The 140,248-nt window shown below is 59.6% G+C and overlaps 2 protein-coding genes across 3 annotated transcripts; one reads left to right on the top strand and one right to left on the bottom strand.

Annotated features, from left to right (window-relative positions):
- Window positions 1–19,256: 19,256 nt before the first annotated feature.
- On the top strand, window positions 19,257–81,406 carry NECTIN1 (nectin cell adhesion molecule 1). Its single transcript, XM_070426241.1, has 6 exons — window positions 19,257–20,099; window positions 68,474–68,824; window positions 69,307–69,609; window positions 69,981–70,098; window positions 71,855–72,006; window positions 77,857–81,406. Exons 1-6 carry the CDS (start codon window positions 20,021–20,023, stop codon window positions 78,402–78,404), a joined length of 1,551 nt encoding a protein of 516 aa, XP_070282342.1. The 5' UTR covers window positions 19,257–20,020; the 3' UTR covers window positions 78,405–81,406.
- A 2,022-nt stretch (window positions 81,407–83,428) lies between these two features.
- On the bottom strand, window positions 83,429–95,781 carry LOC139018338 (uncharacterized). 2 transcript variants are annotated; one of them, XR_011472909.1, is made up of 3 exons: window positions 95,601–95,781; window positions 85,347–85,466; window positions 83,429–84,088 (listed from the first exon to the last, which is right to left on the bottom strand). XR_011472909.1 is itself a non-coding variant. In XM_070426972.1 (2 exons), the coding sequence occupies exon 1, from the start codon at window positions 86,599–86,601 to the stop codon at window positions 85,837–85,839; it is 765 nt and encodes a 254-aa protein (XP_070283073.1). In that variant the 5' UTR covers window positions 86,602–87,421; the 3' UTR covers window positions 83,429–84,088; window positions 85,347–85,836. The 2 variants fall into 2 exon arrangements, 1 of the variants encoding a protein (XP_070283073.1); XM_070426972.1 differs by lacking the exon at window positions 95,601–95,781 and having other exon boundaries at window positions 85,347–87,421.
- Between the last annotated feature and the right edge of the window lie 44,467 nt (window positions 95,782–140,248).

The raw sequence follows: 140,248 nt of genomic DNA, 5'->3' as shown, positions 1-140,248 counted from the left end.
TAATAAAAAGACAAAAAGGGTAATTAACCGTACCTCTGCTACACTTCCCATTGGCTAATTAGGGCGATATGCAAATTAACTGCCAACAAAGATGGCGGTTAATTTGCATACGTAGGCACAATGATGGGAGGCGAAAGGAGAAGGACGGAAGAACAGTGATCGGAAACCCAGGCCGCGGGCAAGAGCCGCAGGGGTGCCGCCTGGCCTGTGTCCTGTGGTCGCCATGGCAATCGGAGGGAGAGAGAGCCGGGGTGCAGGCCAGGCGGCACCCTGGTACCCCAGCACCTGACATGCAAAGGTCAGGGATGAAATGACTTTCCCAACCACATCTGCAAATATCTGGGGAAGGCATCACTGAAGAGTTCACAACAACTCTCTTACTTGGCCAGGAAGAAAACAGTTGGCAACAGAAACAATCCCTGACATCAAAGTTAAGGTCCCTCTGGGTTAAAAAGAATATTTCCCACGTAAAGGAGGGAGCAGGCAAAAATAATAGGTTCTCATGACTTCCACTGAAGTTTGAGCATGTGACAGAGTCAAAACGAATATACAAACTAAAACAGACAGTGGGCATTCAAATGACCCGAATCAACTGTCACTGTTTGTCCCAATAGCAGCAATGCTTATGTGATAATATAGTTTAACAAACACACAAAACAAGTCACATGATAAGATAGGTTCGGCTTCTACAGTAAATTGAATATGTTCTTTAAAAATTATCATGTCCTCCCCTCTGACTATAATTCTTAATTTTCCAATCAGAAAATTACCCCAGGTGATCCAGTAACATGTAGAACTCCAGTAACCTAACATATTTAAAAAAACAAACATCCCAACCATTTTTAAAATATTTAAATTGATATTTTAGGGTTAAAATTATAGAAGATATTTAGATCCAAATATATTTTCTGAATAGAAAATATTTCAATTTTTGATTTTAAAAAAATAAACATAAAAAATATATAAGTGACACATTTTCCCAAGGAACTCTGAATTATACCTTTCCCTCTAACTTTCTTCAAATTAAGAGAATCTATGGCGTTCCCTATACTGCACAAGTTTTAATGAAAGAAAATAAGACTTTCTAAGATCATCAAATACATGTTTTCTTATTTACAAACATATATACTCTTCTCTCTCTCTCTCTCTCTCTCTCTCTCTCTAAAATATATTCTTACTGATTCAGAGAGGAAGGGAGAGGGAGAGAGATAGAAACATCAATGATGAGAGAGAATCATTGATCGGCTGCCTCCTACACGCCCCACACTGGGATGGAGCCCACAAACCGGGCATGTGGCCTGACCTGGAATCAAACTGTGACTTCCTGGTTCATAGGTCAATGCTAAACCACCTAGTCACACCGGCCGGGCTCAATTCTTATTTATAAATTCATTCCAAGGACATATACAGCTTGAAAAGCTTTGGAAGTAGTTTCAAAAAACTAGCTTTGAAATAACAAGAAAACAGTTATAGAAGAAAGTTTAAATTAAAAGAAAAATATTGTTTTAATTTATTCAAGAGTGGGAACATCTCCATGAAAATGTGTACCTTGACTGTGGATGGCTGGGTGGCCTTATCACACCTTAGGAATTCAAATGCTTTTTACAATGACAAGAAAGAGAGTTTCATCTCATTTCTCTCCCAGGGTAGATGTCTGTCAGCAGAAGATGGACATCAATAAAAGGAGGGGCTTGTACAATCAATCCAGAAAGTCAGCAATCTATGAATAATCCAGAACCGAGTATTTATCTCCTCTGCCACACACCCTCCCTCCCAGCCAGTGAGCAAGATAATTACTCTCAAGTCAAGCTAAGTGCCCCCCAGTCGCAGTGGCCAATGCTGACATACAAATAATTCTCACTCTGGCATAAAAGTGACAACTGTCTTGGAAGAAAAGCAGATACTGTAAATTTCTCAAAGTCTTCCTGAGACATTTTTTAAAGTAATTTTTACTTCTTTAAAAAATGCATACATGGCAAACCATCTGTAATAAAAGGCCCATTCTATGAAAATTTACCTGGTTCTACTCATATCTGCAATCATAACCATATTTACAGACAAATATATCTATACTAATAAAGGAGTAATATGCTAATTAGACTGGGAGACCTTCCAGGAGACCTTCCAGATGTTCTTCTGGACAAAGCCATGGTGGCGGGGCCGAGGTAGAGGCGGTTAGAGACCAAGAGGGGGAGGGCAGTTGTGGGTGATCAGGGCCATTGGGGGTAAGCAGATCAGCAGGGGGGCCAGTTGGGGGCAAGCAGGCCATCATTGGGGGGTCCATTGGAGGTAATCAGGACAGCGGGGGGGGCAGATTGGAGTGAGCAGGCCAGCAGGGGGGCCAGTTGGGGATGAGCAGGCCAGTGGGGAGGGAAGGTAGGGGTGAGCAGGCCAGCAGGGGGGGCAGTTTGGGGTGATCAGGCTGGTGGGGGGGGCATTTTGGGGCAAAGCAAGGCCGGCAGCGGGGGGGGGGGGGGGCAGTTGGGGGCAAGCAGGCAGGCAGGTGAGTGGTTAGGAGCCAGCAGTTCAGAATTGCAAGAGGGATGTCTGACTGCTGGTTTAGGCCCGATCCCTGTAAACTGGCAGTAGGACATCCTTTGAGGGGTCCCAAATTGGAGAGGGTGCAGGCCAGGCTGAGGAACACACCCTCCTCCGTGCATGAATTTCGTGCACCGGGCCACTAGTATATAATAAAAGCCTAATATGCTAAGTGTCCAGTCGACCAGTTGGCCATTCAAACCAATCAAAGCATAATATGCTAATGATATGCTAAGGTCACTCAACCATTCTCTATGAGAACAACTCTCTATGACATGCATTCTCTATGACAGATGCTTTGACTGGTAGGTTAGCTTGCTGCTGGGATCCACCAATCAGGACTGAGTGAGACAGGCCAGACATGCCCTGGAGCCCTCTCGCGGTCCCTCCCTGGCTGGCCAACCCCCCCGCGTCCCTCCCTGGCCCTGATCATGCACCAGTGGGGAAGCAAAGACCTGAAAGTCACTCACTATGCTGGTGGCAGAGCCACGGGCAGCGCCCTGGTGCCCTGACTCCCAGCCTGCGTGCACTCCCTGCTCTCTCTGCCCGAGCCTCATTCTCGAGAGCACATGGCAAAGGCAGGGCAGCAAGAGGGCTCCTGAGAGCAGCACCCAGGGGAGTCCTGTGCACAGATTAGAAGGGACAGCCTCGACCCAGCTCTGCCCAGACATAAAATTGAACATAAAACTCTGAACCAGGAAACAGCCCAAGTGCCCATGAGCAGATGAGTGGATTAAAAGACTGTGGTACCTTTACACCATGGAATACTGCGTGGCAATAAAAAAGACAGAACGCTTACCCCTTGCAACAGCATGGAGGGGGCTGGAAGTATCATGCTAAGTGAAATGAGCCAATCAGAGAAAGACAAATCCCACATGATCTCACTCAGAGTGCAATCTAGTAAATCACAGAAACTAATGATCAAAAATAGACCAGAGCCATAGACTCATGAAGAGACTGTTGAACCTCAGAGGGAAGGCAGGGGAGGGTGGGAAGAGATTAACCAATGACCTGTGTGCATAGATGATCGCCCATGGGACACAGACAATGGGCTGGGGAAGGCCTGGGGGGCGGGGATGGGAGCGGCTGAAGAGGCTAATGGGGGAAAAGGAGGACCTGTGTAATACTTTCACAGATTTTTTTTTAAAATCTCTATATATAAAAGCCTAAGCGACTGGCCGACCGTTCGATTGTGTGACCAGTAGCTATGATGCACATTGACCACCAGGGGGCAGATGCTCAACACAGGAGCTGCCGAGCTGTGGTGACTTGGCAGCTGTGGTTCTTGGGTGACGGAGAGGAGGGAGCCTGATTCGGGGTGCGTCACCAGAGAACCGCCCTCTTGCAATCCAGGACCCCTCAGGGGATGTCGGAGAGCTGGTTTCTGCCCCATCCCTGCAGGCCAGGCCGAGGGACCCCCCCACCAGTGCACGAATCCATGCACCAGGCCTCTAGTAAAAAATAAAACTCTGAAGCATGTGCCGTGACCCCTTGGCTGTCATGGAGCAGAAAGACGGATCCATTTATTCCCCATCTGCCCACCAGCACAGCCGCACACCTGGCTAGGCCTGGACACTCCCAGGGTTCCTTGCTTCAGACCCCTGAACGCACATGTCCTCAGAAGATGACTTTTACCTCAGACAAAGGTGAGGCCGTGGTGATGGGGTAGGAGGGGTGAGGGGCAGGGAAGAGAGAGCAGAGGGCAGTCCTGGTCTCCTCAATTTCTGTTCCCAGTTGCCAGTCACACTGCTGAGCCCTGCTTCCCAGGACTGGTGAACACACACGCGCGCGTGCACACACACACACACACACACACGCACAGGCACATCATGCACACTCACTCTTGGGTGGCGCCTGGATACAATGAGGGGAGTCTGGGCTTGGCCAGTCTGGGCGGTGAAGTTTCAGGAAAGTTCCTCAACTTGTTTGTGCTCAGTCTCCTCGGTACAGCAAACGACTTCATGCAGTTGTATGAAGGTCATGGGAGTGAACGTAGCAGGTGCTCAGTAAACATTGGCTGCAACTATTTTGGGTGCTGTTTCCTGACACCTTGTCCTGCCTGTTTTCCTGCAGGACTGGGGGCACCGTAGGCCGAGCATGTCAAACTCGTGGCCCACAGTCTTTTATGGCCAGCCAATATAACGGTATGTAGGAAACGTTTTAATAAAAATTTTGTAACTTAATTTTTACAATATCCTGTTATACATTGGCTAATGACCGATGACTATAATCGTGCTGCATCCATTTCCCTTACAGCCTTAGGCGCAGGCGCACCATTTCTCTCCACTAACACTAGCGGCGAATATTTTAGCAGCTGATGGCCACTTGTTTGGTATGCGCAACAGGAAATATTTCGCTTCGGAGAACAAGAAAAATAGGTTTATTTGTGTTACGCTTATTAATTTGTGTGGTTATTCAGTGTCTGGTAAGTTAATGTTCAAGAAAAAATATTAATTGTTATTAAAATGTTCCTTTATTTTATGTTAATGACTCATTTATTTCAGCCCTTTGTGTTCAGCATGTCTCTCCCAAAATAAACCTACGTTTCTATGAAAATCGAAGCTTTTGTTTGTTTGCGGCCACACACACTTACACCTTGTTTATTGGGCCCGTGTCAGCCTCTGAGTCTGACATGCTTGCGCTGGGCTTCCAGCACCGCGTGCAGCTCTCATTCCCACGGTCAGAGCCGAGATGATTAGCCGGAGCAGGAGGGAGCAAGCAGCACCCAGGGGAGCATTTGGCGTGAATGGGGCCGATGCGGGGGCTGGGGGTCTCTCCCAAAGTCCCTTCCGCCCCCGAGACTGTGGATCGTGGGTGAGCCCACATCTCCCGCACCCACGCGGGCCCGGCTTTGCCCACCAGTGGAGATACACATACAAGGGCACACCCTCAACACTGGCCTTGGGGGTCAGTGTTGGAACCAGGCGAGCCAGCAGCCCCACTCAGCCCCTCCCAGCCCCGGCCGCCCCTGTGTACACAGGGCATCCAGGTGGCAGGCACCAGGCCGGCTTCCAAGTCACGTGTCCCTCCCACTCCCAGTCGTCTTTCCCGGGCACCAACTGGCAGCCCCACGGTTATCGCAGCCCAGCCCAGAGACGGCCAGGCAGGGCCTGACTGGGCGGGTCCTGTGGGTTCTGCCGCTGCTGCAGGTGACTGATAGGGAGCCGGCAGCCTGGCAGCCTGGCCTGTAAGGGTCGGTGCCCCGAACGTGGGTGCTATGAGGCAAGGACTCCCTGTCAGACGTGACGAGGCAGGACTCTGTAGGAGGCTCAGAAGCACCAGCTCCTGCCACAGGTGAAGGTCACGCCAGCCCCACCTCTCGTTGTGGGATAGGGAGAGGGACTCAGGAAGGCCTGCTGCCCAAACTCCTGCTCCTGCCCCCCCCACACCCCCCGCCCCCCGCCCCCCCCCCCCCCCAAACACACACAGCCCCCTGGGTGCACCCTCCCACTCGAGGACCTGGCGCTGAGCCAGACCCGGTCCCTCCTGCCGCCCCCCAGGAAGCCTCCCTGGGCAGCAGTTCCTCCTTCCTGACAACCCTGGCTTCGCCTGGGGTTCAAAGGGCCCCTTGCCGGCCCGTGTGGCTCCGTCGTCGACCTATGGACCAGGAGGTCATGGTTCAATTCCCGGTCAGGGCACAGGCCCAAGTGTGGGCTGGTCCCCAGTGTGGGGCGTGCAGGAGGCAGCCGATCGATGCTTCTCTCTCATCATGGATGGTTTCTCTGGAACCAAGAAGCATATATATTTTTTAAGGACCCATATGCCACCAGCATCTTTGCTGGGCGAGGAGACCGCTCAGCAGGGGGCAGGGGAGGGGTGAGGTGGGCAGCCCAGGATGCACCATCTGAGGCGGGGGTGGGGAGACAGGCAGGCTCCCGGAGGCAGAGCTCTCCTGGGACCAGCACCCTCCCGCCCTGGGGCCTGGTCCGTGCCCGGCTCCTACGTGCCCCAGTGCTGGGTGGTGTAGCAGGGAGGGTGTGTGTGTGTCCACATGTCCCTCTACCTGTCCCACCACAACCTGCTGCTCTTCCAAACCCATGGCCTCTTTGCAGCTGAGAAGGGAGGGGAAGGCAGCAAGTGTGGGGGGAGGGGGGAGGCCACCCTGTGGGTGCCTGTTGCCCTTGGACCCAGGGCTCCCCAGAACCCAGGGCAGGATGAGCTGCCTGGAGCAGGAGTGAGGGCCTGGCACAGTGCGGGGTGAGAGGGGTGGGGAGAAGGGGGGCTGGTCTCCACACTTTAGACGGAGAGGCCTGGCTGACAGGCAGCGGCTGGAGCCTTTCCCACTTAGTGAAGTGGGGCAGCTCCTGGCCATCTCCCGTGGGGACAGGGGCCTGGCCCTACCCCACCCGCTAGGTGGAGCTGAGCAGCCTGCCCCTCCCACAGAGGGAGCCCCAGCAGCACCGAGTCCCCTAAGGCCCCCTGGAGGTGGGCTAGGGGAGGAGATGGGAGCAGCACCCCTCCTTCACATAGTCACATCTGTCCGTCTGTCTGTCTGTCCCTCCGTTAATCTCCCAGGCCGCAGCACTCAGCCACGGGTCCTTTGCTCTCTGAGGGTCTAACTGCCCTCCTGACCTCAGGAAGCACCCACTTGGAGCCAAGAGCCACTGGGAGGAAGCGTTCATCCAAGGCGACCCATGCGAAGGCCAGGGAGGGTGCAGCCGGGCTCTGGGCGGGGAACAGTGCGATTACGACATTGCAGACCTCAGAGCGGATTGCCTTGACCTTCTGCTCGGGACAATCCGATGGGGGAGAGTCACCCTTCACTCCGCACAGGCCCTGGGCGGGCCGCCTTCACCGAGACCGGGTGACACAGCCGTGCCCTGGGAGAAGCACATGGCGGTAACCACACAGATGATCCCCGAGGCCTCACGGTGCAGCCGAGGGGGATAGGGGAGGGCGTGCACTCTCACTCACCTGCCCAGGCCCAGCCAGGGTGGGAAATGAGATGTTTCCATTATGAAGAACAAGTCGGCCCACTCCCTCTTGGTCCTAAGTCGACCTAAGAAACTGCTGCTCAGACCCAAAGCACAACCGAGGCGGGATGGCTTCCCCTCCAGGTGAAAGGGGGAGGGGCCAGCATTCCCGGGCCAGGCCCAGTCGTCTCCACTTTACAGAAGAGGAGGCTGAGGCTCAGGCCCAGGTGCCAGCCCTGAGTCCACACTGCAGGTCTCTCTGCTGTCATACACTGGGGCCATGTCCTCATGTCCTGCTGGGGCCAGAGCAGGGGCCACCGGGGAAGAGACAGGCAGAGAGAGCCACGGGCGGCAGGCTAAGGCCGGGAGCGGGGTTCTCGGCAGCACCCCCTCCCGCACCGCCAGCCCTGTCTCAGCAGCTCCCCACCCAGCATGGAACTTAGCATTCTGCTGTTGCCACTGGGCTCAGCTCCCAATGTTTATCAACACGCGCCTAATGCGATCAGCCCTGGAAACACACACCAGGTGACGGATGCTGACAAAAGTGTCAGATGGATGTCTCCTCCCTCCCTCCGCAGCCAGGGCAGCACAACCAGGAGGCGCCTCTCGCCACACCACCCTCCTGCCCCGCCACTGGGCGGGGAGGCCCACCCAACAGCTGGGGCAGTGGGCCTGGCCTCCGTGGGTGGGGCAGGCCAGGTGGGGGACCGGCAGCCTGTCCCCCGATCCTGCCCTGCCAGATCAGGGACAGGGTGCTGATGGGTCCTGCAGGCTCAGCACTGAGCAAAGGAGGGGGCTTCACTGGGGGGCGGGAGGGAGGCGCTTCCCTTGTCCCTTCTCCCCTTCTCTTACCACCCAACCTTAGGGCCAGCCGGACAGGGGGGAGAGAGTGCAGGAGTGGGGAGAGCCCTCCAGGCTCCCCCGGGTCAGCGGTGGCCCGGCAATCCTGAAGGAAACCAGACTGGCGTGTCCCTCCCTTCATCTGATGGGAGCTGTGAGTGAGACGACCGGGTTTCTAGTGGTGGCAGCCTCCCTCTACCAGCCTCTAATTCCCGCTCCTCGGCGTAGGTGGGCTCTGGGAAATGTTTCGACCAGGAGTCCAGGATCCGGTAGCAGCCGTCCCGGTTCCGCTCCCGTCGTGAGGCCTGGAGGCCTCGCAGGCAGGGGCCTCGGGGCTCGGGGACATTCACGTGACAGCCGGGCCTGGGTCCCAGGCGCCTCCCGACGGCATGGTCAGCCTCTGGATTCCGCTTCTTCGATGTCGCCTGCCCCACCCACCGCCTCCCTGGGCACCCTGAGGAACAGTCCACGTTAGGCCTGAAAGCCCTTTGGACACGTGAAGCCATCGCTCAGCGGGGTCGATGCCGTTCTCACTCCCGCCGGGACGGTGGTAGGTGCGCTGCGGCGTCCGCTCGTCTGTGGGTAGCGGGCTGGGTGCGTGCAGCCTGCGCCCACCTGCTCGAGGATGGCGGGCTTGCACTTGCATTCACACCGGCTTCAAAGGAGCATGTGGGGCAAGGGTGGGCTGTGGGCACACGGGCACGCACATGAGCACTTCAATAAAGTGCCAGGTTAAACCATAACAATGCAATACGTGTACGTGCCAAGCATTGTTAACCACCTGACATGCCCTACAACACCAGTCAGAAAGGATATAAGCACCCGTGTTCATAGCAGCACAACGGACAATAGCTGAGATCTGGAAGTAGCCCAAGTGCCCATCAGTAGACGAGTGGATACAAAAGCTGTGGTAGCCCTAGCTGGTGTTGCTCAGTGGATAGAGCGTCGGCCTGCAGACTGAAGGTCCCGGGTTCGATTCTAGTCAAGGGCACATACCCGGGTTGTGGGCTCCATCCCCAGTGTGGGGCATGCAGGAGGCAGCCGATCAATGATTCTCTCTCATCATTGATGTTTCTGTCTCCCTCTCCCTCTCCCTTCCTCTCTGAAATCAATAAAAACATATTTTTTTAAAAAAGAAAATAGAACTATTCAAAAAAAAGCTGTGGTACATTTACACCATGGAATTCTATGCAGCAGTAAAAGAGAAGGATCTCTTACCTTTGAGACAGCATGGAGGGGCCTGGAGAGTGTCATGCTGAGTGACATAAGCCAGTCAGCGAAAGACAAGTGTCACGTTGTCTCACTTACTTGTGGCACCGAATGAACAAAATGAACTGACCAACAAAGTAAGACCGGAAGCAGGGAGGCATGGAGCAGACGGACATGCCTCGATGGGGGTGGGGGGCGAGAAGAGATAAACCCGAGAACTGCTATACAGTGCTTACATGCACAGCCCATGGACCCGGGCAATGGGGTGGTGAAGACCTGGGGGTGGGTAGGGGCTGGGAGAGGTGTGGGGGAAGGGGGAGAAAATGGGAGATATCCGTAACACTATCAACAATTAAAAATATATTTTAAAAAATAAACACTTAATACAGGGTGTGGGCCGGTGTGGGGTGCAGGCAGCTGTGTGAGGCCGCACACAGAGCGTGTGCGGGGGGATGTGACCGGCGTGGCCCACTCACCGTGTGCTGGCAGCAGGGGACTCCTGCACTCGCCTGCGTGTCAGTGACAGTGTGGACATACATGTCATGAGTCTGTGTGCACGCATGCATGTGTGTGCACGCATGTGCAGATAGATGCACCGCTCCTCCCTGCACCTGAGCCGATGGGTGTCACTATTCATTGTTTATCAGCTGCCTGGATGCCCTGTGTTTACGGCCAGGCAGCTATCAACCCACACAGCGGCAGGCGTGGGGGGTGTCACTCTGCCAGTCAGCAGAGCCCTGCCAGGGTCAGGCACACCAGGCTTGGAGCCACAAGAGTGCCAGCAGACGGGCCTGGCTCGGGGGCCCGGGAGCGGGACAGACAGAGCCGGCACCTGTAGGTGCAGAGGCCTGGCCCAGGCACCCGTCGGAGCACAGTGGGGTTGGGTGCAGAACACCCGGCTCCTCGCCGCCCGCAGGATGAAGTCCACACAACCCGGCGCACACCTCCCCCACTCCTTGTGCCCCACCAGCCAGACTGAACTACTCTTAGTCGTTTTCTTTTTAATATATTTTTACTGATTTCAGAGAGGAAGGGAGAGGGAGAGAGAGAAACATCAATGATGAGAGAGAATCATCGGTCAGCTGCCTCCTGCACGCCCCCCACTGGGGATGGAGTCCATAACCCAGGCCTGTGCCCTGACCGGGAATCGAACCCTGACCTCCTGGTTCAGAGGTCGATGCTCACCCCTGAGCCACGCCGGCAGCTGAACTACTCTTAGTGTTTGATACCCCAGCCCTGGCCCGACTTGCTGCTCTCCCTCTGCCTGGTCTCCACAGGCCATCCCTGCCCAGCCAGCCTCATCCCTGGGGCTCAGCTCACCCTGCAAGGATGCGTCCCTGACCCTTCCTGACCTCCTGGATTAGAAAGGTCCCCACAAGAAGTTCCCATGGCACTGATCCAGAGACGGAGAGGCATTGATTGGACTGTCGGGCCTTGGAGGGAAGGTAGGGGAGGGTGGGGGTAAGGGGGAAAGACCAACCAAAGGACTTACATGCAAGCATATAGGCCTAACCAATGGACACGGACAACGGGGGGATGAGGGCATGAGCGGGGGACGGGGTGTAGGGGGTAATGTGGGTATAAGGACACATATGTAATAGCTTAATCAATAAAAAAATATATTTAAAAAAAATTAAAAAAAAAAAGAAGTTCCCATGGCACCCAGTTTTCCCTATCACCCCACTTCCCGAGGACCTGTCCTTTGCTGTTGGATTCTGGCCCCAGGAAGGAGGGGGCGTGTCTCAGTAGTTCACGGCGTGGTTCCAGCACCTGGTGTGGTATCTGGCCAAATGCCCACTGACTGAATTCCTGTGGGAAGCCGTGGTGTGAGAGGTGTTCAGCTCTCCCTGTGTGAGCCCCGCGTGTTGGGGGCCAGGCCCATGGCCTCTCAGGCCTCCCCCTGCTGCCTCTCCTCCGTCCCACCCACCGTCATACTCATCCCAACAGGGGGAAGATGGCAGAGGCCCCGGGAGTCACAACACCATTTTACCAGTGAGGAACCGGAGGCCGAGAGGCTCACGGCTCGCTGACAGTGAGACCAGCCGGTCTGGCCTGCCCAGAGCTTTTCCGTTTCAGCACCGAGAGTCCCTTGTCCTGGGAAGCCCCTTGGTCCCAGGAAGACCGGGCCGCTGGCCACCTTCTCGCCCCAAGTAGTCACGGCAGATCCAGGACACATGCCTGGACACGTGCCTTCTGCTCAACTTCCTCCTGAGGTTCCTCAAATCCAGTGGCCGCCTGGGCACTGCCTCCCGGTGGACGTGCCTCCAGGCACCCACCCTCCCCCGCAGCAGAGGTCACTCGGAGGCTTGTTTCTGCAGGACAAGCACTTCATTTTTTTATTTTTTAATGTGTTTTTATTGATTTCAGAGAGGGAGAGAGAGAAACATCCATGATGAGAGAGAATCACTGACCGGCTGCCTCCTGCACGCCCCACACTGGGGATCGAACCCGCAACCCGGGCATGAGCCCTGACCAGGAATCGAACCACAGCCTTCTGGTTCCTAAGTCGACACTCAACCACTGAGCCACGCGGCCGGGCCAGGACAAGCACTTTACAGAATATAGAAAAGCTAAGCCGGTTTTATAGCAACTTCATAATGACATTAAAGTAAAGGTTAAAGTCAGAACCCTGTACCCACACGTTGTTTCCATCTCTCCACGGCCTCACTTTACAGGCGAGTCCGTTGGCAGAGTGCCGTGCAGTGGAAACATCACGCCTGCCTTCTCTCCACTCACACTGTAGAAATCTGTCCCGACGCCCCCACCCTGCCTCCCGCATCACGGCCCTGCACCAGCCTGGGCACCGGAGTCCTTCCGGGGCTGCTCCCCGACGGGCGCCCACCTCAGCGGACCGCCAGCTCAGGCCCCGCAGGGCTCCGTGGCCGCTCGCAGCCTGGCCTGTGCGCGGGCGGCTTGCAGGGCAGAGGGACAGCTTTCCTCAGACCCTGAGAGACCTGGGCCCAGAGAAGCCGATGAAGACCCACAGGCCGAGACAGGGCTGCTCCGCGTGGGCCGGCTGACCCAGGAGCTCTGCGCCTGTACAAACCCCATCTCTCAGCTTCCCTGAGGCTCAGAGCTAGTCGGGTTCTTCTAGAAGGTCGTCCGCCCGTCTTACTCTGCCCACCCGCCTCCTGGATCGAGGCCCGGAAGGAAGAGCGTGTGGGGAGGTGGCACGTCTTCCCTGCTGCCTCCTCTCCGCAGGGCCCTGCCCACCCTGCCCACCTCCGGGCCGCGTCCTGGTCCTCACGGAGAACGACCCTCCTCGAAGGACCTGCGTTTCCAGGATGGCCACCGAGGCAGGATGCCGCCAGCCATGCCCAGGGTCCCTTAGGGTCTGGGATGTGGTGGGTCACAGGAAGGGATGGAAGCTTCTAGCCGAGGCGGGACTTTACCTTCCGGGTCCTTCTTCCTGGGAGTTGGGTGGCTCAAGGGGGAAGGGGGCCTTTCTTTCTTTTTTGTCGATCCTCACCCGCGGATAAGTTTCCATTGATTCTTAGGGAGAGTGGCAGAGAGAGGGAAAGGCAGAGAGAAACACCGGTGTGAGAGAAACACACCGACTGGTGGCCTCCTGCATGAGCCCCAACCAGGGCCCGGGCCAGGGAGGAGCCTGCAACCCAGGTACGTGCCCTTGACCGGAACCGAACCCAGGACCCTTCGGTCCAGAGGCCGATGCTCTATCCACTGGGCCACACTGGCTAGGGTGAAGGGGGCCTCTCTATCCCTGTTCAGAGTTCCAGCTCCCAGAGTCCCGGAGATCCTGGGGCGGCTCGGTCCATGGGGAGGGACTGGCTGCCATCAGCCATCTGTTCCACGCTGACGTGGGGACCACTGGGCCTGGGGGCAGCTGCATCCCCCAGAGCAGTGGCAGCCGTGGCGACCGGCAGGCTCTGCCGTGACCTCGGTAAGAATAACAATTAGATGTCACTGAGCACTGTGGGTGCAGGGCAGCCTCATAATCACCACGGCTACAAGTGATGCAGGCAGTCCTTAGGGGCGGGGCTCCTGGCTGCCCAGGAGCCCTGCCGGGGGGAGGGGCGCCCACGCCAGTGGGTCCTCTCTGGGGCTGGCTAGGGCTCTGGCTCTCATTCCTCCATGAATCCCTCCTCCTCCTCTCCTCTCTCCCTGCCCTCAGCTTCAACTGGCCCCAGATTGGGGACCCAGAAGTGGGGGACCCCATGCATCATGTTCAAGTTTATCTTCTAGCAACCGATTTCAGGGGTTTGGGGCATCTTGGGGGCTTCTTCATAGGGTTCCCCCTATCAGAGTGATGAATGACACGAGGGGCCGAGGCATGGTCAGGGGAAGTCATCGCTGTGTGGACTGCGGGCCTTCCCAGGCCCGGCTGCCCCTCCCCGGCAGAGCCCTCGGGCACCGAGGGGCTCCAGGGCAGTTCCCAGGGCCGCAGCTTCCTCAGGGCGGAGCCGGGCTGGCCACTGCCTGGCCACGGGCAAGAGAGAAGATGCAGCCAAGTGCCAGCCCTTGGTTTATGTTTGTTTATTTATTTATTTTTAAAATCTCTGCTGTTGCAAGTGTCCCCTTTCCCCCATTGACCCCTCCCCCGCCCCTGCCACAGGCCCTCACCACCCACTGTCTGTGACCATGGGTCATGCATATGTGCATACAAGGTCCTTGGTTGATCACCTCCCACCCACCCACCCTCCCCCGCCTTCCCTCCGAGATTCCGCCCTCTGTTCCCTGCTTCCATGTCTCTGGATCCACTCCGTCCATCAGTTTATTTTGTTACTTAGATTCCACATGTGAGTGAGATCATGTGACACTTGTCTTTCTCTGACTGACTTATTTCACTCAGCATAACACTCTCCAGACCCCTCCATGCTCTCTCAAAGGGTAAGAGATCCTTCTTTTTTACTGCTGCATAGTATTCCATGGGAAAAATGTACCCCAGCGTTTTATCCACTCGTCTGCTGATGAGCCAGGGCCTGTCCTGTGAATGGGTGTCCTTTCTGCGGTCACCTGGTCTCAGAGCCAGGTGGGAATGTGCGTTCCCTGGCCGACCCTCCTGCCCCAGCAAGAATCCCATCGACGGGGCCCCTGGTAAGTGGGCCCGGCCTCCGAATGACAAGGGACAGGAAGTGCTCCCCAGATACTCTTCCCTGGAATAAATCAAAATCGACTTCCCCACCCCATGTGCCCACGAATCCTGGTTCTTCTCTGTGGAGCACACAGACCACACTGTTCCTTCTCCCTGCGGGTCTGGAAGACGGCTAGCGCGTCTCCCCCACCACCCTCGGCTTTCCCTGTCTGAGAGCCGAAGCCGCCATCTATGCTGTCTCTGCAGGCAGCCTCCATTCTCCTGCCCTGCAGCGACCTTATCACTGACTCCCCTGCCTTCTGCCCCACGCCTCCATCTTCACCGCACTTTCCGCCTTCCCTCCGGGCTCAGAGAAGGGTGAGTCCTCTACCTTTCCAGGCCGACCCTCCTCCCCCCTCGCTCCCCACCCCAGCCTCCTCCGGGCTGTCCCTGCAGCACACGCTTTCACTTCTTACCCTGTCTCTCCAGTCTTCTGTCTACCCCTCGCCATCTGCTTACGAGAGACTCACCAACTTTCATTTCCCAGCGAAAGAGAGAACAAGCCCCTTGGTGTGTGTCACGCTAACCGTCTCCGAGCTTCTGTTCCATTTTGCTCATCTGCCCGCCACCAGGCGCCTCAGCAGTGCGGGCGCCGGCTGCCTCTGCTCCCGCATCCCACTTGCTCCTGGCACTTGGTCTGGGTTCTGCCCTGCTCCGCGCCCAACACCGCTCTCTCCAAGGTCACGAGTGTTCCTGTCACTGTTTCCAAAGACCCACTCGATCCCCACCTGCTTTCTGCAGCGTCAGGCCCTGTGGGCAGCTTCCTCCTCCATTCGATTCCTCCTCCCTGGACTTGCAGGACATCTCTCCTCCTCTTCCTCCTCCTACCGCCAGTCCTCACCTGCCCATCCCTGCTCCACTACCGCCAGGTTCATCCGAAAGCGCAGCCCAACTGCTCCCAGTGAGTGCAGTCCTTTCCGCAGAATTCTCTCCCAGGTCTCCCTCGTTCCAATCTGACCCACCCTCAGGGCTCCCGCCAATGTCACCTGGTCCACAAGCCTTCCCTGATCTCCTGCGGAGGCTGGCGGCTGTGGCTGTCTTTGGCAATGGCCTTCCATCCTATGATAATCTGGTTATTTGTGGGGGGTCTTGGCTGTAGCTCACTCTTGTTCCCTCAGCACCTCGCTAGTAGGTGCCCAACAGACCTCTAATTACTCTCTGAGTAAACCCACCACACACACACAGACACACACACTCACACACACTCACATTCACACATGCACACACATACACACACAGACACTCACATGCACACGCACACATACACACACGCAGACACATACACACACACAAACACACTCACACATACACATATATACACACACACACACACATACACACTCACGCATACACACATACACATTCACACATATACACACATACACACTCACACACATACACGCATCCACACAAACATACACACATGCATACACACATACACACTCACACACATACACGCATCCACACATGCATACACACATGCATACACACATACACACTCACACATACACACATACACATTCACACATACACACTCACACACATACACGCATCCACACATACATACACACATACATACACAGTTACACACATACACTCACATACACACTCACCTACACACATATACACATACACCCGCATACACACGCATACACACACATACACACACATACACACACACTCTCACTCACACACACACACACACACCCCTGGCCCCTATGCTGGTGCTTTGCATGTTTTAGGGGCTTGTTTTTAAAGATGACGTGTGGGTGACCATGCTGTCTCGTGTACTTGCCTTCATCTCTTCTCGCCACCCCACCCGGCAGCCATGCATTGCAATGCCCACACACCCCCGCTCTGGACACCCATTTAAGAGCAGAAGATCACAGAAGCCTCACCAACAGGGAGAGAGGTGAGAACATGAGCAGGAAGTGAACAGACATGCGTGCATCTGGACGTGCCCTCACACCCATCCATTCACTCCTACAACACGCCAGGCAGAGTCCGAGACCACAGCAACGAACACAACGCAGCTCTGGCCTGTGGAGTCCATGGAGAGAGCCACGGGGAGGTGCCAGCTGCCAGGCTGGGCACAGATCCTCACTAGGCATTGCCCAGGGTAACCCTCCCAGTGGCTGCCTGGTACTCATGGCTCTGCAGGCCTCTCCTCTGCCCAAGTCAGGCTCAGGGTGCAGCCAACCACGTGGGGCCTCGCTCAGGCCTCAACCATTTGCTGGCCTTTGCACCTCCTACATGCTGACCAAGCTGCCGTCAATCCAGCCCCGTAGTGCCTCCCTGCAGGGCATGCCCGTCTGATGGGTGACTGACTCAGCCCTGTGGAGACCCCCACCTCCCTGCGGATCTAGGCATGTTTTCTGAGACCCAGCAATGCTGTGCCCGTCTCTAAGCACACACACCACTGTGTGCCTTTCCCCGCCCCCAGGGCATTGAGTGCCTTTAGGACAAGGGCATGTCTCTGCATGTGCAAGCCTGGCAAGTGCTTGCTAACAAGAATGTAGGGTCGCATTGGATACAGGTAATGGAGGTGCTCAAGTGCCAAGCTAAACGGCTCTAGCCAGCCCAGCCAGCGTGGCTCAGGTGTTGAGCATGGACCTATGAACCAGGAAGTCACGGTTCGATTCCTGGTCAGGGCACATGCCCGAGTTGTGGGCTCGATCCCCAGTGTGGGGCATGTAGAAGGCAGCTGATCCATGATTCTCTCTCATCATTGATGTTTTTCTCTCTCTCTCTCTCTCCCTTCCTCTCTGAAATCAATCCTATCTAATAAAGAGGGAATATGCTAATTGACCCTCACGCTGTCGCAAAGATGGCAGTGCCCACAGCCAATAAGGAGGGAATATGATAATTGACTGCCCCACCCTCAAAGATGGCGGCGCCTACAGCCACAAGATGGCGAAGCCTAGTCCCTTCAGTCCCCCAGCCGCACAGGGCCAGCCCAAGGCGCAGGAAAAACCTCGGATGGCAGCTGCCCAGGTGCCCAGGGCCACCCGAGGCTCAGGTAACCAGGGTCGACTGAGGCTTGCGCTGCCGGCAGTGGCAGCAGCAGAGGTGTGATGGGGCGTTGCCTTCCCCTGATCACGGGGTCGCCTCCTGCCTCTGAGGGCTCCCAGACTGTGAGAGGGTGCAGGCCGGGCTGAGGGATCCCCTCCAGTGCATGAATTTTCATATACCGGGCCTCTAGTAAAAATATATTTAAACTAGAGGCCTGGTGCACAAAATTCGTGCGGGGGGGGGGGGGGTTCCCTCAGCCCAACCTGCACCCTCTCCAATACAGGACCCTTCAGGGGATGTCCAACTGCCAGTCAGGGATCGGGTCTAAACTGGCAGTTGGACATCACCCTCACAATCCGGGACTGCTGGCTCCTAACCGCTTATCTGCCTGCCAGCCTGATGCCCCTAACTGCTCCCCTGCCAGCCTGATCACCCCTAACCGTCTCTGCCTGCCGACCTGATCACCCCAACTGCCTCTGTCTGCCAGCCTGATTGCTCCCTAACTGCTCTCCCCTGCTGGCCTGATTGGCCCCTAACTGCTCCCCCCTACCAGCCTGACCTCCCCTAACCGCCTCTGCCTCAGCCCCTGCCACCGTGGCTTTGTCCGGAAGATGTCCAGTCTAATTAGCATATTACCCTTTTATTAGTATAGATGGTTTCAGACTGAACTCCAGACACTCCAGGCCAGGTCTGAGGGGGCAGGACAGCAGCACCCTCCTGCCCACCTCCTGCGCTGTCTCCTTCGGAAGATGAGAATGTACATGTATGAGGCACAGCCACTTCCCTGGCTCCTGCCCATGGCAAAGGCAGCAATGGACAAAGGGCACATCCTCTGGCCCAGCGTCCGGGAAAACTAGACTCCTCTTCCCGGGAACCCTGTCTGTGTGTCTGTCTCCTGCTGGAAGAGAGAATGGGAGGTCCAGAGAGAAGGAGGGTAGGCTTGGGGCTGGGGGCCTTGGCAGGAAGCCCACCCCACCCGGATGTGGTGAGCGAGGCAGGAGGGTCTGCCCCGACACTGGCGGGATGTGTGCCCGAAAAGCTCACAACGACGGTGCCTGCAGAGGGAACAGAGCTGCACGCAACGCTCTATCTGGGGAGTGAGGGCTCGGTTTTCAGAAAAAGAACCCCTGAAGGGAGCGGGGATTGGAAAAGACCAGAAACCTCCGTGGCCCCATCTCACCCGCTACTGCCCCCTCTCCCCGCCCCCCCCCCCCCCCCCCACTTTCCCTCAGCTCCCAGCAGGTCCCGCCAGGCGGCCTCTCCATTGGGCGTCAGGGCAGTGCCAGGGCTCTGGCCCTGGGTTCCAGTCCCAAAGAGCCGCCACGCTCTGCCCTGTGCCCTGGGCAAGTCGCCTTACCCTTCGGGGCCGTTGTCTCCCCAGCTGTAAAGCGGGGCCAGGCTTGGGCCGGGCCTGGGGGAGCCCGTTCCGCCGGGACTGGAATAGACCCAGTTTTCCGCGGCCGCCACCCCGCACCGCCCCGGCTAACCCCACCCCGCGGCACAGCGCTTCCCCGACGCCAGCCGCCAGGGGTCACTGCCCGCCTTTCCCGCGGCTGAGCCGGGCCCCCGCCCTCTCCCGGGCTGCAGGCGGCGGAAGGGGCATCTCCGGAGCCAGTGGGCCCGAGCGGGACCCCGGCCCCCGCTGGGATCCGCCTCTGCCCGCAGCCGGAAGGTGGGAGCAGCGGCGCGGAGGCCGGCGCGGCGCCGGGAGGGTTAACGCTAACCCCTCCCCCCTGACATCACGGCCGAGCGGGGAGAGGCCGGCGCCGGCGAGGAAAGAAAGAGCGAGAGGAGGCGCGCGGCTCCCTCGGCGCCCGGGCAGCGCCACATTGTGCGGATCGCGGCCGGCGGAGCGCGCACCTGGCTGGCTGTCGGCGCGCAGATCGCCCCCCCCCACCCCCCCGAGCCGCCCGGGCATCCGGCCGCCTCGCCGCGCGCCCACCGCCTGGGCCTGAGCCCCCGCACGCCCACCGCCGCCTGGGCCCACGCCCCACCACCACAGGCCCTAAGGACGCCGGCCCTGGACGCCTGCACGCTGGAGCCGAGCGGGAGGGCGTGAGCGCGCCGGGCCCGGAACCCGGGCAGCGGAGCAGCAGGGCAGCCGCGCCGTGCCGCGCCGGGGGTGGGTCCCTTCTCCTGAGCTCAGCGTGGAGGGAGAGGGCGGGACCGGCGCGGGGCGGAGAGCGAGGAGAGGGGCATGACTGGTGCTATTGGCGGCGGGCATCTGCCGAGCCTCTGAGCTGCCGGCGGCCGAGGCCTGGATTGCGCCGCGCCGAGCGCTCCCCGCGCGCCCGCCCCCGGCCACCGCCGCGGCGGACCTGGATCCTCGGAGCGCGCCGGCTGGCCCTGATCGCCTTCGTCTTCCGGCCGGTTTCTGGGGCGAGGAGCGCTCTCCTCGCCGGACCTCCGGGCCCCGATGGCTCCGCGAGGGCTTTCGGACGAGGCTGGACGCTGGTGGGGACTCGCTCTCGGCTTGGCCGCCTTCTTCCTCCCAGGTGAGCGCTGCCTTTTTATTATTAATTTTTCCCCATTCAATGCCTGGATGGCGGGTGCGTCTGGGTTGTAGGGAGTGAAAGGAACCAGGAAAGTTGGGTCAGGGTTTAGGGACGGGGAGGGCAGAGGGGGCGCGGCGGGGTGGACGGGGAGGCCGGGCAGCCTGTCCCGCAGGGCGCTGGTGGGATGCAAATGTGTGCAGCTAGAGAGCGCTCAGTCCGCCCAGTTTTCCACAAAAATAATATGTAATCGCGTCCTATTTATTAATACCCGGCTCTCAGCTGGGGAGGCCGTTTGGAAACACTGCTTGTTACATAAATGCAAAATAGCCGCCGTAATCGCCTCTCCGCATGGAGACCCAGCCCCGCGGAGGAGGCGTCCGTCTGTCTGTCCCCCCGCTGGTGGGCCGCAAGCTGGGGGGCGACAGGGGGCTCCCTCTCTTTGTCGGGCTCCTTTGCCTGGCTGTGCCGGTCACTCCGGCGCCTCCCGCACCGCGTCGCGCCACGGCGAGCGCGTGGAGCCGCGACTGCGGCACCGACACCGGCCCCCACCTGCGGCCCCTCTCCCGGCCACGGCGGGGCTGCGCTTCCCCTCCAGGTTCCGCTCCCAGTTTGGGGGGCTCTCCCGGGGGGGGCGCCTCGGCTTCGTGCCGGCCAGGTGGCCGCGTGACCCACTTTCCCAGGGGTGCCCTTCCTCGAAGTGCGGGCGGGCGGGCGGCCGACGAGTTCACCGGAAGCTCGCCCGGGGTGGCCGGCGGCGCCCCGCCGACGGGGAGGACGGGGGCGGAGGCCGGGACTCGCCTGGGCGCTCAGTGCCGGGAATGGACTGGAAAATGCGTTTAGGAGGCTAATCCCACCGAGTCCGCGCGCCTGGATTTAACCCTTCGCGTCCCTGGGGAAGCCGCGCGCCTCCCGGGGTGGCTGGGACTCCCGCGCCGGGGGGTGGGGGTTCCTCGGGAGGAACCCGGAGACCCCCCGCTGTGGCTGGATGGGCGTTGGGGGCAGGGGGCGGGTTTGGCCGGGGCACGTGGCCGTGGCCTTAGGCTGGCAGAATGAGGGTCGGAGTAGCGATCAGCTCCCCGGGGGGAGAATTGAGATCGCGGGCGCCGCTGGCCGCCACCGAGGCGAGATTCCCGAGGGGCAGGTGGTTTCCGGGGCCCAGCCTGGCCGCCGACCTCGGGCCTGGGGTACCCTCCGGGAAGGCAGGAACCCGCGCCTTTCCTGTCTGTGCCTCGTCCGCCGCCTGCTCCCTGCCCGAGCCTCACAACCTCGGGGAGTGGCCAGTGGCACCTAAAGCGCTTTGTGGAGGCCGGTGCCCCACTCCTGGGCCTGTGGGTGCTCCCTGCTAGATGGGGGAGGGGAGATTCCTGGACGTATAGGTAGGTGTTTCTGCCCATTCAGGGGCTTGATGGAGCCCCCATCTCCCCCCTCCCTTGGAGGGAATGAGGGTCTTTTCTCATACTGAGCCTCCTTGGGGAGCAGCCAGGAAATTCCCCGACCCTGGGAACCCTTCCCCCCATATCGCCCACCCGAGCCCAGCCAGAGGAGACCCCTGGGGCGCCAGTGGGTCTGGCACACTAGGGGTACCCTAACCTTGGGTCCCCTAAGGGGAGGGGGAACCAGGCACCCCCTGCTCCCCTCCTGTGGTTATGTCTTCCCCCAGACTTGGGGTGCCTAGTGAGTAATTCCTGCTTTGGGGGCTTGGAGGCCTGCCCTGCTGCTACACCCAACTCAGGAAGGAGGAGCAGAGAGGGGACAGTGTCACGGGTTCGAGCATGGACACCCCCACACACACCAAAAATCCAGATGGAGGGGTGGGATACAGAGAAGGAACCGGGGCCAGAAGAGCGCTTACTGAGCTCACGGGCTCCGGGCCTGGTTGTCATTGTATGGCTATGAAGTGCCTGGGCTCAGCCTCTCCTCACCCGTGCCTGGGCCCTGGCCCCTGGGAAGGGGTGTGGATGTGCAGGGCCCTCCTGACACTTGGACTGAGGCCCGCAGGTCCAGACCTTGCCCCCTCTGCCCACTCCACCACGCCCAGCCCTTCCTGACTGCCTGCTGCTGCTTCTCTCAGGGACTCAGCAGCCCAGCCCGGGTCTTTTCTGGGGTCTCCTGAGCCTGGAGGGGTGAGGAGAGGAGCCTCCCAGGGGGAGGGGCTCAGGGTGCGGCGGGTGGAGGGCTGGCCCCTGACTTCAAAACATCCCCGGTCTGGCCACTGGAGTGTCAACACAGAAGGACATTTCCAACGGCCCGACTTTGCCGGGTGGGGGTGGAGTCCCACCGGCTGAGGACAGTCTCCCTACAGGAGAGCCAGCGGGCTCCACCCAAGAGGGACCCGAGAGGCTGGAGGAGGCAGAGAACCCGCCTTAGGAGCAGGTGCAGCGTTGGTGTCCCACCTGTACCACACCCTCCCTAATTGGCTTCCCCAAACCTTTTGTCTGGAAGGAAAACACTGCCAGGTGTCATGCATACCCTCAGAAGGCCTTCTGGCCACAGCCTGCCCCTTCTCCGAAGCTGGGCAGAGCTCACTGTCCTGGGGGCTCCTTTGAAACGTGGGGTGTCAGGGTGTTGGCTCACTTTCCTCTCCCCATTTTTCAGAGCTGCACGCGGTCACTATCTGACCCCGGTGTGTGCCAGCAGGCTGGTCCCACAGCCAGCACCCTGTGTGATGGCCAAGGCAGGGGGCCCGGCTGGTCCCACAGCCAGCACCCTGTGTGATGGCCAAGTCAGGGGGCCCGGCTGGTCCCACAGGCCAGCACCCTGTGTGATGGCCAAGGCAGGGGGCCTGGCTGGTCCCACAGCCAGCACCCTGTGTGATGGCCAAGGCAGGGGGCTGGGCCGGGGGCCGAGGGTGAACCCCAGCTGCTGTGTCTGTGATACTGCCATTGCTTATCAGCTGACTAATGTTCATTGTTCATCACAAACAAAAAACACCCAAGGGAGGTGTGAATGTCCCTTCGATTTTTCCTGAGCGTGACTTTCCTGGTTAGTCTGGTAAATTGAACATCTCCTCCCTGGGAGAGGGGCATCTGTAGGTTTACCTGCTCTGATATTTTTTTAACTTGGATGTTAGTGTGTACCAGGCTAGAATGCATGGTAGCCACCTGCGGGGTGTAGTTGTAATGTTTCCATACGGTCTCACCACCAGTGTAGAGTGGGCAGAGTGTAGGCTTTGTATACTTGTGTACTCTGTATATCTTGTATACTTGTGTACTCTGTATATCTTGTATACTTGTGTACACTGTATATCTTGTATACTTGTATACTCTGTATATCTTGTATACTTGTATACTCTGTATATCTTGTATACTTATGTACACTGTATATCTTGTATACTTGTGTACTCTGTATATCTTGTATACTTGTGTACTCTGTATATTTTGTATACTTGTATACTTTGTATACTTGTGTTGGTTATCCACATTCCCTGCGTGGCCGTGGGGCCTGGGACAGGAGGTGTATGCGCTACTGTCTGTGGGTCGCCATGCGACTAGGGTCACACGTCAAGTATATATCCTCATAGAACAGGTTGCCTCTCTTCCCACCGAGGGTTCGGTGAGTGACTCTGAGCCTCAGTGGTGATGTCTGTGTTTGCGTCGGGGTCAGCGAGGGTGACCCTGGGAGGAGAGAGGGATGTGCCTGAGCAGCTCCTTCCCCCGACGGGCTGCCAGGTCCTGAAGGGGCAAGAGGCCTGGACAGGCTTCCTTCCTGTGCTCTGCCCTTGGCTGTGACAGGGCCTGCATCCCCGCGGGAGGTGCTTCCCTGGGAAGGCTGTCTTCTCTCCTCAGCCTCTGAAGACTGACTCACTGGGCTGGCTCGCCCGGCTCTCGGACCCGCGTGGTGGGGAGGGGCCTCAGAGACAGGTTTTCAGCTACTAACTTAGCGCCTTTGCTTCCTGCACGGATATTGGGGAGAGGCGTCCTCGGAGGGGAAAGGTGGCGCACACTGGGCGTCTGAGAAGGGGGGTGCATGTAGGCGTTGGTGCCCCCTGACCAGCCCTGCAGACCGTCAGTGTGTCCAGCACGTGCCTGAGGCAGCAGACGGTGGCGGCCCCTGTGGGAAAGGGACGTGGGAGGAGGGCTGTCCTGGAGCCCAGCGCCCTGTCTGAAGTTCAGCTGCAACTGTTTCCCGTCATGGTGCCCACCCTCTCCCGAGACCAGGCTGCAGGGCAGCAGCAGATGTGCTGGTGGGGGCAGGAGGTAATGTGAGAGCTGAGCAGGGATCATCTTGCAGGGAAATGCCCTGAGCTGAAGAGAGCACCCGGGCCCAGTAACTCTGTCAGCTCGGGATACTGTTGTGCTGTTTGGAGTTGGGAGATGGCAAAAGGGGAGAAATGGGAGAAAACACGTCTTACCCAACATCAAACCCTGAGCCATTCCACAAGGAAGCAGGAACTCAGTGCGACAGGGAGACCCGAGAGACTTCCCGACAGCACAGCAGGCAGGAGGCTCTCCAGGGAAACGGGTACTCCCACGGTTTATCCTGGAGCAGGGGTGGGAGCAGTGGGTATGTATTCTCAGGGGCTTGCGGCGTCTGTGTCCTCCATAGCCATCCAGGGCAGAGCAGCAGTGGCCCGAGGCCCTCGTCCAAAGGGAGCCGCAAGTAGCTCTGTTCCCCTCCCTGCGATCTGGAGATTCCCCCATGTGGCTGCCTGGCACCGTGAGACAGCAAAGGGGGCCCGGCGCACTGGATTTGAATCCCAGCTCTGCCAATTGCTAGCTGAGTGGACTTGGTTAAGTCACTTTGTAGACCTCAGTATTCCCATCTGTAAAATGGGTTTCCGTTAATGCCGATTTCAAAAGAGGCCTGTGGAGACTAGAACAACAGTAATGTATGAAACGTGCGTAGCACAGCACCAGGCATGCGATGAGTGTAGTGAGAGTGGTGGCTGCTCCTGTTCCCGCCTTTCCTCTGAGTGTCCCGATCCCCTCTGCTGCGGGCAGTTGGGCAGTGCCAACTCTGCACGACCTGGAGAAAGAGCAACTCGCTGCCTCCCACTGCCAACTCCCTTCCCTCTCTCCAACCAGGAGCTGCTTTGAGCAGTGAGCCCCAGCCCCCTGCCCCACCTGGAGTTATGGTAGAGCTGCAGCCAGGTGGCTGGTACTGCATGGGCATTGGGTGCTGTGCAGCCTTTGTTCTGTACCCCCAAAGGCTCTCAGCACCCACCTCTCCCAGGCTGCGGCCTGCTGGGCACCGCTGACCATCTGGAGTGCTCGCCGTGGCAGCAGCCGGGGCTGGCAGGGGGGCCTGGGACCAGCCCCTGCCTCCCCTCAAAGGTCCCCATTTTGGGGAAGGGCGGGCCACAGGACCCCTCTCCAGCTGGTGCCATCTCATTCAGTGAGAAGGTGCAGCCAGGAGGTAAGGCTCCTCCCGGGCACCCCTCTCGCTGAGAAGGCCTCTCTGTGCCTGTGGCAGATGGACGCTTTCGCCATAACAAACCTTCCGTGCGTTCACCTCCCGTTTCAGCCGAGCCCCTGGGTGGCCCTGAGCGAGAGGCATTAGTCGTTCTCCCATTTCCCGGGGGAGGAAGGTGAGGCCGCGGCAGTCATTTGCTATCGTCTCACACCGTGCGGTGCGGTCCAGATCCTGCAGCCGAGGGAACGGGAGGGCTGAGTGGACAGACACCTCTGAGGAGGCGGGCCCTGCGGGGTGCAGCGTGCTCAGTGACATGCCACTTGCTCCGCCAGCCACCCCCCCCCCCAACACACACACACACACACACACACACACACACACGCCGGAGCATGGCAGCTCCTGGGGGAACAAGGGGTCAGTTGAGGACATGGTTGGGGGGGACCCAGCCAGAGTGACTGTGGGGCCCACATCCCAGGCTCGCAGAATACAAGCCGTCCAACGACAGAGGGGGGGCCAAGGGGAGGGTGTCCCCCGGGATCCAGCCTGAGACAAAGACAGGGCCCCTGAAGTGTGGGCACAGAGTCCAGGGCATGGCACGCCCAGGCCAGGTGTGGGCCTGGTACTGGGCAGAGACCAGTAGAACAGTGCTCAGAAAGCACGGATGTGGGGGGGCGCGCGGGGAGGAGGGGAGAGGAGAAAGATGTGGCAGGTGGAGTCAGCGCCCTCTCCTGCCCGCCCCCATCCATTCTATGCAGACCCCAGTTTTATTCCCAGTTTATGAGGAGTCTCATTACCGAGCCACAGACCATAAAAGCTGCCCTGCCACTCGGCCCGGCTCTCATTAGAGGACGTTAGTTCCGCTGGCTGGTGGCTGGTGGCTCCGCTGGGACGCAGCTGCAGGCACAGCCGGGCGGCAGAGCAGGCTAGTGGCCACGGGCACAAGAGTGTCCCGTTGGGAGTGTGATCGATGGACTTAAATGGAGTCCCGCCCCCTCCTCGCTCCTGGAATTGGAGCTTCCAGACCTAGAAGCCCGGGCTCCTCTGTCCACTCGGAGCCTCAGTTCTGCTCCTGCCTGAGGCGACCAGGACACGCTCTGCAGGCCCGGTCCTGGGAGTCTGCCTTCTCTGGAAGGAGCCAGCCCAGAAGCTCGGAGGAGAGTCCTGGGTGTGGGAGCCAGCACCCCGCCCACGCCCGCCGGCCTGGAGGCCCTGGGGCAGCCCTAACGGAGAGGCGGAACCTGCCAGCCTCGCCGTGGCCTCCATCTTGGCCTCTTTCTGTGCAGAAGCGGGTAGGGACCTGGGACCTCCCGGGGCAGCGTCTTCCCTCCCCCATAGATGCGGTCTCACCAGCTGGGAGCCTTGGCAGGGCCTCCTGGTCCCACGCCCTCCCCAGGCATAGAGACGCCCACATCACTGTGAGGGACCTCGGGTTCCAGCTCAGGGTTCCTCCTACCAAAGGCAAAACTGTTCTTCTCAGTGGGTCCTACACCTCCTCCCGCCTGCGTCCTCCCCGCCCCACTTTAGCTGTCTTCCCCTGCGATCCCACATGCCTGCTGGCCACCAGAACACCACCCGGCTCACAGGTGTCGCCATGAGAAAGTGAGGCAAGAGCCCTGGCCAGTATGGCTCGGTGGATAGAGCGTCGGCCCACGGACCAAAGGGTCCCAGGTTCAATTCTGGTCAAGGGCATGTACCTCGGTTGCAGGCTCCTCCTGGCCCAGACGCCAGGTCAGGATGAGACGGGAGGCAACCAATTGATGTGTCTCTCACTCGGTCTCTCCCTTCCTTCTGCTCTCCCTAGAAATCAATAGAAAAATATCCTCGGGTGAGGAATGACCAGAAAAAAGTGAGGCAAGAGCATAGCACCGCTGGCCCTCTGAGGCCTTGTCTCCAGAGGAGCGTGAGCGCCGTCTCCAATGACTGGCTCATGGTGCGCCGGGCGACTTGGTCTGTCCCTGAGGTCACACCGCCCAGCCCCCAGCTTGGCGCCAAGGGAGTCAGCAGAGACGGGAGCGCCAATCTGCAGCCCCGAGGCTGGCCCTGCCCAGGAGAGGGGGGCCAGGGGCCTGTACTGGCCCCCCGCGAGGCCGTGGTCTGGAGAGGAGCCCATGTGGGCTGGCGAGGCTGCCTTCAGGAACCCCATTCTCTGACCAGCACCCTCCCTCACTCCTCGGGCCTGTGGGCAGCTGCTGTGAGCGGCCAGGACAAAGGAGGTCGACAAGGGGCCTCCGAACCCAGCCTGGCTGCCCCGTGAGGCTCCCGCTGCGGGAGTGGGGGGTGCTGGCAGCAGCGGCCGGGCTCACTGCTCCGACCCCTGGCTCTCGGGCCGCTCTGCCCACACTGCTGCTGGGGTGCACTCACCTCTCCTGCCTTCGCCGCCATGGCCAGGCCCACGGGCCAGCCCTGCGCCCCTGCTCCCGCCTCAGCGCCTGTGCACACACGCCTCCCCGCAGCACCCCGCCCCCCTGCTTCTCACATCTAGGTACTGAGGTCAAAGCCGCCCGCCCGCCCGCCCGCCCGCCCGCCCGGTGTGAAGCCCTGTGAACGGCTGGGGATGAGCCTCTCCTCCCAGAGCCACAGCACCAGGGCCAGTAGTTCTGCGGCTGGCGGCAGAGTTCGCTGGGCCTGGGCTGACTTCCCCATGAGGCGGCTCCCGACAGGGCCGTGTCCTCAGGCCCGACGAGGGTCGGCCTGTCCTGGGCTGGGAGTGCGTGCTAGGTGGCTGCGTGGTTGCTTGTTTGGACAGTTGGTGATTATAATAAGAGCAAACTTATCCGCGTGGCTCAGTGGCTGAGCATCAACCTAGGGAACAGGAAGTCACGGTTGTCAGGGCATGTGCCGGGGTTGCAGGCTCGATCCCCAGTGAGGAGCTTGCTAGAGGCAGCCAATCAATGATTCTCTCTCATCATCAATGTTTCTCTCTCTCTCTCTCTCCCTCTCCCTTCCTCTCTGAAGTCAATAAAAAATACTTTATTTTTTAAAGAATAGAAAACTTTTATCAAGAGTTCTTGGTCACTCAACAACTTTTTTCATTTCCCTAACCACTCCCATGGAAAGTACTCCTGTGCTCCCCCTTTTTGCAATGGAAAAGCCAGGGAACCCCAACTCTCTCCCCGCAGAGGGTAGGCTAACGCGCCGGGTCAGTGTGGAGCCAGGAGACCCTGGGCTACGCTGCCCCTCTCCCGCGTGGGTGGGCGGTGGGCGGACAGCTCCCTAAGCCTGAAGCACACCAGACCTTGCCTCCAGGAGGCTGCCCGCTGTGTAGCCGCCCCATGTAGCCCCTTATCTCTGACCCGCCTGCCCCTCTGACGCTGCAGACAGCCTGTGCAGCCCGGGCCTGGGGAGCTGTCTGCTGCTCATCAGTCTCAGCGCTCATTCCTGTGGCTGCGATGCCTCCCAAGCACTGAAAGCGCGTCCTCCGCCACTGGCTCGCCCTTCCAGGGCCCTGTGCCTGGGAGCATTGCTGTGGCTGTGCTGGAGGAAAGTGTCCTGATATTATCACTTTCGCCCCCCCCCCCCCCAGCCTTCGGGCATCACTGGTCCTCCCACCTCTGCGCGGGGAGACTGGGGGGGAGGGCTGTAAATAGCCTGTCTGGCCCCAGCAGGCGTTCCAGCTGTCCCAGACCCCAGAGGGGCACACGGCAGCCACGTGCACTGTGCCAGGCTATCCTAAGCTTGGAAGGTTTCGGTCTCTCCTGTCCTCACCCCAATCCCAAACGACAGCAAGGAGGAGTCCTCGCTGGGGATGGGGCAGGGACAGGACTCGGCGTTCGCCTGTGCCACTGCTTTGGTCTTAGAAGGAAAGGACCGGAGCTGCCTCTGCCCAGGTGGGTTCCGGCCAGGGGGCTGGGCCGGGCGGCACCGCACACAGCTGAGCCCAGGACCTGTCCCAGGAGCAGAACGATCAAAGCCCGCGCCGTGTCATGGCCGAGCACAAGCGTGGACTTGGAGGGCCCTGCAGGTCACCCTGTGGGCTCAGGCCTCACCAGCTCCAGCTTCATTAGGAGGGAAGCTCGGGGCACACAGTCATCTGATATGTTTGGAAGCGGAGAGGCGTTCCTCCCGGATTAGCCACGCTCCATCCGCCGGAGTCTCAGTGCAGCGCAGCCAGGGCGCTCCTGGGATGGAGTGTCCCCGCCCCTGAGCTGCGTGGAAGGAGGGCGCACGGCCCACCCGAACCCCCTAAACCTAAGGACCGCCTTGGTGTCACAGAGGGGCCACTTTGCCCAGAGCTTCGGGGGGAGGGGCGCTGGAGTGGGGTCACTTCCACACCCTCGCTCTGCCTGGCCTCCTCTGAGGGTTTGAGTCGATGGGGAGGCTGCTGCCGCATTTCTGGTTAAACATTGGGGCGGAGGCAGGGAGGCTTCTCCCCGCGCCAGGCGGCCCTGATGGTGGTGATTGCCTCTCCCCCCACCCCCTGTGCTGATCTCTTTGGCCTGTATTGCTGCATCTCTCAGAATGATGGATGGCCCCGCCCCCTCCGCCGCTAGCCTGCTACCAAGCCACCTTCCCAGACATAGGCCTGTGTTTATGACACCCAGAGAGTGACAGTATCCTGGGCCTAGCCCACATTGATGGATGGGGTCCTGCTCCCCAGGCCCTGCCAGGCTCTGCCCCTCCCACCCTTGTCACCTCCCAAGACTCAGATAATGGCCTGGGGCTGGGGCGGGGGGGGGGGGGGGGGTCAGTGCTGCAGGCGGTGGTGAGGGAGTAGGGCAGGCACCTACCTCTCAGTGCTGCTTTGGGGGAAGCTGGGAGGTCTGTGCCCCCTTCCCACCAGGGAGCTGGGGCAGGGAGACAGTGCCGTGGGGCGGGGGGCAGCTTCCCCGGAGGCCAGCCCCCCTCCCTCTCTCCCCTCAGCACTTCATTTCTCACCCGGTGTGCAGCATGTGCGGTCAGGATCATCGGTGTTGGCGCGTTTCTTACCGTGTTTGTATGTGCTTTGTGTGAGCGAGGTTTATGGTTTATGTGTGTGCGCGTGAGGGCTGTGCTGTGCGTGCACGGGGCCACGGGCGAGGCAGGGATTGAAAGCGATGCTGCCTGAGGCAGCGGCACGGCCGGCGGGCAGCAGTGAGAGGACGGAGGTCAGTGCTGGGCAATCGTTCAGTCTGTAAGACCACAGACAACTGGTGTGACTTTCCCCCAGAAAATGGACTGCACGTGCCGTGGTCTCCGCCTTTTATTATTAACACGCGCCTGTGTGTGTCCGTGTCTTATCGCTGCTAAAGGTGAATGCCTCCGCTGTAAACTGGGGATGCGATCACTGGAGGCTTCAAAGAAGGGGATTGGGCCGCTGATGGCCCGGCGCCTGTGTGAGCCGGTCTGCACACCGCTGGCTCCGCTGGGCCTGAGCCGGGCCTGCGGCTGGAGAGGAGCTGGTTCCCTGGGGCTGCGGGCAGTTCCTGACCCGGCCCCCTCGGCGGGCTCCTGGGACATCTCCAGGGGGTCAGCTCAGGAAGGTCCATCGGGGCTCAGCCCACGGAGAACACCCAGTGCCCAGAGGGTCACCTGGGAAGTGCTGGTGGTCCCCTGGAGCCTCCCGGGCTCCCCTGTAAAGGGAGTGGCAGCAAGGAAGCCCAGGCCCAGGATGGCGGCCGCCCTACGTGCCTGGTGCCCGCCCCTGTGGGAAGCCCCTGGCGTGGGAGGAGCTTTCCCTCCTGGCCTGGCACTGAGGGGTGCCCCAGCCCTCGGGCCTCACCCACAGCAGGCCACACCTGAGGGTGCCACCTCTCGGTGCCCAGAGGGCAGAGGCCTGGCTGGGAGGTGGAGTGGGGGGGCCTCGGCCGGAGAGCGCCTCCCTGCCCAGAGGGGAAGGTGAGTCAGAATCCTGGGGTCTCAAAATCGGCAGGGGGGTCAAAGCATGTGACACCCACTCACTTCTTAAACCCGCCCCCACTCCCTCCTGGTGGCTTGGCCATCCAGCCTCTGCTCCGTTCCCCCCGGTGAGGGAGGACTCGCCACCCCATGGGAGCCGTCCAGTCTGACTGCCCCCATTGAAGTCTGCGCCCCTGAAGCTGCAGCCCAGCGCCCTTGTCCATGCCCTTGGACTTGTGTGAGCACAGCGGTTCACACAGGACGGCCTTCCGTCGTTCGGAGATGGCCCCTGGCTCCCAGGGGCTCCCTCCCATTAGCTCCTTCAACCAAGTCTGGCGCTGGCCCATCTCAGGGCTCCCTTCAGAAGCAGATTTAGATCCCGCCTCAGCGGGGCTGCTGCAGCCTGGGCTGCCCAGGACTCCCCACCCCCAACAGCGCCCAAGGGTCCAGGAGCAGAGCAGGCGCTGCCTCCCACGTTCCCACCTCCATCTTCCCCTCCCAACCCTGCTGTGCTTTGGATTAACAGCAAATTGCAGTGAAAGATCCATTTACGTCCAGTGGGAATGAGGATTAAGCTGGTGTGGGGAAGGAGGGGCCTGAGGGAGGGAGCACATTGAAAAGATTCAGGCCCGGCCGCATGGCCCAGTGGTTGAGCGTCAACCTATGAACCAGGTCACAGTTCGACTCCCGGTCAGGGCACAGGCCCGGGTTGTGGGCTCCATCCCCCGTGTGGGACCTGCAGGAGGCAGCTGATCTATGATTCTCTCTCATCATTGATGTTTCTCTCTCTCCCCCTCCCTTCCTCTCTGAAATCAATAAAAATATTTTTAAAAAGAGAGAGATTCAGGGTCCAGGGCAGACAGGGGGCAGTGGTGTGGGGCCTGGAACGGGGTTCCTGGAAGCCCTGCGCAGCCCCGAGATTCTCTAGGCTGGCTGTGCCCCCGCGAGGACAGTGGGGGCCAGCCGGGTGGGTGTGGGCCCCTGGTGGGAGGTCCTATGTGGGTGACCTGGCAGCCTTTCGTTGCCCCTCGGTGCTTCGAGACATGCGGTGGCTGTGGCACGTCCCAGCACCGGGCGAGGGAGCCCAGCACCGGGCGAGGGAGCCCAGGCACTGCTGTCTGATGCTGGTGGGGCCCGAGCCCGCCCCGAGGCTCGCATCGCTGCCCTGGCACTGGTCACTCCCTCCCGGGCAGACCCCGCGACTGCTTTGCATCTTTCGTGAGCTGTGCTAAGCCAGGGGTAAAGGAGCCGTCCCCGGGAGAGGCTGGACTTCTTTGATCCTAAAAGTAACCCAGAAGTCTCCTTCCTGAACCCCAAAGAGGAGATTACTCAGGATCTGCGCCCCCATGTGCCCTCACCTGCTCAGCTCCAGCCCCAAAGCCCAGGAGGCGTGGCTTGGAGCCCCTTCTCCAATGCCCAAGCTTGTTGCTCCTTACCCCCTTCCCTGGCAGGGAACTGGGGGCGGGGGGGGGGGGGGGGCAGCAGGGTGGCACACATCCATGCTTCCTCCAGGTACCCCACCTCCACTTGCCAAACCCTGAGGCTGAGCAGGGAGAGATGGGAGCTGGGGGAGGTCCCTCAGGCCGAACAATCCCTGTCACCCCAGGCTCCTGACACTGAGGCCAAGGGCTGGGAGTGCTGGGAGTGCTGGGAGTCGGGGTTGATATTTCAGAAAAGGGGAGGGGAGGGGAGGGGAGGAGAGAGGGAACGGATGGCACTGGAGATGAAGAGCAAGGCCAGGCGGGATCGTCTGCAGGAGGCAGCGGGCCTGGGAGATGGGGGTGAGGGGTCCAGAGGTGCTTGGATTCCAGTGATGAAAGATGAAGCCAGGAATTAGGCACTCAAGTCCAAGGGTCTAGCTGGTTAATAATTAGTATCTGGTTAATCAATCATTGGTGTTTTCCCCTCAATTTTTTCTCTCCCACCCTGGAGATGCTTCTAGGCTCTTCCCCAGCCTCTGATAAGGAGGCCCCTTCCTCCCCTGCCCTGGGCCCCCTCCCCCTCCACCTGGTTTCTGGCCTCCAGAGCCAGCCTGGGTTTAATCTCCGAGAGAGTAGAGACCTGCTCTCACTGGCCCGCCACAGGCTCTTTGGGGCCCCTAGATACTTCCTGCTGGGAGGGCAGCCCCAGGACCACCCCGAGGGAGCCTCTGGCTTCTCCCCTTGGCAGTGCCAACAGGCCACTAACTCACTGCCTGGCCAGACGGGCCTGGGTAATTCCTTCCTGACCCTTCAGCTGAGGTCAGGCAGGCAACAGATGGTCTTTGAGCTGGTGGGGGCGGGGGAGGGGTGGGCACCTGAAGACCAGGTAACTCCTTGCATCAAAGCAGAATTGGAGCCGGCTGGTATGGCTCAGTGGTTGACCATTGACCTATGAACCAGGAGGTCACGGTTCAATTCCCAGTCAGGGCACGTGCCTGGGTTGCTGGCTTGACCCCAGTGTGGGGCCTGCAGGAGGCAGCCGATCCATGTTTCTCTTTCATCATGGATGTTTCTCTCTCTCCCTCTCCCTCCCTCTCTGAAATAATAATAAAAACAAACCCTTTTTAAAGCAGAATTGGAGGTTTAGGGTGAGGAGGAGAGAGGCCAGGTGTCCTGAGGGCCGCCCTTTGGGTCATGTGTCACCAGCGGAGCTTGTCCGGGTCTCGCGCCTCCTCGGGTCCCTAGTGCAGCCCCATCCCCATGGCTGTGGTTCTTTCTGGAGCCGTTTTTTGTCAGGTCCAGGCGGGGGGTGGGGCAGAGAAAGGGCAAAAGGAAAAGGAGGCTGGAGTGAGGGAGGGCACCGGGACCCACTCCTGCCTCCCAATCCTCTGCACGAGGAGCTGGGGCTGAGCCCCCCTCAAACCGGGGTCCCCTGTCCCCTGGGGAGGCCCAGGGTGGGAGGGAGACACTGCCCTCCCCAGGGGAGTGACCTTGACACAGACCTGGGAGCTGAGTGGGAGCGGCTGGCGTGGCAGCCCGAGGGCGGGCGGATGTGGGCACACGTGGGAGGAGGCTGGCATCTCCCGGTGGCCCGTGTGGCCACGGAGGGACCGGGAGGGCTGTGGGAGGATTGGGGACTTAAGGGAACAGCCCCCCAATCTGTTCTGTCCAATCCCAGCCAGACCTGCACCCAAGGCCAGCTTCTCTCCCGCCCGCTGGGTACGGCCACCTTGTGCCCAGTGTGCCACCCAGCGCGCCTCGTCCTTTTCCCTGGTGGGCGCTTCCCTCGGTGCTCGGAGCCCGGTGCTGCCGTCCCGGGGGCTGCACGCCTCCTCCTTTTCCCTTGTGTCTGACTTGTTATCAGTTGTTTTTTTTTTAAATATATTTTTATTGACTTCAGAGAGGGAGGGAGAGAGAGAGAAGCATCAATGGTGAGAGAGAATCACTGATCGGCTGCCTCCTGCACGCCCCCCACTGGGGGTCAAGCCCACAACCCAGGCCTGTGGCCTGGCGGGAGACCACCCCTGCGGGCTGTTAGCAGTTTTTACTGGACCCTCCCCAGTCCCACCGCCACCCACTCTGCGGCGTCTGGAGCCCCTCCCTCCTGTGTGGCCTGCGCGTGGCCCTGCACACCCAACCCCGGAGCAAGTGCAGCAGCCGTGCCCCTGCTCCAGTCCCGCTCGCTCAAGTGCAGACCCAGAATCTAGGCCAGGGTGTCTCACCACCAGCCAGACTGTGCCATCTGGGCGGGTCATTCTCTGCGGGTGGGCTGACCTGGGCATTGGAGGAAGTTAGTGGCATGTGTGGCCAATAGCATCCTTTCCCCTCCCCCACTGGGCGCCACTAAAAATCGTCTTTATGAGCGTTGGCCTGCGGACCAAAGGGTGCCGGGTTCGATTCCAGTCAAGGGCACATACCTCGGTTGCAGGCTCCTCCCAGGCCTGGGCCCTGGCCGGGGCGCGTGCAGGAAGCAACCAATAGGTGTGTCTCTCTCACATTGATGTTTCTCTCTATCTTTTTCTCTCTCTTCCACTCTCCCTAAAAATCAGTGGAAAAATATCCTCAGGTGAGAATCAAAAAGAAAATTGTTTTTATGCATGGCTGAGTGTCGGGGAGGGGGGCAGCATAACCCCACTTGGGAACCACTAGACCCTATGCTGTCACTGTGCCCAGACCCTATTTTTCCAAAAATACCTCCCACAACTTGACTTGGCCACATTAGGTTCCAGCCAGAGTTAGCTGTTCCCATCTCCTCCATGCCGGCCCTGGGCCTGGCTCCTGCCGGCTGAGCCCAGACCCCAGCACACCCGCCTGTGAATACCTAGTTCCTACGTAGCTCCCTCCCCCAAGGCCCCCGTGTCTCCTGGGACTATGCTGTCTGGTACTTTCTCCCCTCCCTTCACCCTTTGAAAGAGGGGACTCAACCTCAAAATGTCTGCAGGCTCTCGCTCGGTGCTGTACACAGTAGGTGCTCCATAAGTGCACAGTAGACGGTGGGAGCTGGCCGGCTTCCCCTCCTCAGCCCCAGTAAGTTCTGAGGTTCCCTTTGCACACCTGTGTTCTTGGCACTTGGTTTAACCCCTGGAGCCAAGATGGGAAAACATCTGCTGACGCCTCCTTCCCAACACCTCCCAGTGCTGTTTGCAGCAAACAGAAGCCTCTTTTCCCACTGAGTCGGCAGTTACCGTGCACCCCCTGCGCCCCGAGCCTCTGGGGCCAGGACGCTGTGGCCGCAGGAGATGCTGTGCGTGGGTGTGTGGCTTTTTACTTTTAATATATTTTTATTGATCTCAGAGAGGAAGAGAGAGGGAAAGAGGGCTAGAAACACCAATGATGAGAATCATTGATCAGCTGCCTCCTGCACGCCCCCTACTGGGGATCGACCCCACAACCCAGGCATGTCCCTGATCAGGAATCGAACCATGACCTCCTGGTTCATAGGTCGACGCCCGACCACTGAGCCACGCCGGCCAGCGGATGTGTGGCTTTGCAGGCAGGGGTCTTCGGTGACATTCCTATGTGTGGGTGTCTGTGTTGGATCAGGAATGAAGCTGTTTCCACCAGCTGCTCTGCACCCCACGCCCCCCTGGCTGAGACCGGGCTGGTCCCTCCTCCACACCTTCCTGCCAGGCCCGCGCTCTCCCCGTCCCTGTGCTTGGCGGGCCTGCTTTGCTACCTGGCAAATGTCTGCTCAGCCTTCAAGGCCCTTCCTTGTCTCTCTCATCTTTCCCCCAAATTCACCATTTCCTCCAGCACTGTCTCTAATGAGTGACTTTAGTGAACCCTCTGCGCAGGCTCCCATGTGTTTCTGTGCATGTAAACACGCACATACTTCTACATACAGTGCTGTGTGCCACGTGTGCATGGATGTGCACGCATGCATGCAGGTGTCTGTTCCCGTGTTTCTGCAGATCTTTCCGTGGGCCCCCAATGCTGCCCTTTCTCGGTGGCCCCAACCTCCAGCCCGTGCCTGCACCGGTGAGAACTGAAGAGGTGGCGGTCGGGTGACGGGTGGTAACTAACCCCCCACACACAGCTGAGACTCCTGCCCTCCCAGGATCTCCTCTGGCCAAGCCCTGGTCTGCGGGGAGTGACCGGAGGCCTCCTGTGCCCTGCGCCCTCGGTGGGCTGGGTGGGTGGGGGTGCTGGTGGGCAGTCCTCTGTGGCCTGGTCACATCACACTCCCTTCCGATCCATCTCTGCCCTGATTAATTGGAATTTGGCTAGTGGAGACCATCTGTTCTCTTCCAGCCTGTTTCCATGACAACCAAGTGGCTTGAGACTGAGGTTTGTGGTGAGCAAATTGGCCTGGGGGATGCTGGGAAAAATCAGCCAAGTCCCTCCCTCAAACTGCTCTGTCTGCCTCCCCTTCTCCTCTCTGCCCTGCCCCTCCTGCTAAGCCAGGGAGTCCGGGGTCCCTCTGTCCCACCCCTCCCAGCCCTGCTCTCTCCCAGGCTCCTCGGGCTTCCCACACACGATTCCTCCCCCTCCATTCATAGCTCTTACCACCTCGCAGACCGGGGTGCGAGCCCTGCCCTCTGCCCGCACCCACGGCTGGAGGGAACCCGGGACATGCAAGCCTGTGGTTTGTGCCTAGACTTTTTAAAAAATATATTTTTATTGATTCCAGAGAGGAAGGGAGAGGAAGAGAGAGATAGAAACATCAATGATGAGAGACAATCATGGATCAGCTGCCTCCTACACGCCCCACACTGAGGATTGAGCCCGCAACCCGGGCATGTGCCCTTGACCAGAATCGAACCTGGGACCCTTCATTCCGCAGGCCATGCTCTAGCCCAGGGGTGGGCAAACTTTTTGACTCGAGGGCCACAATGGGTTTAAACTGGACCGGAGGGCCGGAACAAAAACATGGATGGAGTGTTTGTGTGAACTAATATAAATTCAAAGTAAACATCATTACATAAAAGGGTACAGTCTTTTTTTTTTTAGTTTTATTCATTTCAAACGGGCCGGATCCAGCCCGCGGGCCGTAGTTTGCCCACGGCTGCTCTAGCCGCTGAGCCACACCGGCTAAGGCTGTGCCTAGACTTTTGAGCTCAGCCACCCGCCTCCCAACCACATCCTCACCGCATCCCGCAGCTCAGAACCTCCTTCGCAGGGAGCTCTCTCGCTCACACCACTTTACAGATGTCAGAAATTTTAACCCACTGTGATGGCCGATGCATTGTCCCTCCCCAGCCTGTGCGCAGGGACCCCGTCCCCACAGCCGTGCAGGTGACAGGCTTGGAGCGTGGGGTCCCCTGCTCCTCCCCTGGGCCTGAGTGCTCCCTCACAGCCCCACACGAGGCACTTCGGTGGCCACTGGCACGAGAGATGGGGCGATCCCGGGCCCCCACTTTGGCACGCTCCCTCGGAAAGGCCTGGACGCGGGTGTGAACGGCTGTTTCTCCCATTTCCAGGCAGCTCTCTCTGTGGAGCTAATCCGCCCTCATTTCCCGTCCGTGGCAAGGCCTCTTCTGTGGCTGCTGCGAGTCTTTAAACCCCCGGGGTCTCACTCTGTCTCGGGCACAATGTGCCACCACAGCCCTTACCCACGGGGCGGAGGGAGCTGCCCTGCGGGAGCCCAGGGTCTGCGTCCATCCCAGGCGGGGCAGCCTCGGACCTCAGTGGTCATTGCTCAGAGCAGCCCTGCTGAGCAGGGGACCGTGTGGGGAGTGCTTGCTTCCATGGGGGCGTTCGGCCCCCCCCGTCAGCCCTACTTCATGTGCCTCTTTTTTTCTCTATTGAGACACAATTCACATAACAGTCACCCTTTGAAAGTGTATGGTCAGCCCTGGCCGGTGTTGCTCAGTGGATAGAGCATCGGCCCACGACTGAAGGGTCCCGGGTTCCATTCCGGTCAAGGGCACATACCTTGGTGGTAGGCTCTATCCCCAGCAGGAGGCAACCAATTGATGTGTCTCTCTCACATTGATGTTTCTTTCTCTCTCTCTCTCTCTCTCTCTCCCTCCCCACCCCCCTCCCTCCCACTCTCTCTAAAAATCAATGGAAAAATATCCTCGGGTGAAGATTAACAACAACAAATAAAAATAAAATCATACAGTGTACAGGGAGTGGGTGTTAGTGTGTCCACAGGCCGTGCAGCCACACCACTTCCTAACACGGCACTTCATCGCCCAGAGGAAACCGGTGCCTGTGTGCCGCCACTCCCCATGTCTTTCTCCCCCAGCCCGGTGGCCAGGCATCTGCCCGTGTCTGGGCCTGTCAGGCATTTCACATCCGTGCACTCAGCCTCCTGGGCTCTGTGGCGGGCCTCTCCCCGAGCATCCCGGTTCCTCTCGCCAGATCTTGGTCCTCGGAAAGGCCAGCGGCTTCTGGCCCCCATGGGGGAGGTGCCGCCCCGACACAGCCCTCCGCAGGCTGTGCCGCCTCCAGGCCCTCTCCCTCTGCACCAGGTCGCCAAGGCGTAGTCCCATCCGTGCTTTTTAAAAACACTCCAGGAGGTCAGGGTTCGAGTCCCGGTCGAGGGTACAAGTTGCGGCTCCATCCCCAGTGTAGGGCGTGCAGGAGACAGTCGATCCATGATTGTCTCTCATCATTGGTGTTTCTATCTCTCTCTCCCTCTCCCTTCCTCTCTGAAATCAATTTAAAAAACTATACAAAATTTTATTTAAAAAGTAAAAGTGAAAATACTCTTCCTTCTCCCGGCTCCCTCTTCTCCCTCAGGGACGCCGCTCGCTCTGAGGACCCGGCCACCCCTCTCCGGAACTCCTGTCGCTTTGGGCTCAGACTTTAAGAAACAACCAAACCCAGCACTGACCACTCAGCAGTGACATGTTTCACAGCTGGGCCCCCGCCAGGCGGGGTTTCTAGAGAAAAAGGAAGCCGTACGTTTTCTGTTCCTCTGCCTCCTGCCCTCTCGTCACCTCCCACACGCAATGAGCAGCGTCGGGCACGGGGCATGCGCTCAGCCAGCGGTCGGTGAGCCCAGCCAGTGGGTGCCACCCGGGCAATGCAACCTGGAGAGGCCTGGAGACAGCAGCCTGGCACGGTGGGCGGGGGGGCGGGGGGGGGAGGAGGGTGAGGGGGCTGGGCTGGGAGCTGCCCGTGGATGCGCAGAGCTGAGAAACGTTGAGAGGATGGTTCCCTCAGTCAGCCTTGCTCAGTGCCCGGAGGTCCCCAGCCTGAGGGAGGGGTTGGAAGGTTTGGCAAGGGAGCAGCAGGGGTCAGAGCAGAACATGGGAAGGCAGCAGAAGCGAGAGTGAGGGTGACCCTTAGCCAGAAAGGGGAGTCGCGGGCACAGATGATGACACTGCCCAGAGCAGGCTAGGGCCGCACCGGGACATCCCGGGGAGCGGGCCAGCCTGGGAGAGGGGAGGACCACAGAGGAGCAGGCGGGGGTGCAGGGGCCCCCGGCCCGGGGCTCTAGGCCCTGGAAGGGGGCGGCCTTTCCTGCATCTGATGAGACTTCCCCATCTTTCCCGAGGGCCTGGACTGCCTCACCACCAGCCCACACGGTCAGGGCCCTGCTGTCCTTGCAGGTGGAACCAACCAGAAGGCAAATGATGGCTTCTACAGCCTCTCATACCGCACCACCCGGGGGACCAGGGCCCGGCCCCACTGGCTTTGTGGCTCCGCCTCGGCCCCGTGTCCCCGCGCACACGTGTGGAGCAGCTGAGTGTGAACTCGGCGACACCTGCCCGCGGGGCTGGTGAGGCTGAGTGGGATGGGCCGCGCGTGCCCGGGACGGGGTGCCATCGTGGGGAGCCGAGGCTGGGCCTCTGGCGTGAAGGAATCCCCAGGCCCTTCTCTTCTTATTTCTTCTCATTTCCAAGGATTAGAATCCCTGCGGGGACAGTTCCACGCTGTTTATTTGAAATAAGCTTGAAAGCAATTGGTACTGATTTTGGGGGGCAGGGGACAAATGCAGCCCCGCTCTCACCCCAGGTGCAGTGTGCAGAGGGAGATGCAGGGTGCCTGGCTGGGCGCCTTCGCGGGCACCCGAGGGCCTGCAGCAGAGGGGGCTCCTCCCTCTTCTGGCGGGCGAGGGGCTGGGAGGGTGCTGCGAGGGTCCGCCTTCCCCACCTCGGGGCTCCAGTTCCCCAGGAGGGTGCCAAGAGGGCCTCCTGCTCAGCAAACACCAAGTCATCTAATTGCTTTTTCATGGGGGGATGTCAGTGCTGAATTGTAAGGGCAGATACTATCTTCTCTTTGCGGGAAGAGTCATTTGATCTCTGTGTGTCCGAGGGAACCTGTGCCGGGAGGAGGTGGGATGGGGAGAGGGGAGAGCGGGCCTGGCTCCCAGCTGCGAGGCTGCCGGGGGCGAGAGCTCTCAACCAGTGACGATCCCAAATGAAGGGGAGCCAGCGTCTCTCATCTTGGCACAAGGCCATGGTCTCAGGCAGGGCTCCCCTCCCACCTCCCAGCTGCCCTTTCAGGCCCAGGATGGGAAGGCAGCTTGTCGCTGGGAGAGGGTGCAGGCTGCCAGCTGTCCTACCTGAGAGGCAGGGGAGAGGAGGCCCCAGACCTTGATGCCCCCCCCACCTCCTGCCCCGCGCACTGCAGTGTGTTCCTCCTTCCTCATCTGCTCACACCCTCCAGGCCCATCCGGCTCAGGGAGAAGCCGGGCCTTCCCACCCGCCCCTGCCTCCCTCCCTCCAGCCACACCGGCCACACTGACCAGGCGCACCCCCACCTTAGGGCTGGCACCTTCCCTCCCTCCGCGGGAATGTTCTCTCTCTTCGCGTGGCCTTCCTGCCACCCTCCATCTAAACTCAGTCCTCTGCGCACGCACACACACACACACACACTCACACTCACACACACTCACACACACACACACACACTCACACACACACTCACACTCACATACACACACACACTCACACACTCACACTCACACACACACTCTCACACACACACACACTCACACACACACACTCACACACACACACACTCACACACACTCACACACACACACTCACACACACACTCACACACACACACACTCACACACACTCACACTCACATACACACACACACTCACACACACTCACACACACACACACTCACACACACACTCACACTCACATACACACACACACACACACACACTCACACACACTCACACACACACACACTCACACACACACACTCTCACACACACACACACACACTCAACCCCCTTCCTTCTGCTGGCCACATCTGCTCAGCCTCTACACTGCTCTCACCTGTCCCAGCAGCCTCCCAGGCCAAGGTGTCCTCCTGCTAGACATCTGAGCGACGTCCAGGCGGGCGTGGGGCCTGCTGGGGAACTGTGTGCAGAGTGGCAGGCTACAGGCTCGAGCCCAAGCTCCCCCGTTTCCACAGATGCCCCAGGGCTGTGAGTGCAAGAATAGCCAAGCCTCCCCAGCCTCAGCTTCCATCCCGCCCAGGGTGCACGCTGCCTCATCCCGGGAGCTCCTGGCCCCCACAGCCCAGGGCAGTCTGGGTCTTCCCGCTCTGCAGCTGCCCGTCTAACTGGAGAAAGCCTCCTGGGAATGCCAGGACGTACGCAGGGCCCACAGCCGGCTCTTACCCACGGGGAGAATCAGACCGGCCGAGCCCTCGCCACGCATCAGCATCGTTACGAGTGGAAAGGTGACCATGGAGGCCAGGACCTCTTACCCTGCTGGTGCCTCTGTCCCAGAGCCCTTCTCCCATGGGGGGCTCTGCACCTGGAGAAACCTGGGCTCGTCTGGGAGAGATGTGGGGCGGGAGACCTCCCTGCCTCGGGGACACTGCCGGCCTGCGGTGGCTCCCAGGCACTGACGCAGGGTCCCGAGCAGGGAGCCGGGCCCACGGGGCCCCGGAGGAGCAGGCCGGCCTTGGAGCAGGTGGGCGCGGTGGAGTGGATGGTCTGCAGGGCCGAGCACGCCCGGAGGGCACCTGGCACGAGCTCCCTCGCTCACAGGCTCCTTCGGAGCCTCGCTCTCAGCTTTGAAGAGGAGCTACTTCCACAGCCATGCAGGGTGACGGGGTCGGGCCTGGGGTCAGACGGGCTCCGGGGAGAGAGCATCAGTGCGGGCGGGGAGCCCTGTGGTCGGCGGCCACCGGCCTGGCTCTCTCTCTGGGAAGAGGGCTGGGCTCGTTCTCCTGTGGGAGTCCCTCTGTTCCTTCCCCGGTGCCAGTGATGTGCACCGGGTCCTGGCTGCACTCGGGCAAGTCTCAGGTGCTCGGGGACCCAGGCACAGGAGCCCTGGCTGGTGTGGCTCAGTGGATAGAGCACCAGCCTGTGGACTGAAGGGTCCGGGGTTCAATTCTGGTCAAGGGCACGAACCTCGGTTGTAGGCTCTTCCCCGGCCCAGGCCCTGCTCAGGGCACGTACAAGAGGCAACCAATTGATGTGTCTCTCTCATATTGATGTTTCTCTCTCTCTCTCTCTCTCTCTCTCTCTCTCTCTCTCTCTCCCCCCCCTCCCTTCCACTCTCTCTAAAAATCAACAGAACAATATCCTCGGGTGAGGATTAAAACAACAACAAAACAAACAAACAAAACAGCGGGGCAGCGGGGAAGCGGAGGCCTCCTGGGCAGGCCAAGGTGTGGCTGCTGCCGCGGGAGAGGGCGTGGAGGCAGAGAAGGCGCAGGATGGCCCCTCTTGCCAGGCCCCAGCTGGGCACGAGGCTGAGATAGTGTCAGACGAATGGGAGGCCCTGTGCCATAGCCGAGGAGGCTGACAGCTGCCCCAGCGGGCCCCACCTCTTCCTGGGACCCTGTCTGCTCCAGCCCTGACTTCAAACATCATTTTTAAAAATATATTTTTATTGATTTCAGAGAGGAAGGGAGAAGGAGAGAGAGAAACATCAATGATGAGAGAGAATCATGGATCGGCTGCCTCCTGCACACCCCCCACTGGGGATGGAGCCCACAACCGGGCATGTGCCCTGACCGGGAATGGAACCGTGACCTCCTGGTGGTGGACACGCAGCCCCTGAGCCACGTAGGCAGGCCGGGCTCACATCATTGAATCGCCTTTCCCAGGGCAGGGCCGGCTGGCGACCCAGGGGCTCGAGCTGCTCGCTACAACTGCCGCCCTGAGCCGCAGGCGCCCGAGAGACAGGGGCTTGTGGTTTGACAGCTGCATGTCTGGTGGCGCCTGGGCAGTGGCAGCCAGGTGGGCACCCACAGCCCGCGAGGAGGAGGCGTGTGGGTGGGGGCTGACCCTGTCTTCTGAGGGACCCGCCAGCGCCCCTGCCCTCCCCTCCCACGCGCAGGGCAGGAATGAGGTGCAGAGGATAAAGCAGGCTCCCTCTTCATTTGTCAGAACCAATTAGCGTCTCCTGAATGCGTCGCCTCGCAGATCCCCCGAGCAGGAGGGAGGGTCTGGGAGAAGCCAGACTTCGGGCTTTGGGGTCCCATTCTAAGAACCGCACGCTAGGAGGGACCCACAAAATCATTGTGCTCACTTACTGCGGTGCCCGTCCCATCCTGGGCGACACGCCTTGGGGTGGAGCCCCCGAAAACCTCCAGCCCCTGTTCTTGACTCTGAAAGTCCCCGATATGACAAATTCATTTCGTTACAGTGCATTTACCAATACTAACACCTGAGTCCCCCGCGAGCCCCAGGCAGGCCTGCGCCCCGGGGGTGGGAGAGCGAGAGCCCACGTTGCGGCCGGCGAAGGCAGCTCCTGGGGACGGGCCCTGAAGTGAAGCCTAGGCCGTCTGAGCTCAGGTGTCAGAGGGCAGCTGTGGGTCTTCCACGGCACCGGTGCCCAAAAGGAGCACAGGTGACAAAGGGCATCGCTGAGACCCAGACACTCGTGGAGCGGCAGGACCAGAGCGGCCAGGCACACGCTCTGCCTCCCGGCCGGGCCTCCACCCTCTGCCCCCCTGGGCCCCACAGCACTGACACCCCTGAGTCTCACTTCCTCACAGACACCTCACTTCCTGGGTGTGAGTTCAAGGTCTCCAGCCCGGGAGCCTTTCCCAGCTCCCAGCTCCCAGCACCCGGGTGCGTCTGCACACTGTCCCCCGCCCCACCTCCCCACCCCCCGGCTTAGGCAAGAGCCAGTGTTCCTCTGGGAGAGCTGGCACCTTCCGGCCGCACCCCCACCCCACCCCGCCGCTCCCCTGCCCCAGAACAGGCACAGCCTTGCCATCTCAGAACCGCCCGCTGACAACCGCCTTCCCACCAGCCGGTGAGAAGCCCGAAGAACGGGCCACGCCTGATCTGTAAGTCACAGCGCGTTGCACAATCCAGCGAGTTCTCTGTCCGCTGTGAGCGCTAGCATCTCAGAGCCCATTTCTTTTTTTTTTTTTTTTTTTAATACATTTTATTGAGAGGAAGCAAGAGGGAGAGAGAAACATCAATGATGAGAGGATCATGGATCGGCTGCCTCCTGCACACCCCACACTGGGGATGGAGCCCACAGCCCACATGTGCCCTGATCGGGAATTGAACTGTGACCTCCTGGTTCATAGGTCGACACTCAACCACTGAGCCACACTGGCCGGGCTCTCCGAGTCCGTTTCTGCTGCTGGCAGCTCCCAGGCCCCCAGGAGCACATAGAAGCGAGCCCTCCCCACGCGGCAGCGTCTCCTGGATGCCCAGAGCCCGTGCCTCCTGCGCCTGCGCCTGCGCCTGAGCCTGAGCCTGTGGGGGCTGCGCCGGCAGCGACCCCCAGACTGGCCACGCTTCGGGGAGCCCGAGGGAACCGCTCCTGGATTTCCAAGGAGGAAATTGAGGCCCAGGAAAGAGTCAGAGGCTGGCGTCCCTGACCCTGGAGGCACCAGGACTAGAACCTGGGTCTCCGGAGGCCCCGCCAAGGCCCCTTCCAAGGAGTAGGTGTCAGTGCCGGTGAACCTGTCCCTCAGGGACTCGCGGCGTCAGGCACAGGCTGAGGAATCGGTGGCAGCAAGTAGTGCAACACCCTGGGAGGGGGGACCTGTGGCCGGGGCGGGGGTGCAGGATCGCTACCCACCCCTCCAGCCTCCAGGCCAAGCTGAGGCCATGGGGCCCGCAGCCCTGCTCCCCGCATTCAGGTGGAGAAACGGCGGCAGCCGGGCACCTTCTCCGGCCCTTCTTTTTAATGCCCCACGGCCTCCCAGCGCCGGGTGGTGGTGGCCGTAACTCCCACTGTCCAGGCAGGCCCTGAAGAACCGTCCTCATTCCCGGAGCCTTGGAGAGGGCTGACCGGTGGGCAGCCTGGGTCTTGTCTGGGCTCCACCACTAACTGACTTGGGGGCTCTGAGCCTGTTTCCTCAGCCCCCCTCCCCTGTGCCTGCTCCAGACGGTCATGCTGAGGACTGAGGAGCCAGGTGAGCCAGTGCCCGGTGTCTCTCAGAGGCCCCACCCCACCTTTCTTCAGATCCATCACACATTTGTGGGTACAGGAGCACCCGATGAGGGTGAAGGGGGAGACGTTGGCATAGGTCCCTCCCAGCCAGGCCTGCCTGCCTGAGGGGCCGGGGTGCAGGAGCCTGGCGGGCGGCTGGACGGGGCCTCTGCTGCTTAGGACTCGACTGGCCACCGACGGTGGGTGTGGCCAGCCTGGGGGCAGGGAGAGGATGCAGGAGCGGGAGGAGCTGGCATAGTTGGCATCTGCTGGGGGGAAGAGTCCTGAGTTCCTGTGAGGACACAGAGCTCTGAGACTCCTAGGCGGGGAGGCCAGCGGGGAGTCCCCGGCCGGTCACACCTGGGCAGCGCTGGCCCTTCTTTTGTCTGCAGTTCAGGGCCCACGGTGTGCATGCAGGTCTGTGCTGGCACCACCAGGAGGGGGGTGGGCAGGGACCCAGGACACTTCCCTTCACCCTCTGCAGGGAGCACAGCCCGGCCCTCTGGAGCTCTGCTGGGCGCCCAGGCCACTTGCCAGAGGACCTCAGGCCTTGCCAGGCCAGGAGGGTGCTGACTTGGAGCCCTGAGGCTGCCCATCCTCGGCAGGAGGGCACAGGGCAGCTGCCAGAATCCAGACAAATGGTATCCTGGGCAATGGGGAGAGCCCAGAGCCACGCTGGGGACAGAAAAGGGTCTGCCTCAGCCTTAGGGGTGGTCTCGGCTTGGTGGCTCTGTCCTTGCCTCCAAGTGCCTGCCTGCCAGCTGCGACCTCCTGTGCAATGACCCCCATGAACCAGGGGCACTCGGTGCTTTACCGAATCCTTAAGCCATTGTGTGATGACACACTGAGTCCATTTTACAGATGAGGAAACCGAGGCGCCGGGGGCTTCCTGCAGGGAGGGCAGTGCCCAGCGCAGGTCTGCCTGCCTCCCGGCTCCGGCGCTCTTTAAGGGGAGGCTGTCCCAGCCTCTGGCTCTGGCACCTGAGCCAACAAGACCAAGCACCTCCCAGGACTGAGCTGCTGCCATTGCAGCCAGGAGCATGGAGGGCAGGTCGGGAAGGGCTTCTCTGCCAGGGAAGATGGTGGCCTCTCCGACTCCAAGGCCCGGGGAAGCCAGAACAGCCTGGTGTGGTCACCGGTGGGGTTGTTGGGGTCACACCTTGCTGGAGGCGGCGGGTGGTGTGTGACACTTCCTCTCTCCGGCCTGGGGCATGCCTGCCCTCCACGGCTGCCACCTGGCCCAGAGCGTCAGCATGGAGGCCGCCTTCCCAAGGACACGCTTCCTGGTCCAGGCCACTCGGGATTCCTCGCCAGCTGCTGCCCGGGGCAGCGCGCCAGGCAGGGCAGGGCCCGGGCAGGTGTGGTCCAGCTATCTGTTCGGCACCAGTTGGCTCACGGCGAGCGCTCAGCCGCTCCAGAACCCCAGCCTCGCTCCCTTTCCCTCTCCCACGTCCAGGACGGGGCTGCGAGGAGACCTGGGTGTAGGCCACCACCCGCTTCGGCTTTAATGCTCGCCCTGTCCTCTGGGGACACCCTTCGCTGATGTCCGCGAGTCTGCCCACCTGCCCGGCAGTGGGAGCGGGGTCCAGGCAGCAGCGGCTCTAACTGCGCAGCTGGAAAGGCAGCCGTGGTCTCGTCTGAAAGCAAGCACAGCGCCCGGAAGCCAGAACGGCAGCTCAGGGTCTGGGCACAGCACTGTTAGCTGTGCAGGTGCACTTGACAGATTTCTCAGCCTTGCGCCTCCGTTAGCAGTTCTTGCTCCAAAGGATGGGAGCAGCCCGGCCAGTGTGGCTCGGTGTTGAGTGTCAACCTCTGAGCCAGGCGGTCACGGTTGGATTCCTGGTGCGGGCTCCTCCCCAGTGTGGGGTGCGCAGGAGGCAGCCGATCCATGATTCTCTCTCATCATGGATGTTTCTCTCTCCCTCCCTCTCCCTTCTTCTCTGAAATCAATAATATATATTTCAAAACAAAACTGAAGAATGGGAGTGAAATGTCACAGATCCTAAACAGGAGGTGCATCCAGGGCCTGTCACATGGGGGCTGTTCGTCAATATTGGGGAGAATAAGGCAGCTCGCCCTGGGAGGCAGGAACCGGGACCCATGCTGCCCACCAGGACCCATTGGTAGGGATGAGGGAGCCAAAAGGGGGTTGGGGGTGCTGAGCCTTGTAAGAATTTAGGGACACAATCTGTCCAATCACTTTGAAAATAAAAAGTTGCTGTGAAACGCCAACCCTTATGGTGGGGCCAGGGTTGGAGCAAGATGAAGGCACACAGCAGGGCAGGCTGTGTAAAGTAAGATGCGTATTTTAATTGCTTGAGTTCACAAGTCATAAAAGAAAAATAATACGGTGCAGCCCTCGCCCCCCCTTCTACCGTGAGTCAAGAACCAGTTCCCACCTTGTTTCTTGGGTTCAAAGCATCTCCTGGCCTCATCGTCCCCCTGACCACCCCCACGCCCACACCCCCACTGTGGTGAGAGGGCATGGCCCTGCCCTCCCCAGCCCAGTCTTTGACCAGGTGGGCAGGACCCAGAGTTGCCAGGCCTCCTGCTGATTGTGGCTCATTGTTGGGGTGAAGGGCGCCGCGATCTCACCCCCATCAGGCCTTGGGGAGGCTGTGCCCAGACAGTGGAAGCCAGAGGCTGCTCCCCTCACTTCTGTCTGCGGCCAGCAGCATCCCTCCCTCCCCCCCCCCCCCCCTTTGCAGGGAGCCAGGGAGGCAGGACCACGGGCAGACTCCCTGAGCCAACGCTGCTTCATCCCAACCTGGGAACCCACTTCCTTCCGGGTTCCTCCCAGCCATGGTCCCCATGTCCTCCGAGCAGACAGATCTCCCAGCCCGCACCCGGCTCTCTGTCCCCCCACTCCCCACCCCCAGCACTGACTCATCTCATCCCTCACCTCCCACTCAGGCTGTTTGCTGGGACGTGTCAGGACAGGGTGCCCGGTTCTGGTCCTGCCGGCTCCGCTCGGGGTGCCGCTCGGTGGGGGTGGGGGTGGGGGTGGGGCCCGTGGGAGGATTTGCTCTGACCTGCTTCTCTAGGCTTCTCTCCCTAACCCGCCTCTACCCCAGGCCGATGGGGTGAACCCCAGAGCACCCCCATCATCTAATTACGATGTACTGCAAGGAGCCCAGCCTGGGGCTGCTGAGGCCAAGTCGGGGGGCCATGGGGTTGAGGGGTGCTGCCCGTGCTCCCCCTGACCTGGGCCATTCTGAGCCTCCTAGCATGGGCATGGGACAGCCGCCTACCTTCCAAAGACCCCACCCACAAGGCTCCCTGCGGCCAGGGTCAACCTCTGCCCCCCCCCCCCCCCCTTCCTCGACCCTTTGGGACCAGAAAAGTGAAAGGTCTAGAGCAGCGGTTCTCAACCTGTGGGTCGCAACCCCTTTGGGAGTCGAACAACCCTTTCACAGGGGTCGCCTAAGACCATCGGAAAACACATATATAATTACATACTGTTTTTGTGATTAATCACTATGCTTTAATTATGTTCAATTTGTAACAATGAAAATACATCCTGCATATCAGATATTTACATGATGATTCATAACAGTAGCAACATTACAGTTATGAAGTAGCAACGAAAATAATTTTATGGTTGGGGGTCACCACAACGTGAGGAACTGTATTAAAGGGTCGCGGCATGAGGAAGGTTGAGAACCACTGGGCTAGAGACTCCAGCTCTCTGCTTGGCTTTCTAGTTCCTGTCATGTCTGCCCTCAGCAAGTCCCCTCACCCTCTGGGTCTCGATGTTAACATCTACAGAATGGGCGTGTGGCACCTTCCTGTAGACCATTCCAGAAGCTAGGGTCACCAGGGTGGACGAGGCTGGACCGGGCAAAGGAAAGGGGCTGGAATCAGATGCCTGTCCCATACGCGGGAGCCGTCCTCTCCGAGAGAGACCCTCCCTTCTACAGGCAGCCCGGCCCCTCCAGGGCCTGCTCGGCCTGTGGCCCGGCCTCCTGGGAAGTCGTGGTTAAAAGGCAACAGGGCCCGTGTCCCTGAGTCCCTTCTCTGAGATGTCACTGTCTAGCCCGGCGCTGGGGTCAGTGAGCAAACACGAATCACGGTCCTACCGTCCTGCCGTGTGCCATGTGCCGGGACATGAGGGACACGTGTCTCGGTGCCCTGTGGTGGGAGTGCCCAGCTGCTGTGGACATGGGGACAGGCAGCATGAGGAGCTGGCACACAGTCGGGGGCGGGCCGTGGGCTGACTAGGCGCTGAGCGTCACTCCAAGGCTGTGGAGAGCCGGGACTTGGGTGACAAGGTCTGATTTGTGGCTCGGACGGACCACTTAGCCTGCCCGAGCCTCAGTTTCCCAGCATCGCTGCAGGGCCTCTCGGAGGCTTTCTGAGAGAATGATGAGCATCCGTGCCTAACAATCCCTCTTAGGTAGTGAGTGCTCAGTCCAGGTCCCCTTCGGTGTTCTCGGGCCCAGGGTTCCAGATAAGTGGGGGGACCTGGTCGCCTCCCCAGCCCTTTCAGTGTGGGCCGCGGGGAGACTCCGCACTGGAGGGGGCAGGGGCCCCCACTCCCCGCCCACCTGCTGCTCAGCCTGATGGGCCTGATGAGCTGTTAGGTATCCACTGACCCAGAGGCTGGGCCTCTGCAGCCACAAGAGACCCACACAGAAGGGATTCGTGGCTGGCGGCAGCCTGAGACCTCCCGCCCTGAGGTGCTCTCGTGGCCACCGAGTCAGGAGCAGGCCGACATCACAGGGCCGCGCCCCCCCCCCCGTCCCCTCTCCCCCCCCCCCCCCGCCTCCACCAGCCACCCCCTCCCCACCCCCACCAGCGGCATGGCAGCCTTGGATGAGTTGCTTTTCCTGGCATCTCCTCTCCTCTTCTGTACGCGGGACGGCTGACAGGGTCTCGCCTGTGCTCCCTCCACCCCAAGCTCGTCCCAGGTCTCTCTGTGAGTTCTCTGTCCCTTTGACTGTCCTATCCATCCTATATAATGAAAGGCTAATATGCAAATTGTCCCTTTGACCGGGAGTTCGACCAGGGATGGGGCTGGCCCGCCAACCACCTGCAGCCCCTACCCCCGGCTGGCCCAGCCAATTGGACTGGCCTGCCTGGCCCCATCTGTGCACGAACTCGTGCACCGGGCCTCTAGTTTATACATAAAATTCACTCACAGAATGTCAGTTTTCCAACAGAATCATGAATTACCCCTGTCATTAAACCCAGTTAGCATTTCTGGGGGCCTTTGGGAGCCAGGAGCCATTAGCCAGGGTGAAATGCACAGGCGCCTCAGAAAGAGAGAGCCCCCCACCCCCCACCCCCGTTCCCAGCATTCACGGTGGAAGCAGGAGGCAGCACTGTGAGCCCGGGGCCCAGCCTCGCAGGGCCTCGCTGCTTCTGAAGGTCCTTTGAGCTGCTGTCCCAGCAGCCTCGGGCAAAGCCTGCTGGTGGCGCTGGCTGGGAGGTGTGTCCAGCTCCCTGCTCGCTGGGGACAGGGCCAGCCCCTCCAGGCCCTGTCCCGGGAAGGCGAGGCGCCCTGCAGCGTCCATTAGCCCGCTGCCCGGCCTGGGCTTCAGGGCAGCGAGTCACCCAGAGTGGTGAGCAGGGCTGGGGGTGGGCAGTGCCTACCAGGTGGGGGAAGCAGGAGGAAAATGAGAAGGAAAAGAATAGCAAACCTCACATTTCTGGGGCCTGAGGAGAGGACAGAGTGGGGTGGTCATTGGCCTCTCTGGGCCGGACGCTGAGGGGCCCCTCCGGGCTGCGAGTGGGGACTGAGATTTGGGAAGCGGCTGGCATGCCATGGCCCAGAGGCCGGGGCAGGTGGCCGCGTGGCCCAGGCGGGGAGCCCCGGGCAGAGGGGAGCCCGCAGGAGGCAGGCCCTGGGCCGGAATCAAGGTTCTTAACTCCGGGACCAGGCGGAGAGGGTGCAGGGGACACGGAGGCTTCCTGGGCTTTTGTGCCCCGGGCCCGGCTGCCCCGGAGAATGGGCTCTCAGCCTGGTGCACGGGTCAGAGGCGGCGGGTGATGGTGGCCCGTCACTGTGGCTGCCGACAGACAGGCATCCACGTATGGCCTGTCCCTCCCTCGGTGTGGGGGCTTGGCCGGAGGAGAGGGGAGCCCGGCCGGCGCAGCAGCATCGTGGGCTGTGTGCCCGCAGCCGGTCACTTGGCCCCTCTGCTTCCTCCTCTCCCGGGTGAGACGGGAATGGGACTGGCGCTCCCGGGGGGCAGGGCTCACCGAGCGGATACACGCAGACATCACACTGCGCCGCACCGAGAAGCGACTCACGGTGGTCACCGTTCGTGCCATCGGTCAGCGGGGGCAGCAGGGAACACCTGGGAGAGGGAGGGGGAGCATGTGAGGCCCCTGATTCTGCCACCAAGGAGAGGCCCAGTCCTGGGGGCCCGAGGAGAGCAGGCAGCACCCTTCCCTGCATGGAAGAACACGGGGTCTCCTCTCCCCCCACACACGCCTCTCGGCCACAGCCCTTCTGGGCAGCGTGTGGGCAGGGCCAGGAGGGCTCGGGATTGGGACTGAGGGTGACGAGCTGGGAAGGAGGAAGCGAGTGGCCGAGGCTGGGCTGCTCCCCTGTGCCCGGGCACTGTGCCCTGTGCCTACGTGCCTGCTGCTCCTGCAGGCAGGCCCGGGAGCAGGCCCTGGCACGCCGGCCCCTACCCAGTGACTCCTGAAACCCCGACAAGTCTGAGCTGGAAGCCGGCTGGGCGAGGCTCCTGAGAGATTCCTGGTGGGCAGAGGGTGGCGGAGGGAGGGGGAGGCTGGGAAAGACCCCGCACTGCACACCATGAGCTGCCAGCACCTGGGCGACTGGAGAGGGGGCGGGGCTGGGGAGTGAGCGGCTCAGGGTTTCACCTCCCGCCTCCTGGGTCCCAGCACTCCACCCGCTCCCGCCCGGAGGGGGAGGCCAGGACAGGCCGGGGCGGGCAGGCTGCTCCCTCAGCATTTTGCCAAGAAGGTGATGACCTCAGTGCTGCCAAGAGCGAGCGCAGGAGAGGGCGTGGGAGGGGGAGGGGCAGCACGCGGGGGCACAGTGAGCCAGGCGGGAGAGGCCCCAGGGGGCCCCAGAGCTGGGGGTCTCTCCACAGGCCCCCCCCTTCCTCAGCCCAGCTTGCAGGTGAGAAGGCTGGGATTCAGGAAGGTTGTGTGTGGACGTGTGTGCGGTTCCTACACTGAAATTAGCAGCAGGACAAACGGCAAAGCACGGGCCTTCCACTGCCCTTCCACTGCCCTTCCCAGCCCCCTGGGTGCGGGAAGGACCCAGCCAGGAGGGCTTCCCAGGTCCTGAGCTTGCTCATGAGGCTCCGCGAGGGGAGGGGGGGACAGAGAGTGGGGGGAGCCTAGCGCCCCCTTCAGGCGATCGGAGATCGGACGCCACTCACTGAGGGGGCTCCAGGCTCAGCCACGCCCCCCCACCCCACCCCCCCCACCCCCGCCCGCACCACAAGGTCAGGACCCTTTGCAGACCTGCCTTCTCAGACCACCCGAGGGGAGAACCGTTAGGTGGGAGGAAGCTGGGCCCATGACTGCCACCAGCTGAGCCCCCCCACCCCGCCCCCCGAGTGAGAGAGATTCCGGCTGAGATGATGCCACAGGTGGGCTCTGCACAGAGTGGTTAGAACCAGGGTCAGGCTGCCGCCCAATAAGGGTCACCACCCAGGCTCGGGGTCCAGATTGGCACTGAGGCTGGGACTGGGCTGGGGCCAGTGTTGGGATTCACGTGGGTGGTCGGGGAGGAAGCTTTTCAGGGTTCACATTGGGACGTGTCCAGGGAGGTGGGGACTTGGTGGGATCCAGCACCTGTGGCTTGTGTTTGGAGTGAGATGTTTATTTCTCGAGTGGATGGAGCAGGTGGCGTGTGGGGGTGTAAGAGGTGGGTTCTGATGGTGATGGAGGGACCATGGGAAGACTTCTCCTTCCTTTCCCCAAGTTCACGCACCTCTCTCTTCCTGTGTCCACCCACCCCAGGCCCCTGTGTCCACCACCCCAGGCCCCTGGGTTCGTCCCACCCCAGGCCCCTGTGTCCACCCACCCCAGGCCTCTGTGTCCACCCACCCCAGGCCCCTGGGTTCGTCCCACCCCAGGCCCCTGGGTTCGTCCCACCCCAGGCCTCTGTGTCCACCCACCCCAGGCCCCTGTGTCCATCCACCCCAGGCCCCTGTGTCCACCCACCCCAGGCCCCTGTGTCCATCCACCCCAGGCCCCTGTGTCCATCCACCCCAGGCCCCTGTGTCCATCCACCCCAGGCCCCTGGGTTCGTCCCACCCCAGGCCCCTGTGTCCACCCACCCCAGGCCCCTGTGTTCGTCCCACCCCAGGCCCCTGTGTCCACCCACCCCAGGCCCCTGTGTCCATCCACCCCAGGCCCCTGTGTCCATCCACCCCAGGCCCCTGTGTCCACCCACCCCAGGCCCCTGTGTCCATCCACCCCAGGCCCCTGTGTCCACCCACCCCAGGCCCCTGTGTCCATCCACCCCAGGCCCCTGTGTCCATCCACCCCAGGCCCCTGGGTTCGTCCCACCCCAGGCCCCTGGGTTCGTCCCACCCCAGGCCCCTGTGTCCACCCACCCCAGGCCCCTGTGTCCATCCACCCCAGGCCTCTGTGTCCATCCACCCCAGGCCCCTGGGTTCGTCCCACCCCAGGCCCCTGGGTTCGTCCCACCCCAGGCCCCTGTGTCCATCCACCCCAGGCCCCTGTGTCCACCCACCCCAGGCCCCTGTGTCCATCCACCCCAGGCCCCTGTGTCCACCCACCCCAGGCCCCTGTGTCCACCCACCCCAGGCCCCTGTGTCCACCCACCCCAGGCCCCTGTGTCCACCCACCCCAGGCCTCTGTGTCCACCCACCCCAGGCCCCTGTGTCCACCCACCCCAGGCCCCTGTGTCCACCCACCCCAGGCCCCTGTGTCCACCCACCCCAGGCCCCTTTGTCCATCCACCCCAGGCCCCTGTGTCCACCCACCCCAGGCCCCTGTGTCCATCCACCCCAGGCCCCTGTGTCCATCCACCCCAGGCCCCTGTGTCCACCCATCCCAGGCCCCTGTGTCCACCCATCCCAGGCCCCTGTGTCCATCCACCCCAGGCCCCTGTGTCCATCCACCCCAGGCCCCTGTGTCCACCCACCCCAGGCCCCTGTGTCCATCCACCCCAGGCCCCTGTGTCCATCCACCCCAGGCCCCTTTGTCCACCCACCCCAGGCCCCTGGGTTCGTCCCACCCCAGGCCCCTGTGTCCATCCACCCCAGGCCCCTGTGTCCACCCACCCCAGGCCCCTGTGTCCACCCATCCCAGGCCCCTGTGTCCATCCACCCCAGGCCCCTGGGTTCGTCCCACCCCAGGCCCCTGTGTCCACCCACCCCAGGCCCCTGTGTTCGTCCCACCCCAGGCCTCTGTGTCCACCCACCCCAGGCCCCTGTGTTCGTCCCACCCCAGGCCTCTGTGTCCACCCACCCCAGGCCCCTGTGTTCGTCCCACCCCAGGCCTCTGTGTCCACCCACCCCAGGCCCCTGGGTTCGTCCCACCCCAGGCCCCTGTGTCCACCCACCCCAGGCCCCTGTGTTCGTCCCACCCCAGGCCCCTGTGTCCATCCACCCCAGGCCCCTGTGTCCATCCACCCCAGGCCCCTGTGTCCGTCCCATCCCAGGCCCCTGTGTCCACCCACCCCAGGCCCCTGTGTCCATCCACCCCAGGCCCCTGTGTCCATCCACCCCAGGCCCCTGTGTCCATCCACCCCAGGCCCCTGTGTCCATCCACCCCAGGCCCCTGTGTTCGTCCCACCCCAGGCCCCTGTGTCCATCCACCCCAGGCCCCTGTGTCCATCCACCCCAGGCCCCTGTGTCCACCCACCCCAGGCCCCTGTGTCCATCCACCCCAGGCCCCTGTGTCCGTCCCACCCCAGGCCCCTGTGTCCGTCCCACCCCAGGCCCCTGTGTCCGTCCCACCCCAGGCCCCTGTGTCCATCCACCCCAGGCCCCTGTGTCCGTCCCACCCCAGGCCCCTGTGTCCATCCACCCCAGGCCCCGTCAGATGCTACCTGGACATCAGCCTTAATTTCAGAGTCATCAGGAGGCCTCTCCTCTGTGGGGTTTGTGTTCTCCCATCAGCAAGGGACAGTGGGGGCTAAGGCTTTGCCTCCTCCTCTCCACTCAGCAGGCCTAAGGCCCTGACCGACCGGGGGCCGCTGTCCTGGCCTCCCCAGCCCTCCTGTGGGAGACCCTGTAGGGCTCTTGGGGCCACACCAGCTGAGGAAAGCTAGTCAGAGAGAAAATGGGACCCAGAGACTCCTCTTGTCCGCCTGCTCTGCTGCCCATGAAAGAGGGTTCATGTGCCCGTGTGCGTAGATAAGATACTGCCTCCCGCTGAGGGCCAGGCCGAGCTGCTGGGGTTGCGAGGAAGGCTTTTGAAGACGGAAACAGACCTGGAGAGGAGTGTGGGACAGCCTGGAGGGGAGTGTGGACGGAGACTGAGCCACGGGAGTCAGGGCCACGGGAGTCTGGGCCACGTTGTGGCAACTGACACGTCTTGGGAGGGGCTTTTCCACGGGGAATCTGTGTGCAGGTTCCCTCCCAGCCCCTCCGGCTTCCAGGCCAGAGGAGGCCCCTCTGCAGGCCCAGAGCTACCCCTCCTCCCTCTCGGACCTCTCCTCACAGGGCTTCAGAAACAGGCCCTAATCGCTGACCCTCTTCCCGTCCAGGGCCCAGGGTCACACTGCTGTGGCCATAAGGTCACTGCAGCTCAGCACTTGGGGCCCGTGAGACCAAGGCGTCTTGGAGGGTGGGGTCCAGAGGCCATCTCTGCTGTGGGTCCCAGTCCCACTCCAGGGCCCTCAGCACCGCACAGCTGTGCCCTGGAGCACCATCCTGCTGCTGGACAGCGCCTTCTGCCTGGTTCCAGCAGCCCCACCCCCTCCCGGGCCCCTGAGGCCTGCAGGGTCCCGCCCACTCCAGCCAGGGTCCTCCTGCCGGAGTTCTGACCTGCAAGCCTGTCCTAGGAGCAGCCCCTGAGGCAGGAGGTGGTGGGGCCTGAGGCACAACTGCCAGCCCCGGTGGTGGAGGCTGAGGCCGGGCCAGGACAGAGGTGCTGGGAGCAGCAAATACCAGCCCGGGGTGGGCCCGCGCACGCAGGCCTGTGGGTCCCCGTGCCACAGGGAGGGCTGGTGTGTGTGAGGCTGCCACCCACCGTCGGCATCACAGGAAGGCCGAGGAGAGCCGGGCCTGGGTGAGACAATCAAATGCAAGACTGGATGATTTCATAGGAAAGAATCCGCCACGAACCGAGCAGACATCCACTGGTGCAGGGAACACGGGTGGCTTTCGCTCATGCAGGAGCCAAACGAGGTGGAAATCCTTCCGAATGGTAGCAGTTTCCCAGCAAAAAGGTGCCCAACTTCCTTCATCTTTGTTCGTCTGCACAGCCTCCTGCCCCCTGTGCGAGGGCGCCAGCCACGAGCACGCCCTGCCTCCCTGTCTGTCTCCCCCTCCCCCCCACTTCTTCCCCATGCTCTGCCCTCTGAGGGCACGGCGTGCCACAGCACACCCCACGCAAAAGCAGCGGGCCCATCCTCTCCACCACCTTCACCTCACCATCCCTCCTCCTACAGGGCCCAGAGCAGGCACTCCAGACAGGAATGCCCGCACCTCTGCCCAGACCCCTCTCTAAACCCTCTTCCACCGGCCAGCGTGGCTCAGTGGTTGAGCATCAACCTATGAACCAGGAGGTCACGGTTCGTTTCCTGGTCAGGGCACATGCTCGGGTTGTGGGCTTGATCCTCAGTGAGGGGTGTGCAGGAGGCAGCTGATCCATGATTCTCTCTCATCATTGATGTTTCTTTTTTCTTTTTTTTCAGTTTTTTAAAATTCTTTAATGTTTAAAGTATTACATAAGTCTCCTTTCCCCCCATTGACCTCTCCTCGGCTGCCCCTCCCGCCCAGCACATGCCCTCACCCCCTTACTGTCTGTGTCCATTGGTTATGCTCATATGCATGCATACAAGTCCCTCGGTTGATCTCTTACCCCCTCACCCCCCACCTTCCCTCTGAGGTTGGACAGTCTGTTTGATGCTTCTATGACTGGTTCTATTTTTGTTCATCAGTTTATGTTGTTTCATCATTGATGTTTCTATCCCTCTCTCCCTCTCCCTTCCTCTCTGAAATCAATAAAACACACACACACACACACACACACACACCCTTGCTGTGGGGAATCCAGGCTTCCATGTGAGGCGGTGCTGTCAGCGGTGGAGAGGGTGGGCATCAGCTACAGGCAGGCCCCATCTGAACCCTGGCTTAGAGCTGGGCTATTCCAGGGCTTCGAGGCCTCGAATGGCCAGGCCAGGAGGAGCAGGCTGTGTCAGGAGGGTGTGGAGGGGGAGCCACGGGCTTTGCAGGGCTCCGGGCTGCCCCCGCTGGGTGAGAACATGTTTCACCTTATGGTCTGGAGTGGAGAAGGAGGGGGGACTGGGGCAGAGGAGAGAGGGAAGGAATCCAGAAGTGACAAGTGGGCGCGAGCAGGCGTCCTGAGTGGGGGCAGGAAGAGGGCAGGCAGACCTACACCCTTTTGGGGTGCAGCTCCCTGGTTTCAGTCAAGAAGTGGAAGACGTGGCGGGTGGCCCGCTCCCCTCCCATGCAAGTGTGAGGCCTCGCCTCTCTGTCTTCCTACCCACCTGCCCACGCTGTGCAGTGCCCTCCTGTACAGGCCATGCCTCTCGGCTGATACGCAGTTTCCAGAAAGTACAGTCAGACCTGAGAAGTGGCTCACCCTGGCCCAGGACCCAGCGGGCTCCGTCTTCTCCATCAACCGCTTGGGAGCTCTGACGCTTACTCCATGCCAGGCCCCGGGCGGAGGGAGGTGCTCAGGCAGAGGGATGGGGCCCGCAGGGTGAGGAACCCCTGACTCAGCTGGGAGGGGAGGCTCTAGGAAGGTTGGAAGTCAAAGCTCAGGTCATTCAGGACAGATGACGAGGAGGGGCAGGTAACGGGGCGGGGGTGTTTTAACAGAGGGAGTTGATGGCCTTGTTTCGTGTGGCAGGAGAGAGCAGGGAGGGAGGTGGCTGGAGGCTGGGATCCCCCAGGTGAGGTCTGGAGCCAAAAGGATTTGAACTTGATCCTGAGGCTGCAGAGCAGGGAAGGATTTTGCACAGAGAATGGTTTCCGTTTCAGAGAGTGGAGGTTGGATCGGAGCAGGGAGCTAGACGCAGGGATGTACGCCTGACGTCATATTCTAGGAGGCCGGGTAAGAAATGGCTGTGGCCGGCGCCAGGGGCAGGGTATGGGGAGAAGACGGGGCGGGAGGCATGAGAAGGTGGTCCCTAAGGTTCAGAGGAAAGGGATTGACACGTCACCGAGGTAGAGCCCAGCCCAAGAGGGTTGAAAACCTAAGGAAGTGAGACTCTGCTTGGGGGGGTGGGGGCGGACTTCTGGGCCGGGCTGGCAACCACTGCCCTTGGTGACTGCGTGGCTGTGGCGCCCAGCTCTGCCACTGTGCAGCCTGGGCCTCCCTGGCGCTCCATGTAATCTGGGAGGTCTGCCTAGAGCTGGTGGGCAGCGCAGAGGCGGAGAGGTCCAGGGAAGATGAGGCACTGGGGCCCAGACAGAGCTGGGCATTGGGCATCCAAAGCCTCGACCTCCAGGGTCATGGGGTCCACATTTCCCTCTTACAGACAAGGACACTGAGGCAAAGAGGGGACATTACCTGCCTAAGGCCCAAGAGGAGGAAGCGACCAAGCAGCGAGCTGAGCCGAGGGCTTGCCTCTCCGATGCTCAGTGGGTGCCCTTCCTCCCTTCCTCTCCCCTCCCGCCCCCCCGCGCGCCCCCCCCCCCCCCCCCCCCGCCCCAGCCTGACCTGAGGACAGGGGCAGGTTCAGACGGGGGTGGCTGAAGGCTGGAGGAAAGGGGCAGAGCCACGCGGCTCCGAGTTCTGAGGGCGAGGTCTAGTTGGACTGCTCAGGACCAGCCCTGTCCTGGCCTTGGGGATGGGCACCAGCATGAGACAGGCGGTAGGCGAGCAGTCCAGGCGTCCCCTGCAAACCCAGCCCCCTGATTCATCCCTGTCCCCCAACCTGTCCTGCCAGGTTTCGGGGAGAGACGGGACTCGCCAGAGCAGCCCCCCTGCCACTCCCTGGGACACCCCCCCAACCCCCCGGCTTCCATCTTCGGGGAGCAGGCTGGCCCGGCCTGTCTGGGAGATGCTGGGCTCCCACTCCCGCTCCCTCCTGGGCTTTTCCCAGGCGCCTCGCCCCTTCCTCTCCCACGCACGGTGCTCACCCGCCTAAGGCGCCCGGCGCCAGCCCCACAGCCCATCATTAACCAGCTCCGTGTGGGGACTGGGAGGGGGGTGTCAGCCCAGGGGAAGCAGCAGTTTCTGTGACCCCAAACCCGGAGGAGCCTGGCTCTGACAGTAGCAATTAGCCCCTGGCTGTGGGTTCCTGGGAGGCTGCCCTGCGGCAAGGTGGGTGTGGAAGGGATTCGGGCCCAGGACACCTGGCGCCGCTGCCCCTCCCCCCCCCCCCCCCCCCCCCCAGAACTCCAGGGCCCACTCTCAGGGCAGCCCCTGCCCTGCAGAGGCCGAGGGGAGCGGGATGGCTGGGCTCACAGGGGCACCGCCAGGCACTGGGCCCAGACACAGCGCTTAGCCCTCTGGTCAGGCCCAGCCCCAGGGCGGGGTGCTGGGGGTGCGGCTGTTTCTTCACTCTGACCTGGATCACCTTGGACACCACCCTGGGTGCCAAAGGGGACCTGGGGAGGCAGCCTGGTCATGTGGGAGCCCCCAGTATTGGGGAGACATGTGGGTGTGGGGATGGACAGGCAGTAGGAAGGACCTCGGTGAGAGCCTGCGGGTTCTTGCTGGCAGCACAGAAGTGACCTGCCCTCCCTGCCCCGCCCTGGGGGTGGGCCTTCGTGAGGAAGCTGCCTTGGGAGGAGGGACCTTAACCTTCAGGTCACTGGTTTCCTGAAGCAGTGGTTCTCAACCTTCTGGCCCTTTAAATACAGTTCCTCATGTTGTGACCCCCAACCATAAAATTATTTTCGTTGCTACTTCATAACTGTAATGTTGCTACTGTTAGGAATCGTCATGTAAATATCTGATATGCAGGATGGTCTTAGGCGACCCCTGTGAAAGGGTCGTTCGACCGCCAAAGGGGTCGCGACTCACAGGTTGAGAACCGCTGGGCTAGAGGCTCCCATGGGTGAGCCATGTCCACTCCCTGCTCAGTGGGTTTCTCACTAGACCCTTTTCGTCTCTGCCAGTGGGGCGGGGGCAGGGGGGCAGGTAGATCCTTGGAAAGCTCTGGAGGGGCTGCCAGGCCACGGGGTTTGGTTTTGGAGGGGTCCCTGTTGAGGAGCCCAGTGCCCCCCATGCACCCCCTCTTTTCCCCGGGCCAGGCCGCCACTCCTGCCCACCCAGTGCGGGCAGAGTCTCAGGAAAGGAGTGAGGGACAGAAGAGAGGGGTCCGTGCCAGGAATCCCCGAGCCCCTCCCCTGGGCCCTCTCCCTCCCACCGCGCAGGCCCCGGCCCGCCTGCTGGGCCAGACGAGGGGTCTGGGTTTCATGGGGCAGGAGGGGACGCTGCTCGAGGCGGGTGGGAAGCAGAGCCGCTCTGCACACCGCCGCACCCGCTGCGTGGGAGCCCGTGCCAGCCTGGGATTAGCGCCACGGCGGGCAGGGCCACGGGCAGCCCGGGGAGCGGGTTTGTCGGCCACACTGAGGAGCCTTTGTGTTTTGTTGCTGAGCTCGGGCTTTTGCGGGCCTTGAGTCTCAGGGCCCGCCCAGCGCCCGCCCTGTTGGCTCAGCACTTCTGAGAAGCCATGAGAGCAGCCCTACTGAGCTCCAGAGGGGAAACCGAGGCACTGCACACAGGTGCCCGGGCCTGGGTCCCAGACCCTGGGGCTCACAGGTGGCCGGGAAGAACGGTGCCTGTGCCTGAGGTCAGGAGATGCTCATTCTTTGATGTGCCCAGGACGCAGGAACCCCTCTGCCGAGGGCCAGGCTCCGTGGGCCTCTCTACCCTCCGTGCCCCACCTCTCCGGCTCCTTTTTGCTCTGAACATCACAGCCTCTTGCAAGGATCCCCTCCTGGGCTCTCAAAGTCCCTGCTCTGACCCCACCTGACCCCCACTCACCAGGCTCCCGGCCCCCAGGCTCCGTGGCTGCAGCCGTTTCTCTGAAGAAGTGACGGAGGCACTCAGGTTACCTTCTGGGGGAGGTGGCGGGGGCACCACCAGAATGAGGTCCTGGGGTGTTAGATTGAGAAGCGGGGTCTGTTTTTATGGCAGGAAGAGAGCCTACTGCTTCTCGGAGGAGAGATGATGATGGTGATGATGGTGGGGACACGGATGATGTGGTGATGATGGTGACGGTGATGACGACGATGGTGTTTATGGCAGGGTGGGAAGAACATGGCTGGGTGCTGCTGCTCTGTGTCCCTGAGCAAGTGACCCAACCTCTCTGGACCCTGGTCTCCATGAAACAGTGGGTTGCATACTCCAGTGAGCTCCAATACGCTGCTGTGTAGTCGCTCGTTCCCACATCCGAGACAGCCTCTGCTTCCCAGCGAGAGGGGGGCCTTTGGGCAGGGACACATGGTCCCTCCCGTGGACCGGCCTGGCTGCTGGGAACCAGGAAGGGGCAGGGGGTCCTCTCCACTCTCTGGGCCCTGCCAGGGTCTGCTGTGACGTGGCCAACTCAACCCAAGGCCAGGCCTGCTTCTTCCTCCCCGGCAGGAGCCTGCAGCCTGTGGGAGACGGTGACACACGTTCCAGGAAACAGCAAACAACAGGGTGGCCTCCATGTTATATGGTTGGGGTGTCACCTGGGTGTCAGCTCAGTAGGAAGGGATGGGAGTCAGGAAGGGCTTCTCGAAGAGGGGGCCTAGGAGCACCCAGTACAGGGCCTCGTACTGGGCAGGTGCTCAATGGATACCTGCTGAGTGAAGCTCCAGGAAGGGAAGCCCACTGCTTCGTAGAGGAAAGAGGGTTTGATTGATGGTGCTGGTGGTGACAGTGATGATGGTGGTGACTAAGGATGGTGACAGAGATGGTGACGATGACAGTGATGGTGGTAGTGACTAAGGATGGTGACAATGATGGTGGTGAGGATGATGACAGTGATGGTGGTGATTGAGGATGGTGACAATGATGGTGGTGACAGTGATGGTGGTGAGGATGATGGTGGTAACTGAGGATGGTGACAGTGATGGTGGTGATGATGATGGTGGTAATGAGGATGGTGACAGTGATGGTGGTAACTGAGGATGGTGACAATGATGGTGGTGATGACAGTGATAGTGGTAACTGAGGATGGTGACAGTGATGGTGGTGATGATGATGGTGGTGATGAGGATGGTGACAGTGATGGTGGTGATGACAGTGATGGTGGTAACTGAGGATGGTGACAGTGATGGTGGTGATGATGATGGTGGTGATGAGGATGGTGACAGTGATGGTGGTGATGACAGTGATGGTGGTGATGATGATGGTGACAGTGATGGTGGTGATGATGATGGTGGTGATGAGGATGGTGACAGTGATGGTGGTGATGACAGTGATGGTGGTGGTGATGATGGTGACAGTGATGGTGGTGATGATGATGGTGGTGATGAGGATGGTGACAGTGATGGTGGTGATGACAGTGATGGTGGTGATGATGGTGGTGATGAGGATGGTGACAATGATGGTGACGATGACAGTGATGGTGGTGATGATGATGGTGGTAACTGAGGATGGTGACAATGATGGTGACGATGACAGTGATGGTGGTGATGATGATGGTGGTAACTGAGGATGGTGACAATGATGGTGACAATGATGGTGGTGATGACAGTGATGGTGGTGATGAGGATGGTGACATGATGATGATGGTGACGATGACAGCAGCTAACATTTACTGAGCATTTGATTTGTGCTGAGTGCTGCTTCTCTAAGTTTCACATGTGCCCCCTCATTTAATCCTTACAACGATTTTGTGGGGTATGTGCTATTATGATCCCCATTTTACAGATGTGCAACCTCAGTGCACATTGGGGCACAGAGAGGTGCAGTCATTCGCCCAAGGTTTCACAGCCCACACGTGGCAGGGAGAATGAACCCACACTGTGGGCCTCCGCAGCCCCCTACTGGCTGCCAGGAAGGGGGCTGGACTGCCCTGGGGGAGGCAGGGGGTGGGCAGTGTAGATGAGACATAGCGTCTGTTTTCGGGGTGTCAGAGCCAGGGGGGCTGGTGGGAAGGCCTGGACACCATGGAGAGGGCTGGGATGGGGGTGGTGATCCTCGTCAGTGTCCGAGGGGCCTCCCTCCATCCCTCCACTCTCCCGACTACCAGGGGGCTTTCTGCCCCAGGAAGCCCTGCCTGACTCCTCCTGCCTTTCCCATCAGCCCTTTCTCTCCCTTCAGCGTGAGCCCGTTCCCTCAGTGACTGGCATTCTGGCCCTGCCTGTCAGCATCACCAGGAGTCTGCCCCCCTCCGAAAGCCCCCACCTGCCCAGTGTCAACAGCAAGGGCGTTCTTCCCGACGGCCCGGTCTGACCAGGACAGGCAGACCCAGGCCAGATGCTTGGGTTCTGGGCTCCTAAGCATGGCGGGTGGGGGAGGGCTGCAAGGGGGGTCTTCAGACCTTCCCAGTCTTCCCAGCCTCTCCCAGTTCCACTACTGAGCCCCACCCTAGTGATCCCATGCCCATATCCACGAGCTTCCTCATGCCCACCCTGGGGCCACACCCCGGCCCTGCCAGCAGCGCTGTGGGCACAAAGATCCACATCAGAGGGAGTCGCCTGCTCCCTGGAGGTCTTCCCACCCCTGTGCCTGCCCCCCCCCCCCCAGGCAAAGGCGCACGGGCCAGGAGAACCCACTCTGTGCCCAGTGAACGGGCACCCGGGCACTTTCCTCACTGCTCACCACGGTGGCTTCTGGGAGAGCGACCGGAGAGGAGCGGCCTCCCCCTCACGCAGGACTGGGGTAGGGGAAGGCCACATCTGCCCGAGGAGGCATTGCTGGTGGATGGACCGCGGGTGCCCAAGCCCCTGCAGCGCCCTCCCGCCCACGCCAGGCGCTGCCAGCCCTCTCCTGGCACTCAGCTCTACAGGGTCAGGTCACCGCTGAAGAGGCCATAATGAATGTCAGCCTAGGGGCCAGGCACCGGCCTGCTGCCCCCACACCCGCAGGGAGATGTGGGGAGAGGCAGTCGCAGCCTCCAGGGTGGCCTTGTCCCTCTGCAGGCCCCACCGTGCCCGACGCCAACCCCCAGATGGCTGCTGGGGGCACCCCTCTCTCCACCCTGCCTGCACCCGGGCCCAAGCGCTCCCAACCGGCTTTTCCTGTTCCTGCTTTGTTGGTGAAAGCTCCCCAGTTGTACCCGCATTATCTCAGCTGCTGGGCGAGCCTGGCAAGTGGAGGCTGGGGGCAGGCGCAGGGAGCGCCCACCCCTGTTCTCCTGGGAGGGCCCAGGACTTCCCTGCTGGCCCCCTCGCCCATCGGCTAGGGTCCTGAGCTGTCCGGCCCACTGACCACACTGGGCTGGGCTACAGTTCAAGGAGTCAGTTAGGGCCACTCAGGGAGAAGAAAGTGGGGCTCAGCGGGGGCCCCTGGTCAGGTCTCAGGCAACTCAAGATGGAGCCGCTAGGACTCAGGCCTCCTCCCTCCTGTGGGTGCTCCTCTGTCAGATGCCCACCAGCCTGCAGGGCATCTGCCAGGGACATGTTGGAACCCCACAGACTGACTGAGGGACAGCTGGGGGTGGGGCTATAGACACCCCAGTGGGTCTTGTGGACGTGCGGGCGGGGGAGGAGGGGGGCCTCGGGGGAGCTCTCGCAGCGTGGCAGGGGCCTGGTGTGGAAGGACCAGCGACCTTTCGTCACAAGCATTTCCTGAGTCCCTGTGTGCCAGCACAGGGCACAGCCCGTGGCCTCGGGAGTGCTGGCCGTGCCCTCGTAAGGGGAGGAGGGGCCAGCCCGCTTCCCTGACCCTGGCATTGGGGCCTTCAGAGCACCGCCCTGCTCCCGGGTGCCCCCGTGCAGAGGCGGCACGGCCCACGCTCCTGCTGTGGAACCCCAGGCCCCTCTGGAAGCCCCCAGGCCAGTGATGGCGAACCTATGACACGCGTGTCAGAGGTGACACGCGAACTCATTTTTTTGGTTGATTTTTCTTTGTTAAATGGCATTTAAATATACAAAATAAATATCAAAATATAAATCTTTGTTTTACTATGATTGTAAATATCAAAAACTTCCTATATGTGACACGGCACCAGAGTTAAGTTAGGGTTTTTCAAAATGCTGACACGCCGAGCTCAAAAGGTTCGCCATCACTGCCCTCGGCCGTGCTGTGCCCCTGGGTCCGTGCAGGGTCCGGCACTGGTGTTGCTGATGGCGCTCAGTAAACTGGCCGAGGAGAAAGGACGCAGGCACGTGCTGTGCACAGAGGCTCGGGCACAGAGAGCGGAAGGCACGCTCAGGGAGCTGGCTGCCCGGTCAGGGCTGAGGAAGCGCAAACAGAAGCCACTCTGATGGGATAGAACAGCGGTGGGGAGGCCATGGGGGTATTTATTCAGTCCCACCGATCGCTCCCTCCTTCCTGCGAATCCTCACCCTCACTGCTTCCATGGTGACTTGTGAATAATTTTTTTATTGATTGGTCTCAGAGACAGGAAGAGGGAGAGAGGTTTGTCCCACTTATTGACGCGTTCGCTGGTTGATTCTTGTATGTGCCCTGCCCAGGGGTGCCGTGTGCAGCCCCAGGGGTCGGGGCGACGCTCCAGCCAGTGGCGCTCCCCGGCCGGGCTGATCTGGGAATCCTCGGTAGAACGTGTTTACCGAGCACCAGTGTGCCATGCGGGCCGGGCGCTGGGCACAGGACACAGATGTGAAAGACACAGACCTGCTCTGAGCAAGTCAGTCTGGCGGAGACGTCAGGGTGTGAGCAACCGCGTCCGAGGCAGAAAAGAGCTGTAATGGATGTGGCTGGGTTCACAGCTGGAGGATCAGGGGGGCTTCCCAGAGGAGGTGGCCGAGTGGATTATCCAGGGCAGGAGGGCGGGCCTTCTAGGAACTGCCTGAGTCGGAGGCAGGAAGTGTTGCATCTGCTCCTTGGGGCTGGGACTGAATTGCTCATATGATTCAAGTGCTGATAGTGGCCTCAGCACCTAGTGACAGAATAAATGGGAGGAGGGAGGGAAACTCAGAAACCAGGCAAGTTCTGAAGGCCCCGCCTGCTTCTGCCTGCCCCGCTGGGTCGGGGTGGGGGGCACAGCGAGCCAGTGCACCCGGCACAGGACATAGCTCTGCGGAGCCACCGGGGTCCTGTGTCCCCCAGGTCCTCATCCATCAGACCGGTTGGTTCTCTGGCAACCCTGTGAGGTGGAGGCCGTGGGTCATCCGCCCCATCTGCCAGAGGAGGGAACCCAGGCCCGGCAAGTGAAGCGGCCGGTGGCTCTCGGCTGGGCTGGGCTCAAAAGCAGCATATTCAACCCTCATTGGAAATGGAAAATGAGCTCTGACCGGTGTGGCTAAGTGGATAGAGCATTGGCCTGCAGGCTGAAGGGTCCAGGGTTCTATTCCAGTCAAAGGCATGTATGTTGGTTGCAGGCTTCTCCCTGTCCCTGTGTCTCTACATCGATGTGTCTCTCTGTCCTCTCCCCCTCCCTTCCACTCTCTCTAAATATCAATGGAAAAATATCCTCGGCTGAGGATTAACCAAAAAACTAAAAAATGAGGGTGTGGACAGGTACTTGCTGCCATGGAGCAATATTGACAACAGAGCACCAGCTATGGTGCTGTTGGAAGGCAGCATAGGGAGCAACATGCAAAGCATGGTCTTCATTTTGTGAAAAAAAGTAAATAGATGGCTGGGCAGCTATAGAGAGGAAAGTGCAAGGGCGTTCCCACAAGATCACCAGGCATTTCTCGGTGGCGGGGTCATGGGTTCTCACTTTCTTCTCAGTATTTTTCTTTTATTCCCTTTCTATATTTTTATTGATTTCAGAGAGGAAGGGAGAGGGAGAGAGAGATAGAAACATCAATGATGAGAGAGAATCATGGATTGGCTGCCTCCTGCACGCCCCACTCTGCAGGGATCGAGCCCACAACCCAGGTGCATGCCCTTGACCAGAATGGAACCTGAGACCCCTCAGTCTGCAGGTCAACGCTCTATCCACTGAGCCACACCAGCCAGGCTCATTTCAGTATTTTTCAGTGTCACCCAGTGTTTCTATAACAAGCACCTATTCTGTGTGTCATCAGAATAAGGAGAATATGCCCAGCTGGCGTGGCTCAGCAGTTGAGCGTCGACCTATGAACCATGATTTGACTCCAGTCAGGCACATGCCCATGAGGACTTGATCCCCAGTGTGGGGTGTGCAGGAGGCAGCCAATCCATGATTTTCTCATCATTGATGTTTCTCTCTCTCCCTCTCCTCCCTGAAACCAATAAAAATATATTTTTATAAAAGAATAAGGGGAGTGTGACTGCTGGGAAAGAGAAGACAGTGGCAGGGAGCTGGGTGGAGGGTGTGCCTGCCCTGACCCGACCCCCCCCCCGCCCCCTCGCCCAGGTGCCCACGCCCAGATGGTGCAGGTGAACGACTCCATGTACGGGTTCATCGGCACCGACGTGGTGCTGCACTGCAACTTCGCCAACCCGCTGCCCAGCGTGAAGATCACCCAGGTCACCTGGCAGAAGGCGACCAACGGCTCCAAGCAGAACGTGGCCATCTACAACCCGGCCATGGGCGTCTCGGTGCTGGCCCCCTACCGCGGCCGCGTGCAGTTCCTGCGGCCCTCCTTCACCGACGGCACCATCCGCCTCTCCCGCCTCGAGCTGGACGACGAGGGCGTCTACATCTGCGAGTTCGCCACCTTCCCTGCGGGCAACCGAGAGAGCCAGCTCAACCTGACCGTGATGGGTGAGCTGCCCACCCTCCCTCCCCGCGGGCAAGGGCCCGCGCTGGGGTGTGGCCGCCGTGTGTTTCAGGGGCCCAGACACTCTCTTCTGTTGGCGAGCTCCCAGGGCTCCAGGCCTGCTACCTCCAGTCCCTCTGGCCTGGCTGCCCACAGTTCCTAGGGGTTGGGGGCAGGGCCTCTGCTCTGGACGGAGCTGAGGGTCAATATTTAGGCTGCAGCCCACTGCGGGGCCACTGGTGGGCGGCAGGAGGCGTGCAGGGCCTCAGACGCCACGGGAAAGAGGGCTGCAGGAGCCACTGCCTGGATCGTGGCCCGCCTCCCAGAGGCCTGGGCCTGCCCGAGGGGGTGCAGATGGTGGAGCAGAGGTCGGCCATGCAGAGTCCCGGGAGGAGTGCCGGGAGCACAGCGATAGGGACAGCACCCCACCCGGGCCCCTCTGACCGGGCATGAGAGCCAGGCCCATGGCTCCCTCCACTTCCCGCAGCCAAACCCACCAACTGGATCGAGAGCAGCCAGGCGGCGCTCCGGGCGGAGAAGGGGCGGGACGAGAAGGTCCTGGTGGCCACCTGCACCTCGGCCAACGGGAAGCCGCCTGGCGTGCTGTCCTGGGAAACGCGGCTGAAGGGGGAGGCTGAGTACCAGGAGGTCCGGAACCCCAACGGCACGGTCACCGTTGTCAGCCGCTACCGCCTGGTGCCCGGCCGGGAGGCCCACCTGCAGCCCCTGGCCTGCGTTGTCAACTACCACCTGGACCGCTTCCGGGAAAGCATCACCGTCCACGTGCAGTGTGAGCGGGCGGGCCTCCCGGGAGGGCCCCGTCCCTTCCCGCCCCGCCCTCCCCAGGCCTCCCTTCTCCTGTCACCCTCCCGGCCCCCTCTCTCCCCTCCCACCTCTCCCCTTCCTTCTGCCCTCTCCCTCTCCTCTTCCTCCTCCTGTTCTCTTTCTGGGCTGATTCGTCCCCCTTCTCTCTTCCCCATCACCTCCCTTTGCTCTCCCTTCCTCTCCTCCTCCTTGTTCCCCTTGTTGTTCTGTGATCCTCCCACCCCTCACGCTTCCCCTCTCTGGCTGGTTCCGTGCCACTGTCAATGCCACCCCTTCGCTGTCTGGGGTCCCCTGGCCTCGAGTCCTGCTCCTCTGACCTCGTTCTTTTGGCCGCAGATGAGCCTGAGGTGACCATTGAAGGGTTTGATGGGAATTGGTACCTGCAGCGGATGGATGTGAAGCTCACCTGCAAAGCCGACGCTAACCCCCCGGCCACCGAGTACCACTGGACCACGTGAGTGCGAGGGCCGGCCCCTTGGGTGCCTGCTGGTCACAGAGGGCCCCACCCAACCTCGGGAGCTTGAGCCAGGGAGGAAATTCAGGTCTAGGCTCGGGTTTCTTGGTGAGAAGGGGAATGGACCGTGAGAGGCCTGAGTGAGTGACAGCGTTGGTCAGCGGGACAGACCGGTCGGTCAGAGGCTCACCTTGTGACCTGCCCCCTTCTGCTCCTAATAATGCTGCCCTTTCCCGCGGGTGATTCAGTCTAAGTCGTTGCCACCCCAGCCCCCAGCATTTATTTCTGTCCCGGTGTCCCCAGGAAAGCTGGCTTTCTGGAGCCTTCCAGACCTTTCTCTATTCCTGTTCCTTCTCCAACACCCCCATATTCTCAGGGAAGAGGCCGCAGTCAGCCCAGAGCACCTGTGTTCAGAGGGCTCATTCCACGTCCCATTGTCCCTCTCCTGGCTTCGCGGGCCTCAGGCCTGGTCCTCAGAGGCTCTGTCCCCTCCAGTGGCCCAGGGCCGCAGCCAGCTCTCCTGGAGAAGGGCTGTGGGGACAGAGAGACGGCGTAGGGAGGCCGAGGAGGAGCCGACACGGTGGGCAGAGACGGCTGTCTAGATTGCATCTACATCTTTTTCTTTTTTTAAACACATTTATTATTTTTAAAATATATTTTTATTGATTTCAAAGAGGAAGGGAGAGGGAAAGAGAGAAACATCAGTGATGAGAGGGAATCATGGATCGGCTGCCTCCTGCAGGCCCCCGACTGGGGATTGAGCCCTCAACCTGGGCCTGTGCTCTGACCATGAATCAAACCGGACCCTTCAGTCCGCAGACCGACGCTCTACCCACTGAGCAACACCAACCAGGGCTCCACATTCTTTTGCAGGAGGGAGAGGGCACTGGGCACCTGCGTCGCCCTCTCCCTCCTGGAACCGGAAGTGCTTCCGAAGGTGTGAGTGCATGGGGCCTGCTCGCCACTTCCATCCGTGGGCCCCGCAGCTGTGGAGCCCACGAAGTAATCGCTCTGCGGCCTTGGCGATCAAGAGGAAGGAAGTTCCCTATGTTTCGGAAACTTCCAGGCCTGTGACATGACCAGCAAGAACAGAGTCCTAAGCCTGGGCCACATCTCCTTACCCAAGTAGCTTGTTAGAATGCAGATAGCCAGCCCGGCCGGCATGGCTCAGGGGTTGAGCGTCGACCTATGAACCAGGAGGTCATGGTTCAATTCCTGATCGAGGCACATGCAGGTTCCACCCCAGTGTGGGGTGTGCAGGAGGCAGCCAATCAATGATTCTCATCGTTGATGTTTCTCTCTCTCCCTCTCCCTTTCTCTCTCAAATCAATAAAAAAATTTTTAAAAAAATACAGATCCCCAGGCCATGGCCCCAGTGGTCTGCTTTAGTGGAGCTGGGGTGAGAGCCCAGACATCTGTGTGGTTAACCAGGTCAACAACCAGGAACCACGAGTGTTAGAAAGAGCGCCGGGCAGGCGTCCAGACAGCTGGCTGAAGCTCCAGTCCTGCCCCTATTGGCTTTCCTTGGCCTTGACCCTCAGGGCCCTCCACCTGTCCAGTGGGGCTCCCATCCCCGGGAGCATTCCGGGGCAGTGACAGTCAGGAGTGAACGGCCGAGGCACAGAGCGCTGCCCCGTGCAGGAGACGGTGGTGGTTCTCCTTTGACTCCTTCCGAGCCAGACCCGCCCTGCTCACTGCTGGGCTGGCGCCAGGTGGTGGCAGGAGGGTCCTGACGGGCCGTGTCCCCACCCCGCAGGCTGAATGGCTCTCTGCCCAGGGGCGTGGAGGCCCAGAACAGAACCCTCTTCTTCAGGGGACCTATCGACTACAGCCTGACGGGGACCTACGTCTGCGAGGCCACCAACCCCATCGGCACCCGCTCGGGCCAGGTGGAGGTCAACATCACAGGTGGGAAGCCGCACCCTCCAGCCCCCCTGCCCCCCCACTGCTCCTCCACTGCCGCGTCCCCCGCCTCCTCTTCCTGCGTCTCCCATTCTCCTGGGAACCCTGGCCTTTCTCTTTCCTCGTTTACGGCTGTGAGAGACAGTCGGGAGGCCCCCAACCAGGAGGGGGTAAGTGCTGTTCACAGCAGAGCTGCTTGTGGTAGGGGTGTGAGCGTCCACCCTGGGCTCTGCCAGCAGCAGCCACTGTGGAGGCCAGCTTGAGGGAGGGGGGTTGCGATGGAGCTAATCTCCAAGCTCTGCCTCTGGGGTTCAGGGAGCTCCCATGTGCTGGAGGAGGAGGCCTGCCTGGAGGAGGAGGCCTGCCTGGAGGAGGAGGCCGGCCTCTGCAGGGATACTGGAGGGAGAGCAAGGAGGTCACCCAGAGCCAGGGTGGTGTGTGGGCCCTGCCGCTGAACTGATGTTCTCCCTGCATTTCTCTCTCTGTCAATGCAGAAGAGGAGGGTCAGCCACCAGACCTTTCGGGGCAAAGGGAGGATGTGGGCTGGGAGGCTCGGAGACCTCACAGGGTTGAGAAGGAGCAAGGCCTTCCATGTCAGGCGGGCGGAACCTGGATGAGCCCTCGTCTGTAAAATGGGGAAAATACGAGGTGCCGTGAAGGATCAGGATGGTACCGAATGTGGGCCCAGGACAGCACAGACCTGCCTCCCTGTGAATGGCCCGCCCTCCGTGGTCATCTCAGCCTCCGTCGTCACTGCTACTGGAAAGAGGGGAACAGGCCTCCCAGCTTCCCAGGTGGAGGAGGCCGTGTCTTCAACTTGGCCTCGGCCGGTGCAGGATGCGAGCGTGGCAGAGTGGCATCGCGGGTGTGTCTCGGGGACAGGGGTGCGTGGGCGGAGGTTATGGGGCCCAGGGCAGGGCTGGGCAAACCTGAGGACCGTGAGTTCCGAGCCTGTGAGGAGGGGCGGCCTTGCTGGTATATTGGGGCCCAGCTGCAGGAAGAGCAGCTGTGGCTGCACTAAGCCCGCCTCGGCCTGGAGCCGGGCTGTCTGTCACCTCTCGGGGTGCAGCGGGGGCACTTGCTCTTTTCTTCAATTCCCTGCCATTGGCCTCCAGGCTCTTCGGGCGGGACCTGTTAGACTGGAGAGAGCCGAGGCCGCCCCACAGGCTGGCACTGGGGGCAGCAAGGGTGAGGGTTCGTCATGAGGGAGCCTGGCCACCCAGGGAGAGGCCGGCGTATGGGGGTACAGACTCGGCCTGAGTGTGTTCACATACTTGCCCTTCTGGCTGTGGCCTTGAACTAGTCCTTCGCTCGGGGCCTCAGCTTCCTGGGCTTTCTGTGGAGACCTCAGGCTTCTGATGGTCACACCAGCCTGCACTCCCTTCCCCAGGTGGACCCCCCTCCCTCCTGGGCGCGCCAGGGCAACCACGGGTTACAACATCTGGGAGGAGCCACGGAGCCCGGGCAGCTTCCTCCCGGCGCCCAAATCCCTGCCGGTCCGGTCCGTGGTGCTGCTCAGCCCAGAGACAGGGTGGGCACGACCCAGGCCGCCCTTTGCCCAACGCCCCAGAGGATGCCGTGCCCGTGAGCACTCGCTGCTCATCGAAGCCGCACCCGATCTAGGAGGGGCAGGGGCCCGGAGGTGCTCGGGGGACAGAGCGGAGGACAGGAGGACGGGAGGCAGCTGTGGAGGTGGCCGTCTCCCGGGTCAGCCTGGATGGCCAGGTGGGCAGGCTGTGCCCTGGAGATGGAGAGAGACCAGGTGGTGACTGAGACACCCTGTTCTGCAGCTGGTCAGGCCAGAGCCCCGGAGCGTGACACTCCCTGAACCAGTGAGGGCCCGGGCCGTTCGCTGCCTCCTGAGGGACGGTCTCAGCCGGCACCAGGCCTTGGCCCAGCTGTGTGTGCTGTGCTCACAGCAGTTTCTTTTAATATTTTATTGATTTTAGAGAGGAAGGGAGAGGGAGAGAAACATCAGTGATGAGAATCATGATCGGCTGCCTCTTGCACGCCCCCTACTGGGGATCGAGCTCACAACCAGGCATGTGACCTCCTGGTTCATAAGTCAACACTCAACCCCTGAGTGCACCGGCCGGGCTCAAGGCAATCTCTAGGCAGCAGCCCCCCAGTCTTCACCAGCTGGTGCCTGTCACACCCCCTGTCCACGAGGCCCAGCCCTTCCTCCCCACGCCCGGCTGGCCTGGAGGGACCGTGTGAGGGAGACGAGCAGTGGAAGCTCTCGTTTCCGTTCTCCCATCTGTTCGGGGAGCAGCTGAGCCCTGGTGCCTGTGCAGAGGGATGGAGAGCAGTGGGGCCAGGATGGACAGAAGGTGGGCCGTAGGGCGTGTGCACAACACACGTGTGTGCAGGGCACACGTGTCCCTGGCCACTGCACCACCACACACACATGCTTTGGCACAGGATTCTCTAGGTCCCGGGTCCCGGAAGAGGTGGTATTTGAGTTGTTCCTACAGGGATGAGTGTGTGGGCAGAGGTGGGGGTCCCCTGGGGGGAGTGTGTGGGAGGAAACGGAAGGAGAGGCTTTCTCTGTCCGAGGGGAGCCTGCGGGTTCACGGAGAGGCAGTGGCAGGGCTGGTTCCGACCGAGCATTTGGGAGGCACTGTGGATGCCGCGGGGAGCAGTGAGGGCTGCGTGCGGGTCTTCCTAGGGGACCCAGGGCCTGCACGGGGGCCGTGGGGTGAGAGCAGAGGGAACGACCTCCCCGGGGTTCCCACGGGGCCTGAGCCCCACTGAGGGCAGGTCACAAAACAAACTGGTGAGCCCCCTCCCTTCTCCCCGTGGGGTGGTGCTCAGGAGGTGTCCCTGATCAAACTAAAGAGGCTGAATTAGGCCCCTGGGCTGGGGGTTCAGGCCACTTGCAGAGCAGGCCAGGGAGGCCGTGGGGTGTAGGGGGTCAACCCCCTTCCCATGAAGGTGACAGGGTGTGCCCCATGGGCAAGGTGCTCTTCAGACCCAGGGCTGGTGCAGCCGGTCCTGAGGGGGTGACCCTGGGCGAGGAGATGTGCCAGCAGCAGGTGAGCAGCTGCGTGCTGAGTGTGCCAATGGCCCGGCTGGGCCGGGGCGGGTGTCTGGGAAGGCAGCTGTGCCTGCACCTCTGAGGACCCGGCGCCCCTCGGGCTCGATGAGGCCCCTTTGCGGGTCTGACAGATGCTCAGCTGCTGCAACTGCAGAGGAGGGAAGAGCTCCCCTGAGTCTGACCCCTGGCCTTCCCACTGTCCTTGGCTCGCCGCACTGCATGCTGGGAGGTGTAGTTCTCAGCGTCCAGCCTAATCTGGTGCCCGAGCACTTCCTGCCTGTCTGTGTTGGTTGGGAAGCAAGTCCAAGCATTCTTGTTGGCCACAAGCCTCCTCCAGATCCTAGATCCAGACTGCCAACCCCAGCCCTTCCCTCTGCTCAGACCCACCGAAGCCCCCGCCGCAGTCCCCCAGCTCCATCAGGGACCAGGGCCCCGAGGGATGCCGAGGCCCCGTGCCCCAGGGGAAGCACAGCCAGTCAGGAACGGGCCACGCTGCCCCTTTGTAAGAGGATTTGAGGGCGGCAGCTGGGTCCCGCCCCGCCAGCAAGCACAGCAACCCGCTGAGCCCTCCCTCCTCTCCCTGCTGCAGCGATGGAGGCTGTGTGTGCTGCTGGCACACAGACAGGGCCTACGGCTGCACGGGCAGCTGGAGGAACAGAGTGGGCGGGCGGGTTCTCCACAGCAGGCAGCCTGCGCAGGCTGCATTCGTCCCTGTAGCGACTGCTCTCTGGCTCCCTGCATAGCATCTTCCCCCCCAAGTCTGTGGGGCTAGAGTCGTCTTAAGCCATTCTTCTTCCTCTGCACAGGCCTGGGCCTAACACAGCCAACACAACCAGGGTTCCCCTGGTCCAGAAAGCTCCCTGGGGCCCTGGCTAGTGTGGCTCAGTGGATAGAGCATCAGCCTGCAGACCGAAGGGTCCCGGGTTCGATTCCAGTCAAGGGCATGTGCAGGCTCCTCCCCAGCCCCAGGTCAGGGTGCCTGTGGGAGGCAACCAATCGATGTGTCTCTCACATTGGTGTGCCTCTCCCTTTCTCCCACTCTCTAAAATTCGTCTCCAAGAGTGCGAGTCCTGTCCCCTGTGGACACGAGCAAAGTAGGTGCTCAGCACACGCTTGCTGACCAGGTGGCCGGGCGGACGGATAGACGGAAGGATGAGTGGATGGGTGTCGGGTGGAGCAGGTGAAGAGAGGAGAGAGCATCCAGCCTGGGTGGGAACTGGAGCGGCCACAGGAGGGGAAGGTCACAGGAGGGGAAGGTCACAGGAGGGGAAGGTCACAGGAGGGGAAGGTCACTGGCAGTGCAAGTTCCGGAAGAGGCTGCTGCCACTTGGTGCCCCTCGTGGGGAGCATGTGTGAGACCAGAAGAACCTTGAGGCTCCAGAGATGCTGCTCTGGACGTGGACAGTGAGGACAGATATTCAGTAAATAATCATTGGGCAGCCGGGCCGGCGCTGACCTCTGAACCAGGAGGTAACGGTTGGATTCCCGGTCAAGGAACAGGCCTGGGTTGCAGGCTCCATCCCCAGCGTGGGGCGAGCAGGAGGCAGCCGGTCCCTGATTCCCTCTCATCATTGATGTTTCTCTCTCCCTCCCTTCCTCTCTGAAATCAATTTTTTAAAAAACAAACTAGATTTAAAAATAAAAATCACTGGGCAGCCATGTGGGCACCTGCGCGGAGGACACAGTGGGGCCCCCCACCCTCCTCCGTGCGAGGCCCTTCCAGCCTGAGCCCTTGGAAGGACTTTTCCATCCTGGAATCTCTGCCCTGGTCCCCCTGCTGCCAACAGCGCCGCACACCGCAGAGGGGCCGCCCGCCTCAGAGGAGGGGCAGGTGCCCGCGCAGTGAGGGAGGCTGAATCAGAGCGTGAGCTGGCAGAGACCTATCCGAAGGCCAGGACATAGGCCCAAACCCACCCTCCACCTGCAGAAAGGAGGGACGCCCAGGGCCCCAGCCTCCAGGTGTGCCTGGACCTGCGCTGCTCCTCCGCCTGGGCTGGCCGTGGTCTCCGGTGCCACCCTGTGGTGGTGCTGGGAACTGCCCCTCGGCCTCTGGCCTGGCCCCACTGGCCAAGAAAGTCACCTGCCCAGCCTCTCTTCCGTTCTCCTTTCTACCTTTCCTGCCTCTCGCTTCCACTCTGTCCTCAGTGTGACCGTGTCATACACACACATTAGCACGGCACACGCTCGCCGTGGCACAGGAGTGTGTGCCCAGGTGCCCTCTGTCCCCTGTAGTACCAAGTCCCATGCTCGCACGCCCGTTCCTACACATCCTGGCAACCCCCACCCCTACCCCCCCGTGCCTGCAGGGCCAGGCCACAGGCCAGAGCCACAGCCCTGGTTTCCGGCACTTGCTGGGTATCTATGGGGCCAGCGCCCGGGAGCCGGTCCTCCTCCTTATGCTCCAGGGGCAGGTGAAGTCAGGGGGCCCGTGACCACAGGTGTGGGCAGAGGCAGTGTGACATTGGCACGGGCTGGACATGCAGGAGCCCAGGCTGCGTCATGGCCGGTGGCTGTGGGCAGGTCACTGAGCCCATGGGCTCTCCCCGTGTTCACAGGCAGTGACAGCAGCCTGCTCCACGGGGCAACGTGGCTGTGATGCATCGGTGGGCACGGGGTCAGGGTGGGCCGGCACCACAGCCAAGGAGGTGGGCACAGAGGCTCTGGGGCCACCCAGCTGCCTCTGCCTCCCCTCGCCCTGCAGCCTTGGGTGGGGGGGCTGGAGTTGTCTGTCCCCGGGCCTTGGGCCCACTCCCTGGCCGGCCTCCCCTTTCCCTGCCAACGAGCGGACACTGACCGCCCCCCGTCTCTTCCTCCCCCAGAATTCCCCTACACCCCGTCGCCTCCGGAGCACGGGCGGCGGGCCGGGCCTGTGCCCACGGCCATCATTGGGGGCGTGGCGGGGAGCGTGCTGCTGGTGCTGCTGGTGGTCGGGGGCACCGTGCTGGCCCTGCGCCGGCGCCGCCACACCTTCAAGGGCGACTACAGCACCAAGAAGCACGTGTACGGCAACGGCTACAGCAAGGCGGGCGTCCCCCAGCACCACCCGCCACTGGGCCAGAGCCTGCAGTACCCCGACGACTCGGACGACGAGAAGAAGGCCGGCCCGCTGGGGGGCAGCAGCTACGAAGAAGAGGAGGAGGAGGAGGGCGGTGGGGGGCGCGAGTGCAAGGTGGGGGGCACGCACCCCAAATACGACGAGGACGCCAAGCGGCCCTACTTCACAGTGGACGAGGCCCAGGCCTGTCAGGACGGCTACGGGGACCGGACCCTGGGCTACCAGTACGACCCCGAGCAGCTGGACTTGGCCGAGAACATGGTTTCTCAGAACGATGGGTCTTTCATTTCCAAGAAGGAGTGGTACGTGTAGTCCCTCCCAGAGCCTCTGTCTGCGCCCTCCTTCACCCGCACGCCCCCGCCACCCTCCCCAGCGACCCTCCAGGACTCCCAGAGGCGGCCACACGCCCTCCGGAGAGCCGGGGCCGCGGCAGAGCCCTGGTTCTGACCCCTGGTCCCACCCTCCCCGCGTGTCCTCTCTGTGGCTTGGATGTTGCTGCGCCTCCTTTCCCTGGCGGTGCCCTGCGCTGGTCTCATCTCGTGCACCTGGGCACCCAGCCCTCCAGGGCCCGGGAGCCCCCTCCCCACCCAACACTGGAATGTCTCTGTTCTCCACTGGGGAGGAGGCCGGAGGGCCTCCCTGAGGAAGAGCCTCCCCCACATGCTGCTCCCCGTTCCCACGGAGAGGGCGCCCGGCCCGTGCGAGTGGACGCGGCCGGAGTTGGAGCCGGTCTAGACCCGAGAGGCAGGGGCGCCCAGGGTGCTGTGAGGCTGTTACATAGACCGGAGGCCCCTGGGCCGTGGGCAGCGTGCTCTCCTGGGGAGGTTGGTGGCATAGTCCCTCCTCGTCCTGCAGAGCGATGTCCTACATGACCCTCCTTGCCACCTCAGTCTGTCCCCACAGAGGGGGGCCCACACCCCCACTCACCTCTGCCACCCGCGTCTGCTTCCGCACCCCTGGGGTCACACGCCTCCTCCCCTTCCCACCCGTGCTTCCCCCAGGACCTCGGGCTGGCCCTAAAGCGCTCCTACAGCACCGAGCCTCTCGGGTCTCCTTACCTAGCGAGTTCTAGCAACGCATTTCCTTGGGGTCAGGGTTGGGGTCCCTGAGTGAGAGGTGAGCGGCACCAATGTGGAGGGGGCACGCCTGGGGGGAGGGAGCCATGCGGGAGGAGCTCAGACCCCGAAGGGTGTGGGTCGCGCCTCACCCACTGAGGCCAGAAAGTGCGAGGGGACGGGGAGCCGGGGATACTGAGTCCGAAGCTCCTGCCTGCTCCTGCTCCCCACACTACTTCCTGCTCAGCTGTCCCTGGGCGTCCGGGAGAAGCTGTCCCTCTGAGCTGCATGTTCCGCGTGCATAGGCCCGAGTTCCTGTCAGTCACCCACTCCAGTCTCCACAGAGGAGCAAGGCCCGCCCCACCCCTTTGTCCCTCCTCAAAGTGCCTCAGGTCCTCCCTCTGCCCCTCAGCCCGGCTCTGGATGAGGAGACCCTGGCGGGGGGAGGGGGCGGGGGGGGCAGGGGGGGCGGGGTCCCACCTGCCCACTGGGGTTCTGGTGAACTTGGCCCAGCTGTCAGGAGCCCTATGGGGTGGCAAGTGCTGGGAGGAGGGGCAGATGGCTCTGTGCCCCCCAGGCGCCAGCTTGCCCTTCCTTAGGCTTCCCGAGGGAGCCCCCCCGCCCTATTTCTCCCCTCTCTGGTGCTGCTAGGGGACCCTGGCCAGCTCCTGGCAACCTTGGGCCCCGCAATTGGGCCACCCTCACCTGGCCCCCACGCCCCACCAGCCACCCAGTAGCCACGTAGCAGAGATCTGAAGCCATGGCAGTCCTGGGGCCACCCTCCCCTCAGCATTGAGGGTGCTGGATGGGATGCAGTCGGGGAAGAAAATTCTGGGGTCTTCCAGCCACGGAGAAGAGGGAGGGAGGGAGGGATGGATGGGCTGCTTCTCCCAGCAGGATTAGCCCCCAGGGGAGGGGCCTTCTCCATGGGACATCGCTGTCCATCCCATGGACAGTGACTCCTCCACCCAGCTCACTCACCCCCAAGCAGGGGGAAATCGCGGGGGCCTGCCTGGTGGAGGCATTCTCTGTCCCCTTGAAACCATAAGACTGAAAGGATTCCTCCTCTGTCGATGCTACCACTGCCACCCCTATTTCTCACTTGATGGTGGACTTTGGAGGCCCCTGGGCCCAGCCAAAGCACCGAGCCTCCCCCCCCCAGGACACCTCCACCCCTCCCCCAAGCAAAGCACAAATCATGGTGCCTGTGCCGCGTGCATGGGCCACGAGGGACCCCTGCCTGGCCAGGAACCCGCTGCAACCTTTCCCTGGGAGGGCTGCCACCCATGGCCAAAAGTGGGCGCAAGGCAGGGTCTGCACTGGGGCCTGGGGAGATGGGGTTTTCTGTGCCCAAGTCTGCAGGGAGCTGAGCACAGCTGGCCCGGGGAGCAGTGGCCCAGTGGGGGGAGGGGGGGCATTGCTTCCCTGTGACACCAGCACCGCTGAGCCCCAGCCCTTCCTGGCTGGAGATGAGATGAACTTGCTATTCACGGTGCCAAGACCGCCCGCTGTCATCCTGCCTCTGGGTGCCCTGTCCCGGCCCACCCCGACCTCCCTGTACCCGTTTTCTTAAAATTTTGATATTGTTGTAACTCGGAGCAGACCACCGAGCCTCTTAGGAGGAGGGTGTGACGAGCGCAGCGCGAGGATGCGTGCGAGCCGCCTCCGCAGGCCCACACGGGCACGTGGGGCGCGTGCACCTCTGGCAGCCCAGGCACAGGCCCCGCACACTCAGGCGTGCAGGCACCAGGCACCAGAGGACAGGCTCCGGGAGCGCCAGCCCTGGGCATGTCCCCTCTGCCAGCCCCTCCCTGTGCCCAGGTCACTGGTGCCATCATCCTCCTGCCACCCTCCAAGCGGAGGAACCAGGATGGTGTTGGGTGGGGTGGCCTCCTGGGGCCCCACGGCCCCTCCTCGTGAGCAGCGGGAGGTCTCCCAGCCCAGGGGGAGGGTGCTGGGGACCTGGCTGCCTGCCCCTCCCCTCGCTGCTCCTCCTGCTGCCGCGAGGATGGGGTTCTCGGCCCCCCAGAGGGCGTTCTGTTTTGTATAAATGAAAACAAAGCCCGGGGAAGCTGCCCCTCCCCTAAGCGCGATGCACAAGCTTTGCCTCGGTTTCTCGTCGCCATTTTCATCTTCGGTCCCAGGGGCGCCTCAGTCTCCTGGTTCCGACCCGGGGGTGTTGGCCTCGCCCCCTTTTACTTGTATTAGAAAAAACTCATGGGTTGAAAAATACTTTTTATAATAAAGTGTTGAAAACAATGCTGGCTGCTCGTGTCCCTCCTGCCCCCGGGGTGGTGCCATCCTTACCGGCAGGGGCGCCTACGCCCAGGCCGAGGGGACCCCAACCTGCCATCAGGCAAGAGCCCCGGGGAGCCTGGCCAGCGAGGCTCAGGGTTGAGCAGGAGGTCACGGTTCGATCCCATCGGGGCCCAGGCCCAGGTTGTGGACTTGATCCCCAGTGGGGGGTGCGCAGGAGGCAACTGGTCAGTGACTCTCTCTCCTCATTGATGCTTCTCCCCCCCTCCCTTCCTCTCTGAAAGCAATAAATACACATGCAGTTTAAGAAGACCTCCAAGGGAGGGCATGAGGGTCCAGCTCGAGTCCACCCGCAGCTCCCGCTGCCACGGTGCCATCTCCCGCACGAAAAGGCGCAGCAGCATTCGGCCGGGCAGCGGGGTGGAGGGAGCCCTAGGGGTGCGGGTCCAGAGAGGTGGGGGCGGTGAGGGCTGGAGCTCCGCTAACCGCCCGCCCCCGCTGGCCTGATTCCTGCGGCCAACCCCCGGGCTGTTCGGAGAAGCAGCGTCACACCTGTTGTGTCAGCTCCCTCCGGGCAGGTAAGAGGCGGGAGCTTTGTCCTTAGCCTTAGCCGAGGGCACCGCCAGGCCCAGCCCTCGGAGGGGCCGGCAGCAGGGACGTTCCTGCGGTTCCTCGGTTGCCCCCCTCCTCCTCCTGCACCATCTGCTTCCCATCTCTCGGGCTGGAATGCAGGACCAATCGGTCGGCGTGGGAGCGGCAGGGGCTCCGGTGGCTGCCCCTCCCCACCCCCACCCCCACCCCCGCACCTCCTCTCACTGAAATGCACACCTCCGTGCCAAGGGGGTGGGGTGGGAAGCCACGGGGCTGCCTAGCAGAGAGCCCTCCTGCCATGGGGCCAGGCGCTGCTCTGCACCAGGGCTGGGCGGACGCGACTGGCGGTCGACCGGCGCGGAGACGGTGGAGATGAGCGGGCAGCTGGCGGCAGTGGGTGGCCCTCACAGGAGGCCCATCCGGGACTGAGGACTGTTAGATGTTGATGCTCGAATGAGATGCAAACCGGTGGAGGAGGTGCCCCTCCGCCCGCCCGTCAGTCCTTCCGCCTGCCAGGCCGTCCGTTTAAGTGCATGTTGAATTTGCACAGGCAGCAGTGCTAATGGCATGATTGATACACTGCAAGAGAGCAGTGGACAGGACGCACTAATTGGTATTTAACTGGAGCGTTCCAGCAGTTTAAGACTTTCTCCGGCGGCAGAAGGAGGCAGGCCAATCAGTCCGGGGCACAGCCTCTGGGCTGGAGAGCCAGGCCCGACGCCCCCCCACCCTGCCCCCCCCCCCTGCCGAGGACCCCAGGAGTCCAGGGCACAGGAGCCGCTGGCTGAACCAAGTTCTGCGCTGGGGCTCCTTCCCCACGTCTCAGCCCTTGTCCCCAGCCCCCCACCAGACCCTCAACAGAGCAGAGAACCAAAGGCTGCCTGACCTGGAGGCAGGCCCCCTGGGGTGTGCCACCTGCACTCCACTGGGCTGGGGCCGGGCCTGGGAGCCAGCGGCCACAGCTTCTCCCTGGAGACCACAGGGCTCCTCTCCCGTCCTCACCTTGGCCTCTGGTTGCAGGTGGTTAAGGGAATGAGCTTGATGAATGGAGGGGTCCATTTATTCACTTATGCAGGCATTCATTCAATCATTCATTCATTCATTCCCCCTGGGCCAGGCACTGTTTAAAGAATTCAGATCCTCCAGGATCTCAAATTCCAAAGCAGCAGGGCCTTCTCGGCGTGGGCTGAAGCAGGGCTGTGTGCGAAGCGCTGTCGGTGCACAGAAGGTCTGAGAGGTTTGATGGCTGAGGTGACATTTCCCCTGGGCCTTGAAGGATGTATAGGAGTTCTTCAGACCAGAGGTGTGTTAAGAGGATTCCAGGCCAATTGAGAATTTAGCATCTTATATTAGTTGTAAAAGAGATCATTTGAGGGGGCCAAATAGAGGGTATCCCCCAAAATGTACACACACTTAAGTGATTATAAAGTCAGTGTTTATTAACATACAGTTCATTTTCAAAATTTAAAAGAATCTACAGACATTAATAATTTTTTGTCAATGAGTTTTCAAATGGGTGACTGTTCTGGTCCAGGCACTGCTGATACGTGAAGCAATGAAATCGCAAACATCAAGAATTGTTTTGTTCAGTATTTGTACTGTAAGCTTTATCTTATGTATCCCCATAAAAAGTCTAGTGGGTAAATGTTCTTTGTTTAAAGCTTAGTTTGGCTTCACCTATTATTTCTAATCAGTTACAACTGAAAAGGAGTAAAAAGTGAGTTATCAGGATGTCCCCCAAAAATATATACACGCTTGGAATAATTACAGAGGCAGTGTTTGTACTTAACTGCATTTTCAAACTTCCATAGCATTTTAGGATGAATTTCCTTTGTTCAAAGCTTAGTCTGGCTGAAAAGAAAGAAGTGTTAGTTGAGCTATGCATGTTTTGGGGGTACCTGTATGTGGTGAGAGATGATCAGACTGTTGGTGGTGAGCAACAATGAAATACAGGTCATGGATCACAGAAGTATACACGTTGCCTTGGCTGGTGTGGCTCAGTGGATAGAACATCAGCCTGCAGACTGAGGGGTCCCAGGTTTGATTCCAGTCAAGGGCATGTACCTCAGTTGCAGGCAGGCTTGATCCCCGGCCCTGGTAGGGGAGCATGCAGGAGGCAACCAGTCAGTATGTCTCTCTCACATCCATGTTTCTCTCTCTCCCTCTCCCCCTCCCTTCCACTCTCTCTATAAATCAACGGGAAAAAAAGCCTCAGATGAGGATTAACAACAAAAAGATATATATATATATATATATAGCTTTAAAAAATCCCAGTTACTCCAGCTGTTCTGAAACACACACACACACACACACACACACACACACACACACACGACCACCAACACATTACTAGTTCCCTCTCATTCTGAGGGCCAGAGATAAAATACTGTCCCAGGAGGGAGGAGTGGGGGAGGGGAGGGGTGGGTGTTATCTGCTTGTCCCCAGAACCCGGCCTGCTTCCTCTGACACTGGGCACAGCAGCCCAGCTGCCCGCCTGGCAGTGATGGGGACCACAGCGGGTCCCCCGTGGCGGTGATGGCTCCTGGCGGGGGGCGGGGGGAGTGCCCAGCCCACCAGCAGGTGTGGCAGATAAATGGCTTCCCTGTGCCCCTAGCTTTCCCCGCCCGGCTGGGCAAGGTCTTTGCTCACGTCTCTCCCTCAGCGAGGGAGGGCCGAGGGCCGGGGGAGGGGGGAGGGTGTCAGATCCCTACCCAGCAGGGTCCCCAACAAGGAGACAGTCCCTCTCCCCTCAGGAATGTGCGTGAAATCCCAGTAACTCCCTCCAGCTGGGCCGGACCTCAGCGGGGTGAGGAAGGGTGGGCCTCTGGAAAGTCAGGCCCAACGTGTTCATTTTTCCTAATGACAGCTCCTGGGGTGCAGGCTAGGGGGCGGGGCTGGGAAGCGGGGACACTGGGGAGAGCATTCCAAAGGGTGGACTGTGTGCAGACTGGGTCATGCCCAGCACGGGTCTGGGGAAAGCTGAGGGCAGGCATGCGGCCGCCACCAGGTGGGGAAGAGCAGAGCTCCCAGCCCCTCGGCCACCGCCCAGGATGTGCCCGAGGAGCAGACCTGCCCCTGCCCCACCAGAACCAGTGCTCACTGAGCACAGACTAGGCCCAGGCACTGTGCTCGGCTCTAACAGGCATGACCTCATCTACACCCAGCAACAGCCTGGTGGTAATTCCCATTATACAGATGGGGACACTGAGGCCAAGAGGGTTGAAGAGACTTTGCAAGGTTATACAGCTAAGTAAGTGGCAAGTTCCAGAGTGAGCAGGCTTGTCTTCCTCCAAAGATGACCTGGGAGAGGGAGGCAGCAGGAGCATGAAAATGGACCAGGAGGGCTCCTCACCAATGCCGCTCGGAATCTGCACTGAAGATCTTAGTGTCTGGTTCCTACTTCACTCCATCATCGGTGGGCTGTGTGACCTTGAGCATTTTACTAAACTTCTCTGGGCCTCCAATTACCTAGCTGTCATCATAGCAAAAGGTGGAAACATCAAATGAGGTAATTTAAGTAAAAGCACATGCAAGATATAATGACATCAGATAAATGTGGCCATAGGTGTCATTCGGCCTGAGTGCTAGCTTAGAAGCCATACTTCCAGGGAAGGGAGAAGCCACCATCATCACCATCTTTACCATCATCACCACCATCATCGCCACCATCACCACCACCATCACCACCATCATCACCATCACCTTCATCACCACCATCACCACCACCATCATCACCATCATCACCACCATCATCATCATCACCACCACCATCATCATCACCATCATCACCACCTTCATCACCACCACCATTATCATCATCACAACCATCATCATCACCACCATCACCAACCATCATCATTGCCATCATCACCACCATCATCACCATCATCGCCACCATCATCATCATCACCACCATCATCACCATCATTGCCACCATCATCATCATCACCACCATCATCACCATCATCGGCACCATCATCACCATCATCGGCACCATCATCAACATCATCACCACCATCATCACCACCTTCATCACCACCATCATTATCATCATCACAACCATCATCATCACCACCATCACCAACCATCATCATTGCCATCATAACCACCATCATCACCATCACCACCATCATCACCATCATCGGCACCATCATCACCATCATTGGCACCATCATCAACATCATCACCACCATCATCACCATCACCACCACCATCATTATCATCATCACAACCATCATCATCACCATCATCACCATCATCACAACCATCACCATCACCATCACCATCATCACCACCACCATCATCATCACCACCACACCACCACCATCATCACCACCACCATCATCACCACCATCATCATCACCATCATCATCACCACCATCATCACCACCATCATCACCACCACCATCATCACCACCATCATCATCACCATCATCACCACCATCATCACCATCATCACCATCATCACCACCATCATCACCATCACCATCATCACCACCACCATCATCATCACCACCACCATCATCACCAACCATCATAATTACCATCATCACCATCATCATCACCATCACCACCATCATCACCATCATCATCACCACCATCATCATCACCAACCATCATAATTACCATCATCACCATCATCATCACCATGATCACCATCATCATCACCACCATCACCACCACCATCATCACCATCACCACCACCATCACCATCATCATCACCACCACCATCACCATCATCATCACCACCATCATCACCATCATCATCACCATCATCACCACCATCATCACCAACCATCATCATTACCATCATCACCATCATCATCACCATCATCATCACCATCATCATCACCACCATCATCACCAACCATCATAATTACCATCATCACCATCATCACCATCATCATCACCACCATCAGCACCATCATCACCACCATCATCACCAACCATCATCACCACCGACATGCATCTATTTAATAACTAGAGGCTGATGAGGTGTATTGCTGTGCATCTAATAATAACAGAAACAGCACCATGTATTACAAACTGAGAACATTCCAGGCACTGTGCTAAGCACTTTGCGTAACTACATCTGCTCCAGATTCAAGGAGTGGGAGTCGGGCCGGGGTAGAAAGAGGGCAGGGCAGAGCCAGAGCTGCACCCTCCATCTAGGCCAGTGGTTCTCAACCTTCCTAATGCCGCAACCCTTTAATACAGTTCCTCATGTTGTGGTGACCCCCAATTTCATTGTTACAAATTGAACACAATTAAAGCATAGTGATTAATCACAAAAACAATATGTAATTATATGTGTTTTCCGATGGTCTTAGGCGACCCCTGTGAAAGGGTCGTTCGACCCCCAAAGGGGTCGCGACCCACAGGTTGAGAACCGCTGGTCTAGGAGGTCAGAGGCCTTGACTGCAAGGGGCCCTCTGCCCAAGCTAAGAACCAGAGCGAACTCTGTAGCCAATGAGAAGAGGCTTTTGCACTAACATGCACGCCCAGGGCTGGCACAGGCTGGAGTGCAACCCAGCCCAGGAGCTGGCCAGGAGCCTGCCCAGGGAGGAGGCAGGCTGGGCTCCCAGCAGCTATAGCCCCGGGGCCAGGCTCCTCGCCCAGCATCCCAGGGGGAGAAAGGCAGTGGCCTGGTCCAGCCTGAGCCATGTGGCCAGGGACTCCTGGCTGCAGCTCCCCAGCTCCAGACTCTGGGGGTGCCTCCCCAGCTCGGGTCAGAGGAAAGTGCCTGAAAGAGTCCCTCCTGTATGGGCTGAGCTGAGGAGAAGAGGGTCGCGTCCACTCCTAGGCTGGGGGACAAGTGATTGCCACCCCCAAGTGTGATGGTGCCGCAGCCACCCCTCTGGGGTCCTGAAAAGAAAGCATTGAAATAGAGAGACAGGTGATAGGGAGCGGAGTGAGCCGGAGCACACAGTCAGACAGACACTTCCAGGAAGGGTGTGGGCCGGGTGGGAGCCATGCAGGGCCTGGGGGGGCGGGGGGGGGGGGGCGGGCAGGGAGCTTAGTCTTGATGTTGAGGCCACAGTCCTGTGGAGGCCCTGTTGCCCTTCATGTCCCAGCTCAGCTCCCCATCCCTTGTGGCTCAGGTCCTGGTTCTCAGAGCCGGGCTGAGCCGGATGGAGCAATAAGCCTAGGACGGGTCTGAGAGCTCCGCCTCCATCTAGCGCCTGGAGGTGCAGGTGCGGGAGGCTGTGGAGTCTGCCTTCCGACCTGGAGAGGGGAGCTGGCCCAGGGCGCCCAACGCCAGCCCTGCTGCCTGCCTCTGGCCAGGGATGGAGCCACCCCTGCCACCTGGGTGGAGCATCCACACCCCTGAGCCAGGCCTGACTCCTGCTGTCCATCCCCCTTTGCACCCTCCTTCCAGCCACATTAATGTGTCATTTCCCTCATGTGCCCCACATTTCACACACATCCCTGCAGCGCCCTTCATTCTACCTACAATGCTCTTCTCCCTTTATTCTCCTGGTGAACTCCTATCATGCTTTCAAAACTCTGCTCAGAAGGCCCCTCCTCTCTGAAGCCATTAACCCCCAGAGCCAATCACTGACTCTCCTCTCTGCACCCATTCGGTGCCTTGGACAGACTCTCATGAGACAAGTCACAAGACTCTCATGAGACAAGTCACATGTGTACCTGTCTGATGCCCCCGTTAGTGGGGGGCAAACCCTCGGCCCCAACACAGACCTGACACGCCATAGGGCCAGCAGCCTGGAATGTGAGTGTGCCGTGAGGCAGCCGCCTGGGCTCCTTCCCACGGCTGAGCAGAGCAGGCTCAGGACCACCACAGGGTATGGCCAAGCGGGGGTTGGAGGGAAGCGCAGACTGAGATTGCTGGGTGCCCCGGTGGGATCCAAAGCTCCGCCCCTCCCCACCTTGGGGCCTCCATGCCCAGAGGAGCTCCAGGAAGGGCCAGGAAGGCCTGTGTCCTCGGCCTGCAGCCCCCTTCGCCCCAGGACTGGACCCCAGGTCTGTGTTTACCTCTGAACTGGGGGTGTCGCATTCTCAGTCTGTGGGAGGAAAACCAGGTGTGTTGTCCCTAGGTGGCAGGTGAGAGCTTCGGGGCTTAGTGGGGGTCACTGGTGTGGTCCCAGAGCCAGCAGATGGGAGTGGGCAGAGGCCGTCCTGGGGCCTGAGCCGGGGCGGCGTGGGCTCTGCGGGGAGAGGGGCGGTCCTGGCTGCAGCCCCCACACGGACTCCACCTCTCTGAGCCTTCTCGGTGGAATGAGAGCAGCTACCGAGGGACCCAGGGACCGAGGGACCGGCCGGGCTCCTGCCACGCCCCGAGCCGCTGGGACTCCCTGGGAGCCAGACCCCTCCTTGGGCCTCGGGATGGAGCAGGGAGCTTGTCAGTCCTGCTGCAGAAACTGGCGGCATGAGGTTGATTGCCAACTGCACCGATCCCTGGACTCTGGTGCGGGCGGGAGCGGGAGGGAGTGGATCCCCCTCCTCGGTCTCGGGGATGGGAAAGGTCAGAGGTGAGCTGGAGCCAGCACAGGCCAGGAGCGGTCTCACAGCCTGGCCAGCAGGGCCACCACCGCGGGCCACCCGCCACCAGCTCAGGGCAGTGCCCCTGACACTCTTGTCCTCAGGACGGGTCCCTCCAGCCCAGACTGAGACCTGCACACGCCTCGCAGGCGCTTGGCCTCCTGAGACCCCGAGGGACCGAGTGCTCCCGCCCGTTGTGGAGCCCCCATGGGCCCCAGTTCACTCCCGCCCCCGGGGCTGGCAGGTCAGGCCAGGGTGGGCACAGACGACAGCCCCTGGGCTGCCACTGCTCCGGGGAGTGAGTGCCGCGGTCTCCCAGGACCCCCACCGGCGCAGGTCCCTCTCCCCGGCTCTGGCCTTGCTCTCTCCGGAGCTGCAGGCAAAGCCCCATTCGTCCGTTTGCGTGTTTCACTGGGAAGGGAGGAGAGAACATGAAACTCCACGGACTCTTCGCTGCAGGGCTAGGGATGGAACGAAGGGGTGGCGCCCCTCCGCCTGCCCGTGTTCCCACCCGTCCCACCTCCTCGCCCCAGATCCTGAATGAGAGCAGAGGCTGGGGTTACAGGGCCCTGGGACCCAGAGTTGAGGTCTGTTCCTCACTAACCCGCAGCCTCGCTCCCAAACCTGAGGGAGGTGAGGAGGAGGCTGCGGGGAGGGGGCGGGCGAGGGCTCCGTCTCCCCCTCTCTGTCCTCCCCCCCCCCCCCTCACTCTCTACCAGCCAGGCCCCTGGGCTCCTGGTCTTCATTCCTGGCAGTTCTCGCTGGCTCCCTTCTCTCTCACCTGCAGAGAAGAGCTGCTGGAAGGGGTGGGGTGGGCGTCAGTAAGCCCAGCCCCTCCCTCTGGCCCAGGCCTCTCCACCCGCAGGTCTCACTGCCGCCTGGGGCCTTCCTGGAGGAGCTGACCCGCAGCGGGAGTGAGCCAGGCCGTTCACCCCGGAGCCACTAGAGACGCATCTCACCCTCCGACAGACACTGAGAAGCAGGTGTGCGGCTGTGCTGTTCACAGGGGAGGGAACTGAGGCCCGGAGGCTAAACTCCTTACCCAGGTTGACCTTCTCCCAGCCACGGACACGGACAGGGTGAGGCAGGACCCAGACCAGGCGAGGTGAACGGGCGCTCTGGCACAAGGTTTAACGGGAGCCCCAAAGCTCGGTCAGCACAAGTAATACTTTCAGAACACGGGTCGGGTCGGTATCCTGACTCCTCACGCGGCCGCAGGCTCCCCTAGGGCTGGGCTCGGCTCTGTGACGGAGCCTGGCTTCACTTGAATGTTGGCATTTCCTTTAAGTATTGCGTTAAAATACTGTTTATCGAGATAACTGAGACTCTGGGTGTCCTCCTCAGCTTTGCACTTGAGGCCTCTCTCCCCTCACCCTGCCCTGGGGCCCATGTGCAGCCTCGGGGTTTCCCACTGGCCGACACCCTAGGATGCCTGAGGCCCACCCCGCTCCTGTGCCCAGGCGGGGGGCGGGGGGCGGGGGGAGAGCACTCTCAGTCATTTCCCCACCCACGGGTGACCACACCCCAAGCTCGGGCCACTCCTGTGAGGGGGGCTCAGGGGCCAGACACCGTGAGGTGGCCTGATGGGCAGGGACCGTCCCCCCCCAGCCAGGAGCCTCATTCTGTTCGCCCAGAAGGGTGCCTCCTCTGACAGGGAGGGCCACCTTGCACCTGAGGACCTGCAGGTGGGCCCAGGCCCGGGAATGAGGGGGCGGGAGAACAAAAAGGAAGATGTCCCCACCTGAAGGGGCCCTTCCTCCCATCTGGGCCCCCCTTCCCCACCCAGAGAAAGGACCGCCTGGCACCTCCCCACCCAGGGCCCCAGGGCCCCACTTCCTCCACCCCTCCCTGCACTCACTCACTCAGGGAACATCACCAGGGCCTGGCGCGCTCCCCACTGGAGCCCGCAGAGCTGAGGCCTCAGCTGCACACGCACCTCCCAGTGACAGCCAGGGGTCCGGGCCGCCTGTCACTACCTGAGCCAATTCGGCAGAGACGGTGAATCCTATGAGCGAGTGTTCCAATCCTGCTGGCAGCGTGGGAGAGCAGCAGGTCACCCACAGGACGCTGCCCCCCGCCCCCCCCCCCGCCCCCCCCCCCGCCCCAGCTGCTGTATTGGGTAGAAGGACAGAGATCACAGGGGAAGGAGGCAAAGGGGTGTGCCAGATGGGCCGTTCAGGCAATGCAGCTGGACATGCAAAGGCCTGTGGGTAAGCAAAGGCCTGTGTGTAAGCAAAGGCCTGTGGGTAAGCAAAGGCCTGTGGGTAAGCAAAGGCCTGTGGGTAAGCAAAGGCTGGGGGCCTTTCCGGGCTGGGGGCTCTGGTCTCTGCAATGAGGTTGCTAGTCTTTCATGATCACAGGCAGCTCCCTGGTGGGGGGATGAGCCGCATTCCCAGGTGAGCCCCCGGGTCCCACTGCAACTCCCAGCCCGGTGAGCATGCACCTCTGCAATCAGAACAGCCATCCCGGTCCCAGAGAGGACTCATCTTCCTCACAGTCACCGCTGGCGCCGCGTTCCGTTTCTGCCCCGTCACCAGCAGCCGGCAGTGCAGCGAAGGCGGGAATGGGGTGCCTAGGGAGCCAGGAGGAAGCCCCAGTCCTGCTGGGCTGTGAACGGCTGCTGGGGCGAGCTGAGTCCGCAGCTGCTCGCCGCTTCTCTCCCACAGGCTGCCCTGAGGCCGGTGCCAGGCCCCTGCAGCAGGGGGAGGGGGAGCGGCAGGAGCTCCCCTGAAGACCCCCCACTCTGATGGGGGCCTCCTTCCCCACCCCCTCGGGAAGGACCACTGGGCCTCTGGGATGATGCCCCCACCCCCTGCCAGCTCCACCCACTGCTGTAGAGAGAAAGGAGGCGGAGGAGGCTGGGAGGCAGGAAGGGGCCTAGCTGGTTGGGTGGGGGGGGACCCTGGAGCGGGGAGTGGCTCCCAGATGGGTATCAGGGAAGAGTGGGTTCAGGCACTGACAGACCAGGGAAGGAGGGGGGTTCTGATGAGGCAGAACCCGGATCTGATACCCAGCTGTCTCCCCAAACCCCACCCATCTCTCTACCCTGCACCCCAGTCCCCACCAACCACCACCAGCAAATCATCCACAGCCTCTGCCCGCCACTCCCACCGGACCGGCTGCCGCCTGCGCCCATGGCCTGGCCTTGCAGCAGACTCGGGAGGCAGGGGAGGCAGGGGAGGCACCCATGTTGTGCTGCCCAGAGACCCCGGCCAGACCCCCGGGGCCCAGAGGGCACAGCCTCCTGACACTGGTGGGAGGGCCAGGCCCAGTCTCCACAGCACGGCCCTCCTCCCTCCCACCTGGGCGTGCCCACGTGCGGAGCCCACGCTGAGATGCCGAATTCTGCCCCCGGAGGCCAAGGCCAAAGGCCAGGCCAGTCCCCATGCCAGGGTGTGGGGTGAGAAGACCAGCTGTTTATTATTCCTCAACCAGCAGATGTGGAGGAGAGCTGGAACTCACTGCGGACACAGGGTCCGTCCTTCAAACAGCGGCTGGGAGCCCCTTCCCCTCAGACCGTCCCCCACCCACCCCACCTCCTGGGCTGCTTCACGCCCCACCCACACCCCGCCCACTGCTGCCGCTGGTGAGTCCCCGCAAGAGGGGAGTGCCTGCCCTGGCTGAGACTCCAAACACGGCTCCGTTCAGTCCTCACAGCAGTCTCCGCGATGGTAAGTCCTGGCATGGTCCCATTTTACAGATGAGGAAACTGAGGCTCCCTGGAGCCCAGAGGTTTGCCTGGATCACCAGCGAGTGCCTGGGGGAAGCATCATTCAAAGCCCTGGTGCTCCGCTCCCAAGCGTCGGCCCTGACCATCGGCAGCCACCAATGGCCAAGCCGGTGGGGAGTGTAGTGGTGAGACCGGCAGCCCCCTCCCCTCCCCCCCCCCCCCCGGGCGTCATTGGCGGGGGCTCCTGTGCTCAGCTCTGGGCTTGGTGCCCCTCAGGCCCGGGAGCAGCAAGGAGCCCTGAGCGCTCAGGTTGGTGTCCAGAGCCGGGTGTCAGCTGCCAGCTGCCACTTCACAAGCACCAGCCAGGGGGACTCTGGAGAGCCTCTCGGACAGTGAGGAAGCGCCGGAGGGAGGAGGAAGGGCACGGACCCCGATATTTGCAGAGAGGAGAAGCCATGGCCGCTCCGATTCCCCAGAGCAGCTCCCCCCCGCCCCCAGCTCCCCCAACGCCAAGCACCCACAGCCTCTCAGAGCCCCCGGTGACAGAGAAGGGGAGGGGCCCGAGGCAAAGACCAGGGGGATGGAGTCACCATGTGGAAAGTCCTGGGGGACGCCCAGGTGCTCCCCTGAGGACTGCGCCCAGCTCAGCCCGGACATCGCTGCTGTGACGTGAAGCGACAGCTGCAGCCACCTGATCCCACCAGCGCCGTCTCCCGCCCACTCTGACTGCTGCTCTGCGCCTGGCACGCTCAGCCCTGGCGGGGAGGGGGGGGGCACAGAGGACCCTGGCCAAGCTGGAGCTGCAGCCCCCCCTCCCCCTGCACACTCCTCCACCCTCTTCCCCTGCAAACCAGGCCCAGCACGCTCTCCCGGCCCCTCCCTCCCAGCCTCTCCGGCCTCTGCTGCTACGGGCAGAGGGAACCCCTGGCTGAGCTTAGCATTCAAGAGGCACAAAGCGTAGAGGAGCCGACCTCCACCACCACCGTGGGCAGGAGGGGCTCGGGGTGGGCCGCTCTACCTCCCGGACCCAGGGCCACGCGACGGGTGTCAGGGACCGGCTGTGGAGGTGCAGCTGAGGTCAGCCGCCTGGAGGCGCTGGAGCCACTGCCCAGGGAAGGGAAACTGCTTCTGTCGCGCAGTGCGGCCGCCGGGCAGGAGAGCGTTTGCCCAGCACCCAGGACTGCCGCAGGGCATCGACGTCATCAATGAGAGAGAGAGAGAGAGAGAGAGAGAGAGAGAGAGAGCCGGCGGAGCATGCGCTGTCTCCAGGCAGGGATTGGGGTGGGGGAGGGCTGCAGGAGGCTTAGGGGCTCATCCAAGCTCCTCCCAGGTCCCTGCTGCACAGACACTCAAAGGCGCTACCTAAGGCCACGGATGGCACGGCCCCCAATTTCTGGCCAGGTTTCTGGGCCAGGAATCTGCTCAGGCAGGTACAATTTGTTGTTGTTGTTTACTAGTAATATTTTTATTGATTTCAGAGAGAAGGAGGGAGAGAGGCATAGAAACATCAATGATGAGATAGAATCATTGATCAGCAGCCTCCTACACACCCTCCACTGGGGATCAAGCCCACCACCCGGGCATGTGCCCTGACCGGGAATCAAACCGTGACCTCCTGGTTCATGGGTCAACACTCAACCACTGAGCCACGCCCCTGGGCCAGGCAGGTACAATTTGAAAAGCTAGGTGGCTCTAGGCTAGATCTCAGGGAGGACTTCCAGAGGATGCGTGGCAGATGTCTGGACGATGAAGGAAGAGGAGACATGGCCTCCTCCTCTTCAGCCTCGTGAGGACAGATGGCCCAGGCCAGGCACAGAGGACTGGACACAGCGGCTCTGGGGTGGGGGGGGGAGGTGAGTTCTGAGGCTGGTGTGTCCATTCAGTCTCACAAGAAGGGGATGCAAGTGGAATTAGACCTGCCAAGTCCTTGGGGGGCACTGATGAAGGCTCAGGAGGGAGCAGGCGCAGGGAGTCTGGCCCAGGGTGTAGGTCTGCCGGGGAGAGGGCAGGAGGGGTGGCGGGAGAGGCTCTGGCTGCTGGCACGGGGCCCTGGGGCACTGCCACCACCGTGAGGGGAGCCCTGGCTCCTGCTCAGTCAGCCACAGGCGGGACAGCCGGGGCATGGTCTCAGCGCCACCGCTCCTCGGGCCCTGAGGCCACAGTGTGGGCCCAGACAGAGCAGAGCCGCACATGCCCGCAGCCCACAGCCCCCCTGCACACGGGGCCTGCCCCTCTGTGTCCTGCAAACCCTTCTGCTTGAGCGGTGCTGCCAGGGTAGGTCTTAGGGCCACAACTGGACCCACCCTCTCTTTCCCACCCTCACTCAGTGATCGCCTCGGCTGGCCGTGGCTGCTTACCTGGCGCTATGACCACATCTCCATTCCTCGGTGGTCAGAGCCTGACCATCACCCCTTCCCAGCCCCCGTGTCCACTCACCGTTACAGCAGATGCCCAGCCGGCCGGCGTGGCTCAGGGGTTGTATTGACCTATGAACCAGGAGGTCATGATTCGATTCCCGGTCAAGGCACAGGCCTGGGTTATGGGCTCGATCCCCAGTGTGGAGCACGCAGGAGTCAGCCGATCTGTGATTCTCTCTCATCTTTGATGTTTCTCTCCCTCTCCCTTCCTCTCTGAAATCAATAAAAATATATTTTTTAAAAAAAGCAGAAGCCCCAGTCTGACTGCAGCCAGGCCTCCTCCTGCCGACCAGAGCCGGTCCCCCTGCCAAGAGCCTGCTCCCTCACCCGGCAGGTCTCAGGGCTGGGGGTGGGCGCAGTTTCCCCATCAAGTCATCAGTGTGATGGTGAGTGGGGCCACCCTGCTCCCGTCCGTGGTCCCTGGGCCATGCACCCTTCCTGCTGGGGACACAGTACCACCGAGAGGCCTGGCCAGGCACTGCCCCTGGGCTGGCGCTGGCTGCCCCGTGTTTACGCCCCTGGCCAGCCACAGCCGTTTCCTAGGACTCACCTGGTCGGCAGGGCAGGTGGACGGCATTACATGGGGATGATGTAGGGAGCACCCCTGCGTCCTCTTGGGTGGTAACGAGGTCACCAATCTCTGGCCCCCCTCAAGCATGGTGTTTCTATTATTTAAAGTATTCTAGGGGCTGGTGGGCAAAATTCGTACACGGGTGCGGTCCCCAGCTGATCTCTGGGCCCTGGGCAGCACCTGGGCCCCCGGGCCCCCCGCACACCCCCCTCCACCTGAGTCACAGGCCCGAGTCCCCACGCAGAGATGCGGTGAGTGCGGCCGGACGCTGCGGGCCGGGGTGCAGCGTGGGCCTCTGGGCCGCCCAGCAGCACCACACAGAAGCCGGGCGGGCAGCGCACTCTCCCCCGCTGGCTTTGCAGACCGGCTCCTGCGCAAACCCAGGGGGAGCCTGGCCGGCCCCTGCATTCCCAGCTCACCCGGAAGAGGCCGTGTGGGTGCTGGGCAGGCTCCTGGCGACACCTGGCACCTGAGCACAGGGGGCTTTCCCAGCGCAAGAGCCCTGGCGTCCTGGGGGAGGGTAGCAGGGCACCTCCGTCCCCATCACCCCCCGCCCCCAGGTAGCTGGTGAGAGGTCGCAGCCCCCAGCCGGGGCGCCATGCGGGAGGTTGGTCCCTGCCACCCCCAAGTCCCAGTCCAGGGCCCGGCCCAGATTGGGCGATCAGGGCCTGCCGGCTGCTGGGCCCCCCGCTCGCACCCACCTTGACCTGGCGCCGCCCATTCACCTGGTCCACCATCCCACCGTGGTCCCCCTCTCGTCCTGGCCCATCAGGGCCCAGCACCTCCACTGCCGCACGCTGCCAGTGCCACGCTGCCCCCTGGTGGTAAGTGCACATCATAGCGAGTGATTGAACTCCTGGTCTCCTGGTGGAATGACCACCCGAGGGAATAATTTGCATATTAGGCTTTTATTATATAGGATTTTCATTGATTTCAGAGAGGAAGGGAGAGAGATAGAAACATCAATGAAGAGAGAGTATAATTGATCAGCTGTCTACTGCACACCCCACACTAGGGATCAAGCTCACAACCTGGGCAAGTGCCCTTGAATCGAACCCGGGACCTTCAGTCCACAAGCCAACGCTCTAACCACTGACAATACTGGCTAGGGCGAGCATGATGTCACTTCTGATGTGCTCCTTGGCTCCTGGGCACCTGTGAAGGCTTCTGCTTGGCTCTTGTCCCCAGAAAAGGCCCCGTGGTGTAAGCGCGTCAGCCCCATTCTGCCCTGTGCCTGCCTGGGACACGCCAGATGCCGTAGGAGCACAAGTGCCCTGTGCTCTGGGTCCGGCCGGGCCTTGGAGCCGTGTCCCGGGAAAGCGCTCCCACGTCCCTGACTCCACCAGTCTTCCTTCCAGGCCTGGTCAGGGACCGCAGAATCCAACCCGGCTTCTCCCAGGACAGGACAGACGCCAGACAATTCCCGCCCCGCCTTCCTCCCGGCCTCCTCCCTCCTCCTCGGGAGGCGCAGCGGCCCCACCACCCGCAGCAGTGCTGGGCTCTCTCCTTCGTTCTCATCCTGCAGCCAGGAACCCAGGGGGGGCAGCCCCCCGCCCACACCCCGCCCCACCACTCGCGCCCCGCCCCACCACTCGCGCCCCCCGCCACAGGAGGGGGGCCTCTGCCAGCTTCCTGGGAGGAGACCTGGCTCTCCCATGGAGCCATAGCTGCTGATGGCCCTCGTTTCTCAGGTCTCTCCACACCTGCTAGTGAACTAAGTAACAACCCACCACCCTGCTGCCCGGCATGGTCTGCGCATCTCCAGTGCCTGGATGTCCTCCCGGCCAGCACCGTGCACACGTCACCAGTGGGCTGCTGCCTCGGGCAGGATGCTCCACACCCTGCTTCCCACCCAGGCAGGTCCCTGCTGGGGGCAGTGAGGGAGCCGAGCCCACTCCCTCCTCCTCTGCTGCATGTCTCCTCAGGCCCTCCCAGTTCACCAGGTCATCCGAGCGTGGGATGGGAGGGGCAGGTCTGGCCCTGAGCGGGTAGGGGACGGAAGGGGGAGCACGTGGCGACCTCAGACAGCGGGGCAGCTCTGAAAAGGCTCTGGGGGAGCCAGCAGGGAGCCTCATGCCGGGGTCCCGCCCACAGGACCCGGGCTGCCTGGCGGCCCCAGCTGCACTCGGGGGCCGCGGGGAGTGTGGCCTCTGCAGATGTCACGGTGGATCCAGCCCCAGCAGCTGGGCTGTCAGTCAGCGGGGCCCCTGCCTGGCTACAGAGCTACAGACAAAACAGGGGGCGTGGGGCCGGCACCCCCCCCCCCCCCACCTGCTCCTCCACCCCCGTGGGACGGAATTGAGGGTGAGTTTGCTCAGGGGCCAGCTTGGGCCTGGCTTCCACTGGCTACTGAACTCTGCCGGGAGGTGTGTGCCTTTTGGGTGAGACAGGCTGGAGCAAAGCCAGCTGCGAGGTGCCAGCCCCCCAGCCCGGCCCAAGGTGCCCCTCGCCAAGCAGGAGGCCCAGGTCCTGCTCACTCCCGCCTCTGAGACGCACCCTTGGGGCCTGCAGGGTGGACGGGAGATGGTCTGGAACCTCCTTGGCCACCCCACCCCAATCTCCCAGGCCTCCAGGGTCAAATCAAGGTTGCTCCAAAGAGAGAGTGCTTACCCAGCCGGTTCAACATCAACTATGAACCAGGGGGTCACAGTTCGATTCCTGGTCAGGACACATGCCCAGGTTGTGGGCTTGATCCCCAGTGGGGAGTGTGCAGGAGGCAGCCAGTCTAGGATTCTCTCTCATCATCAATGTTTCTCTCTCTCTCTCCCTTTCCCTTCCTCTCTGAAATCAATAAAAATATCCTATATAATAAAGAGCTAATATGCTAATTAGACCAAATAGCAGAACAACCACCCAGATGACCTTCCAGTTGAAGCCGAGGCTGTGAGGGGCTGTGAGGGCCGAGCCCCTTGCATGAATTTCATGCATCGGGCCTCTAGTCTATCTATATAAAAACCTAAGAGACTGTTCGACCGGTAGCTATGACATGCACTGACCACCAGGGGGCAGACACTCAGCGCACGGGCATGGAAACAAGGAACAGACTGATGAATCTCAGAGGGAAGGGGGAGGGAGGGTAGGAAGAGATTAACAAAGGTTTTATATGCATTCTAGAGGTCCGGTGCTCAGATTCGTGCACTGGTGGGGTCCCTCAGCCTGGCCCACAGGGATCGGACTGAAACTGGCTCTCTGACATCCCCCAAGGGGTCCTGGATTGCGAGAGGGTGCAGGCCAGGCCAAGGGACCCCACTGGTGCACGAATCCATGCACCAGGCCCCTAGTATTTTTTAAAAAAAGAGAGAGAGATGGTGCTCAGCTCAGCAGGGCCCACAAAGAGAAGTTACCTGTACCCCAGAGGCCTCTCAGCAGGCAGCCTCAGCAAGGACCCCCCAAACCTGCCCTAAAGCGCCAGTGCCCAGGCATCTTCATGGCAACGGGAAGGACAAAGGGTGGTCCATTCACCCTCCACACCAAGGGTTAGGAATGAGGATGGAGTGAGTGTGTTCATCCCCTGCCCCTGCAGAAGGTCTCCGGGGCACCCCATGCAGAGGCCTCCTCCTCCTCTAGGGCTTCGGGGACAAGGGGGTCTGCAGGCCTTGGACCCTCAGTGGCTCCCATCACTTAGGCTGCTCCACTCACAGGCCCAGCTGGGGGCTTGGAAGCCAGATCTCCTGTCTGTCCATCCGTCCAACCGTCCAATCCAGGGCTCCACACCCCCAATCCAGGACCCCACACCCCCAATCCAGGGCCCCACACCCCCAATCCAGGGCCCCACACCCCCAATCCAGGACCCCACACCCCCAATCCAGGGCCCCACACCCCCAATCCAGGACCCCACACCCCCAATCCAGGGCCCCACACCCCCAATTCAGGGCCCCACAACCCCAATCCAGGACCCCACACCCCCAATCCAGGACCCCCACACCCCCAATCCAGGGCCCCACAACCCCAATCCAGGGCCCCACACCCCCAATCCAGGACCCCACACCCCCAATCCAGGGCTCCACACCCCTGAGCCAGGGCCACCGACCCCCAAACCAGGGCCATCCAGGTGAGCCCACCCTCCCACAAACCTCGCCACCTGCTCCTGCCTCTGGACTGCAGGTGCCCTCTGCCATCACCCTTCCCAGCAGGGCCACACCCACCTGCGCGGAGGCTGAGAGGGTGCAGAGCCTGGGGCCTTGACAGGGGAAAGGGTGGGGGAGGGGCTGGGCTGACAGTGCGTGAGAGGGACCTGTATTGGAGCCCAGAGCCTAGGAAGCAGCCTCACTGCCTGCCCCCCCCCCCACCCCCCCGCCCCCAGATTTCCTGTGAATGTTTCCTATTCCTTCTCAGGGCCCCAGGGCCCCGCCTATAAAACAAGGAGGTAGGCCCTGGCCCGTTTAGGTCAGTGGTTAGAGTGCCAGACCGTGGACGAGGGGGCCAGTCAAGGGAGAGGGGGCCAGTCAAGGGAACGTCTCCCCCCCCCACCCCCCCCCCCCACCCCCGCTCCCGTTGTAGGCTGGATCCCCAGCAACAGCAGAGTCGAGAGGTGCCTCCTGGGTCCTAGGAGGCCCTCTGTTTGGAGGGGAAGGTGCCAGGCCAGGGTGCCCAGGGCAGCTTCTGGGGAACTGGGCAGGGAGGGTGACAGAGCCAGGCACAGAGCAGGGGGGCCTGGGCTCGGAGCTGGAGGGCGCTGGGTGGAGAGGAGGAGGCTGCTGAGCTGGGAGCGGGTGGGACAAGCCCAGCCGTGGCCCCTTCCCGCCCCTGCACCTCCCCTTCTGTGTACCCACAGGGCCTGGGAGTCCCCCAGGAGCAGGCACTGCCGCTGCCACAGGTGGACCCTCCCCCAGCCTCCAGCCTGGACCCAGGAAAGGTCCCTGATGTGAGCTCCCCCGCCCCCCGCCCCCCGCCCCCCCACCCCCCCACCGCCCCCCTTGGGCTACCAGGTACACCGGGTAATGATGCGGATTTTTTTCACAGATGGAATTGCACATAGTTGATATATATGTGATTTGATATGTATGCTATTTTGTTGTATTGACAACAAGCTTCAAAACTTCGTAGGTCAAATTTGCTGAAGGTGTTAACATCATAGATACTTTTACACTTAAAAATGTCAAATTTCATGCCAAAAAAAAAGAGCATTTGCGGGAAGTTTTAATTCATTACTTTATGTTGAAGAAAAGTTATCGTATACTTCAGGAAGCTTATGGTGAACATGCTCCTTCTCAAGATACTTGTGAACGCTGGTTTACACGCTTTAAAAAGTGATGATTTCGATGTGAAAGACAAAGAAAGTCCAGGTCAACCCAAAAAGTTTGAAGACCAACAATGACAAGCATTATTGGATGAAGATGCGTGTCAAACTCAAAAACAACTTGCAGAAAGATTAAACGTTGCTCAGCAAACAATTTCTGATCGTTTACAAGCAATGGGAAAGATTTTAAAGGAAGGAAAATGGGTGCCACATCAACTGAACGAAAGACAAATGGAAAACCGAAAAGTCATCAGTAAAATGTTGCTTCGATGGCACGAAAGAAAGTCTTTTTTGCATCGAATTGTGACTGGCGATGAAAAGTGGATTTATTTTGAGAATCCCAAATGCACAAAATCATGGGTTGATCCAGGTCAACCATCAACATCGACTGCAAGGCCAAATCACTCTGTGTTTTGTGGGATCAGGAAGGTGTGGTGTATTATGAGCTTCTAAAACCAGGTGAAACCGTTAATACTGATCGCTACTGACAACAAATAATCAATTTGAACCACACTTTGATCGTAAAATGACCAGAATAGGCCAGAAGACACGGCAAAGTAATTTTGCTGCATGATGACACACCATCACACACTTCAAAACCAGTTAAAGACACCTTAGAAGATCTTGCTGGGAAGTATGAACCCACCCGCCGTATTCACCAGCCCTTGCTCCTTCAGATGAGCACTCGTTCCGATCGATGGCACACGCACTTTCTGAGCAGCACTTCAACACGTACGAAGAAGTGGAAAGCTGGGTCTCTGAATGGTTTGCCTCAAAACAAGAAAAGTTCTATTGGGACGGTCTCCACAAATGACCTGAACGATGGGGGAATGTGCAGCTCGCGATGGACTTTACTTTGAATAAAGCACTTTCGATGTTTCTATTGAAATTATCATGTTTTCTTTGCTTACGAAATCTGCATTATTACCGGCAGCTGCCTTCAGTGAGACCTGGGCCATTCGAGATCCCCAGGCAGCCCTGGCAGAAGCAGCCCGAGGAGGGGCCGCCGGGGGAGGGGCCAGGTGGGCTCTACTCACAGCCCAGGCTCCTGGGCACAAGAGGCTGAGAGCTGGGCCCCAGGACCTGTCCCCACCCCACCCCACGGGGTTCCCTCCCTCCCACTCCCGCTTCCTCCCCAGCCTCCACTCCCCCTCTCACCAGCGACCTGGTCACACATCTGTTTCTCTCCTGTCTCCCCCCCTTTCCACTCCCTCCCTTTGTGTGCAGCCTGCCCTTTCATCCCCCCTTCTCTTGTCTCTCCACAGGAGGGCCTGGTTCCAGAGGCCAGGACTTCAAAGGAGATCAAAGCTGAGCCCCCATCAAAGGCCAGGCTCTCCCTTAGACAGTAGCTCTCCAAAGGGCTAGTCTCCCACCCCAGCACCCCACCCCAGCATCCCACCCCATCCCAGCACCCCACCCCAGCACCCCATCCCATCCCAGCACCCCACCCCAGCACCCCACCCCAGCACCCCATCCCATCCCAGCACCCCACCCCAGCACCCCATCCCAGCACCCCACCCCAGCATCCCACCCCATCCCAGCATCCCACCCCATCCCAGCACCCCACGCCAGCACCCCACCCCACTCCAGCACCCCACCCCATCCCAGCACCCCACCCCATCCCAGCACCCCACCCCAGCTCCCCATCCCATCCCAGCACCCCACCCCAGCGCCCCACCCCATCCCAGCACCCCACCCTGTCCCAGCACCCCGCCCCGCCCAAGCACCCCGCCCAAGCCCTCCAGGAAGCACAGTCTGGTCAGAGCCCCGGCTGGAGAGGCCGCTGGCTGGTGGGGAGCTCCCAGCACTGGGGAGGGGGAGACCTGGTGGGAAACCTGACAGCAAGCTCCCTCCCGGCGTGGCACTGGGCCAATCACCAAACCTCTCAGATCCACAGCGACATTATGTGTAATTTTTAAAAAATATATTTGTATTGATTTCAGAACGGAAGGGAGAGGGAGGGAGAGGGAGGGAGAGAGAGATACATCACTGATGAGAGAGGATCATGGATCGACTGCCTCCTGCACGCCCCTCACTGGGGATCGAGCCCGCAACCCAGGCAGGTGCCGGACTGGGAACTGAGCCGTGACCTCCTGGTTCCTAGGTCGACGCTCAACCCCTGAGCCTCACACTGGGCTCCACTCTATTGAAATGGACTGTCGCCTGCCGACGGGGTTGCTGAGCGGCTGAAAGGAGGAAGGACAGGTGAAACGCTCAGCACTGCCCGTCCTGCGGCAGGTGCTCATGGCGCTGCCCCCACACACTGCTATCCCAGCCGCCACCCGCCCGAGGTGCGGAGGCAGAGGCGTGCCCGGGAAGGCGGGGCTGCTCCCCAAAGGGCAGGAGCCTCACATCCCAGCTCTGCACCCAGGGAAGCCACTCTGCACAGAGGCTCCACCTGAACCCCGCTCTCTGCCCCCCCCCCCCCGCCCCCAGCACCCTCTCCTCCCAGACCCTAGCTGGGTCCCCAGGCTGGGCTCTCCCGCCCAGGCAGCCGCTCTGAGCCTCCGGCCAAGGTCTCACCCAGCCTCAGCCCAGCCCACACCCCGTGGCGTCGGGTGGGGAGGGGGCTGAGGGCCCGAAGCTGCCCTTCTGACACATTTCTTGGCTGCGAAAGCAGGGAGCTTCTGGGACAGGTAGCCTGAGGAGCCCCTAACCCTCCGGGAGCAGGTTTCTCATTGTAGAATGCTCACACCCTCCTCTGGCGCCGGCTCTGCAGACATCATTTTAGAGAACCAGGGGGCCTGGGCCCTGTGGCTCAGGGGTTGAGTGTGGACCTATGAACCAGGAGGTCACAGTTCAATTCCTGGTCAGAGCACAGGCCCGGGTTGCGGGCTCGATCCCCAGAGTGGGGCATGCAGGAGGCAGCCGATCCATGATTCTCTCTCAGCATTGATGTTTCTCTCTCTCTCCCTCTCCCTTCCTCTCTGAAATCAATAAATACGTATTCTTTAAAAAAAGGAGAAGGAGGAGGATGAGAAGGGGGAGGAGGAGGAGGAGGAGGAGGAGGGGAGGAGGAGGAGGAGAAGGAGGAGGAGGGGAGGAGGAGAAGGAGGAGGAGGAGGAGGAGGGGAGGAGGGGAGGAGGAGGAGGAGGAGGAGGGGAGGAGGGGAGGAGAAGGAGGAGGAGGAAGAGGAGGAGGAGGAGGAGGAGGGGAGGAGAAGGAGGAGGAGGAGGAGGAGAAGGAGGAGGGGAGGAGGAGGAGGAGAAGGAGGAGGAGGGGAGGAGGAGAAGGAGGAGGAGGAGGAGGAGGGGAGGAGAAGGAGGAGGAGGAGGAGGGGGGGGGAGGAGAAGGAGGAGGAGGAGGGGGTGGAGGAGGAGGGGAGGAGGAGGAGGAGGAGGAGGAGGGGAGGAGGAGGGGTGGAGGAGGAGGAGGAGGAGGAGGAGGGGAGGAGGAGGGGAGGAGGAGGAGAAGGAGGAGGAGGAGGAGGAGGAGGAGGAGGAGGAGAACCACCACCACCACCAGGGTGGTAGGGCCAAGGCTTTCTGAGGCCTCAGGACCAGGGAACAGAAGCTCCATCTTCAGGCTGCGCTGCTCCCATAGGCAGCAGCCTGGACGCTCGGCGTCTCCCCATCTCCAGAATCTCCTGGTCCTGTTGTACCAGGAAGTGACGGGGCTCTGGGAGGTGAGGGGGCCTGCCCAGGTCAACAGCCAGGAGTGGCAGAGCCCGGGTGCTGCAGGACCTCCCCCTACACCACCTGATGGGGTCCTTCTCTCCAGGTTTGTAAATGGACATGGGAGCTCAGAGCCACAGCTCCACGTCAGCCCCAGCTGCCGGCCAGCCCGCAGCCTGCACCCACCTCAACCACCTCCCACACGGTGAGCGAAGCACCCACAGCACCCAGCTCCTGGCTCAGCGCCGTCCCCGAGGCCAGGCCCCCAGCAGTGCAGCGGCTCGAGCAGGATTGGAATAAATGCTCATAGAGGATTCACCCGTCTCTGCCGAATTGGCTCAGGTAGTGACAGGCGGCCCGCACCCCCTGGCTGTCCGGTTCCATATTCTCTCTAAACCTGGAGGAGGTGAGGCCCAGGCTCACCCTGGGAGCCGCATGGAGCCCAGTGGCCTGAGGGGCAGAGGAGGGCAGGGACCCTGTCCCCTGGTTGGGGGGGGGGGGGGGTGCTGTGGCTCCGCTGTCCTCAGAGGACAGAGTGCCGCCACTGGAGCCCTGGCGCCTGCAGACCTTCCCGGGAAAGGTGGGGGCTCCCCCTGCTGGGCAGCCCTAGAAAGGCGCTCCAGCTGCCCCCAGAGCGAGCTCCCCAGGGAAGCCCCAGGGTTGTGGTACCTCCAGTGGGGTTGGGAACCAGAATGAAGTGAGGGGGACCCTGAGACACCCCAACCAGGGCTCAGGGTTGTGGGGGGTGAGTGAAGGTCCGTGCAGGGTTCCCAGGAGTGAGCTCTCCATCCATGGCCACGCCGCACATCCTCCAGGGAGAACCCCTCCCTCCTGCCTCTGCTGCCGGAGAGGTGAGCACGGACAGTGTGGCCTGGTGAGCGGCAGCCTCCCCCAGCCTGTGGGGCGGGGGTCAGGACAGCGGGTGGGAGGAGACGGGCTGTGGGTCTCTTCCTCCGCCCTCCCTCCTCTCTCTCCCTCGAACCCCAGGACGAGACACTGCCCCGCCCGGTTCTCCAGAACCAGCCTTCCACCCAGCGCACCACTGCCCGGAGCTGGTGCCCGCCTGCCCCCGGGCCCTGCTTGCAGCCGCTCTTCATGGCCTTTGGGTGCCACACCTGCCTCTAAGGGCCACCCCACAGGGGACATCGCTCCCTTCACGCCCTCACCCCAGCCCAGCCGCTGCTCGGCCAGCCCGGAGCAGCCCTCACCCTGGGCCCCAGCCCTCCCCAGAGCCGCAGGCCCAGATCCCCGTCCTCCCAGCTCTGCGTGGTGGGGACAGATGGCCTGGCCAGTGGAGCGTGGAGCATGACCTCCCGCGGGGCACACACAGGCCGGGAGGATTAAATGAGGTCGGCGCTGTGAAAGCGGCACAGGCCAGGGGTTATTCTTATCAAAAGCCTCCTCTGCGCGGAAGCCCTGGCATCAGCAAATCCTGCGCTGGGGCAGTGGTCACACCGCGGTTTCCGGTGGCTCCTCTCCTTCACGAGGTCAGCTTTCTCCTCCACATGGGGTTTGCGGTGCAGGCCCAGATGCTACTGGGAAGGACAGACCGTGCGAACCAGCCAAGACCCCATGAGTGGCTCAACAGCCCGTTTCCCACCAGACTGGTGGCTGAGGTCTCTGCAGGCTGCTGCAGCCACAGGCCAGACTGGGTGGCTTATAAGCAACAGAAAGGCACTCCTCACGGTCCTGGAGGCTGGACGGCTGAGGTCAGGGCGCCATCCTAGTCAGATCCCGCCGAGACCCTCTTCCAGGCTGTGGACAGAAGGGCCACGTGCTGACCTGACAGCCCAGGGGAGGCCGCATGGCCGCCTTGCAAACTCAGACCTAAAGTCACCACAAAGGATGGTCTGAGGCAGTGAGTGGGTGGGTAGTCACCATCCTAGACCCTGGACACCTTCTAGGCTGGTATCTTCACTGACCAGGTCAACCTTTCCCTTCACTGAGCCTGTCTGTCTTTTTGCATCTATGATAACACACCCTTGAAGTGTCCCTGGGTAACTTGTAACTTCCCTTTTCTGGAGCCCTTGGGGCACAACCTAATGTGCTGGGCGCCAGGACAGAGACCACAAATTTCCTTCATTGTTATCATGTTCATTGTTTCTGCACCACCTAAGTATGTGTCCATCATTTTACTTTTTATCCAATCCCCAGGGGTTCCCCGCCCCCCTGCTTTCCTTTCTCCCACCTCCCTAGTCCATCAACAATTGGATTTCATGTCACCCACCTCCGTCCCTCCTTTGATTGCAATGTATACAGATGTTAAGCCGCCTTCTCCGGAGCATTATCTCAATAAGTTGAGGTTCTGCTTCCCGGTATTTGTGGACAGTTTGGCTCAAATAAGCTCACAGAATTCTTTCCAGGATTGAATGTTTTTATGTTAACAAGATGGCGGACTCCTTGCTGCAGCCTCACATGGTGGGAAGAGGGAGAGGGGAACCCCATCAACACGCCCTTCACCCTTTGCTCCACTACTCCATCGCCTGTTGGTACGGCTGCTCCCCTCCCAGAGGACGTAGGCTTCTTGAGAGCAGAGATTATTTCTTGTATGGGGGTGAAAGTGTCCCCCCAAATCCATGCCTTCCCAGAACATGGGTATGGACCATATTAAGAAGTAGATGCTCCCCAAGAGTGGAACGCACAGAACTGGAGGGGCAGGAGTGGAAATAGAAGTAACAGGATTTATGTAAAAAGAGAGGTGTTGTTACGAGGCTTACTATTGGGCAATTTACATGACTTCATCTGTAACCTGGGGCGATTGGGACCCCCCTTTGTAAGGCTGGGGGGTGTATTAAATGAGAAATGACAAACAGTGCCTCGCACATAGCAAGCTACTGTGTAAGCACAATGTTAACTACTATAACTTATTAAATCTTCAAACTAATATTAGAAGAATTGCATGAGAATAAAAGTTTACTCTCAGATTTTTCATGTGGGGAGCAGTTAATCCAATCAATACATCGGCATCTCTACATGCCTAAACACTCTGATTCATTTTTTAAATTTTATTTTTAAACTAAAGGCCCGGTGCACGAAAAATCGTGCATGGCTGGTGGGTGGAGAGGGGGTCCCTCAGCTGCCTGCCCCCTCTCACAGTCCGGGAGCCCTCAGGGGACGGTCCTACTGACAGCTTAGGCCCGTTCCCCATGGGAGCGACTGGCAGACCATGGGAAGGCACCGCCCCCCATCACCCCCTCACTACTGCTGCCTCTGGCCTCCCTCTGCAGGAGGCAACCAGGCAGATTAGGGGAAGGCGACGCCACTATCATGTTGCTGCTACTGCACTGCCCGGCCCGCCACAGCTGCCTGAGCCTCGGCCCAGCCCTTGCAGCAGCAACAGCCACCACGGCTGCCTGAGCCTCGGCTACGAGGGCTGAGGCTCAGGCAGCTGCTGCAGCTTTGTCCGGAAGGACGTCCGGAAGAACATCCGGTCTAATTAGCATATTACCATTTTATTAGTATAGATTACAGTTAGCATACAATATTGTATTAGTTTTAGTTATATAACATAGTAATTAGACATTTATATACCTTACAAAGTGATCACCCTGATAAGTCTAGTACCATTAATTTTTTAGCACTTATTTTACATTTATTGTTAGCATTTTTTTATTTTTTATTTATTTTTTTAATATAGTTTATTGATTTTTCACAGAGAGGAAGGGAGAGGGATAGAGAGTTAGAAACATCGATGAGAGAGAAACATCCATCAGCTGCCTCCTGCACACTCCCCACTGGATAAGTGCCCGCAACCAAGGTACATGCCCTTGACCGGAACCAAACCTGGGACCTTTCAGTCTGCAGGCCGATGCTCTATCCACTGAGCCAAACCAGTTACGGCTATTGTTAGCATTTTTTAAATTAAATTTTTATTGTTCAGATTATTACATTTGTTCCTCTTTTTTCCCCCCATAACTCCCCTCCACCCAGTTCCCACCCCACCCTCCGCCCTCACTCCCCACCCACTGCCCTCATCCATGGGTGTACGATTTTTGTCCAGTCTCTTCCTGCACACCCCCACACCCCTTTCCCCCCCAAGAATAGTCAGTCCATTCCCTTTCTATGTCCCTGATTCTATTATATTCACCAGTTTATTCTGTTCATCAGATTATTTATTCACTTGATTTTTAGATTCACTTGTTGGTAGATGTGTATTTGTTGTTCATAATTTGTATCTTTACCTTTTTCTTCTTCTTCCTCTTCTTAAAGGATACCTTTCAGCATTTCATATAATACTGTTTTGGTGGTGATGAACTCCTTTAGCTTTTTCTTATCTGTGAAGCTCTTTATCTGACCTTCAATTCTGAATGATAGCTTTGCTGGATAAAGTAATCTTGGTTGTAGGTTCTTGGTATTCATCACTTTGAATATTTCTTGCCACTCCCTTCTGGCCTGCAAAGTTTCTGTTGAGAAATCAGCTGACAGTCATATGGGTACTCCCTGGTAGGTAACTGACTTTCTTTCTCTTGCTGCTTTTAAGATTCTCTCTTTGTCTTTTGCTCTTGGCATTTTCATTATAATGTGTCTAGGTGTGGTCCTCTCTGGATTCCTTTTGTTTGGGGTTCTCTGCACTTCCTGGACTTGGAAGTCTATTTCTTTCACCAGGTAGGGGAAGTTTTCTGCCATTATTTCTTCAAATAGGTTTTCAATATCTTGCTCTCTCTCTTCTTCTGGCACCCCCATAATTCGGATGTTGGTACACTTGAAGTTGTCCCAGAGGCTCCTTACACTATCTTCGTATTTTTGGATTCTTTTTTCATTTTGCTTTTCCAGTTGGGTGTTTTTTGCTTCTTCGTATTTCAAATCTTTTACTTGATTCTTGCACTCCTCTGGTCTGCTATTGGAACTCTGTATATTATTCTTTATTTCAGTCAGTGTATGCTTAATTTCTAGTTGGTCTTTTTTCATAACCTCGAGGGTCTGACTAGATTTCTTGAGGATCTCACTACATTTGTCGGCGGTCTCACCAGTCTTTTCGAGGGTCTTACTAAATTTATTGGCGGCTTCTAGAAAGTTCTTGAAAAACCTTAAAAGTGTGGTTTTGAACTCTATATCCAGTTGTTTGCTTTCCTCCATTTCTGTCATTTGTGTCCTATTTCTTTGTCTCTGCATTTTTTATGCTTCCCTGTATTGATAAAGTGGTTTTCTGTGCTAAGTGTCTTCTAGGGCCCAGTGGTTCAGCCTCCCCAATTACCTGAGGAGGACACTCTTGGTGCACCCCCTTGTGGGCTGTGTGCACAGTCTTGTTGTAATTAAGCCTTGATTGTTGTAGGTATCACTGGGAGGGATTGACCTCCAGGCCAATTGGCTGTGAGAATCAGCTGTGTCCGCAGTGGGAGAACTTCTGTGCTGGAGACACTCCTCTGGGGCAAGACTTGCTTCAGTGGAGCTTTGGTGCTCACTGAGTCTGCCCCCTAAGTGTGTCCTTTATGGATCCGAGGAGCTGCAATCTGGATGGTCCCACTCCTACCACTAGGCACAATGGCTCCTGGATCTCTAGGGAGGTGCTAATCTAGCCTTTGCCTGCGGCTATCCAGCAAAAGCCTTTGTGCAGGGCTTGGGCGGGGCGGGTCCCACGGGATCAACAGGGCGGGGCTAGCAGTTATGGCTGCCCTCAGAGGCCCCGCTTTCTCAGTGTCCCGGCAATCGCTGCAAGGACCTCCGAGAGAAAGCTGCCCTCGAGTTCCGACCCCTGCCAGACAGTCCCGCTTCTCCCGTATGAGTCTGGGTCCCCAGAGACTCGCCCGGAACTGGATCTCAGAGCCTGAGACTCCCTCCTGATTGAAAAAGACAACTGCGCCCTCAGCCACCAGCCCGCTCCGCATGCGCCTCTGTACCTTAGCATTTTACTTCCGCACCACATCTCCTCTGAGTCTCGGTATGCTTTTCTCTTTCCTTCTAGTTGTAGAATTTCCACTCAGCCAGCTTTCCTGTGGTTCTGGATGATGTCCGTTGTGTCTTTTAGTTGTATTTTTTGAAGTGGTTGTGCGAGGCAGCAAACTCCGGTGTTTACCTATGCCGCCATCTTGGTTTCTCCTAGTACCATTAATTTTTTAAAATTCAGTGACTTGCCCGGCTGGTGTGGTTCAGTGGTTGGGCATCAACCTATGAACCAAGAGGTCACAGTCCAATTCCTGGTCAGGGCACATGCCTGGGTTGCGGGCTTGATCCCCAGTGTGGAGTGTGCAGGAGGCGGCTGATCAATGATTCTCATCATCGATGTTTCTGTCTCTTTCCCTCTCCCTTCCTCTCTGAAATCAATAAAAATATATATTTTTAAAATTCAATGACTAGTCCCATGTTTAAGCCTTTTTGGAATTTAAAGCTTGTGAACATTGGCTGGGGGGGGGGGGGGGGGGGTAGGGCACCTACCAAGGACATTTGGTGGCTAATTGGACTCAGATTTTAAACATTTTTAGCGGGGAGGGGGCAGCCTCTAATGCAAACTGCACTTCACAGAGAAGCCTGCTCTGAAGTGCCTGCCTCTGGCCTCAAGTGCCTACTTCCAAGCTCTGTTTCTGCCATTGGAGCCGGCCCTTATAAGGGTTTCCTGGAATCCTCTTCCAGCCAATAAAACTGAGGCTTTCCCCATCCAATCAGAGCTACGCAGCTCTGGCCAATAAAAGCAATCTATTATGGCCAATCAGGACAGTGCCTTTTGGACCAAACTGTGAGGATTTAGAGTCCTCATTTACATGAGAATGGACCAATCAGGGATCAGGGGCGGGGACTTCTGTTCATATAAGCCAGCTCCCCTGTGGCTGAGAGCGCCCTTTCCCTTCTCACTGGAGACTGGGTCTCCGTGGCTGAGCTGAACCGGCGGAGCTGGTGGAGGCACTGGTGCTGTTTTAGTCGCTGTGCTGTATCACAGTGGAGCTGTTTGCACTGAATAGTCTCCTTCTTCACCACACCCCAAGTCAGGGACTGTTGGCTCAGAATTGGCGCCAACGCCCATCTGTTGATGAGCTAAAAAGTTTCTCTCTAAATTCTAGATCTTGCCAATCAAACTTGCTCTGCTCATGCACCAGGAGTCTGTGTCTGCATCAAACTGAAAAACCCGTTCAGCAGCTCCGCCGACCTCTGCTCCAGGCTCCAGCTGCCCTCCCCACAGGCACTCATGTCATTGGCTCAGGGGGTGCAGGCTCCCGGCCGTAAAACACATCAGCTTAGTATTTCAAAGACATTGTCCGGCCTCTTAGGAAACCAGCAGGATTTAGGAATGAAGCCGGGGGTGGGGAGAAGGGAATGAGGGGAGGCTTAGACCCAGGGGTGTGGTTTATAGAAAGGTTTTGTTAGGAGCCCTGGCTGGTGTTGCTCAGTGGATAGAGCATGGGCCTGTGAATTGAAGAGTCCCAGGTACGATTCCGGTCAGGGCACATGCCCGGGTTTTGGGCTGGATCCCCAGTAGGGGATGTGCAGGAGACAGCTGATCCATGATTCTCTCTCATCGATGTTTTCTCTCTCTCCCTCTCCCTTCCTCTCTGAAATCAATAAAAATAAATTTTAAGAAAGGTTTTGTTAGGGAAGCTAACAAAGGTCTGCCCACACTATGTCAGCAAAGCCAAACACAGAATATCAAGGCTTGTGATGGCGAAAGTGAAGTCGTTTTGTTTGCAAGGCGCCAAGCAGGGACACAGAAAGCTGTCTCTTCACACTTCCTGGTGGCGTTTAATCCAGGGGTCAGGTGACAGGCAGCCCCGGGTGCAGGTTGTCACTGCAGCGCCTGGCCCTTGGCCATTTACGGTTCGGATGTAGCAGGGGCTTCCCAACAGACCCTGCACCAGGAGCCCTCGGTTTCTGAAAGTTCCCAGGTGTTCAAGCTCCAGCCACAGCACAGTCCCTCCGACAGGGGCAGAAACGGAATGACTGTGAGGAAGATGAGTCCTCTCTGGGACCGGGATGGCTGTTCTGATTGCAGAGGCGCATGCTCACCGGGCTGGGAGTTGCAGTGGGACCCGGGGGCTCACCTGGGAATGCGGCCCATCCCCCCACCAGGGAGCTGCCTGTGATCATGAAAGACTAGCAACCTCATTGCAGAGACCAGAGCCCCCAGCCCAGAAAGGCCCCCAGCCTTTGCTTACCCACAGGCCTTTGCAAAGCTCCAGTCCTGTGAACGGCCCATTTGGCACACCCTCTGCCTCCTTCCCCTGTAATCTCTGTCCTTCTACCCAATACAGCAGCTGGGGGAGCGGGGCGGGGGGGGGGGGGGCAGCTTACTGTGGGTGACCTGCTGCTCTCCCACGCTGCCGGCAGGATTGGAACACATGCTCATAGGATTCACCGTCTCTGCCGAATTGGCTCAGGTAGTGACGGGCGGCCCGGACCCCTGGGTTGTCTAGTTACACCCATAAGTGACAGGAAGACAAGTAGATGGTTCATCGGTGGCCTGGAAGGCAGGAGGCAGCTGCAGGGTGAGGCAGGACCAGTTCGAGGGAGGGGGTGGCAGACGCTGGAGAAAGAGTGGGGGTCAGTTTCCCCGTGCCCTCCCTCAGGGGGCACCCTGCTCATCCACACACCAGCCACAGGCACAGTCAGAGCTGTGTCAGTGCGGTGGCAAGAGGCAGGCAGCCAGTGCACAGGGCTCTCTACAAAGTGGGGTGTCCCTCAATCTGCCCTTCAGGCTGGGCTTCACTGTACCCTACAGCCCAGGCCTGCAGCAGGCCGCTCATGGCACTCTTCCTGGGGGAGGGGGCAGGACAGGGCCGGGGGGGGGGGGGGGGCAGCTAAAAGAAATATGTCCCCAGACGTGCGGTCTGCAAACTGGGCCTGGTGGGAACTGGGCGCCCACTTCCATCTTCCCAGAGGGCCAGGGCTCCGCCTCCTGCTGTCACCCAGGGAAGCTCCGTGTGGCCACAGGTGGTCCAGGGAGTGTAACCGGACAACCCAGGGGTCCGGGCCGCCTGTTACTACCTGAGCCAATTCGGCAGAGACGGTGAATCCTATGAGCGTGTGTTCCAATCCTGCCGGCAGCGTGGGAGAGCAGCAGGTCACCCACAGGAAGCTGCCCGCCCCCCCCCCCATAAGCTGCTGCTGTATTGGGTAGAAGGACAGAGATTACAGGGGAAGGAGGGAAAGGGTGTGCATCTCCCTGTGACGTGGACCCAGGCCCTGCAAACTCCCATCTCCGCCTCCCAGAGGATGAGCCAAGCCACGGGTCCCTTCTCGCCAACCTGGACACAGTGCCCGCACCTGGCCTGACCACGCGTTGGCCAGGCTGCTCTCCCCTGAACTTCGACCCCTTCAGCCTAAGCCAGCATGGGTGCTCGGAACAACCCTTTGTGAATGACCATCCCGGGACCCCGCTGACCTCCGGCCGCCTGCTCCACCCGCCCCTCACCTGCTTTCCCCGGGCCTGGTCCACCTTTCTCTATGAAAACGTCCCTTCTGGTGACCTTTGAACACTGAAGTCCTCCTTCCTGTGGCCAGAGTCCTCCCCTCATATTGCAATTGTCTTTTCTAGGAAAGTCTCTCCTCACGTGAGGCTTTGTTTTTTTAAAATTGATTTCAGAGAGGAAGGGAGAGGGAGAGAAAGAGAAACATCAGTGATGAGAGAGAAGCATGGATCGGCTGCCTCCTGCGTGCCCCTCCCTGGGGATCGAGCCCGCAACCCGGGCCTGTGCCCTGACCGGGAATTGAACCAGTGACCTCCTGGTTCCTAGGTCCACACTCAACCCCTGAGCCACGCCGGCCGGGCTGGGCTTGGTTCTTTGTTTGACACCAGCCCAGGAGCAAAGACCCCTCTCACAGAGACGGCCTTCCACTCCGCGGTGACCTGGAGAACAGCAATGGCAGGACTCCCCTGTCCCCTGTCCCTGCTCCCGATGCTCCCGATGCTGCCCGCCCAAGGCTCGCTGGGCAGCGGCAGAGCAAGCGCCCGTGGGGGCGACCCAGGCAGCTCTGTGCTAAGTGCTTCTCAGGCGCCTTCTCAGCCCTTCGGCCAGGCACCCTGACTGTCCCCATTGCTCGATATGGAAACTCCCGCCGAGAGAAGGGGAGCAAACGGGGTCCAGGACTGAGGACACACGGCCTCCTCCGCCACAGGACGGCAGCTGCGCACCCGCAGGCCTGGGAACACCGCGTGTCCCTGCCACCAGCTTCCCTCTGAGGAGTAAGTCGCTCCATAGACAGGCGAGTGCTAGGAACAAGCCTGGCACTGCGGGCGCCCGGTAAACACTCACTGTTGGTACCGCCACCGCCACAAGGGTGGCGGCACTTGCCACCCTGCCCAGAAGGGGGCAGTGCTGGGCTAACTGGCCAGAGTCTTACAACTAAAATGCTTCCACTCTTCACCAGCCTGCGGACCTAAGGGTTCCGGTCCGATTCCGGTCAAGGGCATGCACCTCGGTTGCAGGTTCTATCCTGGCCCTGGTCGGGCGCGTGCAGGAGGCAACCAATCGATGTGTCTCTCACATCGATGTCTCTCTCTGTGTCTCCCCCGCCCTTCCACCCTCACCCTCTCTAAAATCCATGGGAAGACATCCTCGGGGGAGGACAAGCAACAAATAAGATGAAACGCTGCTGCTCTCACTCCTGTGTGACCGCCCTGCTGCTGTCGTTCACCGTGTGCTGGCGCCTCCAGGAAGGCGCGCTTCCCGAGGGCAGGCCGCCCCGCAGTGCCTGCTGTGAGCTCCCTGCAGGGCCAGGGCGCTCCGGAAACAGACGAACGGATGAACGAACAAATGAATGAACGAATGAAGGAACAAACGAATTCCAAGCTCGTGCTCCTAACCAGAGGCTCTCAGGCAGCTTTCTGGTCCGAGACCTGCAGCCTCCTTGGAAAGGTTCCAAACCCCCCCAGTCTCCCCCCATTAACCATGGCCCCTTCCCTTCAACATGGACCCGTGGGTTTCCTGAAACCCTCCACCTGCAGCGCCTGGTGTGAGCCACTAAGTGCTTTATGTCTCCAATTCACTGAAGGAGAAGCAGGGCTCCAGAGGAGACACCGGAAGCGTCGGCCCGGCCCCCGACCCCTCCTCGGGGCCCACCCGCCACCACCCGGCCCCCCACCCCTCCTCGGGCCCCACCCGCCGCCACCCGGCCCCCCACCCCTCCTCGGGCCCCACCCGCCGCCACCCGGCCCCCCACCCCTCCTCGGGCCCCACCCGCCGCCACCCGGCCCCCCACCCCTCCTCGGGCCCCACCCGCCGCCACCCGGCCCCCCACCCCTCCTCGGGCCCCACCCGCCACCACCGCTCCCCAGGCCCGGCTCACCTGCACAGCTCCAAGCAGGCGCGTGGGATTCCCTCCCGCTGGGCGCATGTCCCCACGTGGAGCGGGTGTGTTTTGCCTTTTGCCGGGCAGTCTGCGGGTATTTTTATCCGCCGCTCACCGCGCCGGAGGGAAGCTCCCAGCTCGGAGCTGCTCCCCAATTTACAACCGCAATTAGGACAGCTACAGAAACGCACGCAGCTGGCGCCCGCCTTAAGCCATATTTTAGCATCATAATGAAGAAGGCCGATGCGTCCCAGCTCTGCTGCAGGGAGGAGCGCAGGAGGGAGGGGGCCGTCTCCCGGGCCTGGCGTCTGCCCACTGAGTCCACAGATCCATCCTCCCACGGAGCCCACGCTCTGTGCGTCCTTCCGGTTGGATGCCGCCTGCTCCTGCCCCCCCCCCTCCCGCCGACACGTGGAATGGATGGTTATTACAGTGTTCTTGTCACTGCTCCCCCAGCAGGTCACAGGCGACTGAAAGGCATTGGTCTCTCCCTAACTTGCTGTTCTAGACGCAAATGACAGCAGGACCGGAGGACTTGGGGCTGGGGTGGGAGCTGACAAGGACATCTGATGTCCCTCCTGCCCAGCACACAGCACCGTGGGCATGCGGACGGAGGGGTACAGGCCCGCCTCATGCCCTCATTCATACCCGGGCACCACACACACCTGCCCCAGACACAGGATTCACAGCCACATAGAAACACCCCTCACACCCCCACCACAGGCACATTCACATCACTGGCACACATGTTTATATAAATCTGCTCTTCTGTGACCCACAAACGCAAAACACTTCCATCCCCCCAATTCACATCCATGCACACACATCCGCAGGCATGCCACACACAACGTCCCTGCCCCTAGGCCAGTGATGGCGAACCTTTTGAGCTCGGCGTGTCAGCATTTTGAAAAACCCTAACTTAACTCTGGTGCCGTGTCACATATAGAAAGTTTTTGATATTTGCAACCATAGTAAAACAAAGACTTATATTTTTGATATTTATTTTATATATTTAAATGCCATTTAACAAAGAAAAATCAACCAAAAAAATGAGTTTGGCCGAAACCGGTTTGGCTCAATGGATAGAGCGTCGGCCTGCGGACTGAAAGGTCCCAGGTTTGATTCCGGTCAAGGGCATGTACCTGGGTTGTGGGCACATCCCTAGTAGGAGGTGTGCAGGAGGCAGCTGATCGATGTTTCTCTCTCATTGATGTTTCTAACTCTCTATTTCTCTCCCTTCCTCTCTGTAAAAAAATCAATAAAATATATTTTTAAAAAAATGAGTTCACCTGTCACCTCTGACACGCGTGTCATAGGTTCACCATCACTGCCCTAGACACACAGCTCCTGACCATAGACATCCTCAGACCTCTGTCCACATACAAGCTCACATGCATGTACACACACACACGTGCACCTTGACCTACAGGCCCCACACACACAACTATCTATCTGCTCATGGACACACGACTCATAATCACAGACAAGGCCTGCACACCCAGTCCCAGGATGCAACTCACCAACATGCACGTGTGCATGCATGTACACATGGACACACACATGTTCTCTCACACATGCTGCCCTCCCACTGCATGGCACAGCCCCTCCTCCCCCCAACAGTCCAGGCTATGAGGCAGCATCAGCAGCTTTTCAGCTTTTGAGGCCTCCCAGGCTGGGTGCTGACCCCCACAGAGAAAAACACAGATATACACACCTTTGCCCCCAATCCAAGGATTTATCTTTCCTGAGACCCCCAGAGTCTCCCCTGGGAAACCCTGTTCCTGCCCTGGGGGGCGGGGGGTGCACCGTGGCAGGTGCGGAGGAGGCAGGCCCATTGCCTTCAGGAAGTGTTTTGGTTGCTGTGTTTGATGACGACCATCCCCATCCTCAGTGAGGCTCTCTAGACGGCAGTGTTCAGCTCTGCCAGGGAGAGAGCCCAGGCTTTCCTGGGAGGGACAGTGCCTCTCAGGGCCTGGGGAGCTGGCTTATATGGCCAGGAGTCCCTGCGCCACCCCGGATTGGTCTGTGCTCATGCAAATAAGAACTCTAAATCCTCAAAGCTTGATTGGTCCAAAAGGCACTGTCCATTAGACAGAACAGCGCTGCTCTGCAGGACAGACCTCTGCTCCCCGAAGGCTCCCTGCGACCCTGTCCCCTCAGACCTCCCTTCTCAGTCACCCCTCAGCTCCTCCAGCCTTTCTCCCGGGGCTTGGCACAGTCACCACCCAGGCACCTCCCGGTGCGCCCGTCCGCACAGGCTGCACCCTCTCTGTGAGTGGAAAGGTGCCTTCAAATGGTTGTGGGCTCCTGGCACAAGCTTCAAAAACCCTGGGATTGTCTGAATGAGGGAGTATGTTTTGTTCTTCATAAGTGCCTCTTCCAGGCTCTTTTTAAAAAAGATATCTTTATTGATTTCAGAGAGGAAGGGAGTGGGAGATAGAAACATCAATGATGAGAGAGAATCATGGATCAGCTGCCTCCTGCACTCCCCACACTGGGGATCAAGCCCACAACCCAGGCATGTGCCCTTGACCGGAATCGAACCCAGGACCCTTCAGTCCGCAGGCCAACACTCTATCCACTGAGCCAAACCGGCCAGGGCTCTCTTCTAGCCTCTTTCAACCGCACCTGAGCTTCTGCTAACCAGGTGGCTCAGGAAGGCCCCAGGGAGTTTCAGAGTGAGGGCTGGTCATCAGGAAGCCAAGTGACTCGAGGGTGGGGTCTCAGCCCTTCACCCTCGACTTCCGGGGAAGGAGGGGCTGGAGGCTGAGTTCCACCCAGTGGCCAGTGACTCGATCAGCCTGAGTGCTGAGGCCGCTGTGGAACGCTGGACAGTGGGGCTCCGAGAGACCCTGGTGCTGGGCAGGAGGAGGTACACCCTGACTCCACAGGACGGTCTCTTGTGCTCGATCCTGTTCATCTTGCTATTCATTTGCATCCCTTATAACACAATGCTGGTCCTAAGTAGAGTGCTTTCTGTGAGTTTTGTGAGTCACTACAAAATCATTGAACCTGAAGATGGGGTACTGGAAGGAACTCCTGACTGCGTAGCTGGCCAGGAAGAAGTGCGGGAGGCATGGGGACACCCAGGACGGCAGCTGGCTTCTAAAGCGAGTGAACGCTGTGGCGCTGGGCCCCTTCCCGGCGCTGACACTGGGGAGCTGCTGGGAGACGGAGTGTGAGCCCAGTGCCCCTCCCCTCCCCCAGCTGCCCGCACTCCTGCGCAGCTGGTGGAGGCCGGCTGCTGGGAGGACACGGGTGAGGCAGCTGCTTCTTCCTGCACTTGTGGGCGTGGCTGTCTGTGGGTCCTGTCATTTCCCTGTCACCTTATTATCTCAGCTGCACGGTGAAGCCTCCGGGGTTTTCCTGGGTCTTATTAGAAGGCCCAGCTCAGGGTGGGTGCCCGGGTTGCTCAAAAGTGCTGGTTGCAGGGCTGGCTTGGTTGGCATCGACTTGCCTTTTGAGGAGGACTCCGCTCCAGCAGCTCCCAGAAATGTTTCCACAGGTGCTCAGAGGGCCCTCACCTGCGTAGGTCCTGGAGCTCCTCGCCCCCATCTGAGTCTCCTGTGGAGGGGAGCCCTGTGGCTGAGCACCGCACCCCAGTTGTTGGCTGTTGTTGTTTTGCCCTTTCCATGGACCATGCACCTGTCTGGTGGGTGACAGCCTGGTGAGCTGTATCAGGGCGCGGGGCTCCCTTCTCCGAGTCCCGCATGGGGAGAGAGAGCACGTGAACCGGTTCTTTCAAGTAGAGGCACTTTGGGATTGAGAAATGAGAGAGACACAGAAATAGAAAGGAAAGCTGGGCCTGGGTGGGCTGCTGTCCTCTTCTGGCGGAGGCAGAGAGACCCAGCCCCAAAGCAGCGTGTTTATTTTATAGTCAAATTCCCCCAAATATCAGGAGGTTTCACCAAAACTCAAGAGAAGGGAGGTATTCCAGGTGCTTGGCTGGATTTACACAATAAAAACCCATTCCCGCACCTGGGCTTTGAAGAGTTGAGCTGAAGGCATTCTCATCTTTTGACCAGAAATGCCCCAAGGAAGGGCTATGCCCACGCCTTGAGTTCAGTCAACATGACTTAAAGGAAGCCATGGCGCCTTCCCTGGCAGGGGGCCTCCCACAGTGAACCAGCCCTGAGGTGCAGGGGCCCATCCGGCTCTCCCTTCCCGCCACGTGGGGGTGGGGGGGGGGGGTGGGGGGACAGGTCCCGTCTGTGCATCACTCTGCATCCACCCATCCTCTTCCCACCAGAGCTCCCTGAGCCGACGCCCGGTGCCTCGCCAGCCGCCGGCTGTACAGATGGAAAAGCTGAGGCTAAATGAAGTCAGGGACAGCACTGAATGAAGAGCGCGCAGGCCTCTGCACACCCCCTGCTGGGCCGAGAGGAGTCCCTCTAATCACCCTTGTGTGCCTCAGGCTGCAGTTCCTCCCCCGCCCACTCCAACCCACAGGCCCAAGGCCTTCGCCCTCGGGGGCAGGGAAGACAGGGGAAAAGCTGAGGCCCCACTAACTGACGGCCTGAGGGGTGGTCAGTGGCCTGAGGTCTTGCAGCTGTTGTAACCCAAGCAGAGTCAGAGCCCAGAGCCGTCTCTTTACCATTAGATGCTGCCCCAGCCGCGCACAGACACTGGGTGGTTTCCTGCCGGATCATGTCACTGGTCTGTGCACCCCCTGGGCCTGGCGTGGTGCCCAGCGCTGGACGGGCCTTCCATAGCCCTCGCCAGCTAAAGCCGCTGGGAAGCCTATGGAGCAGGGCACTGAGGAGGCAGGGGCTGGGCACAGCCGCCGCCACAGCTGAGCGCCAGCCTGAACATAAGCCCCGGAGGAGCTCTGAGAGGGCGAGCGCTAAGGGCTGAGCCAAAAGGAGGCTTCACAGCAGAGACATTGACCTCGATCTGGGCCCTGGAGAACCCAGGAGAGAGGTGGTGGGAGACTGACCGACAGAGAGCCGCGCAGGGGCCCGGAGCAGAGTCCACCCAGGGAGAGGCAGGCGGCCGGGAGGTGTCCGTGGGGCCAAACCTAGGAGCTTGGAAGGTCGGCCAGGCGCTTGGGCAAGAGCTGATGGCAGGTCCTGTGGGCTCGGGCAGAGGCAGTGACGGCAGGTGTGGCTGCTGGAGACAGACACTCGCTGCCACCCGCGCCTCACATCCCCCCCACCCCCCGGACCTCCCCCCACCCCCCCACCCCCCCCACCCCCCCATCCCCACACCCCCCCACATCCCCCACCCCCCCACCCCCCCACCCCCCATCTCCCCACCCCCCAACCCCCCACACCCCCAACCCCCCCACCCCCAGACCTCCCCCCACCCCCCACCCCCACACCCCCCACACCCCCGCAGTCAGGCCCAGCCACGCCCTCCTTCTAGCCAACGGCCGTGGTTCTGAGTTGCGGCAAGTGAAGTACAGAGGAGCAGGTGGGGACCCCCCCAGTCTCTCTTCACTCTTTGCAGCAAGTGTAGCCGGTGTCGGAACGGTGCTCACCCATCTCCGCTGCTGGGTCTTAAGGGACAGCCGTCCTGAGGGGCCACGCAGACCCCTGTGAGCAAGAAGCGCCTGCGCGCCAGCCGGCCTCGGCCTCGGCCACGCGGTGCAGGTCCAGCCCGCCCTCAGCACAGGTCTCCACAGCGCGCACAGGGGGGGCTCCTGGTGCACTTAACGTGGTGTCTGCACCGCACTGCAGCCCACTGCGTGCAGTGGCATGATGTCCCAGCGAACGCGATTGCTACGCAACGCCAGCCCTCGCCCAGCCGCTGGCGGAGGAGAGTCCTGCCTGGTGTTGATGAAAACACGGTGGGTGTGGAGCACAGGAAAGCCGAGTGCAGGGAGGAAGGTCGGCCTCCACCATGAGGCTCTTTTGTCACCAAGGCCTATGTCTCCCCTTTCCTGACTAATACAAGGTGCTGAGCAACTCGGGTCAGGACGAGGGTGGAGGATTGATCAAATAGGCCAGGGCAGGGCTGGCGTTAGGCGGGGAACCTGGGGAGGTGCTGGAGCTGAAGGCAGGCAAGCGGCTTTGGGGAGCTGGTGGAAAGCTCCCCAAGGAGGGTCAGGAAGCAGCGGGGAGGGCGGGGCAGGTAGGCGGCACACCTGCTTCCAGGCCCTTCTCGGACCACATGCCACCCTGCTCCGTGGGCGCCTGTCAGCACCGCCTCGGGGAGCCCTCTCCTCCAGTCCCAAGACCAGCAGCGGCAGCCCCAGCCCTTCCTACGGGCTTCGTTCTGTCCGCACAGCAGCCGGGGAAGTCCTCGTCACCAAGTTCACAGAGAGGCACCTGGGCTCCGAGGCAGAAGCCCCAGTGTCAGCACCGCCTCTGACTCCCTCGAGGACGGCCTCCCCGCCAGGTGCCATGCCTGTGGGCAGTGCCCGAAGCTGGAGGCAGCCTGGGATGGCAAAGGCGCGAGGGCGGCACGGTGTGGCCTGGTGCCTTTGGTTGGGACTCACCCCCAGAACTCTTTTCTCAGGAGCAGGGCCTGCCCCTGAGCCCCGAGGCTTCAGACAGCTCCGAGGGGCAGCCTGGCCCGCCCGGCACACCAGCACCGAGGCTGCCCCTCAAGCCGACTTAGTAACACACAGCACTTCCCAACCCTTTGAATGAGGTCATGGCCCTATGACCATGTCCTGGCAACGGCACAGCAGGCGTCTGGGGATGAGCGTGCCAGCAAAGCCCCTTGTAAGAGTGACGACAGGGGTGCAGCTCCTTGCTCCCCGCTCCCTCCTGCCTCGCAGAGCGCCTATAACTGCACGAAGGACATTTCAGAAGCCGCTGGAAGGATTCTCCCGGACGCAAACTTCTTTATCCAAAGTATTTACGAGCAAACATCAGGCATCGTGTCACTCACCTGTAAATATCTTAATCTAGCAGAGGACTTCTTTCCTTTAACCTAACTGCAATACCAGTATCACACCTCACAACATTAACAAAGGCTCCTTAATATTTTCAAATTCTCAGTCTATGGCCAAATGTCCCCAGTGTGGCTCAGTGGATAGAGCATCGACCTGGATTCAATTCTGGACAAGGTCACATGCCTCAGTTACAGGCTTGCTCCCTGGCCCAGTCTCTCACATCAACGTTTCTCTCTCTGCCTCTCGCCCTCCGTTCCAGTGGGTGAGGATTAACCACAGCAACCAATTTCTCAGTTGCCTTACAAACAACTTTTAACAGTTGGTTTGCTCAAGTCAGGGTGCAGACAAGGCCTGTCCATTGCGTTAAGGCTCTTTAGGGTCAACAGCGCCCCCAGTTTCGTCCAGGTCACTGTGGGGTAGGACGCCCCGAGTCCATCCTTGCTGTGCGCCTCACATCCTGCTCAGTCCCCAGAGGGGCTCTCGGGTGTAAAGTCGGTCGCATGGCTCTCCTCTCCAAACCTGTGACCTCCTGGCCCACAGGGACCCCAGCTTTCCGTGCCCTGCAGACCTCTCCCGGACACCCCCCCAGCCACCCCTCAGCCTCCCCACAGCAGCCGCCGGCCAGACCGTCCTCCTCCTCCACTCGCCGTCATGTCCCAGACACAGGCAGCCTTGTTTTCTTGTTTCTTTATGTTTTGTTTTAAAGATTGAGGCTAACTTTATTGTGATACCCTTATTTATTTATTTATTTATTTATTTAATCCTCACCCGAGGATATGTTTTCCATTGATTTTTAGAGAGTGGAAGGAAGAGGGAGAGACAGAGAGAAACACCGATGTGAGAGACACATCGATTGGCTGCCTCCTGCACATGCCCCAGACCAGGGCCGGGAGCCTGCAACCCGGGCACGTGCCCTTGACCGGAATCGAACCTGGGACCCTTCAGTCTGCAGGCCAATGCTCTATCCACTGAGCCACACCAGCCGGGCGACAGGCAGCCTTGTGACCCAGAGTAGACCCTCCCCAGGGCTCTTTCTCAGCCTCCTTTTTGTGTCTGTGGCTCGTCTCAGAGTCTGTAGTTACGTTTGCTACTTGTTTGTTTCCATCGTTTTTAGCTGCCTTTCTCTCCTCCACCCCCGAGAAGAGAATGCAGGTCTCAGGGCGGGACTGCGTCCAATGTCGCCAGGCCTGTAACTGGGCTTAGGACATAGTAGATGCTCATCTTCCAAAGAGTTCGCCATCCGGTTGGAGGCAGGGAGACAAGAGAATGCAAACGACCTTCCAGTCAACACCCACTAAGCACCACTCACAGCCCCCACTCCCAGGTGGGGGTCGATCTCGGAGCTGGAACAGCACAGCTGGAGGGTACGGGCATCCCCAAGTCTGGGGGAGTTCCACGCAGGGCTCCGTGGCGGGGGGGGGGGGGGGGGGGGGGGGGCTGAGCGAGCCTCCAGCCCTGAAAGTTGCTCAGCTTTCCTTGGGCCCTGGGTCCCAAAGGGCGACACGCAGGACCCAGGTCTTGATTCTCCCCTTTTGAGAGAGAAGGACATTGAGACTCAGCTGCTTGCCCAGGTCCCAGGACACCCAGGGGTCAGAAGGGGACTGGAGCCCACAGGCCATGACCCTCCCTGACTGCTGGGCCCGCAGGCTCCCTGGAGAGGAAGGCAGAACGGCGGGCGGGGCAGGGGCCGCCTGGGAAAAGGCGGAAGGTGCTCCGGAGGCCAGACTGTAGACCCATCCGCTCTGCCCATCAGCTGGGGCGCTGCAGGGCCTCCTTCCCGGCGCCCAGCTCTGCCCACGGCCTCTGGAAGCTCTGCCCCCACCTCAGGCTTCCTGCTTTGCGGCTGGGATTCCTCATTTAGACAACACACCCCATTTAGTCATCTGTGTCCCATTCGGGAGAGCTGTTTGTCTTTTTGCCAGAGCTGTTTTCACGGTGCTCATCTCTATTGTTTTATTAAGTAACCCTTTCACTTTTTTTAAAAAAATATATTTTTATTGATTTCAAAGAGGACGGGAGAGAGAGATAGAAACACCCATGATGAGAGAGAATCACTGATCGGCTGTCTCTTGCACACTCACAACCTGGGCATGTGCCCTGACCAGGAATCGAACCATGACCTCCTGGGTTCATAGGTCAACGCTCAACCCCTGAGCCATGCGGCTGGGCTCCTGTAGCTTTATATATATATATATAGAACTGATTTTCCACAGAGGAAGGGAGAGGGAGTCAGAAACATCGATGGGAGAGAAACATCGACCAGCTGCCTCCTGCACACCCCCTACTGGGGATGTGCCCGCAACCAAGGTACATGCCCTTGATAGGAATCGAACCTGGGACCCTTCAGTCCGCAGGCCGACGCTCTATCCACCAAGCCAAACCGGCCAGGGCTCCTTTAGCTTTTTAAATTCTGCTCTTATGTATTACTTCTTTTTCTCTTTTGCTTCAGTGCAAATAGAGGCAATAGAACCAAGGTGATGCTATTGTGGCCAAGAGGGAGGCAGGCTCACAAGACCTGGGCCCCAGTGTGGTGCTCCAGGGAGCACGGAAGGAGGGAAGGCCCTGAGGAACCCACAAGCAGACAGGGGTTCCGTGTGGACACAGGGCCCAGAGGGGCGCATGCAAACAGCATGGGAGTAGGCACGTTTCCAGACGACAGGCTTCCTGGCCTCCGTGAGCACCTGCAGCCCGCGGCCGCCGCCTTTCCCAGGCCAGTCTGCCTGCTGCCCACCGCCGGCAGCCCCGGGAGAGGCGCTGCGCTCAGCCCTGGTTTTCCACGTGGGGTTTGCTGCGGCCATGGCTGGCCGCCTGCTGTCGTGTGGGGCTCCCCCCTGGGCTGCTGGTGGAAGCCTAACCTTGAGGTCACCACAGTTTGGGGCACAGAAAGGTGGAAAGAGCCAGGGACCGCCAAGGAGGCCTCCACCTCTGATGCAAAGTCATTTGTAAGCAGATGGTCACCAGCACATCCGGGGCCTGGCCTGCACCCAGGCCGTGTCCGGGTGGCTGGGCGGCCCCAGGAGGGAGGTGTCCGTGGCCAGAGAACCAGCAATGACATGGGACGAGGTATTGATGGCTTCACGGCGCCAGAGAATTTCCATTAAAGATGGGATGGTGCCTTGGGGGCTGTGGGACAAGGTCCCAAGCAAAGGTCAGGATGGGGGGACCTGGTGAAAAGAACTGGGGGCAGGAGGCCGAGGGGAGGCCGGACAGGCTGCGGGTGTGCAGCCTCGTCCTCTCGGCAAGGCCCCACCCACAGCAGGACCATGATGACGCTGCTTGGCGGTGCCGCGGCCCTGCCAGGGGAGCGCAGGGACCTCCACTCCGGAGATGAGGGTCCAGGAGCCGCAGCTCCTGGAGGTGAAGTCCAGGCCCAGCTCCGCGGGCACCACCGTCAGGCCCCGGCCCTGCCCCTTCCGAGGGTCCCCGACCCCCAACACGGGCACGGGCGGAGCGGGGCGGGGGGGGGGGGGGGGGGTGCGGGGTGCGGGGCAGGGCCCTGGGGGCTGGGGCCTGGGTGGGTGGCGCAGGGCGGGGCACACGCGGCCGCCGCACGGACAGGCCTGGACACTCCCCAGCTCTGCCTCTGCGCCCGGCGAGCTGGACCGAGGCCACCCTCCCGCCACCCGCTCAGCGGCCCCGCCGGCCCGGAGGACCCTGAAGGCGGGTGCGTGTGGGAAGCAGCCCAGGAACTGCCCGTTGAGGAGCCGGTCCCATGGCGCCCACAGGGGGAGGTGGGAGCTGCGGGGAGAGGCTCTTGGCCCCAGGCTGGCGGGGCTCCCGCGGCCGCACTAACTGGGGGCGCGGAGCCAGGGAGCTGCCATTGCGACGCTCGAACCTGCCCCGGGCCAGGCCTCCGCCTCCCCTGCCCGGCGCTCCCGCAGCTCCCTCTGGTGGAGGCTCCTCCTGACAGCAGCCCCCCAACACCCCCGCCCCCCAGAACCAGAGCCCAGGCCTCCCGCGGAGAGGAGGGGGCAGAGCCCCAGGAAACAGGGCGCCAGGCGGGTCAGGGAGCCCTGGCCGAGCCCAGAGCGAAGCGGGCCTCACCCCGGGCCCAGATGCACTGGGGCCCAATGGGAAGGAGGCCGGGCCTGGGGGGGGGGCGCAGTGCTCACGGGGCGGGGCGGGGGGGGAGGGGGAGGGACGGGGGGAGGGGGGCGCTGGCTACTGGGGGAAGCAGCTGTGAGCCCGCCGCGTGGCTCAGGGCTGAGCGTCAACCTAGGAACCAGGAGGTCACGGTTACCCCCGGTCAGGGCACCTGCCCCGGTTGCGGGCTCCATCCCACACAGGGGCCTGCAGGAGGCAGCCAATCAGTGATTCTCTCTCATCATGGATGTTTCTCTCTCCCTCCCTTCCTCTCTGAAATCAATAACAATATATTTTTTAAAAATTAAAATAAATTTTTTTTAAAAACCATCCTCCAAGTGGCTTCGGTAGTGCCAGTGGCAGAAATAAAATCATGTATTGAGAGGCGCCAATATAATCAGGAGGGTCAGAAAAGGCAGATGGAACGAACAACTTTTATGGGAGACAGCTGCAGCCAGGGAGGTTACGGGAGATGGCTGCAGCCCGGGAGGGAACTGAAGGACAAACGGCCTGATAAGAAACCAGACAGGCATTAACTCACTTAGAAAGCCAGATCATTAGTGAAAAATTCCAAACTACATTCCCTCCTCGCCGAAAGCAGATAGGTATGTTGACTCACACGGCGCCAGATCTCCAGTAGAATGACCTCAGGTTACTTCCCCCGTTTGCTAAAAAGTATATAATGTGTGCTTAAACTCTTGGTCGGGGCTCGCAGCCGCTGCTCTGTGCTCAGAGTAAGCTGTGAGTCCCGGCATGCTGGAAACAATAAACCCTTTGCTTTTTGCATGAGAAGCGTCTCTTGGTTCTTTGTGACAGCGGCTTGCGTCCAGGGCGTTACATTTGGAGGTCCCACCGAGATTAACTGCAGCCGCCTTCGGGTATCAACGTTCCAACAGACGCTTCTTGGGGTAAGTGACGGCGCCTTTTTGGATAAGAATAGTGATCGCTTAGATATTGAGAGCTCGAATTTTGTCAGAAGCCGGCAAATCTGTTTGGTCAGTGCTAGCAAATCTGTTCGGTCAGAGCTCTGTTCGTTTGGTGGCTGTCGGGGAGGGGCGTGAGCCTCCCCTGCTGTTTGGCCAGTGCTAGCAAATCTGTTTGGTCAGAGCTCTGTTCGGTTTGGTGGCTGTCGGGGAGGGGCGTGAGCCTCCCCCGACTGCGGCTGACAGACGTGTCGGGAGGTCGCAGGCCACATCCCCGGGGGACGCCCTGGTGGAGTCTGGAGAGGACCAGGGGCGCCTGGATTCCTCTCGTTTGTTCTGAAACTCTGTTGCCAGCTGGGTCAATTGGCTTTGAAAAACCTTCTTTTTGGATCCTTCGATTTTTGTCTCAACGCGTTGTGTCTGTCCTTGTCTTTTGTTCTTTGTTTCTTGTCATTGGTGTGTTGGTGTGTGTGTGTTTTCGATCATGGGCCAGTCTACCTCTACTCCTTTGTCCCTGACCCTGGACCATTGGTCGGAGGTCAAGGGACGAGCTCAAAACCTTTCTCTTATCATCAAAAAGGGTAAATGGCAGACTTTTTGTTCATCCGAGTGGCCCGCCTTTAATGTCGGATGGCCCCCGGAGGGGTCTTTCCATCTGCCTCTCATCAGGGAAGTAAGGAAACTGGTTTTTCAGCCTGGTCGACACGGACATCCAGGCCAGGAGCCTTATATCCTGGTCTGGCAGGACTTATGTGAGAACCCCCCGGCGTGGGTCAAGCCCTTCTTACCCCCTGGTTCTCTCCCTAGGTCCTCGGTCTCTGCTTCTGAGCCGGCAATCCTCCCTGTGAAGCCGGCTCTCCCCTCTCCTCCACCCTCTGCTCCCTCCCCTCCACCCTCTGCTCCTCCTGGACGGACGTTATGGAATGGACTCAGACTGCTCCTTTGGGTATTGTGATTGATCAGTTCAAGGAGATTGCGGGAGGCTTTAGAGCTCCCTCAGAAATTGGAAAGTTGTTAAAAATTGAATGGATTATTTAAACTCTGAATGAATGTCTGGTGAAAGTATGTGAGTGTAAAGGCGGGGGGGAGAGGGGGGCAAGCGTGTGGGAGCGCGGTGCGCGGTGACCGCAGCCCTCGCCCCGGAGCCCGGCCGCGCCGCGGGCCCAGGCAGCTCGGCTACAGCGGCGGCCCTGGGGGCTCGGCCTCCGGCCCGGTCGGCGGCGGGTGCTGGGCCGGAGCTGGAGCCCGAGCGGCGCAGCCTGGAAGAGGCCGGAGGCCGGGAGGGGCGGCGGCAGCCCGGGCGGCCCGAGCCCCGCAGCTTGGGCCTGCGCCCGGCGCCATGGGCGGCGGTGCGCCTTCGGGGGGCGGCCCTGGGGGCTTGGGCCGGGCGCGGACAAGCTCGTTCGCAGAGCCTGGCCGCGGTGGTGGCCGCAGGGTGTTAACCCCTGGGTTTGTGTCGAGCGAGTGGAGCTGGGCGGAGCACAGGGGAGCAAGGCCAGCGAGTCGCTTGCGGGAGGCCGGAGCAGCGAGGCCCCCGGCGGCGTTGGGTCTGGGGGAAGGTCTGGGAAAGGTCCCGCGCGGAGCCCACGGGCCGGACACCTGGGGGCGGCGCGGCTACTCTGGACGGGAGCAGGGCTCTTCCCATGGGGATCGCGCCAGCTAGATGACAAAAAGTCCTTCTTGTAATTGAAAAGTTTTAAAATGCATCCGGGATTTCTGTGCACGTGTAAAGGGAACCTGAGCTTTTGCTGTGTACAGAATAAAAACCCGAGACTGTTTTGGCCTTAAAAAGTGGCGGAGAAAATTTCTCGCCCTGCGGCAAATACCACCAGGAAGTTGATAGTCAAATTTACATGTGAATAGCTATGGGGTTTACTTCTTGACTTCCCCAGCAGGAAAATTGTGACCGTTTTGAAATTTAGCAGCTATGCCAGGCTTATTGGCTGGAAACTTAAAACTTTTAAGTTCAAATCATCTATGAGGCAGGAAGTGTGCTTGAATCCAATTTCTAAAGTAAAAGTACGATTATTTCAGGTAGAAACTGGTTTCTGTAAATTGATCTGTCCTTATTGCTTAAATATGTATCCTTGTTGTTAAATTTGAATGTATTGTTAATCTGAGGAATGTTAATTATTTACATGTCACCTAAAAATTAAGGCTAAAAATTCTAACTAACTAAAAAGCATGGCTTTGGTGTAATGGAAGGAAAAAAATGTTAAATGAATATTAAAAAGCTGGAACTGGTCACTGGTGGTGGATTGTGAGAAGGGCTGGAACTTCTCCTTCTTTGGTACCCCTAAAACATCAGAGGGTACTTCTGGCCTTGATTTTCTTGGTTTTGGATTTGTTTGTTTGTTTGTGATAAAAACCGTTTCTATCTGAATAAGACATAGGTCAAGAATCCTGTCCTGGGATGTGGGAAAGGCCCCCACATCTGTTCCTGTCAGGCCCCCATCAGGGGACTTGGATGATGTTCCTGTTATCTGCTCAAGAGCCCAAGACTGTAAAGATACTTGTTCACTGAAAAGGTGTAAGTATGTTTATAAACACCTCTGTCTGTTTGTTTACTGGGAACTTTGATTTTCTATGTGATATTCTGTGCTGGGTTGGGATTTTGGAATTCTAGTCTGATTGGGACATTTAAGGATGGGGCTCACAGTTCCTCAAGGCAGAGACTTAATGGGCCTTTCCCCCTGCCTGTAAAGGAAGACAATGGGCCTTAAAATCTGTAAAGATAGGCAAGAATGAAGCTGGTCAGGCCCCACCCCCTATCATTCCTGACTTTCTTGCTGCAAGAATTGTCTCTTTTCTTGAGAGGGCGCACGAGGACATTTGGCCGCGCCTCGGCGCCACCCAGGAGACTGGCCCAACCCCAACTCCTCATCAGCACAGACCAGGAGATTGGGTCTACATCAAAAGGCACCACCTGGAACCTCGATGGAAAGGTCCCTACACCCGACTCCGTGGTGCTGATGACCCCCACCGCTCTCAAGATAGACGGCGTCGCGACCTGGGTCCATCACATCCACGTCTGGTCAGCAGCAAGCTACGGCATGATCGACCTGCCTGATGCTGGTAACATTGAATAGACTTAGATAATGCCTGCACCTTCATGGACATGGCTCCAAAGAGACAAGGACAATTTATAGGATCACATGTTTAGTAGCAGAAGATGTGGCTGCCTAAAGCGGCCATGATGCCTATATTATGTTTCATTGTATTGATGTATTATATTGACCTTTAATTCTCTTGCAGGTCTGAATGTATGTTGGCTGTCCTGGAAGGGTACTATGTGGGGTGAACCCCAAAAAGTAAAGGGTGCCTAGCTGCCAAGAGGGCAGGTGCCCACCTGGGCAGGGAACAGTGCCCATCAGGTTTTGGTCTCTGTTGAGAGACAGCTAACAGTTGGCAGCCTGTGTACTGCTTGCAGGCCTTTGTGACCATGCCCATGTCAGGGGTAGTCTGAAAAAAGCCTGTTTAGAGTAGAAGGTCTGAGGCATGGTTATGCATAGAAAGAAAGTTTAATGCCAACAATTAAAAGGAATTGGCAAGGAAAGTCAGAAAATCTTAGAGTAGATCAGTATGTCTTTCTTCTTATGTAATTCCTCCGAAATTTGGCAATGCTAACATGGCAATACGTTTCTTTGCATAGATTCAATAAGACCGGTTCCTAATAGTGGTTTTATTAACGGAAAACTTTGACTGGAGTATCATGTTTTAAAGAGCCCTGTCTGAGCTCTAAAGACTTGAAGCCAGTAAAAATGCCACGAAGAAAGCCTGGTATTCTGCTTGGAAGCCCTGAAGATGGCTGGCGCTGGAGTGTCAGGCCGATGCCCTACCATCACCGGCGGTTGGTAAGAGTAGAAGGGGAGCAGTAGGGATGCCTCTGCATTCCTGCGGAGCCCCCACACGCTCTGGGCCGCAACAAGTAGGAGGGCTACTGAGATGGGCCTTAAAGCCTGAAGCGTGGGGTCAGGTGGAGTTGCTACAGCAGATACTGCAGGCGGGCCTGATGGCAGCTGGGTGGCATGGCTTCCTGGCCCTACGGGGCACATTAAGATTCAACCATGAAATTCCAGCAAAGGTAGTCAGTTACCATTCTTGTTGTGTTTATGCAAACATCAGGACAGTAGATAAATTAATCTTGATTTGGCTTTTTGATAGCCATGGAGAAATTTTAAGAAGAAAAATCCTATTTCAATAGAAGTTGCTAAAGCTAAAATAGTTTCTTTCCCCTCCACCAGACCATTTGTTAAAATATGCCCAGTACGAGCCTCTAGCAACGGTGGAATCAGTCCGTCTCATGATGTCACCCGCTTTAAGAGGGAGCCCGTATCGCTTACTATAGCGGTCCTCCTAGGAGTTGGAACAGTAGTGGGGATAGGAACTGGAACTACTGCCCTTATCCAGGGGTCGAGCCATATGCATCAGCTCCAGGCTGCTATAGATCAGGATTTAAAGGAATTAGAAACCTCTATAACTGCCCTTAAGGACTCCCTCACATCGCTCTCAGAGGTAGTCCTGCAAAACAGACGTGGTCTGGACCTCCTGTTCATGCAAGACGGCGGGCTCTGTGCAGCCCTCAGGGAAGAGTGTTGTTTTTATGCCGATCATACAGGGGTAGTAGAGGAGTCCATGACCAAACTTCGGCAGCGGCTGGCCGAGCGACAGAAGGAAAGGGAGGCGCAGAAAAGTTGGTTTGAATCCTGGTTTACACAGTCGCCATGGTTAACGACCCTCTTATCAGCAGTTGCTGGACCGCTTATAATCCTGTTGTTAATTCTCTCTATAGGACCCTGTATTATAAATAAAATTATAGAATTCATACAACAGAGGGTAGGGGACATTAAACTCCTGATTATCAGGCAACAATACTCAGCCTTAGCTGAGCCTGAAGGTCTCTAAGATTAGAAACCGTCCACAGAAAAAGGGGGGAATGAGAGGCGCCAATATAATCAGGAGGGTCAGAAAAGGCAGATGGAACGAACAACTTTTATGGGAGACAGCTGCAGCCAGGGAGGTTACGGGAGATGGCTGCAGCCCGGGAGGGAACTGAAGGACAAACGGCCTGATAAGAAACCAGACAGGCATTAACTCACTTAGAAAGCCAGATCATTAGTGAAAAATTCCAAACTACATTCCCTCCTCGCCGAAAGCAGATAGGTATGTTGACTCACACGGCGCCAGATCTCCAGTAGAATGACCTCAGGTTACTTCCCCCGTTTGCTAAAAAGTATATAATGTGTGCTTAAACTCTTGGTCGGGGCTCACAGACACTGCTCTGTGCTCAGAGTAGGCTGTGAGTCCCAGCATGCTGGTATCAATAAACCCTTTGCTTTTTGCATGAGAAGCGTCTCTTGGTTCTTTGTGACAGCGGCTTGCATCCAGGGCGTTACAGTATTTGCTCCGCAGTATTTTTCATTCAGACACTGTTTTCGCCTTTTTAAGTCCAATTTCCTCTCTAGTCGTTCCACTCCTCGTGCGGCCCTCGCTGGCCTGTGCATGTGGGGGTGGGAGACGGTGGTGTCCCTGGTGAGGGCCTGTCTGCCACTCCCACCCGCTTCCTCGCTCCGGGTCTGCTTCTGGTCCTGGCTTTTCTCCTGGCTCTGGCTCATGTTGTCCTGCCTCTTTGAATGACTGGTAATGTTTTACTCGATGGCAGGTGCTGTGAACTTGCTATTGGACTCTGGAGTTTGTCGTTCTGGCTCCTAGTTTGGAATCCCTTTGACCCTCTGCAGACTTATCCGGATGGGTGCGGGCAGCCCTGGTCCTGGGCAGAGGTGGTACCTTCCCGAGCCCCTCTCAGTGCCCCCACACGGCCAGCCCCCTCCTCCCTCGCCAGCGGACCTGACCCGTTCCTGCCCGCCGGACAACACCCTTCAGACAACAAACAGTAGATAACTGTGCCTCGTGGTGGAGGGTGGAGCTGCTTTGGGGAATAGAGCAGGGGGGCGAGGGGCGAGCGCTGGCGGGGGGGGGGGGCGTCTTTCATTTCATTCATTTACTTATTTATTTATTTATTTATTGTTGAAAGTATTACATATGTCTCCTATTTCTCCCCATTCACCCCCTCCAGCCCACCCCCGCCCCCACCCCAGGCCTTCACCACCCTATTGGCTGTGTCCATGGGTTATGCATATATTAATACAAGGTCTTTGGTTGATCACCTCCCACCCACCCGCCCACACCTTCCCTCCGAGATTCCGCACTCTGTTCCCTGCTTCCATGTCTCTGGGTCCACTCTGTTCATCAGTTTATTTTGTTACTTAGATTCCACATGTGAGTGAGATCATGTGACACTTGTCTTTCTCTGACTGACTTATTTCACTCAGCATGACACTCTCCAGGCCCCTCCATGCTGTCTCAAAGGTAAGAGATCCCTCTTTGTTGTTGCCACACTAGAGGCCCAGTGCAAAAAATTCATGCACAGGTAGGGTCCCTAGCAGCTGCCGGCTGTCGGCTGCCAGCCAGGGCCTTCCTTCATTCCGCTCCGCCCCCTGGTGGTCAGTGCATGTCATAGTGAGTGATCAAACTCTAGGTCAGTCAAATTTCCAAGGGGACACTTTGCATATTAGACTTTTATACATATAGACTAGTAGCCCCGTGCACGAAATTTGTGCACATTAAAAGGAAACTAATTGCCCTAACCGGTTTGGCTCAGTGGATAGAGCATCGGCCTGCGGACTCAAGGGTCCCAGGTTCGATTCCAGTCAAGGGCATGTACCTTGGTTGCAGGCACATCCCCAGTGGGGAGTGTGCAGGAAGCAGCTGATCAATGTTTCTCTCTCATCAATGTTTCTAACTCTCTATCCCTCTCCCTTCCTCTCTGTAAAAAATCAATAAAATATATTTTTTAAAGGGAATTAATTAGCAGAGATATTTTAATATTGCTATTTGCCCTTTCTCTATAATAGAAGTGTGAGAGATAAAAGGAAATTAGTAAAATGTATATGAAAATAATGTATAAATTTATTAATAAATAAATAGTAACAAAAGGATATAACAACAACAGAGGTATGATATAAAAACGACAAAACATGATATGAAAACAATAAAAACATGATATGAAAACAACAAAAACATGATATAAAAACAACAGTGCCAAAACCGGTTTGGCTCAGTGGATAGAGCATCGGCCTGAGGACTGAAAGTTCCCAGGTTCGATTCCGGTCAAGGGCATGTACCTGGGTTGCGGGCACATTCCCAGTGGGAGATGTGCAGGAGGCAGCTGGTCGATGTTTCTCTCATCGATGTTTCTAACTCTCTATCTCTCTCCCTTCCTCTCTGTAAAAAATCAATAAAATATATTAAAAAAAAAACAACAGTGATGCAAACAATGACTGATAAAGTGATTAAACTTATTCTAATATCTCCCTGTACACCACATGAAGAGTGAAAACACTTTCAGAGTGCTTGACTAATTTCCCTTGTGATGAAGTACTTGGAACTTTAACTGTAACATCACATGCTCTTCAAACTCAAGAGAAAGCAACATATAACTGACCATGTGCAAAAACGGGTTCAGGTAGGAACATGCCTACTCTGTCTAGAGTTTGTCCTTGTGATTTATTAATAGTCATCACAAATGCTGGCATCACGGGAAACCATCGTCGAATCAATTTAAATGGGAGGCCAGCATCAGATGGGAACAAATTAATTCTTGGAATCAGAACAGCCTCTCCCTCTGCAGATCCTGTTAATACTTCAGCTTTGATAATGTTAGGTCGTAATCTTTTGATAATAAATCTGGTACCATTACAAAGATCCCATTTACTATTGATATTTCTCAATAGCATGGTGATTGCACCCACTTTCAATTTTAATTTATGACACAGCATTCCCGAAGGAGTAATACTATTAAGAAATTCGATGGGAAAATTTTCCTTTTCAGCATCATCTGTGGAATCAATGGAATCATCACTCAAATATGTGTGAAAATCTCCATCGAGTATACCCAAATTTTCTTCATTTAATTTTTGAACATGCTCATTTTTTGGACAAAGAATTGCACGTTTAGATATATTTTTAATATTATCTATAGCAATTGTTCTCAACCTTGGCTGCACATTAGAATCACCTGGGAATCTTTTTAAAATCCTGATTCCTGGGCCTCATCCTCCAGAAATTGTTTCTTTGTTATGGGATGGGGCCACAACATTAGTAACAAAGAAACACAATTAAAACTTTATTGTGGGGAGCTGCTACAGTGTTTTGGACAGGTTCAAGCCTTGGACTGATGAGAGGGCACAGTCCTCTCATTGCCACGTGCAAGTCCCAGCTTGGAGGGCAGGGCCCTCCCAGCACAATTATAGCCAACAGCTGTAGTCATAAGCTATGGTCCGAACACGTGGCCCCATGTGCCTGAGTGATGTCGGCTTGATAGAGTTCAGGTGCATGTAGTTGAGTAAGATTGAAACCCAGAAGAATGTTGTAAACATCTTGGTCACACCCTTACTTTGCCTTGTAGCATCTGCTATAAAATAAAGACACAGCTGTGGGCATGGTCGCTGTCTCTCAGAGAAGCAGTGTCCTACCGAGACCCGGCTTTCATTCTCTTGTCTGTCTTTTCTAAGTCTTTCAGCCGCCCCGACTCAGGTTCACCCTTGGCCATGCTGGCACGACACACTTTATAAAGATCTGCCTCCACACTCCAAGGGCGGGTTCCTGCCTCAAACCCCGCCCTTACAGGAAACAGCTCCAGGAAACACCTTGGGGGAGGGCGCAAGACAACCCCTGCAGGACTGATTTCCTTCCACTTGGTTGCGGTTCTGGTCTGGTCATGATGAACACCACCCAGAGTTTTTATATAAGTAGATAGTATTCCATTGTGTAGATGTACCATGGCTTTTTTATCCACTCATCTGCTGATGGGCACTTGGGCTGTTTCCCAATCTCAGCTATTGTAAATTGTGCTGCTATGAACATAGGGGTGCATATATCCTTTCTGATGAGTGTTTCGGCTTTCTGAATGTAGATTGGTGCAGCCACTGTAGAAAACAGTATGGAGTTTCCTCAAAAAATTAAGACTGGAACTGCCATTTGACCCAGGCAAATTTGACAATAATTCTGGCAACGCCCTTCCTGGCTCGCATGTGCACATCCTGCCCATAGCCTGGCACAACCGAATCGCCTGCGTGTGGACCTGCTGGGGTGTTAATAGGTCCCACTGCCAGGACTATCCTGTGTCCTTTTAGTCCGATGCGCTCCACCTGGAACAAAGGGCTTCGGGCACCTTCCCTCTCCTCCTCTCGGCATTCCTCCCCCTGCCCAGTGCTCTCTCCTCTTCATCCTTCCCGTCTCCATGGTGCTCTCCTCGTCCTCCCTGCCTGCCCCTCTCCTGCTCTCCATCGTCTGACTCACCGTTATTTCAGGGGAGTGTGGATGAAACTCATGCAGACTGGTGAAGGACCTTGTCTACCTTGCCTGGTGAGACCAGAGACTAACTCGGGGGCCCGGAGTCCTCTTGGCTCTCAGCTCCCCTCCCTCAGACACTTCCAGATCCTCCATCCTCTCTACATTCTCCTGCTGTCCTGGCCCCATGCCACCTGACCTGGCCAAAGAGACCAGTCCCTCAGGGACAAGCACTTTCACCTTCTGTTCCCCTGCCTTGGACATCTCACACATTCACACGTGCTCATGCACGCATGCATGCACACACCCATACATGGCTGCTCACATGCACACACACCATACACATGTGCTCACGTGCACATGCACCCATTCACATGTGCTCATGTGCACACACATGCGCACACACCATACACATGTGTTCATGCACACACACATGTACATTGCTTCTTAAGTGATGTGAGGGCAGAGACCTGACCCCATAATTCCTTTTTCTGCTGCTGCTGCAGTAAACTACAGACAGCGGGAACCACAGGAGAAATGAGGCATGAAAATTAATCTGCTTTACAATCCTCATGAATATTTAAAACTGATGAATATGTAACTACCTTTCTTTTCTTCTCCATTAGCGTCTGCTTTGAGTTACTCTGTAGCTCCCTGTGGGTCCTTTGGGGGCTGATTGGCTAGACCCATGGTCGGCAAACTGTGGCTCGTGAGCCACATGCGGCTCTTTGGCCCCTTGAGTGTGGCTCTTCCTAAGCCTTAGGAGTACCCTAATTAAGTTAATAACAATGTACCTACCTATATAGTTTAAGTTTAAAACATTTGGCTCTCAAAAGAAATTTCAGTCGTTGTACTGCTGATATGTGGCTGTTGACGAATGGGTTTGCCGACCGCTGGGCTAGACTGATTCTTAAGTTGGTTCTACAGGCGCCGATAGCCGCTGGGCTCCCCACTTCAGTTCTCAGAAGAAGATCTGTCCCCTTAAAGTTCCCCAGGGAGGCCTGGCAGAGACAGAGGGAAGAGGAGAAACCCTTCCTCCCTGTGGGAGCCCAGGGAGAGGGGCTGAGGGAGGGCAGGGCGTGGGACGCAGTGTCTGCCAGGGTGAACCATCTTCTGTGGGCTTCGCTTTCCTCCTGCGACAACAGCAAGCCCGATCTCCCCGGCATCATGGGTCCTCCAGGGCCCAACCAGGCGGCCCTCAGAGACCAAGGACTTCGGTAGCAAATGTTCCCTCTGCCTACAGAGGGGACTCCATCATTAAGCTAACAGTGTGGTCCTTCGCAACATCTCCTGGCTCCTCCAGAGCCACCCTCCCTGGTGACACCCTTCAGAGCCTCGGGGCCGCCTCCCTGGCCTGTTCTCCCTCCCATTCTCCTCTGGCTGCTCTGGGAACCTGCTTCCCACCCTCTCCAACCATCTGAATGGAGCTGGGAGGGAAGGCAGCTCCCCACCTTCCCAGCCACAGGCCCCTCAGGGGGAGAGGAGGAGCAGCAGGGCCTCTGCCAGACCAGCAAGACCTTCCTGGGCCCGAGGCAGAACTCGGCTGTAAACTGGCCTCCTGTCGAGAGGAGACTGGGCCTTGGCTGGAGGAAGGTGCTGCCAGGGCGAGGGGGAGGCAATGGTGGTGGGCATTATGCTGCCAAGTTCCAGAACCCAGCCCTGCTGCACAGCCAGCAGCATCCAGACTCCACAGCCCGCGCCAGGAATCCCACGTCACAATGGGACACGCTCCATCCCGGGCCCCCATGCCTGTCCTCCGGTCTCCTCTTGTCCTGTCCTGCACAGAGCCCTGCAAAGAAATGGAGCTCCAGTTCACGCTGTTTGATCATACTTCTTCCCTCCTCATGATCCTCAGGGCTCCTTCATTTCTCGCTTGTCAGTCACATAGGACCTCCTCCCTCAACCATCAGCTCTCCAGCCCCTCCTCTCCCTACGCCTCCCGCCTGTAGGCCCTTCCAAGCTGACATGTGCACCACCAGTCCTTCTACCTCTTTAGCCCAGGTCCTCCATTTAGCCTCTGATGTCACATGTTCGTTTCTTCCCCCAAATTCTGCTCAGAACCGCCTTCTCCAGGAAGCCTTCCCTGGTTTCCCCAGCCAGCCCTCCTCAATGATCCTGTCGTCTTTACTGGGCAGATCCGCAGAGGGTTCGCTGCCACCATCTTCATGTGTGTGATGGGGAAGGGCGGCTTATCATGCAATGTCATGTAAGCGAGACAGATGAACACAGATGGCATCGGGGCCACAGCCTCCTGGACTGGGGGCAGGTCTGTGGGGAACCATCACCTGCCCCTCCCACTGCACGCCTCTACACACACACACACACGTGCCCCTCCCACTGCACACTTGTGCACACACTCACCTGCCCCTCCCACTGCACACCTGTGCCTTCAGCTCAGCCTCACTCCATCTCTGATCAGCAGCCTGTGCTGCTGTAGGAGTGGCACAATTCTGGGACCAGGGACTCTTCTCCCTCCCAACCCTCCTCTCAGATCCACCCTGGACCTCACACCCCCAGCCTCTGGGTGCCACAGGGCTCTGGACCTGGCTCTGCCCTGCCATCCTGGCCAAGCTGCTTCATATTCTTGGGTCCCAGCTTCTTAGACATCCAAACAGGAATTTGGAGCTGCCTCTCCATCAGAGGACCATGGTGACGATGTGCCCAACATTGCGTCAATGCCAGGGGTCTCTGCGGTTGTCACATTCACAGCAAATCACTCCTGTCTTCCCGCCATGCGTGGGCGACAGCGCCCTCTGGCCTGGACTCTCCGGCTGCCCTCCCCTTGTTGGATGGACGCCCCGGGATGGGCAGCTCATTATCCCTGCTGGGT

The sequence above is a fragment of the Myotis yumanensis genome, unplaced genomic scaffold (assembly GCF_028538775.1).
Source record: "Myotis yumanensis isolate MYYU_CA2020_CCGP unplaced genomic scaffold, mMyoYum1.0.hap1 SCAF_10, whole genome shotgun sequence".
Classification (NCBI taxonomy): domain Eukaryota; kingdom Metazoa; phylum Chordata; class Mammalia; order Chiroptera; family Vespertilionidae; genus Myotis; species Myotis yumanensis.
This window is presented reverse-complemented; position numbering and strand designations above follow the sequence as displayed.

What these genes read in the sequence shown, in the direction of transcription:
- LOC139018338 (XM_070426972.1), bottom strand. Translation starts at nt 86,601, where the DNA reads ATGATGATGGTGGTGATGATGATGGTGATGATGGTGGTGATGGTGATG.
- NECTIN1 (XM_070426241.1), top strand. Translation starts at nt 20,021, where the DNA reads ATGGCTCCGCGAGGGCTTTCGGACGAGGCTGGACGCTGGTGGGGACTC. An exon ending in GGCCGCCTTCTTCCTCCCAG is followed by an intron (nt 20,100 to 68,473) that starts GTGAGCGCTGCC and finishes CCCCTCGCCCAG; the next exon opens with GTGCCCACGCCCAGATGGTG. An exon ending in GCTCAACCTGACCGTGATGG is followed by an intron (nt 68,825 to 69,306) that starts GTGAGCTGCCCA and finishes CACTTCCCGCAG; the next exon opens with CCAAACCCACCAACTGGATC.